Source organism: Rana temporaria, chromosome 12, assembly GCF_905171775.1.
Source record: "Rana temporaria chromosome 12, aRanTem1.1, whole genome shotgun sequence".
Classification (NCBI taxonomy): domain Eukaryota; kingdom Metazoa; phylum Chordata; class Amphibia; order Anura; family Ranidae; genus Rana; species Rana temporaria.
This window is the reverse complement of record NC_053500.1, coordinates 103,567,088-103,711,266: the sequence shown is the minus strand read 5'-3', so window position 1 is coordinate 103,711,266 and position 144,179 is coordinate 103,567,088. Positions and strand designations below refer to the sequence as shown.

The window sequence follows — 144,179 nt, the reverse complement described above, 5'->3', positions numbered from 1 at the left end:
AAAATACATGGGGCTCCGGGGCCCCTTCCTGCGGGCCATCCGGCACCTCTACATGAACCCTACGTCTCAGGTTAAGACCCCCTTTGCCCATTCCCCCTCTTTCCCGATAGCCAATGGGACGCGCCACTTTTATTTGCATTATGCGTGGAACCCCTGTCGGCGTCTATTCGCAGGAACCCGGACGTTCGGGGAGTTCCAGTGCGGAGTAGGGAATTTAAGGTGGCGCTTTTTGCGGACAACGTTATACTAACCCTGACCCAACCCAGAACTTCACTACCTAACCTGCACGCAGAACTTGATCTATATAGATCCCTGTCGGGTTATAAAATAAACGCGGCTAAGTTGGTAGCTCTCCCCATTAACATTCCTGACGAGGAGGTTCGACACCTAAAAAACAGTGCTTCCCCTACCATTGTGCAACAGCGGGTCTGAAATACCTGGGGGTGCAGATCACCCCGTCTTTTGATACTTTATATAAGGCTAAATTCCCCCCCCCCTCTCTTTCGGTCCATAAGAGAACTTCTACAGAAGTGGAGGGCCCACCACATTTCCCTTTTGGGTAGGGTGGGCTCTGTTAAGATGGTCACCCTCCCCAAACCCCCCTACCTCTTCCAGACATTGCCCATTCCAGTTCCATATGCGGATGAGCATAAGCTCCAAGCAGACTTGGTGCGCTTTGTCTGGAATTATGGGAGGCACAGGATACCCCGAACGGTTCTGATAGCATCCCGCACTGACTGGGGATTGGGGTTCCCCGACCTGTTCAAGTATTACCAGGCAGCCCAATTGCGCGCAGTTACCTCTTGGTTCCCCCAGCGCTCCTATAACAAATGGACAGAAATTGAGAAAATATGGCTGGCCCCCATGCACCCGAATAGCCTGCTGTGGAACGCGAGCGCGGAGGTGGACCCGGGCGGACTTTTAGGACCCATGCTCCAACTCTGGACGCTTTGGAGCAGACTGTCCCAGGCACATAGCCTGAGCTCGGAGCGTTCTCTTCTGACCTCTTTCCTGTTCAACCCCAGGATGCCTGATGGTCTGATCCACCAGATGTCATCACCTTGGGCGACGCGTGACCTCTTCCACTTTGGCCACTTGGTGGAACCTATAACCCCGTAAACTTCTCTCATTCTCTGATTTGCAAAAGAAATTCAACTTGCCTCGCCAGGTGTTCTATGGGTATCTGCAGATACAGTAAGACACTATGCACAATCATTTGCCCCAAAGCTCCAATTTTCAGCGCCAACGCCTTTCGAAAAACTGGTACTGGAGGGATCTGCTCGCGGCGGGTTGATATCAGATATGTATCAACTGTTAAACTCTCGTCCCTTCCCCACCCAGGGTAAGCATGCATACATGGTTCGTTGGGAGAGGGCGCTCGGGGAGGAGATCCCGGAGGCGACGTGGCAGACAATCGTGTCTCAGGCAGCTAAAAGCTCTCTCTGTACGCTGTATAGGGAGAATGCCTATAAAATACTGTACTTTTGGTATATGACACCAGATGTTCTCCACGCTATCTATCCATCCAGCTCAGACAGGTGTTGGCATCGCAAAGGGAGCCAGGGGAACCCTGTACCACATATATTGGACCTGCCCCAAGATAGTACCGTTTTGGACGGAATCTCAGCAGCTGCTGTCTCGCCTCCTTGGAGTGCCAGTTCCCTGGTCCCCAAAACTATTTTTACTAGGGGTATCGCCCCTGCAAATCCCCAAGTCCTCCAAAAAATTGATGAGGCATGTATTGACGGCCGCGAGGTGCCTGGTTGCTCTCCATTGGAAGCGACTGTCCCCCCCCCCTCTCAAGCTGACCTGTACGCTAGGATTAAGGATGTTGAGCTGATGGAAAAATTACAGCCAGGTTACAGGATAGACTGGAAATGCATGACGTGACCAGGGAGGAGTGGCGTCGTCATGAGGATGCGCCCTGAGTCATGAGTCGAGCCTCCACTTACCCTTCCCCCACCTCTTCTTTCCCTATTTCCCTGCATCTGCAGTCCCCCCTCCCTGTTTTTTCTTCATTACCCTTCTGATTCCTTCCTTTTGTTTTTTCTCTGTTATTCAAGATTTTCCTTTAAGTGTGCTATGATTCGACTTCTGGCAGAATGTGTTTGTGGTTGCGTGAGGGGGCGCCGAGCTCCCCCTGATATCTGCCTTGTAATGGGCTGCAATATGATATGCACGGTTTTTGCTACTGTTCTGCTGAAGTTTTTGTACTGTTATCTCTGTGACACGGGGGTTACCCTGTGTCTAATAAAAACTGTTATTTGAAAAAAAAAAAAGACGAACAATGTCCATTTAAAATTAAACAAAAAGGCGCCCTCGAAATATGGGGAAAACATCAGGGTGGAATATTTTTTTTTTTGTATTATTCTTTGTATAGAAGAATCTGCACATCACATCTTTATAGCACAGATGTAGCAGCCCGCTGCACGAAATGTAACAGATAATTGTACACAAAAACATAAAGGCAAATAAATACATATCACGGGCATTGAGTTCCAGTGTTGACAATATGTAAAATGTATATGCAGCAGGGCTTTTTGTACACACATCTAGAATTTACCTTTCAGTTTTTGATTTTTAGATTTTCCTCCCCCCCAATAAAGGGGGAAAAAGCAACACTGAACCCCAGAAGAAAAGAGAATTTTATTGAGGGGGGGGGGGTGGATATGTAACAAGAAGAATGGAAAGGGAGGGGTAAAATAAATTTGGGGGAAAGAGAGAGAGATAAGAAAAAGGTGGTGGTGGTGGTGGTGGGGGGGGGGGGGGGTAGGAGGGAAGAGAAATCGATATATCCCCTTGGCACAGCACCTTGAGAAACCTTGCATCTATAAGAATTGAGCAGATAGTTGCAAAGTCCCCTCCAACCTATGGTTGGAAAGCAAGTATAGTATAGATTTTTATAAAAGAAGACATTTTCCAGGACTTGTCTTCTTGTTCCCTTAGCTTAATGGTCAAGTTTTCTATCTCTTGGACCTCATTAATTCGAGCAAGCCAGTGTGTTTTATTGGGAGTCACCATACTCTTCTATCTGGAATGCAGGCTCTGGCTGCATTAAGATGTTTCAATAACAACTTGTTGTATCACTTGTTTGAGAGTGTTATATCATGTAGTAGAGTAAAGGCCACAGTGGAATACCTTAACATATGATCTTATCTTTGGGCTTTTGCTGATGACATCAGGTTGACATACACTTCTGTGATTATTCAGAATTCGGTGTCAGCTGTAGTCGACAGGTTTTGCATTCCTATAGACTTGTATGGGGATGCAGACCCATCTGATGAGGACAAAAGCCAATCTACACAGACCCTCATGGTGTCTGAGTCCCCTTTGTAGAGACTTCTCCACTCTTCCTGTTCATGAGGCCACATGGGAACAGAATAGACAGCAGTGTGGAAAAGCCTCTAAAGTTGGCCAGTCACCATAGGCTCGTAGATTTCCAAACAAGCATTTGTACCAACATTTGTATGAAAAATCTCAGTACATTCGATGACTTCATGAATGTGTTCCAAAGTGATTCAAATTTTTGTTTGCTTTTAACATTTGATTTTGTAATGAATGGACCTTCCCAAACGAAAATTGCATTCACTGTTAAAAATCTGTTTATTTGAGTAAAAATTTCCATCTGCTTCGAATTTTCTCGACACGGAGGTCAAAAACGACTATTGATTTTGACCCCTCAATGATTGGAAGTTAAATAAATGATTTAAAATTTACATTTTGCACAAAATCCCACTAGTGTATAATGAGCTCACCCATCCAATTACAATAAGCCAGATGTCTGCACAGTACTTAGCATGTGTAACGTTTTACAATAAAGTACAGTGGGGACCCAATCTGATTTTAAGCTTGAAAGGTCATTTGTATGCATCAGAATGACCAGATTTTCCGTTGACTCTAAATAATTGAGCAAAACACTCAATTGCAATTAAATGTTTTTACAATAACTTACAAAATTAGAGTTATTCACTCAATATCAAACTGCAGTAGTATCTGTGCAAGGCTTACAGGTCAGTTTTCTAATCAAGGTATTTTGTGGACGGTGAAGGGTTGAGAGCTGCAATAAATTGAATTGTGCATGAAGTCTGCTGAGCTTCTAACAGACCATTGAAATAAAAAATACAGACACTTAGGGGTATCAAACTATATTGCAAAGTAATGACCCTCCAATTGATTCTGTATCCGCCACTTAATTGGAAATATCCGCTAAAACCTGGTAGTTAAGACCTCCACCCATCAATTTTTAACTGACCACTGTCCACCCTGGTGGTCATTGTGACTCCTTTCTAGACCCTGTTCTACTAGTTTACACTTTAACCATTTTTTCAAAGAACTGTATGTAGCACTACCCCCGTAGGAGCTGCTGGTTTAGATTTGGGCCTGCCGTTACCTTACTGTTCACCATGCTTGTCCTAGGGGTCCTTCTTGCAGAGTTACAAATGTCCACACCAACACTTTGTTTCGTTTTCTTCAAGGGTTTTATTAAACAAGTTCTGTTAGAGGGATGGAGGGTTAGGGAAGATTCAGGTACCTTGCTTTGGTACCTGAATCACGGGTATGATCTTGGATCCAGAGGACAAACTGTTTCCACACTGGATCCAGCGACCACCAAATAGGCCTCTCTCACTGACCTAGCAGCCGGTGCGAAGCTCGCTACAAAAGTTTCTGCCACAGACTTGATGAATGCCAACGAGTCGTTATAAAGGTCCTCTGCCACAGGACCATGTAACCACACATGCACTTTGCAAAGTTTCAAAGAAATTACACAGCTTACGGTGCCAGGATCTTTTAGCTAAACCAGCCGCACTGTGAGGTAGATTAGCCAGGATGTGTCCTCTAATTGAATCCTCAATTGTTCGGCTTCTTCCTGCAGAGAAGACAGCACAGGACCATCCCTGGACCAGTAGGCCCCAGAAACTCCTGGGCCTACGCTCAGTAATGGAGCCTCGGGCCAGCAGGCCCAGAGACCAAAGGCTGCTAATACATCCCTGAGGCCAGGAGGGCCATCAGGTCAGGATTGAAAGACCCCGCCAGAGCAGTGTCCTTTAAGTACCCCTCGTCAGAATGCACAGCGGCGGGGACCACACCACTGAGCTGCTTCTGGGCAAGAGGCACCCAATACACCCAGCCCATTGCATTTCCAACCTTGACTCCTGGTGACAGCGACACCCATAGTCAGGTGGAAGATGTGCAACGCAGCTGAACTGAAACAGAAACACATCATTTGGCATGAAATTCTGAGCTAAACTACGGCTCAGATAACTTAATTTACAAAATAGCGCCTACTCAACAGGAGCAGGGCTACATGCAAAATGTAATTTCCAATTCTTTCTTTGGCCAAATGTTGCAGCCCCTGACATTGTTAAATGTGTTCTCACCTAAAATATAAATGAAAAAAAGTGCAATTTTATAAATCTTGTGTTTCATCACATGTTCTACTGATATGTTTTAATGGAGGGACACGGGGACACACTTGGTCCGGGGACAGTGTCCTCAATACGGGGACTGTCCCTGGAAATCGGGGATGTCTGGTCACCCTACCCTAGGCAGGAGACATCGGGGGAAATGGAGGGGGGCTTACATGCATAGATTTATTTCCAGAAATACTGGATCAAGCAAACATTATTATCTGCATCCCTGGTATGTCATGTACATTCTGAGTGCTACATGCATTTTAATCCACTGTATTGTATGCAACTAGTTGTCCTCAGAAAAAGGGTTAACACTGAAGTGTGACCAGTTGTCAGCGAATGATTAGCAACATCTAATGAAATGAAACTCATGTAATCCAGGCATTATCTTCTACCACAGGGCAGATCTGCATTGCTAAACAGATAAATAGCTTGCAAACACTCCCATCACTGTCCAAACAACTTGTGAAGCTTGTGCCTCACTACCCCCTGCCAGCAGGTGAAAGGAAAACGTGCTAACAGCTTGTTTGCACAGTCATTTATAGTGATAATGAATGTGACATATACAGTAGCGTTGTGTGACATAGGTAAAACTGCAAGCAACCTGTAGCTTTCCAGCTGTCAAACCTAAGAAGCGGGCACTCAGAAAACCATGGAGCGAAGATAAAAGGGGTGCATGGGCATAGCTCTCTCAATGATTGTTGGGCGGCACATCTATGTCAGAGCTTCAGATTGCCTTGATCACCTGTGACTTTCCCACACCTTTAGCTGCAGGGCTTCATTTACCATAACAGGACTTGTAGGTCAGTGTATCCCTTTCACAGTCTATCCAAAATAAAATAAAAAATACAGTTTTGCCTAGAGATAGACTTTGAACTCAATGGGGTCCATTTATAAAGCTACGTATGGCTTAACCACCTGCATACCACTGATTTACTGATTAAACCTACTATTTGACATTTATAAAGCACGGATTTGTTCTTCATAAATGCTTTCTTCAGCATCTGAAGCAAGTAGTGCCCCATTTGTTTTAATAAATGGGGGAAAAACTGCAATGAAAAAAGCCAGTGCAGTGTGGCCACCGGTGTCCAAAGTTCAGGTCCAGTTTAAAGAATTAGTAAGGCTTTAGGAAGATGGAGTCTCTAAAATCTGCCCCCTTTCCACTGAGCGGATCGGTTCAGGTTGATTCGGTATGGTACGCCATTTTGAGTGTTTCCATTATGAAAGTGTCCCATACAACCAAACCATACCACACCATTCTGGGTCCTGCTTCATATGTGGGGCCATAGAAAATGGTATGGTTCGGTTAGGGCGGAGCTACAATACATTCCACTGATTGGCGGACACGCTAGGCATTTTTTCTAAACCCTGTATGGCCCCTGACGGTCCAACTTGCAGTGGAAACACTCACCTGAATAGGCCGGATCATTCTAACCCTTCCAAACTGTACCGACCCGAACCGTTCCGCTCAGTGGAAACGAGGCATTAACTACCTGTCAGTTGTATCAATCACATCCTGTGGTGATCAAGTTCCAGGTCAAGTGAATTGCACTTGGGCACTTACCTCAGCATTGTCTTTAGTCAAAGTCAATGAAGACATTACTGACATTGGCGTCTACAAGGCAGAGATGCTGTAGGCCAGGGGTCTCTAAACTTTCTAAACAAAGGGCCGGTTCAACATCCTTCAGACATTAGATCGTGGGAGTGGAAATTTTTCTGGCATCAGGTTAGGAGGAATAGTGGCCTATCTTTGCTATCATAGGGAGTATTTGTGCTCCATTATTGGTTTCAGTAGAATAAATGGTGCCCCATTGTTGGTGTTAGATGTCAGAATAGTGCCTCATATCATTGGGAGGATTAGTGCCCCAAGGGCCGGATAAAGGCCAGGAAAGGGCCGCAGTTTGGAGACCCCTGCTGTAGACCATGGCCAGGTGGCCTTTGCTAACCTGGCTGAGAACTGCGACACTTATGAACCTGCTTGGTACATCTGACATGTAACTTTGAACAGTAACATTCCTACCCAACATTTTTAATTTAGTCTCAAACTCTAAACCTGCTCTATAAACTGTTATAGAGGAACTGCAGGTAATCGGACAAAGTCCATAGAGCAGGGTTTTTCTTTATTTCTATGTATTGGTACCTACATGACTCTGAGGTCCTGCAAATAATATGCCCAGTCCTCAAAGTTACCAAGAGTTTTGTGTTCATTTTTAATTTAGCTTTAAATATTGGTCTACTTTAATCCCAAAGCAGCCTGGTTGTTTCAGGTCATACAAACACCAGTCACATCATTTGAAAATGTTGGACAATGACAGCCAAGTACAACCAAGTCAGTCCTGTTATAAGTTATATATGAATATTATCCTGAAAGATATTCATTCCTGTTGTCCTATACCAGGGTCGGGAACCTGTGGCTCTTTTGATGGCTGCATCTGGCTCTCACCTCTCAATCCGTGGATTGCGTGGTTTGCGGATCCGCGGATTGAGCCCATAGGAAAGGCCGCGGCTTCGACCTAGATCCGGAGCGGAGGCCATCTTGGTACACCCGGCGGCGGCCTAGGTGAGCGGCGCGCTGACGTCGTCATCACCCGCCTCAACTGCTCGTGGATCTGCCTGCTTGTGTAGTGGTAAGCAAGCAGACAATCGTAGGGAAGATGTGGATATTACAGTGGAGGAGATGTGGACATTATAGTGGGGGGAGATGCGGAAATAACAGTGGGGGTGATGTGGACATTACAGTGGGGGAGATGTGGACATTACAGTGGCGAGATGACGTGGATATTACAGTAGGGGAGATGTGAATATTACAGTGGGGGAGATGTGGAGATTACAGTGGGGGGAGATGTGGATATTATAGTGGGGAGAGATGTGGATATTACAGTGGGGGGAGATGTGTATATTACAGTGGGGGGAGATGTGGATATTACAGTGTGGGGGGGGGGGGGAGTTGTGGATATTACAGTGGGGGGGAGTTGTGGATATTACAGTGGGGGAGATGTGGATATTACAGTGGGGGAGATGTGGATATTACAGTGGGGGAGATGTGAATATTACAGTGGGGGAGATGTGGATATTATAGTGGTGAGAGATGTGGATATTACAGTGGGGGGAGATGTGGACATTACAGTGGGGGAGATGTGGACATTACAGTGGGGGGAGATGTGGATATTACAGTGAGGAGATGTGGATATTACAGTGGGGGGAGATGTGGATATTATAGTGGGGGGAGATGTGTATATTACAGTGAGGAGATGTGTATATTACAGTGGGGGAATATGTGGATATTACAGTGGGGGGAGATGTGGATATTACAGTGGGGGGAGATGTGGATATTACAGTGGGGGGAGATGTGGATATTACAGTTGGGGGAGATGTGGACATTACAGTTGGGGGAGATGTGGATATTACAGTGGGGGGAGATGTGGATATTATAGTGGAGGGAGATCACGTTTAACGGATGGAAGTCTCAACGCCTGCATGAAGCTTAACCTCACCACGTATCAACCAGACTACAAAGCCATCAGCAAAACCATGCAACACCAGAAGTCGCATTAATGGTAAGAAGCACTTTATTCATCATTGGTTAGCAACAGCATAACAAGGTTATTTAAAAGAATTCAGAGACTTACTGTACTTTAAAAGTGTTGGTGTTACATAAAATGCACACATTTACTTGTATTAAGTTTTAAACATATTGTATGGCATTCACGGAATTACATTTTAAAATATGTGACGTTCATGGCTCTCTCAGCCAAAAAATGTTTCTGACCCCTGTCCTATACCAATTGGGCAATAATTGGTTAAATTCAACTGTGAGACACAAACTGCTCCAGCTGAAAGTTTAATAGGTCTTCATTGCTTGAATACAATCTGACCCAAAGGATAGCTCATTATCTGTTTTTTAGGCTAACGAGTTTAGAGCCTATTTGCCTTTAGGCCTGGTTCACACCTATGCAGGTTGCAGTTTGCATATTCCAGCTGCATTTTGCGTTTTTTTAATACACGTTTTTGATCCATTGAAGTCTATGGAACCAAAAACCAGAAAAAAAGTCCCTGGCACTTTCCATAAAATGCACAGATGTGAACTATATCTATAGGAAACCATGTAAAAATGGACTGTAGGGTGTTTCTGCAAAACTAAAAAGGCACTACAAAATGCATAAGGCCTGGTTCACACCTATGCCTTTTTTAGTTTTTGCAGAAACTCACTACAGTCCATTTAACATGGTTTCCTATGGATGTAGTTCACATCTGTGCATTTTATGGAAAGGGGCAGGGACTTTATTTTAGGTTTTTGGGTCCATAGATTTCAATGGATCAAAAATGTGTATTGAAAACTGCAAAATGCACCTGGAATATACAAACTGAAACCTGCATAGGTGTGAATCAGGCCTAAGGCTCGATTCACACCTATGCATGGTGCTTTTGAGCATTTTTGCAGTGCTTTTTGCGGTGCTTGCTGCGTTTTTACCGCGATTTGTGTTTTTTTTTTAAGCCATCAATTTTACTTTTTTTACATTTCCTTTAACAACCAGATAAAAAAAAACGCAAATTGCGGGAAAATTGCGGTAAAAAACGCGCTACCTGCGTTTTGGATGCGGGGTCCATTGAATTCTATTACATGCAAAACGCTGCTTTTTTCGGGAAAAAAAGTCCCCGACCCTTTCCAAAAACGCAGAGGCACAAAAAAGCATTGATGTGAACATGTTCCATAGGAACCCATGTTAAAAAATTTCCCTGCTTTTCTGCAAAATGCAAAATGCACCAAAAAACGCATTCGTGTGAATGGAGCCTTAGGCCCGATTCACACCTATGCATTCTTAGTGCTTTTTGCATTTAGCAGATTTGCAGTACAGAATGTGTTCCATAGGAAACCATGTTAAAGCGGAGGTTCACCCTAAAAAACAACTTTGTACCATGCCATCCAGCATACTAGCGTCAGCTACAGTATGCCTTTATTTTATTTTTTTTGCGCTGTACTTACAGTTTAATCCTTTAGTTTCGTTTTAGACTCCTGCGGGGAAAGGCGTTCCTATGAAGAGGGGAACATGATTGACGGCCAGCTATGGCGCGTCACGTGTTTCCGAAAATAGCCAGAGTAGGACTCGGCTCTTCACGGCGCTATACGGCGCCTGCGCACAGACTAGGAGCTGACTGCGCAGGCGCCGTCCTATTTCGGCTATTTTCGGAAACGCGTGACGTGCCATAGCCGGCCGTCAATCATGTTCCCCTCTTCATAGGAACGCCTACTCCCCGCGGGAGTCTGAAACTAAACTAAAGAATTAAACTGTAAGTACATGGCAAAAAAAATAAATAAAGGCATACTGTAGCTGACGCTAGTATGCTGGATGGCATGGTAGACCAAGAATTTTTTTTTTTAGGGTGAACCCCCGCTTTAAATGAACCACAGTGCAAATCTGCAAAATGCAAAAAGCACTAAAAATGCCTAGGTGTGAATCAAGCCTTAGTGTGAAGCAAGGCTTACTGTATTGTTACATGTGTGCAGATAGTAAGGTCCCATTCACATTTTGCGTAGCAGAAACGCATGCTCCCGCTCACAATTTTTTTTTAACTATTCACAAATGCGTTTTAGCATGTCGCATATAGGGCAGCCCTGTGCACATTTGATGTGACAAAGAAGCTCAGGCACCAACTTTTGGCCCTGAGCCAGGCGTTTTTACATGCAAAATTTGTTGCAATTCTTGTGCTCTTTGTTGCAGGACAATCATCGCACTGAGTTTGGGGTGCCAATAGGGAGGGATATCAAACCCCAAACACACATTGCACAAATTGACACAGTTTTAGCGTGATCTGTAATTGTGAGTAGAATCGCACCAATTCTGCCTGCCTTTCAAAATCGCTAAGTGTGAACGGGGCCTTAAGGTTACATTGTTCAGTTTAATTATTTGCATGAACCTCGTAACCACCAACTCATATTTTGGAATACATATAGGAAAAGGTGCCAGAATTTTTTAAGCCATTTTAAACCCAATTTTTTTTAAATTTTGTTTCCTTTATTTTCACCCTGGTGAGCTTGCCAGTAAGTCTGGTGTCTTTTTTTTACTTCCTTTAACAGACCAAACTGTCCAGATAAGGTAACAGTTCAGAGTGAAGACAAACCATTTACCAGTGACAGAGGTGCTTACAATGATCAGGTCTTATTCATTTATGTATAAACTTTATCCCAGTTATGCTGTAACTGTAATGCTTATAAAGCAATTTTTTTAGTCAAGTCCATGTAAATCTGCTAGTCTAAAGCTGGCCATAGATGGATTTCCCCATCCTCCCCGTTCTGCTATTGTATTATAACAGTGGGGACTCCTCCGCTGTCTTCATAAACTGATCAGCGCTGCAGCCACTGATTGAATTTGGCTTCATTTCCACTGGCGTTTTTACAGCCACTTGATTTAGCCTTTTTTACAGCTTAAAAACGCCTGTCCATGTTTATTTTGTAAATTGTAAACGCTCAAAAGCGCCATGGTTGCGTTTTTGAGCGTTTGAGCGTTTTTTAAGGTCTGACGTTTTTAAAGCTCTACTCTGGAGCTTCAGAACGCCCTGGTCCTGCGTTTTTTTTACAGCTTAAAAACGCCTATGCCATTTGAAGCTCAAAAACGCCTATGTGGGCATGATGCCATAGAATAACATGGAGAGGCGTTTTTAAGCTGTAAAAAACGCTCAGAAAAGTGGCTGTAAAAACGTCAGTGGAAATGAAGCCTTAAAGTTTTCCAACATCCCACTCGACAAAGGTCAATCAATTTCTGACGAGCAGGAATGGCCATAGACGGACTTAAATTAGGCCGCTCCCTGCCGAATTACTCAAATTTCGATCAATCTATGGCCAGTTTAACCACTTGAAAACCGGGCCTATTTTGGCACTTCTCTCCTTCATGTAAAAATCACAATTTTTTTGCTAGAAAATTAATCAGAACCCCCAAACATTATATATTTTTTTAGCAGACACCCTAGGGAATAAAATGGCGGTCATTGCAACTTTTTTTTCCTCGCACGCTATTTGCGCAATAATTTTTCAAATGCCTTTTTTTAGGGAAAATGAATTAAAAAATAACAAAACAGTAAAGTTAGCCCAATTGTTTTGTATAATGTGAAAGATGATGTTACGCCGAATAAATAGATACCTAACATGTCACGCTTTAAAATTGCGCACACTCATGGAATGGCGCCAAACTTCTGTACTTAAAAATCTCCATAGGCAGCGCTTTAAATATTTTTACAGGTTACTATTTTCGAGTTACAGAGGAGGTCTAGTGCTAGAACTGTTGCACACGCTCTAACTCACGCGACGATACCTCACATGTGGGGTTTGAACGGCGTTTACATATGTGGGCAGGACTTGCATGCGTGTTCGCTTCTGCGCGCGAGCTACCGGGGACAGAGGCGTTTAAAATCACTTGTAAACATCCCTTGTAATAGGAATCACTGTGACAGGTAGGGTTGCCAACTCATCCCTTTAAAACAGAACACATATGAATTACACAGGTTCTGAGGCTAATTTAATGCAAATAAGGCACCAAGTGAGTTTAATTAACTCCTTAATCAGACACAGAATCTGTGTAATTAATATGTGTTCTGTTTTAAAGGGATGAGTTGGCAACCCTAGTGACAGGTCCTCTTTATGGAGAGATGTGGGGTCAATAAGACCCCACATCTCTCCTCCAGGCTTACAAGCATGAAAAAAAATTCACCGATCACATGCCGACAGCCGCAATTGCGGCTTTGTTTACTCCTGGGTACCGGGCGTGACGTCATAACGTAACCTCCGACGGTCATAGAAATGACTGGTGACCATCTGGTCACCAGTCATCTCCATGCTTCCCAGGCAGCGCCGGCCGATTCGCTCTCCGGGCCCCCGATGGCACGGGAGAGCCCAGGGAAGCACCGGATGGCGGCGGGAGGGGGGGGGCGTCCCCTCCCACCGCCTATAAGAACGATCAAGCGGGGGAACTGCCGCTTTGATCATTCTTATCGTGCACAGAATCGGTGGCTGATGACGGTGATATCTGAATGATGCCTGTAGCTGCAGGAATCATCCAGATATCACCGCACAAAGTCGAGGACGTTAAATAACGGCCTCTATTTTTGTTTATAGCGCAAAAAATAAAAACCGCAGAGGTGATCAAATGCTACCAAAAGAAAGCTCTATTTGTGGGGAAAAAAGGACGTAAATTTTGTTTGGGAGTCACGTCGCACGACCTCGCAATTGTCAGTTAAATCGACGCAGTGCCAAATCGCAAAAAGTGCTCTGGTCTTTGGCCAGCGAAATGGTCCAGGGCTTAAGCGGTTAACAAGTGAATGATCTGGGGACTAACTGTAGTGATATCTGTCCTGCAAGACCCATGATGAGAGGATCCCCAGATAAATGTATGTTTTGCATGTCCCTCGCACACGTCCAGCTAGACATGCACCACATTCTCCATGTAGCTCACATTCCTTCAGACAAAGACGCTTCCTACTGACCTGATGCAGCTTTCTCAGAGTCTGTAATTACAAGCATTGGTGAGTGACAGATAACAGCTCAGGCCAGCTAATTACCAACCCCTAGCCCTGTCATTGTCCACATTCCTACTTTACCTGTGCACAGCGCGCCATGAACATGCTGCACTCAACTGTAGGGTCACATTTCTTTAAAGCACTAATCTATGGTCGACCATAGAATGTTGCAGTCGATAAACTAAGTGTTCCCCTCCCCCCCCCCCCCAGTAATTCCAGAGTGCATACAAAAACTAAATAGGATCGGTCCAGCCTAGAACACACGATTAGAAAATCATCTGAAAAATACCACTTTCTTATCGATCGTACTGATCGTTAGTACACAGCTTTAGAGAGCCAATCACGACAGTTCATCCGAAGGGACAAACACGAAAATTCTTCTTGTGCAATACCAGATCTTATGATTTTTATTTAACCACTTGACCCCCGGAAGATTTACCCCCTTCATGACCAGGCCTTTTTTTGCGATATGGCACTGCATTACTTTAACTGACAATTAAAGTATCCAAATAAAATTGATGTCATTTTTTCCCCCCCACAAATAGAGCTTTCCTTTGGTGATATTTGATCACCACTGCATTTTTTTTGCTAGTAAAAATAAATAATTACATTTTGAAAAAAATAAAAATATTTTTTACTTTTGTTTCCTGCTATACAATATATCCAAAACAAAAAATGTCAAAAATCTAATTTCTTTATAAAATTGGGCCAATATGTATTCTGCCACATATTTTTGGTAAAAAAATTCCAATAAGCGTATATTGATTTGTTTGTGCAAAAGATATAGGGCCAGATTCACAAAAGAGATACGACGGCGTATCTCCTGATACGCCGTCGTATCTCTGAGATACGATTGTCGTATCTATGCGCCTGATTCATAGAATCAGGTTACGCATAGATAGCCCTAAGATCCGACAGGTGTAAGTGACTTACACCGTCGGATCTTAGGCTGCAATTCTAGGCCGGCCGCTAGGTGGCGATTCCATTGCGATCGGCGTAGAATATGCAAATGACTAGTTACGCCGATTCACGAACGTCCGCTTTGCCCGTCGCTGTAAATTTACGTAGTTTCCGTAGAGATACGCCACGTAAAACTAAAGCTGCCCTCTAGGTGGTCTAGCCAATGTTAAGTATGGCCGTCGTTCCCGCGTCGAAATTAGAAATTTCACGTCGTTTGCGTAAGTCGTCCGTGAATGGCGCTGGACGCCATTTACGTTAACGTCGAAACCAATGACGTCCTTGCGACGTCATTTAGCGCAATGCACGTCGGGAAATTTTAGGGACGGAGCATGCGCAATACGTTCGGCGCGGGAACGCGCCTAATTTAAATGGTCCCCGCCCCATTTAAAATTAGGCGGGCTTGCGCGGGGGGATTTACGCTACGCCGCCGCAAGTTTACAGGTAAGTGCTTTGTGAATCAAGCACTTACGCTGTAAACTTGCGGTGGTGTAACGTAAATGGGATACGTTACGCCGCCGCAGCATAACGCATTTCTATGTGAATCTGGCCCATATCGTCTACAAACTATGGGATGTATACTTGGATTTTTATTTATTTATTACATTTTTATGCTAGTAATGGGGGCAAAAGCAAATAAATGGACGAGAACTGGACAGCCGCACTCCAAAATCACTTAAAAAAGTTGTCTTTTTATTTTTCAACTGCACAAACAGTCACTGCAAACCAACAAGATACAGTATGGCCGACGCGTTTCGCACTTACAGTCAGTGCTCAGCCATGACTAAGCAATGACTAAGTGCGAAACGCGTCGGCCATACTGTATCTTGTTGGTTTGCAGTGACTGTTTGTGCAGTTGAAAAATAAAAAGACAACTTTTTTAAGTGATTTTGGAGTGCGGCTGTCCAGTTCTCGTCTATTTATTTGCTATCATCAGCATTGCCAGCACCCTGGTGGTTCAACAACCCTTGATTGCTCACGGGGCTCACCTGGAGCGGTGAGATATCTGTCTAATGGGGGCAAAAAGTGACTTGTAGCAAGACTGCGATATTGTGGCAGACGATCGGACACTAACTGACACTTTTGACACTAATACAGTAATTAGTGCTAAAAATATACACTGTCGCTGTACTGGTGACACGGACTGGGAAGGGGTTAAACATCTGGGGTGATCAAAGGGTTATTGAGAGAATTTTTGTAAGTTGAGTTTCATTTTCTATGCTGACTAGCATGCAAAAAAAATGAATGATCATTCGTCCGATATTCTCATTGTGTGTAGGAGGCTTAAGCCCAGGTTCATGTCATGAAATGTCAAATCGCAAGCCAAATCGGCGGCAATTATTAGCAATGGCACTGTCTGAATCGGTGCAGCACCACATCGATTCCCAAACATAGTTTCTGTACAACTTTTAGCGACTTCAAACGGACTTGTGGGAATGAAATCGCACAAGTTCTTGCCAGAATTTCAGATCGTGTGTACGCGGCATTATATGACTAAGGCCCCTTTCACATTGGAGCGGGAGCCACGGTGGCGGTATAGCGCCGCTATTTTCGGGATTTCCGCGGGATTTGACAGCTAGTGGGCCGATAAAGGGTTAATACCGCCCGCAATGCGCCTCTGCAGTGGCGCATTGCGGGCAGTATTGCCACGGTTTCCCATTGTTTTAAATGGGAAGGAGCGGTGAAGGAGCGGTATACATGCCGCTCCAAAGATGCTGCTGACAGGAGATTTTTTTTCTCTCCCGCCAGCGCATCGCCTCAGTGTGAAAGCCCTCGGGCTTTCACATTGAGTATGCTGTGCAGGAGTTTTTCAGGCGGTATAGCAGCGCTATTTTTAGCGCTGTACCGCCTGAAAAAACTCCTCAGTGTGAAAGGGGCCCTAGGCCTGGTTCACACCTATGCAGGTTGCAGTTTGCATATTCCAGCTGCATTTTGCGTTTTTTAATACACATTTTTGATCCATTGAAGTCTATGCAACCAAAAACCAGAAAAAAAGTCCCTGGCACTTTCCATAAAATGCACAGATGTGAACTATATCTATAGAAAACCATGTAAAAATGGACTGTAGGGTGTTTCTGCAAAACTAAAAAGGCACTACAAAATGCATAAGGCTCGGGCTTTCACATTGAGTAGGCAGTGAAGGAGTTTTTCAGGTGATATAGCAGTGCTAGGGTCTAATGCTGGCCATACGCTATGCAAAAAATCGTCTGAAATTTGGTAATTTGGGCAGTACGTTTTTTAGCTGAAAAAAAAACAAGGACAAGTTTGGAAATGTTCTGCCGAACGAACGATAAATTGATAGGTTAATGTGTTTCCTGTCCGAACTGTTTGCACTAGGTATATGTAAAAAAAAAAAATGCATTCATTTATGCCCACTAAGCAATTTATCGTTTGCTCTCACAGCCGAATGTTCGTTTTTCGAAAATAGGTTCAGTTCGAATTTTCATATAGTGTATGGCCAGCATTAAATTGTGCATCTAGGTAAAGCTGGTCATACACCTCTTCAAACTACGGCCCTCCAGCTGTTGCGGAACTACAAATCCCATGAGGCATTCTAAAACTCTAACATTCACAGAGATGACTGAGCATGATGGGAATTGTAGTTCCTGAACAACTGGAGGGCCGTAGCTTGAGGACCCCTGATCTATGGTCAGGCTGCTTGTACTGAAGTCAATCTATGGATCAACTTCATAACAACCAGTCTGTCTGGTTTATTTTTTATGTGATCACTGCGGAATTGTATGCTGATGGCAGGGAAATCTCCCACTGACAGAATGCAATAGCACAGCGGGAGGGATTCCCCCATAAACACTGACTGCATTGATGGGGGAATTGAGCAAGCTTCATTTCTTTAATCTGTGGTTGAAGGAAAGAAAATTGCATAATCTATGGCCAGCCAACTTTTCTATTACAAAGGTTTGGGAGATCTAAATTATATTGAGTAGGCATTTTCCATCCAGATGGCAAAGCTGGCCATACATTGAGAGAATTCCATTCAGTTGCTGATGACCAGAATCAGTTGGTGGCCCTGATGGCACCCTCCCGCCTGGCATCCTTGAAAAATTGTATGAGCTGGGTGGAAAATTGGTGGTTCTACAGTGCCTGCATCCAATACAATAGCTATAGTGGGAGATTCAACCAGCCATGGTGCCAACATGGGAACTGGAGGGAAAGATTGCAGCAGAAAATCAGATCACTTTTACTTTAATTTTGTTCTGTTTTTTTCTTAAATTCTCTGGTATAAATTACACGCCCCCCCCCCCCCACAAAAAAGAAAAAATATTAATACAATTTTAATAAAGCCTAGGGCAGTGGTTCTCAACCTCAGTCCTCAAGTACCCCCAACAGGCCATGTTTTGGGAATATTTAGGCTGGCCATACATGAAATTCCAACATTTTGTGCGTTTTGTGACACGATGGTGCCACCATTGATTTTGAAATTCGACCAACCAAGCCTTCAATTTCACCTCCAGTTGCTACGGAAAATATTTTGTGGCTGGGAATCTTCTTTTCTTCCTGGGAATTTTCTGCACTCTTCTTTATCGATTAAATTTCTCGCACGATTCTCCCACCATTGATTAGAAAATTGTTAGTTTTTTGAACAATTTCCTGATTACTCAAATTCAATGGCCGCACGAATATCGGCTGTTGCTGCAGCTCACTGATGGTGCGAAATTCGAATTCGAAATTTCACCCATGTATGGCCATAGATAAAATAGCTGCCCAAAATACCAACCCATTGCCTCTGATTTAAAGCAACTGTGCAAGATAAAGGAAATCCTGAAAATATGGCCTGTTGGGGGTACTTGAGGACTGAGGTTGAGAACCACTGGCCTAGGGGAGTTACAAAAATCTAGACATAAAGGCCCGGATTCAGATACATTTGAGTATCTTTCGGCATGCGTAGCGTATCTTAGATACACTACGCCGCCGTAACTTACAGCGGCAGGTCCTGTATTCAGAAAGAACTAGCGCTGTAAGTTACGGCGGCGTAGTGTAACTGGGCCGGCGTAAGCCGCCTAATTCAAAAGTGGAGGAGGTGGGCGTGTTTTATGTTAATTACTCGTGACCCCATGTAAATTACGCTTTTTTCGAACGGCGCATGCGCCGTCCATGGACGTATCCCAGTGCGCGTGCTCCAAATTACGCCGCAAAGCCTCATTGGTTTCGACGTGAGCGTAACTTACGCAAAGCCCTATTCGCGAACGACTTACGCAAACGACACAAAATTTGACACTGGCCCGACGTCCATACTTAACATTGGCTACGGCTCATAGAGCAGAGGTAACTTTACGCCGGAAAAAGCCTTAGGCCTCGTACACACGACCGAACATGTCTGCTGAAACTGGTCCGTCGGACCAGTTTCAGCAGACATGTTCGGTCGTGTGTAGGGCCGACCGGACAATTTTCTGGCGGATCGGACAGGTTTCCAGCGGACAAATGTTTCTTAGCATGCTAAGAAACATGTCCGCTGGAAGCCTGTCCGTCAGACATGTTTGGTCGTCTGTACGACTCACCGGACATGTCCGCTCGGCCGAAAGCCCTCGCATGCGTCAAAGTGATTCGACGCATGCGTGGAAGCATTGACCTTCCAGGGTCACGCACGTTGCGGCGACGGCACGGCCACGTCACCGCGTTCGCTGTCCGCGAGAAATTTGGTCTGCTGGTGTGTACAGCCATCAGACCAAAATCCGGTAGCGGACATGTCCGATGAAAACGGTCCGCGGACCGTTTTCATCGGACATGTCCCGTCGTGTGTATGAGGCCTCACGTAAACGACGTAAAAAAATGCGCCAGGCGGACGCACGTTTCTAAATCGGCGTATCTACCTAATTTACATATTCTACGAGTAAATATACGAAAGCGCCACCTAGCGTCCAGCGTAAATATGCAACTAAGATACGACGGCGTAAGAGACTTACGCCGGTCAGATCTTAGGGAAATCTATGCGTAACTGATTCTAAGAATCAGGCGCATAGATACGACCCCGCACACTCAGAGTTACGACGGCGTATCTGGAGATACGCCGTCGTAACTCGTATCTGAATCCGGGCCAAAATTAAGAGGATATGGACACGAGGTATAACAGGAGCATACACATGATGTTTGACATTGATGTTAATAATGAGGAAATAAGTTTGTTAAACACAATCCAGAATTTACTTAGAGAGGTTGGAGGTGCCAAAAGGCTCACTTTGTAATTACAATCTCACAAAGTATACCCAGCTACTGAATTCCAGAATTGCTTTTGTTTCATTAAATTCCCTTTGTTGTCAGAATGACAGAGCATTGAGTGCAAATGGACTGGCAGTATACTAATAATGGGACAGATCACCTGCCTTCTATTAGGTGTGAAGGATTTCTGCTTTAATTCCACAAAGTGACACGAGTGCACCAACCTGAATTCTTGTGTATACAGGTAATGGAGTGCTGATTGGAGTTTCACATCACAGCGAATTGTTAATCTGTAAAACCTAGCGCAAGAATGAAACTCGGAATGTGTATTGCCCACCGCTGAGCAACCTAATCAATTCATCCCAGAGGAAGTTTATTCTACAATGAACATTCTGTATTGTCAATATGGCTTTTTTGAAATTTTCACTGTGAAAAAGGCATAAAATAATATATTTTCATATTCTGTCTTTTTTTATTTTTTATTAATAGGATGTGGCACTGTGAGGCAAGCCATACATCATAATTTTTTTTTCTCGTTCAATCAGCAGGTCGATTGAAAATAAAATGTGCAGATTCCCCCATCACCACACTCTGCCATAGCTCCCAACAGTCCCTGATTTCGAGGGACTGTCTCTGATTTGGAGAAATGTCCCTCTGTCCCTCATTTTGGTCTGATCTATATAGTTGTATATAAAAAGCATTTTTTATCTATCAAAAAGTGTTTCCCAGTGCTCAACCTTTCATCTGATTTCTAAATGGTTGCATTTGTAAATTCCAAAAGCCAATATAAAGGAATAGTAGTGGTAAAAAAAAGCACTTGTGGGTTTAACCAATCTTGATTTTTTTTGTGTACAATTCTCCTTTTTTTTTATTTTTTTCCACTTCAGACTCAACCAGAGAAAAAAATTATAAACCCATTTGTTTTTTTTGTGCAATTGATCCCAAAGTTTTAGTGCGTGTCTCGTGATATAGTGAATTTCTAAGTTAATCCCTCTGTACTGTATGCCAGGACCCAGATAATTTTCCCAATGCTACTTTACTCATTGTGATTTCCAGGTGTACCCACCTCTTTTCTGTGTTATATTTGGCCCAATCAGTAAGACTACAGTCGCATAATGATATTTTCTTAAATCCGGTGCCCCTAACCCCCCTTGTGACTTATCTTTAGTCACTATGCTGAATTTAATACAATTCTCCTTTAAACACTTGCTTACTGGGCACATAAACCCCCTTCGTGCCCAGGCGAAATTTCAGCTTCCGGCACTGCGTCACTTTAACTGACATTTTGCGCGGTCGTGTGACGTGACTCCCAAACAAAATTGACGTCCTTTTTCCCCCACAAATAGAGCTTTATTTTGGTGGTATTTGATCACCTCTACGGTTTTTATTTTTTGCGCTATAAACAAAAAAAGAGCGACAATTTAAAAAAAATATATATATTTTTTACTTGTTGCTATAATAAATATCCCAATTTTTTTTTAAAAAAACTATTTTTTTCTCAGTTAAGGCCGATACGTATTTTTCGACGTATTTTTGTAAAGAAAAAAAAGTCGCAATAAGCGACTGGTTTGCGCAAAAGTTATAGCGCCTACAAAATGGGGAACAGAATTATGATTTTTTTTTTTTTTTTTTTTTTACTAGTAATGGCGGCGATCTGCGATTTTTATTGGCACTGCAATATTGCGGCGGACGTATCGGACACTTTTGACACAAATTTGGGACCATTCACATTTATACAGCGATCGGTGCTATAAAAATGCACTAATTACTGTTTAAATGTGACTGTCAGAGAAGGGGTTAACACTAGGGGGTGAGGAAGGGGTTAAATGTGTATCCTGGGTGTGTTCTAACTGTGTGGGGGGAGGGGGGTGACTGGGGGAGGTGACCGATGCTGTGTCCCTATGTACAAGAGACACAGATCGGTCTCCTCTCTCCTCTGACAGCACGTGGAGCTCTGTGTTTACACACAGAGCTCCACGTCCCTGCTGTGTTACCGACGATCGCGTGTACCCGGCGGACATCGCGGCCGCCAGGCACACGCATCGGCACTTCAGCGATGCGCCGGGACAGTGTTTACCCGCTGCGCGCCCCCCAGAGGCGCGCGCGGGTAATGCACTTTAAAAGACGTCCAAAGACGTCCACTTGGCACTTGAGAGCCGTGCTGTTGACGTCTTTTGTCAATAGCGCGGGTCTCAAGTGGTTAAGGAGGCATGCCTACACACTTTTGCTGAAAAGTGTCCCTCATTCCTATCTCAAAAAGTTGTAAGATATGCACTCTGAAGCTGGGGGAATCCTTCTCGCCAGTGGCGGCTGGTGCTCAAAATTTTTGGGGGGGCGCAAACGAAAAAAAAAAAAAAAAACAATTGCAGCCTCACTGTACCAATTGTCACCACTGTGCCATGCCATCAAATGCAGTCACTGTGCCATCAAAACGCAACCACTGTGCCATCAAAACGCAGCCACCGTGCCATGCCATCAAAACACAGCCACCGTGCCATGCCATCAAAACGCAGCCACCGTGCCATCAAAACGCAGCCACCGTGCCATCAAAACGCAGCCACTGTGCCAATGCTTTAAAACGCAGCCACTGTGCCATGCCATCAAAACGCAGCCACCGTGCCATGCCATCAAAACACAGCCACTGTGCCATACCAGCAAACGCAGCTACTGTGCCATCAATTGTCACCACTTTGCCATCAAACACAGCCACTGTGCCCCCAATTGTCGCCACTGTGCCCCCAATTGTTGCCACTGTGCCCCCAATTGTCACCACTGTGCCCCCAATTGTCACCACTGTGCCCCCAATTGTAGCCACTGTGCCCCCAATTGTTGCCACTGTGCCCCCACTTGTAGCCACTATGCCCCCACTTGTAGCCACCATGCCCAGTACCCCCCCTGGCACTTACCTTTATGGCTTCAACGTCCCTCGATGTCCCTCGTCCCGCCCTCGATGACGCTTCAGCCAATCAGGTTACCTGATTGGCTGAGACGCCTGTCAGTCTTATCCTCGGGCGTACGGCCGGTACGTCCCGAGGATGAGCTTCCGGAAGCCGACTACAGCCTCAGGGCTGTACTCGGACAGCCTATCAGGGCCGCTGGCCCTGATAGGCACTTCCACACAGCCAGTCAGCTGCCGCTATTCAGCTGACCGGCGCTCAACATCCGGCCAGCTGAATAGTGGGTGGCAGCGGCGAAAATATACAGATTCAACAGTGTATGAATCTGTATATTTTACTGGCTGTGAGCGTGCCAGAGGGGGCGGCGCTCCTGCGTCCCTATGGACGCACCGCCACTGCTTCTCGCAGTACTATTGTTTTATGCCAGTGGGGAAATAAAATGATCAGTGTTGCCCGGTATAGCTAATGGCACTGATCGTTTGGGGGGGGGGGGGGGGAAACAACAGGATGGTTGTACACAAGGCGGTCGATAGGTCAACTTGTGTACAACTAGCTAGGCAAAACATGGATTGAAATTTGTCTTGTCCCTGCTGAATTTCGATCTATGTAGGGGTGGCTTAAGGGCCGATTTTCCCCAAGGTTGAGCTTCTGTGATGCATTTAACACACACGTTAATGTGCATGGTGCTATGGTAGCCTATTAATTATAATAATAAATGAGCACATCACAGCCCACCAATGTAAGTAAATGTGTGTTACTGTAAACCTCTTGCTTTTATGAATGGGCCCTGACCCAGCTTGAGTTAACAGATTAAGGGCTCAATGACACTACTGTTGGCCCTCTAAGATCTGAGATAAATCGCTTTTCAGAGGACATTTGACAGGTGGGGAGGAGGTGTTACCACATGTTTTAAGCCCTAAAGGCCCATACCACCATGTGCATATTACACAAAGTTGTGAGACGTTTGCCATGTGGCCCAATTAACTAAAATGGGCTACATTTGATGGGCAGTACTGCCTACAAAACTCGACAGAGGGGGGGTTAATTCTTGCCACAGCTGCAAAGCATTGTGGTCAGGGCATGTTTACACCCCTGTCCATTGCCATACAGTTTAAGGGGGAGCAGTTGAGCGGCCGCCGACCCCACCAAGTCGCACTGCCCCTTGTGACATCATTGACTGTGGCTTGCTGGGTCGATGACATCGCAAGGGACGGGGTCACCTGGTGATGTCCCTGGCTAGCCCCCCCCCCCCTTAGGTAATTTAGCAGTGGAGCTGTTAGTTGACAGGAGCCAAGCGTCAGATGCAAACCAGGCTTTTTTTTTTCTTGCAGATTGGTGGCTGGTGGTCATTGTGATTGACACTGGAATTACTTGGGGGAACATTTTTTTGGGGGGTGCCTTTTTAAATAAAGGAATCGGCAAAAAATGTCTCTGTTTTCTTTTACTTTGCCAATTTTGTTTCAGTGAATGAGTAGGAGTACTACATGATAATCATTCACATGGGGGGCCTTCCAGATTCTGATAAGTCACCCCACACACCCCCACAACCAGCAGGCCAGGGTTGTGGGGCAGAGGCCCTTGTCCTCATCAACATGGGGACAAGGCGCATTGCACCCCCCATGCTGAGGACATGTGGCCTGGTATGATTTGGGGGGGCCTGCTGGATTCTTAACATAGGAGCTCACTCGCTTAGACTATGAGATTACATGGGGAGAACAGAGATGTGATCGATAACTTACAATTGTATCTTCCATCTTTTGATTGAAATCTTTTTCCCTGTGTGTGCCATTCAAATGGGTTTTTGACTATTGATCGATTATTCCTATTCAGTGAGACTGAACAGAAAAGAAGTTGACCATTTATTAAAGTGTGTTTGGCCACCATTATATCTACCATCAGCTTCGATTGAATAGAAAGTGATTGGATAGATTAGGTAGGCCCTCATATTAGATTTGGTAAATCAAATGTTGATTGTACAAACATTATATGGTCAGATTGTAACATGTATGGTGATCCTTAGGTAAGGTGACCAGAGTTTTCAAAATAAAATCCGGGGACATTTTTTTTTACTAGTATTGGCGGCAATCAGCGGCTCTCTGCCAGTTACCGCCTGCCCGCCTCACAGCCTTTCAAGTCTTACTCTCCGGGCCCCAGCTACTACTGGGTGGGGAGCGGAGGAAGAATACTCCACCATGGAAGGCAAGGAGATAAGCAGGTGGCTGGCCAGGACTTGATCCAAGGCAGAAGAACATGCGAGCGGAGCTGAATGGGCATGCACCCAAAACTGAAGAAATATTCCCTCCGCTCTCACCAGCACGTGATCATCAGAAAGGGGCACAGATAATGGAAAAAATACAACCCCCCTAAACTAGTAGGAGCGGGGGGGTGTAATTCAGAATTGTATTTCTTATTCTGCACTGACTGTCTTTGAAATTGCCTGAGCCCCTGTTCAAATCCAATCTGGGGACAAAGCCGGGGACAGTGTCCTCAATCCGGGGACTGTCCCCGGAAGCTGGGGATGTCTGGTCACCCTATCCTTAGGAGAAAATTCATCAGAAAAGAAGGATTAGCACCAGGATTTGGGGCTTCATTCACTAAAGCATATTGCATGCAGAATTTGGGTCATGTGACACATTTTTACCACATATCAAATGCGATGCTGAAAATGTCCATTTACTATGACTTTTAAAATATGTATCTCAAAAAGCAAAAATGCTTGGTAAATACTGCATAAAATAGACAATTCACTAAAGGAAATAAATAAATACATGCATGTGTTAAATAAGTGGTGGTCCAGGCATGCAATAGGTAAAGAATGTAGTTCACTTTAGTTGGTTGTCAAGGAGCCAGCAACTGCAGCATCCTTAGCAACCAGGAAATAGCTGGTTGCTAAGGGCCCAACAGCGTCCTTAATAACCAGTGAATAACTGGTCGTTAAGGAGTTGGCACCCACCACATCCTTAACAACTATGACTCATCTGCTGTGCAGCCCAGCAAACCAGGAAAGAGGGGGAAGGGGCATGGGACCCATAAGCTTGTTGAGATCACTACAGTAATTTCCAGTGGCAGTGGGTCTATAGAGGGCGCGGGAGCGCCGCCCCCTCTGGCTCTCGCACCGCCACTGATTACAAAAACATAGATTCATGCATTGCATGTTATTGTTGCCGCTGCCGCCGACTATTCAGATGGCCGGATGGCGAGCGCTGGCCACCTGAATAACGGCAGCTGGTTGGCTGTGTGGAAGTGCCTATCAGAGCCAGTAGCTCTGATAGGCTTTCCGAGTACAGCCCTCAGGCTGTATTTGGCTTCCGGAAACTTATTTAAGGGACGTACGGGGGGTGCGTTTCTTAGATAAGACTGACAGGCGTCTCAGCCAATCAGGTTCACCGGTTCTGGTTACCGGTAACCTGATTGGCCGAAGCGTCATCGAGGACCCCAGAAAGGTAAGTGCCGGGCGGGGCATTTTACAGGGCACAGCGGTGAAAATGGGCACAGTGGCAACAATGGGCACAGTGGCGACAATGGGCACAGTGGTGACAGTGAGCACAGTGGCGACAATTAAAGGGCACAGTGGCGACAAAGGGCACAGCGGCGACAATTGGCATAGTGGCTGCGTTTAATGGCATGGCACAGTGGCTGCGTTTGATGGCACAGTGATGACAATTGATGGCACAGTGGCTGTGTTTGATGGGATGGCACAGTGACTGCGTTTGATGGCATGGCACAGTGGTGACAATTGATGGCACAGTGGCTGTGTTTGATGGCCTGGCACAGTGACTGCGTTTGATGGCATGGCACAGTGGTGACAATTGATGGCACAGTGGCTGTGTTTGATGGCATGGCACAATGACTGCGTTTTATGGCATGGCACAGTGGTTATAATTGATGGCACAGTGGCTGCGTTTGATGGCATGGCACAGTGACTGCATTTGATGGCATGGCACAGTGGTGACAATTGATGGCACAGTGGCTGCGTTTGATGGCATGGCACAGTGGTGACAATTGATGGCACAGTGGCTGCGTTTGATGGCATGGCACAGTGGCTGCATTTGGCATTGCACAGTGGTGACAATTGATGGCACAGTGGCTGCGTTTGATGGCATGGCACAGTGGTGACAATTGATGGCGCAGTGGCTACGTTTGTTGGCATGGCACAGTGGCTGCGTTTGATGGCATGGCACAGTGGTGACAATTGATGGCACAGTGGCTGCATTTGATGGGCCCAGTGGCTGCATTTGATGGGCACAGTGGCTGCATTTCATGGGCACAGTGAGGCTGCAATTGTTTTTTTTTTTTTTCCGTTTGCGCCCCCCCAAAAATCTCGAGCACCAGCCGCCACTGTCCACTGGGATCCCACATGTATGGTATATGCATAGTAGTTACATTGGTCCAAACTGGATCACATTTTATCAATGCTAAGCTCTCATACTGTCTTTCGGCTGTCTGTGTCCTATTGATTAGATTTTCCCTTACTTCCTGAATGTCCTGACTCAGAGACACAACAGGAAGTGAGGATATCTGTTTAAAGTGAGTGAAACTCCAGTCTTAGGCAGTTGTCTATCCTGGTTCCAGTGACCAGTGCCACCCAAAAGTTTGTAATTTCCTTCATTTTTCAATCCCAGTGATGATAGACACCAGGACAAGTAGGAAGGGGGACTCTTCCTGTTGGGGATACGAATGGTAATAAACAACTGGCACAGGTTGTAACCCTTCATTCCCCATTCAAAGCTACCTAACTATGTAGCTGGGTTAAAAAAAAACACATTCAGCTCAACCAATAGAAAATAAAAACCCTATAAATTATGATCCAATTTGCTCCAACAACAGATAAAATGCTTCCTGATCCCTCTCCTATGGCAATTGGATATTCCCTGGATCAGCAATCGCTGTTATTACCTATACACTGATATCCAGTGATATTTTATGCATTTAGGAATGCATCCAGCTCTTTTCCAAGCAACCAACAAAGCTACCAATTTTCAGTTAAGAAGTTTAAGGAACATAGGTAATATGTAAAGTGCACAGCAATCATCTTTCATTTTGCAAGTGTTAGGTCAGAATTTAGCCACCAGCTATAATAAAACAGGTGAATGGACAAAAGTACAAAACACAAGAAGGTCTACTGCACCACCTAGTGGTAATCCATGTACAGCACATTGTGATTACATTTGTCCTTTAAATGCCATGCCTTGAACATGGATCAACTCATTGGGGGAGAGTTAATGAAACTGGTGAGTGCAAAATCTGGTGCAGCTCTGCATGGAAATGAATAGGCTTCAAGGCTTTATTGTCAAAGATTAAGTTAGAAGCTGATTGGCTACCATGCACAGTTGTACCAAATTCTGAGTATACCAGTTTTAGTAAATCTCCCCCTGTCCAAAAAATCCTTGCTTTTCAGAATTTTATATTTAATCTGTGTTATCTTGAGTATACTGTATACATAAAGTGGAACTAAAACCTGAAATACTTACCTCTGATTTAATGGTCCCTCAGCAGGATCTTCTCCCTGGCTTCTCCTTGGTGCTGGTCTACAGCCATCTAGGTTGGCTGGTGAGGGATGACAACACTCACGTGCCTGCAGGGCCGCCATCAGGAATTATGGGGCCCCTTACACATGGGCCCCCTGGAGCAGAGAACCGGGGGGGGGGGGTGCTGCCACCTGAAATTGAGAAGCGGGGGGGGGGGGGCTGCCGCGAATTAGGAAGCCGGGGGGACCTTTACAAAAAAAAGTAGAAATAAAGAAAAATATATATAAAAAAAAGGGGGGTGGCCATCTAGGGCCTTGCGGACCTCTGGGCTGTTTAATAATGAAAAAAGAAGAAATAGGAAATATATATATATATTTTTTAAAAAGGGGAGTTGCCATCTGGGTCATATATATATATATATATATATATACAAATTATTATTTTTTATGAAAAGAAATTACAAAAAAAGGGGGGTTGCCATCCGGGACCTCTGGGCCCTTTAATAAAAAAAAAAAAATAAACCTCTGGCCCCTTTAATAAAAAAATAAATAAAAACAAATATATATATAAAAAATAAATAAACATTTATAAAAAAAAGGGTAGTTTCCATCCAGGACCCTGGGGACCTCTGGGCCCTTTAAAAAAAAATATATATATATATATATATATATATATATATATATATATATATATATAAACAAAAATAAAAAATAAACATTTATAAAAAAATAAAAAAAGGGGGTTTGCCACATGGGGCCCTGGGGACCTCTGAGCCCTTTAATACAAAAAAAAAATTATATATATATTATATTTTATATATATAAAAAAAAAGGGGGGGGGTTGCCATCCAGGGCCCTGGGGACCTATGGGCCCTTTAATAATAATATATATATAAAAATAAAAAATAAAAGAAATAAAAAAATATACGGTATAAAAAAAGTTTTTTTTTTATAAAAAAAAGGGGGGGGGGTTGTCATCTGGGGCCCTGGGGATCTCTGGGCCCCTGGGGACCTCCGGACCCCTAAAAAAATAAAAAAAATTGGCCCTTTAATAAAAAATAAAAGAAAAATATATTAAATAAAATATATTTTTTTTATAAAAAAAAAAAAAAAGGGGGGGGGTGGTTGTCATCCGGGGCCCTGGGGACCTCTAAAAAAAAGAAATTGACCCTTTAATAAAAAATAAAAAGTATATTAAAAAAAAATTTTTGTTTATAAAAAAAAAAAAAAAAAAAAGCGGGTTGCCATCTGGGGCCCTGTGGGCCTCCAGGCCCCTTACAGGTGTACTGCCTGTACCCCCCTGATGGTGGCCCTGCGTGCCTGTGCAGGATTGCAATCATCACAGCCACTATGCCAGTATGCAGACCGGACTGCATATGCGCAGCTCAGTGTATATTCTACAAAAGACTGCAAGCAGGCAGGTAGGCATATTTTATTGGAGATAAGACATTGCATGCCTCTTCTGCAATAAAGAGCCTGCCTGTTTTTTTAGACTTTTGTTCCCCTTTAAAGCTGAACTCTGGGAATGAGACAAAATTTGTTTTTGCCGTGGGCCCCCACATGGCTTAAAGTGGTTGTAAACCCACTTTTTTTACTTTTACTTACAGGTAAGCCTATAATAAGGCTTACCTGTAGGTATAAAGAATATCTCCTAAACCTGCACGGTTTAGGAGATATTCCCCTCGCAATGCGCCGCTGATTGCAGCGGCGCATGCGCAGGGGGGATCCTCGGCTAAAGGACCGGCAGCCGCCGGACCTTGCCGAATTTAAATCTCACGCGCGCACGCGCGGGAGTGACGTCATCGCCGCTCCAGCCAATCACAGCGCTGGAGCGGCGATACCCGGAAGATACGCCGAGTCAAGATGATTTCTCGCTCGGCGTGAACCAGGTAAGTTCTACACACCTCGTTTCCGAGGTAAGTATTTCATAATGAGCTAATATGCGGTGCATATTAGCTCATTATGTCTTTTGCCTTGCAGGAGAAAAAAAATAAAAAAATTTGATGCGGGTTTACAACCGCTTTAAGTTCTTGTGTAGGCATCCTCTGCCCTCTATTGTCAGCTGCTAGTGTCACACTGTAATGTAAAATTATGTATATCATTTCCTGACTCAGAGGTTGTTGGGAAAGATCCTGAAAGGAGGAAGTGGAGAGAGAGAGAAGGTCTCAGCCGCATGTATTGTACTGTACTGCTACTAATACCAGATCAGAAGAGATGTTTATAGAAGTAAAAACAGATGGGACCTGCCTCAACCTTAATATAGCAATGGCATGCCTCCATCCCTTAATATATTGTAGAGAAAAAGAAATAGAGCTGGGACTTTGCATGAGGCATGTCATTGAGTATGCTAATATATATAATAATGTATCTAACTAATTGATTTGATGTCACAATCCTAAAGGGTAGTCCATGGATATATGAAACATATTGTATCAATGAATAATAATAATAATAATAATATAATATAGTGTAATCATATAGGATTAACATATCAAATATATAATAATAATAATAATAATAATAACATATTTAACTACTTGGGACCCGGGCCATTGTCTAATGACTGACCAAAAATAAAAAATAAACAGACCGCTGCACACCCTAAAGAGTTAACTACTAATTTTATTAAAGCTGTAAGCTATATCAAAAACATATATAGGACATAAAAACTGGTCCCCTATAAATAATAGGTGGACCTACCCAGATCATTCCCCATTAAAAGAACCCCAATAACGGCATGTACTGGTAACAAAACAAGCTCGATTCCCCCGCAGGAGGACCGAGGTATATGAATAGGACACCCACCCTCCACAAAACACAGACACCCCCCCCCCTAGGTAATTTTAAATCGTAACAAGTTAGGTATCTATTTACTCGGCGTAACATCATCTTTCACATTATACAAAAACATTGGGCTGACTTTACTGTTTTGTTGTTTTTTAACCACTTGAGAGCCGCGCTATAGACGAAAGACGTCCACAGCGCGGCTCTCAACTGCCGGGTGGACGTCCTTTTATGTGCATTCCCCGCGCGCCACTGGGGGCACGCAGCGGGGGGAAAAACTGCACCCGGCGCATCACTGAGATGCCGATGCGCGTGCCTGGCAGCCGCGATGTCTGCCAGGTACCTGCGATCGGCGGTGACCTGGAGCTCTGTGTGTAAACACAGAGCTCCACATCCTGTCAGGGAGAGAGGAGACCGATCTGTGTCTGTGCATGCGCAGGGGGGATCCTCGGCTAAAGGACCGGCAGCCGCCGGACCTTGCCGAATTTAAATCTCACGCGCGCACGCGCGGGAGTGACGTCATCGCCGCTCCAGCCAATCACAGCGCTGGAGCGGCGATACCCGGAAGATACGCCGAGTCAAGATGATTTCTCGCTCGGCGTGAACCAGGTAAGTTCTACACACCTCGTTTCCGAGGTAAGTATTTCATAATGAGCTAATATGCGGTGCATATTAGCTCATTATGTCTTTTGCCTTGCAGGAGAAAAAAAATAAAAAAATTTGATGCGGGTTTACAACCGCTTTAAGTTCTTGTGTAGGCATCCTCTGCCCTCTATTGTCAGCTGCTAGTGTCACACTGTAATGTAAAATTATGTATATCATTTCCTGACTCAGAGGTTGTTGGGAAAGATCCTGAAAGGAGGAAGTGGAGAGAGAGAGAGAGAGAGAGAGAGAAGGTCTCAGCCGCATGTATTGTACTGTACTGCTACTAATACCAGATCAGAAGAGATGTTTATAGAAGTAAAAACAGATGGGACCTGCCTCAACCTTAATATAGCAATGGCATGCCTCCATCCCTTAATATATTGTAGAGAAAAAGAAATAGAGCTGGGACTTTGCATGAGGCATGTCATTGAGTATGCTAATATATATAATAATGTATCTAACTAATTGATTTGATGTCACAATCCTAAAGGGTAGTCCATGGATATATGAAACATATTGTATCAATGAATAATAATAATAATAATAATATAATATAGTGTAATCATATAGGATTAACATATCAAATATATAATAATAATAATAATAATAATAACATATTTAACTACTTGGGACCCGGGCCATTGTCTAATGACTGACCAAAAATAAAAAATAAACAGACCGCTGCACACCCTAAAGAGTTAACTACTAATTTTATTAAAGCTGTAAGCTATATCAAAAACATATATAGGACATAAAAACTGGTCCCCTATAAATAATAGGTGGACCTACCCAGATCATTCCCCATTAAAAGAACCCCAATAACGGCATGTACTGGTAACAAAACAAGCTCGATTCCCCCGCAGGAGGACCGAGGTATATGAATAGGACACCCACCCTCCACAAAACACAGACACCCCCCCCCCCTAGGTAATTTTAAATCGTAACAAGTTAGGTATCTATTTACTCGGCGTAACATCATCTTTCACATTATACAAAAACATTGGGCTGACTTTACTGTTTTGTTGTTTTTTAACCACTTGAGAGCCGCGCTATAGACGAAAGACGTCCACAGCGCGGCTCTCAACTGCCGGGTGGACGTCCTTTTATGTGCATTCCCCGCGCGCCACTGGGGGCACGCAGCGGGGAAACACTGCACCCGGCGCATCACTGAGATGCCGATGCGCGTGCCTGGCAGCCGCGATGTCTGCCAGGTACCTGCGATCGGCGGTGACCTGGAGCTCTGTGTGTAAACACAGAGCTCCACATCCTGTCAGGGAGAGAGGAGACCGATCTGTGTCCCTTGTACATAGGGACACAGATCGGTCACCTACCCCAGTCAGTCCCCCTCCACACACAGTTAGAATCACACCCAGGGAATACATTTAACCCCTTCCTCACCCCCTAGCAGGGCCGCCATCAGGAATTATGGGGCCCCTTACACAGCTTCAGGCAAGGGCCCCCTGGAGCAGAGAACCGTGGGGGGGGGGATGCTGCCGCGAATTGAGAAGCGGGGGGGGCCCTTAGCAAGAAAAATATATATAAAAAAAGGGGTGTAGCCATCCGGGGCCCTGGGGACCTCTGGGCCCTTTAATATTTCTTTTTTTTTTATAAAAATAAATTACAAAAAAAGGGGGGTTGCCATGCGGGACCTTTGTGCCCTTTAATAAAAATAAAAAAAAGAAACCTCTGGGCCCTTTAATAAAAAAAAAATAAAAAAAATATATAAAAAATATAAACATTTATTAAAAAAAAAGGGGGGGGGGTTGCCATCCAGGGCCCTGGGGACCTCTGGGCCCTTTAATTTAATTAAATAAAAAAATATATATAAACAAAAATAAAAAAAATAAACATTTATAAAAAATAAAATAAAAAAGGGTTTGCCACATGGGGCCCTGGGGACCTCTGAGCCCTTAAATATATATATATATATATATATATATATATATATATATATATATATATATGAAATAAATAGAAAATAAATAAAATACAAAAAAAAACATTTTTTTTTATAAAAAAAAGGTGGGTTGCCATCCGGGGCCCTGGGGACCTCTAGGTCCTTTGATAATAATAATAACAACAACATTTTATATATATATATATATATATATATATATATATATATATATATATAAGTTTTTTTTTATAAAAAAAGGGGGGTTGTAATTTTTTTTTTTTAAGGGGGTTGCCATCTGGGCCCATGGGGAGATCCGGGCCCCTTACAGGTGTACTGCCTGTACCCCCCTGATGGCGGCCCTGCCCCCTAGTGTTATCCCCTTCCCTGCCAGTCACATTTATACAGTAACTAGCTGAATACCCGGCGTTGCCCGGTCTTCCTATCTCAACCTTTTGGGGAGGAAAATCATAGTAATATAAATATACCCATCTTTTATATAAGGGTGTAGGTAAGGGTTAATTTAACTGTCATATATTTTTATTTGGCATATAAGTAATATGTGTACCAGGTATTATTGAAATATCTCCAGGCGTACAGAAGTTATGTGGGAACATACATTTCCCATTGATTTGCATGGGACTTTAAACAAAAACCCCGACCCTCACAAATGGGGGTAGTTAAGGGATAAATTAACTATCCTATAGTTTAAGTGGACATATAAATAACATGTGACCAAGTGTTATGGAAATATCTACAGCCGTTTGGAAGTTATGAAGTAACATGTATTTCCCATAGAGTTGAATGGGACTTTAAAGGAAAACCCAGACCATGGCAAATGGGGGTGGGTAAGGATTAAACCACCTATCCTATGTTTGTTGCTGACATATAAGTAACATGTGTGCCAAGTTTCATGTTAATATCTTTAGCCGTTTGGACGTGATGCTGGAACATACATACACACACACACGTTGAGTTTTATATATATAGATTAGTGCATTTTTATAGCATGGATCGCTGTATAAATGTGAATGGTCCCAAAATTGTGTCAAAAGTGTCCGATATGTCCGCCGCAATATTGCAGGCCTGACAAAAAAAATCGCAGATCGCCGCCATTACTAGTAAAAAATAAATCATAAATCTATCCCCTATTTTGTAGGCGATATAACTTTTGCGCAAACCAATCAATATACGCTTATTGCGATTTTATTTTAACAAAAATATGTAGAAGAATACGTATCGGCCTAAACCAAGGAAAACATATTTAAAAAATAAAAATAAAAATTGGGATATTATTATAACAAAAAGTAAAAAATATTGTGTTTTTTTTCAAAATGTTCTGTCTTTTTTTGTTTATAGCGCAAAAAAAAAAAAAAAAAAAAATCGCAGAGATGATCAAATACCACCAAAGAAAGCTCTATTTGTGGGGAAAAATTATAAAAATATAATTTGGGTACAGTGTTGTATGACCGCGCAATTGTCATTCAAAACGCGTCAGCGCTGAAAATTTATCTGGCCAGGAAGGGGGTTTAAGTGCCCAGTAGTGAAGTAGTTAATTCACGAAACCGTAAAAAAAAAAAAAAAGGCGTTTGAAAAATTATTACGCAAATACCATGCGAGATAAAAAGTTGCAATGACCGTCACTTTATTCCCTAGGATGTCTGCTAAAATATATATATAATTATAATGTATATAATGTTATCACTGAAATCTCATGAATTTCACTGCAATTCAAGGAAACTACATATCTCCAGCAATGACAACTTTTCATTCCCCTCAGATGTATTGAGAGCTCTGTCCTCATATATAATAACCGCGCCTGACTCATGAGGAGAGCGCTCTGTCTGTGTATATCCGTATATACTGCCCGCTGTCATCTGCACGAAGTATCCCCACATTACACCTATACCGCCTCGACCAATATGGCGGCCGCTCCCAGCCTTCGCCACCACCAACATGGAGGACCTTATGCAGACGGAAGTGGGAGGTGACCTTTGGGCGGAAGTGAAGCTTGTTGACATCTGACGCTGGAGCTGCCAGGAAGGGTGGAGAGGGATCCATTCCATAGCCGGTGTTGGTATTATTGTCTGCACGATTTACCAGAAGAATGATCCCGAACGAGGAGACCTCGGGCCGGAAGAAGGAGATAGAAGGGAAGCTGAAGCAGGTTGTGTCCCGTTTATCCCTCAGGGGGAGGAAACCTGTGGACAGGGCTTTGTACCAGGCAGACATGGATGGAATATTTCTCCTGGGATGAATACATGTCATTAGTAAATCCTGAGTGCTGCCATAGCTGGAATCTCCTTCTGAATTGTCTGAATGTCATGCTGATCCCTGGGCTTTATTACTGTCTGACCTGATTTGGAGCACAGACAAGGAATGATCTGGGATGTGTTTGGACCCAGGATCTAACCCTACATGTGAGATCCTACCGGGAAGTGGTTACCTGTATGTGCCAATCATCTATGGCAGGAGTAGGCACCCTGGGCCCTCCAATTGTTGTGGAACTACATTTCCCATGAGGCATTACAAGGCTGGCTGTTACAATTACTCCCAGAGGCATAATGGGACTTGTAGTTCTGCAACAGCTGGAGGGCCCCAGGTTGCCTAGCCCTGATCTACGGTCATGGTATTCTCCACCCCGTTGCTGCATGTATACACACCAAGATGTGGGGGGTGGGGAATTCCCCCGGGCGCAGATGATTGGCCCGTACAAGTGACAGCTTCCTGGTGGGATGGGATCCTGGTCCAAACACACCTCAGCTCATTCACTTCTCTAATAGTATAGGTCAGTGACTGAGAAAGGATTGAAGCCAGAGGATCAGCATGATGGGAAAGTAGACTGTCCAGAATAAGGATGAGCTCCGGCGTGTTCTCATAGAACACGTGCAGAGCCCGCCAGGAAGTTGGCACCCGCGCTGCGCTAATCACAGCCAGGCAGACATTTCACGATCTCTGCAGCCGAGCATCGGACAATGTCTGCCTGGCTGTGATTAGCGCAGCGCGGGTGCCGACTTCCTGGCGGGCTCTGCACGTGTTCTATGCGAACACGCCGGAGCTCATCCTTAGTCCAGAAGCAGTAACTGCCTATATACCTCTATCTCAGAAGGTTTACTTTAAAGCAGAGTTCCACCCAAAAATGGAACTTCCGCTTTTTGCAACCCTCCCCCCTCCGGTGTCACATTTGGCACCTTTCGGGGGGGAGGGGGTGCAGATACCTGTCACGCCGCTGTCTCCTGGGAAACACACTGGTCCCAGGAGAGAGTGAGGATGGCTTGCGCATGCGTAGTAGGGAACCAGGCAGTGAAGCCGCAACGCTTCACTTCCTGATTCCCTCACTGAGGATGGACCTCCGCTTTAAAGATGAACTCTATCCAATGACATTTTGACCATTAGAACATTTCAAATAAGTGACTTTTAAAGGGTTAGTTAAATTTTACAAAAAAACTACCTTTGCAGCTAAGGGGTGTTTGTAGATAACTGTGCAGCTCTGACTATAGGTGAAGGATTCCCTTTCCTATAGGTGCAGGCCATTTACATACCACCTGAATCCTGACTGGAATACTCCTAGGGCGTTGCTAAGTGGGGCAAAGCCCTCATTCACATTGAATGCGGCCTGTGAAATTGTGCAACTTTATCTGAAAACGCACGATTTCAAAGCCGCATGTGAGAGATCTGTGCAGCTTCATGTCGCACCCAAAATCACCAAAAGTAGTGCAGAAACTACTTCTTAAATTGGTATGGCGCCGCAAATTTGGCATTGCACTGATTGGTGCCATGGCTGCCAGTAGGCTGCGACTTTTTTAATGCAATTTGATCGGTCTCTCTTAAGAACCCTGAAATCTCACCAAAGCCCCCCCCCCCCACAACAGGACTAAAAAGAAAGAAAAAAATGCTGCTGTCGGCACTCTGCGTCCCCCTCCATGCTGCGTGTCCCCCCTCCTGCTGCTGTCCCCTTCTGCGCTCTGTTTCCCCTCCATGTCCTGCTCCACTCTCTCTGTCCTCGTCAGGATGGAGAGCGGAGGTAGGAGCCACTAAATCTGGCTCCTACCTGTTCTGAATAAACAGAATCAGTGATGATCACTGACTCTGTCCATTCATATAACTGAAACATCGTAACCTGTGATTACGATGCTTCAGTTTATGAATGGAGAGGGGCTTCTGTCTCCTGTCCATTCATTTTAGCTGAGGCTGCAGAGAAAGGGACTGGGGAATCTGTGTCCCTAGTCCCTTTTTCTGTCTCAAAGGTGAGATGTCAGGGGTCTGTTAAGACCCCTGAAATCTCACCCAAGCCCCCCACAGTGCTAAAAAAATAAATAAATAATAATAAAAAAAATGAATGTCACATGACATTAAAAAGTATTGATAATCGGTATCGGCGAGTACTTGAAAAAAAGTATCGGTACTTGTACTCGGTCTTAAAAAAGTGGTATCGGGACAACCCTACTGACGGGCACTGTTGAGGCTGCAATAATGGGCACTGATGAGGCAGCACTGATATGTAGAATTGATGTGCACTGATGAGGAGGCACTGATATGTAGAATTGATGTACACTGATATGTGGCACTGATGGGATACACTGATATGCGGCACTGATTAAAAGCTACTGATAGGCATTACTGATTGGTATCTGAAGGGCACTGACAGGCATTACTGATGGGGCACCGATTGGCACTTTGGGCACTGACAGGCGTTACTGATGGGGCACTGATTGGCAGCTGATGGGCACCTCTGATGGGGGCTGCGCTTATAATCAATGTGCTGATCGGCTCTCCCTGTCAGTGTGAACCGAGGAAAGCCATTTACCAGCACTTCCTGGTTCACGCTGCTGTGATTGGTCACAGCTGATCACGTGGTAAGGAGACAGGCTTCTTATCCACGGTCGGAGATGCAGCGGGCGCTCATCGGCATGTTATCCTGAAGGACGTCCTGTCAGAATAACAGAACTACTGCCCGGCCGTTATTCTGCTATAGGCCAGGTGGGAAGTGGTTAAATAAATTATTTTAAATACTGCACCATGAGAGTGTTATTTCCTCTCCCTCTCTATATGGCAAAACTGGAGCTTTGAATATGCCACACACACACACACACACACACACACTCTCTCTCACGGAATGGATGACAGCTACGGTTTGGATTCATTCCTGTGACCTCATGTATGACATCTTGGATTTTCCCATATGAGTATTTTGACTCCCTGTAAAAGGGGACAATTAAGTCTGGTGAGTGCATAGTGTGTCTGCATGCTTGTGGAGAGGAACCTTTCCTGTACTCACTAAGGACGTTATTCTCGTGTGGGATCTATACATGGACTTCACAATTTTTACATCATTTAAATGAAGGTGTAGTTATATTTAAATTTAGATAGAGCTGCACAGTTTGTTCTTATTTACAGACTACCCCTATCTGCATTAGCATTTTTTATTTATTTAAAAGAAAAAGTGAACTAACCCTTTAAAGCCCAGATGCAGGAATATCAAATATCCACCCCAGTAGTGGAGACCACCCCCTACACCTCACTAATGGCTACACCATTAGTGAGGGTCATGTCGGCTCTACTGTTAGTAGGCCTGACAGTTGTACAAGGTTTGCAGATATCCAGCTAGATGCCTCTCTTAAGTTGCACTGTGCCTTAGGGCCTGTGCACACTATTTTTGGTTTCTGAAGAGAAAGTTATGTTTAGATTGCTCCTCAGAGCACTTGCCTAGCATCCCTATTCATTTAAATGGGTCATGTTCAACAGGGGGTATATTTCCTGTGTGTACCCCTCGCCAATGCTTCTGCAGCTGAAAAGGGAGCACTTTTGGGGGGGCTGCAAAAATGTGGCACCCCTATGGCCTTTTACCGTCACTCACCCTCTATCCCAACTGCAAGTGTGAATGAGCCCCAAAAGATGATAGTTGACACTTCAGTTAATAGTGTTCTAGTTTTTGGGGTCAACATTGACAGCCTTCATGTTACTTTAAAGGGCGGCAGGCAATACAAAATGGGCCAGATTCAGAAAGAAGTTACGCTGGCGTATCTATTGATACGCCGCGTAACTTCTAGGATGCTCCGGCGTATCTTTTTTCTGTATTCAGAAAACAAGATACGCCGGAATTTTGCTAAGATCCGACTGGCGTAAGTCTCTTACGCCGTCGTATCTTAGTTGTATATTTACGCTGGCCGCTAGGTGGCGCTTCCGTCGATTTACGTGAGGAATATGCAAATTAGGTAGATACGCCGATTCAGAAACGTACGTACGCCCGGCGCATTTTTTTACGTCGTTTACGTTGGGCTTTTTCCGGCATAAAGTTACCCCTGCTATATGAGGCGTATCCTATGTTAATTATGGACGTCGGGTCAGCGTCGAATTTTCCGTCGATTACGTCGTTTGCGTAAGTCGTTCGCGAATAGGGCTGTGCGTAATTTACGTTCGCGTCGAAAGCATTGGCTTTTTGCGGGTTAATTTGGAGCATGCGCACTGGGTTACGTTCACGGACGGCGAATGCGCCGTTAGTCAAAAACGTCAAATACGTGGGGTCAGCCTTCATTACCATACAACACGCCCACTACATGGATAATTTGAATTCTGCGGGCTTACGCCGGACCACATACGCTACGCCGCCTTAACTTAGGGCGCAGGTTCTTTCTGAATACAGAACCTGCCTCACTAAGTTACGGCGGCGTAGCGTATCGGAGATACGCTACGCCCGCACAAATTTACGCCGGGCTATTTGAATCTGGCCCTATGTCTATGAGGTTGGTGACCACTGATTTACTTTTTTTTTTTTCTTTCAGGAGGAAGAAATGTTGACATTCATCAAAGAGAGTCTAGATAAGAGTGATCAGCTAACCAATAACATGGTGAGTATGAGGCAAGGAATGGGAGGTGGTTCATAGTGAATGATATGGGCTTTGCTAGAGCCTCTTGTGTCTATCTTCCAGGTGTCCATCCTTTCTTCCTTTGAGAGCCGATTAATGAAGTTGGAGAATTCTATCATCCCAGTGCACAAGCAGACAGAGACACTGCAGCGCCTACAGGAAAATGTGGAGCGTACCCTTTCCTGTCTGGACCACGTCATTAGCTACTACCATGTAGCCACGGAGACTGAGAGGGTTATCCGAGAGGGGTAAGAAAGGAAGGAATGGGGTTTCTTGAATGTGCAGTTCCTTTTTATTTTATTATACATGATGAAAAACAGATGGTAAGCATTGTGTACATACTTGTCATAGCCCATATAATTCATAGTTACATATTTAAAGGGTTTTGGCACCTAATTGGAAATATCAGAACTAGGGTTGTCCCGATATCGATACTAGTATCGGTATCGGGACCGATTCCGAGTATTTGTACTCCCGCAAATGCCCCCGATGCCTCATCCGATACTCGGCCCACCGCTACGCCGCATCCCCGCTGCCGATTGGTTAATATGGGCGGGGAACATTACAGCTTTCATTTGAATAGATGTAGTGTTTCCCCCTTGCTCGGGTGAACTGTCCAATCCCGAGCAAGGGGGAGTGTCTATACGCAGCGCACCGCGAAATACTACAGCTATTCAAATGAAAGCTGTAATGTTCCCCGCCCGTATTAACCAAGCGGCGGCGCGGCAGCATGTAGGTGGGGGGGACATGGCTGCATATATGGGGGGGGACATGGCTGCATTTGTGGGGGGACATGGCTGCATTTGGGGACATATTTAAAAAAAAAAGTATCGGTATCGGCGAGTACTTGAAAAAAAGTATCGGTACTTGTACTCGGTCCTAAAAAAGTGGTATCAGTACAACCCTAATCAGAATGCTCTTCTTAACACGACTGTCGCTAATTTAATTTAAAAAGCTCTGCCTGTAAAAAAAAGAATTCAAAGCATACCACGAGTATTGAATACCTGGTCCCCCTCTGTGTGCAGTGGTTCCGCCGAGCGGAAGTTAACCTCTCCCCCCCTCCCTCATTGCAATCTTCTGGGACATGTCACAGGCCCCAGAAGATTGCTCGGCCGTTCACAACGCACAGTGCTCGCCCACACTTGCAATGTCGGCGCCGCAGAGAGGAGGGGGGAAAGGACGGCCGCATCACTGGACCTTGGAACAGGGGAGTGTCTGTATTTAAAGTCAGCAGCTACACTTTTTGTAGGTGCTGACTTTCAAATGTAAAAATTTTTAAAACGTCGCCTATGGAGATTTTTAAGTACTGTAGTTTGGTACCATTCCACCAGCGAGTGCAAGTTTAAATAATGACATGTTAAGTATCTATTTACTCGGCATAACATCATATTTCATATTATACGAAAAATTTGGGTATTTATTATGATTTTTTTTTTTAAGTGTATTTAAAAATGAAAATTGTGTTTAAAAATCCACTGGGCATGTGACATAAAAAAAATCAATGACCGCCAAGTAATTATCTAGCAAAAAAATACAGATTAATTAATTAATTAATGTCAGAAAAAGGCTCGTTCAGAAAGTGGTTAGAATGCAGCACTGGCAGAAAGAAAGCTAAAAATTATTATCAATAGAAGGAGAGAACTCTTCTAGTGTACTCCATCTGTGCCTTTTGCGACTAGCGATTATCCCTCTTGCACATTGTAAGTGTGGTTTTTATACTTTATTTTTTTTATTGAATAAGCAAAACTAACTATACTATGGGTTCTGCCCCTCTATTGATTCTGGTGAACTACTGTATGAGTGATGTCAATATTGGCAGCTAAACACGTCGCATCACCAGTCATCTAGGAAGATGGAAAAGATCTACTATAAACCCCCTCACCAGAACTAAGCGTGTTAGACCCTCATGCACACCAGCAGGGGGTCCATTTTCTCTGGTGAGTAAGGGTACAAAAGGGGTGTGTGCAACACTTCACAGCATGAGGTTTTTTGGAGCACTTCAGCACTTTGTTTACTAACCCCTTCACGCCGACGTAATGCATATATGTGACTTTCTGCTTCAAGTGGTTATACCAGGGTGATGCCTGGCAGGCATTACCCTGGTACTGTTTTTTTTTTTGTTTGCTTTCTTGTAATATCAACAGATGTGGCCCCACAGCCTTCCATGGCTTGCCCGGGCTCTCCTGTCCCACCGGTAGGACCGAGCGACCAGCTGGCACGCCAGCCAGCTGCCTGGAGACCCGAACAAAGCCGGAATCTAGTAACCTGGTAGCAATGTTATGACATCGCTTCCGGTTTACTGGAGCCTTAACCACTTAACCCCCGAAACCATATTGCTGGTCAAAGACCAGAGCACTTTTTGCGATTCGGCACTGCGTCGCTTTAACTGACAATTGCGCGGTCGTGCGACGTGGCTCCAAAACAAAATTGGCGTCCTTTTTTCCCCACAAATAGAGCTTTCTTTTGGTGGTATTTGATCACCTCTGCGGTTTTTAGTTTTTGCGCTATAAACAAAAATAGAGCGACAATTTTGAAAAAAATGAATATTTTACTTTTTGCTATAATAAATATCCCCGAAAAATATTTATAAAATTTTTTTTTTTCCCTCAGTTTAGGCTGATACGTATTCTTCTACATATTTTTCTAAAAAAAAAAAAATCACAATAAGCGTTTATTGATTGGTTTGCGCAAAAGTTATAGCGTTTACAAAATAGGGGGTATTTTTATGGCATTTTTATTAATTTTTTTACTAGTAATGGCGGCGATCAGCAAATTTTTTTTTTTTTTTTTTTTCTCGTTTGGTACTGCGACATTATGGCGGACACTTTTGACACATTTTTGGGACCATTGGCATTTTTATAGTGATCAGTGCTATAAAAATGCATTGATTACTATAAAAATGCCACTGGCAGTGAAGGGGTTAACACTAGGGTGCGGGGAAGGGGTTAAGTATGTTCCTTGGGTGTGTTCCAACTGAAGGAGGGGGTGGACTGGCATGGGGAAATGACTGATCTTCTGTTCATACATTGTATGAACAGAAGATCAGCATTTTTCTCCCTGACAGGACCGGGAGCTGTGTGTTTACTCCTCCGGCGGCGCCCGCACGTGCCCCTAGTGGCCTGCGCGACAGCCTACGTATAGCTACGGGCTCTCGCGCAGGGGAGCCGACCTGCCGCTGTAAAGCGACGGCGGCTGGTCGGCAACTAGTTAAAGGGCGCCAGATTTAAAAAAAAAATGTCTATTCAAAACGTTTATTTACTAAAGGCAAATTTTACAAGAAGAATGTTCATTGTGAAATGAACATCTTTGGGACATAAGAACATTTCACAGACTATATTTTTATCATGTAATGCCAATATGAAATTTTTTTTGGGGAATGTCTTCCTAACCTGCCATCTAGAAATCATAAACTTATTAGAAAAGAAGAACTAAAGCACATCTAGGTGACCTTTTTGACAGGCGGAGATTTACATGAACAGCATGAAAGAAATCACTGGGGTTCGGTGCCCTTATTTTTTTAAGAATTTAACTAATAAGGCCTAGTTAAATAGTAAGGAAAATTAGAAAAATATAATAAAAAAAACCTAGCCGACATTCGGCCGGTGTGTATGGCACGACCAAAAAAGGCCTGCCAATCGGCATCCGATCAGCGCTCTCAGCCAATGGCAGAGAGTACTGACTGGTTTGTTCTGGCAGGGGGCGTCCATCTGTCAGAACACAATGTATCAGCGAGGAGAGTGCTGTATTAACATCAAATTGTTACAGGACTTCCTCCCGAGCTCTTCATTTTTTTTTTATTCAGCCCCCGCTGGGTTGAACCAAAAAAAAAAAAACTGATGGTGTATACCGGATTTTTTTTTTTTTAAAACATTGTTTATTAGTTTTTTACAAGTACAGGTACTTTGATCAAAAAGGAAAGGCACAGTAATTGGTACAATACATGCATATCATGGTAAGAAAAATGCAACCAACCCACATCCCACTACTGTACTTCCCACCCTCAGGAAAATTGCCCCGGTCCCTCAACGGAGGAACCGGAAAACCCGTTACTTTCAGGTACCCCATGCGGACCAAACGTGGCCGCATGTAATAGTTATCCTCCGCTCGTGGAGTTACCTGATAGGTACCAAACCATACCCCCAACACACACACACCCACCCTCAAGCATCCACCCGACCCAGCCCCCCCCCTCCCACACCCAGACTGTCCGCCTCCCACCTTCCCGACGATCGACAGAGCACCCAGAGCCTCACCCCCCCTAACCCTTCTATGGCTGAGAAAGTGGGGTATCCTTCCAGAAAGAGTCTGCAATATCCAGCCAGGGTTGCCAGATCTTGCCAAACTTTTTGGGGCAGGCCCTGCCTTTATATATGCATTTAAATATGGGTAAAACCTTATTCACCATACGATACAACATTTGAATGTCCGGGGCGGACGCACTCTTCCATTGTAACAATATCCGTTTCCTAGCATAGAACAAAATTATTCGTATCAGAGTCCGAGCATGCGTTGTAGGTATAGAGTCATTATGCACCCCCAGCAATCCGGCCTCCGGGGTGAGAGGAACCGGGAAGTGCAGAGTGTCCCCAAAAAAGGAAAACAATTCCCTCCAGTACGATGTTACAACAGGGCATGACCAAAACATGTGTAAGTAGTCGGCCTCCATGGAGTCACACCGAGGACAGGAAGCACTGGAAATCAGACCCATACGGGCCAACCTGGCAGGAGTGTAGTGTAGCTGGTGGATAAACTTAAATTGAACATATTGATCATTGGACCCAATCAGATCAAGGAAGCAAACCTCCGAGGCCTCCTCCCACCCCTCCTCGGACAGCCCCGGAATATCCACCTCCCATTTCCGCTGAGCATTCAGGAAGGGTTTGACCCCTGTCGACTGAAGGCGAGAGTAAAATGTTGTAACCAGCTTCCCCAAATCTGAGTAAGACATGAGTGCCTCTAGAGGCGATTCCGTGAGCTCCTGGGTCAGACCCTCAAATTGAGACCGTATTGCGTGGCGGAGTGACATATACCTGAATAGAGCTCTATCCGTTATCCCACTGCGTACCTTCAATTCCTCAAATGAAATAAACTTGTCCTGAACAAATTGGGTCCACCACCCAGAGTCTGGGTGGCCCAGGAGCTCAGGGAAGTTCGAATTCTGCCATAGGGGAGCCCTAGGAGACACCCTGCCCGCATCAGTAAGCACCCCATTACCCTCATGCCAGGCCAACCAGCTAACCTCTATCGGAGTCCCGGGAGCATCGTCCGGCTCTTGACCTAAGTAGGCCATCAACCAGCGAGTCCCTGGAGCCCACCAGATCAGTCAGTAGAGCGGTGGAACAGGACGGAGAGGCCTCCAGGAACCAGTCATAGACATATGTGAGCTGAGACGCTATAAAGTACTGTCTCAAGTTGGGACATGCCAAACCCCCATCCAGCTTAGCGGCCTGGAGAGAGGCCCTAGCAATCCGTGGGCTTGTCCCCTGCCACAGAAAAGTGAACAGGAGCGAGTTAAGCTTTTTAAAAAGTTTTTTCAATAAAAAAATTGGGGATGCCCGGAACACATACAAAAATTTGGGTAGGTAAATCATCTTAAAGATATTTATACGGCCTATGAGATTAAGTGGCAGAGAAGCCCAAGTTTTAAGCCTGGTCTCCATATGTGACATGATTGGGGTAACGTTAAGAGTTTCAAAAGAAGCCAGGTCTGCATTAATTTGAATCCCCAAATATTTAAAAGTAGGTTGAATGGAGAGTTTAGACCTAGAGAGGTAAGAGTAGTCAAGTGTAGGACCTATAGGGAATGCCACCGACTTCTCCCAACCCACCCTCAGCCCAGAGACCTTTCCGAACTCCTCCACCACGCTCCTCAGGGATACAAAGGACCGCTCCGTGCCATCCAGATAAATTAGGGCATCATCTGCGTAGAGAGAGATCTTCTCTGAGAGGGGGCCATAACAGATGCCACCCACCTCCGCCGTCTGCCGCACCGCCAGAGCCAGTGGCTCAATGGCCAGAGCGAACAGGAGCGGCGAAAGCGGGCAGCCCTGCCTGGTGCCCCTCTGTAAAGTGAAAACAGCAGATACATCTTTGTTAGTGCACACCCTGGCTCTAGGGTTGGTGTAGAGCAAACGGAACCACCAAATAAATTGGGCACTAAAGCCCATCCGAAGCATGGCCTCCCACAGGAAGGACCAGTTTACCGTGTCAAAGGCCTTCAACACGTCTAGAGACAGCACCAGGCCCCCTCTTTTAAGGGCCTCTGCCCTGTGAATATGCAAGTAGAGACGTCGGATGTTATCGTACGTACTCCTCCCAGGCATGAACCCTGCCTGGTCCCTGTGAATAAGGTGAAGAATAACCTTCTGCAGTCTCAGGGCCAGAATTTTTGCGAGCACCTTTACGTCACTATTCAATAGGGATATGGGGCGATACGACCCACACAACAGCTTATCTTTGTCGGGCTTAGGTAGCACCACTATCAGGGCCTCGCACATGGAGGAGGGAAGCTCACCCTCCTGCATCGCCTGCCCAAACAAGGAGTGCAGCCTCTGTGCTAGGTCCTCCGCATAATTTTTATACCACTCGGCGGGTAAGCCGTCCAACCCAGGGGCTTTGTTGGGAGGGAGTGAAAAAATAGCCCCAGTGACCTCCTCTACAGTAAGGGGTTTGTCCAGGATCGTAACATGTGATTCTTCCAGGACCGGGAATTGGAGAGATTAGAAGAATCCCAACGTATCCACCTCATCCGGGGGGGGGGGGGGCGGTGCGGCATATAGGTTCTCATAAAAGGTCTGAAAGGTTTGGTTTATAACTAAGGGGTCTGATGTGACAGAGCCATCCAGCAACCGAACATGAGGTGGTGTATACCGGATTTTACCTGTGTTTTGATCATTTTCTTTTCAGATCATTATGTTAACATGTGGCATTGGTTATTTGGCCACTGCAAGCCTGTTTTTAATAATCTTCACCTGGAATTGCTCTATTTTCTGCTCTCTCCAACAGATCGCTTTTAAACCCCAACGTCCATGCATTATTTTTTCTGAACTGACTTTTACATACAAAGTACCCCCTGAGTGGTTTCCTTGAATGACAAGCTTTGCCATATTCAGTTCAGATTTATGGGCCACTCTGTCACCTAAAATCTTCACAGAAGTTAGGCATGAAGTTTTGTGTTGCTGACCTTTTACATATTTAATATACAGTATTCCTCGGTTTAATGTGTTGTATGATGGAAGATAATAACCTTTATTCTTAAAGTGGAATTAAACCCTTCTACCCTTTACAGCCAAGGAAGGCTGCCTTCTTAGCCTCAGTTTGATGCGCAATTGCCATGGTGCTGCACATGTGTTGCAATTGAATATTATTATGATTTTTAAAGTACATTTATAGCCACTCTATCAGAGACGCAACAGGAAGTAAGAGGAAAGCTTTAAAAGTGATAGTTGTCACCATAATGGGGGTTTTGGGTTCTAAATAATAGGTTCACCATCTTGCTGTGATGAGGGCTGTAAGGCCCCTTTCACACGAGGCATATTTCAGGCGTTTTAGCGCTAAAAATAGCGCATAAATAACTCCTGAAATACTGCTGCCCCAACATTCTCAATGTGAAAGTCAGAGGGCTTTCACACTGAGGCGATGCGCTGGCGGGAGAAAAAAAATCTCCTGCAAGCAGCATCTTTGGAGCGGTGAGAGATGCGGTGTGTATACCGCTCCTTCACCGCTCCTTCCCAATGAAAACAATGGGACACCGCGGTAATACCACTGGCAATGCGCCTCTGCAGAGGGGCATTGCCGGCGGTATTAACCCTTTTTCGCCCGTTAGCGGGGGTTAAAACCGCACCGCTAGCGGCCGAATACCGCCGCAATTCCAACGGTATATCGCCGCTATACCGCCACCGCACATACTGCCCCAGTGTGAAAGGGGCCTAAAGGTTTGAACTCCCCATAACTTTCAGTCTCAATGGCCATGGTGACCAGGATGAATCTCAAAGGCAGTAAAAAACGTAACGGTTTGGCTATGTATGCACCTTAAGACCCCATTCACACCTAAGCGTTTTGTACCTTGAAGCCTGAAGCTGCAAAACGCTGAAGGGGAAAAATATCTATTATTCTCTATGGAGATGGTTCACATCTCCACTCCAAAATGCCTGAAGCTCAAACAAGTTCTGGGCCTTTTTTTTTTTAGGCAGATTTAGGCGGTTTTCTGCTTTTTACATTGGTGATCTTTTGACCTTTTTAAATCGCGGTAAAAAAAAAAGCTATGCTCAGGTGTAAAAGGGGCCTAAATCTGTCGGTCATTTAAAGCAGTGTTTCCCAACTTCAGTCCTCAAGGCACACCAACAGGTCATGTTTTCAGGCTTTCCATTATTTTGCACAGGTGATTTGATCAGTTTCACTGCCTTAGTAATTACCACAGCCGTTTCATCTGAGGGAAATCCTGAAAACATGACCTGTTGGTGTGCCTTGAGGACTGGAGTTGGGAAACACTGATTTAAAGAAGTGTAACTCTTCATTTTGTGGTAGGTTCTTTATTTTATTTATTATGTATGGAAATCACTTGTCATACTTTATATCTTTTAGACCATCGGGACGACTAGAAGAATACCTAAGCTGCATTGCTAAGATTCAGAAAGCAGTGGAGTATTTTCAGGATAACAATCCGGACAGCCCTGAGTTAAACACAGTGGTACGTTACCAATCATACGCATGCTAAGAAACAATTATGTTTCAAAACTAAATAAATATTCAGAGCGTAAATGAACTAGACATGCTAATGGAGATCATAAATTAATCTTGTACTGCTATACTGACTTTTTTTTTTTTTAGCATTTTTTTTGCTCCCAATTTAAAGTTTATGTTCTCTATCTTATAACAAAGTAAATTTTTGGACATTTTCTATAGTGATTTGTATTACTCATATTTTACAGAAGTCGCTGTTTGAAAGAGGAAAGGAATCCTTGGATGCTGAGTTCCGTAACCTCCTTCAGAGACACAGCAAACCAGTCCCTCCTATTCTCATCTTGGACCTCATTGGTACAGATGAAGAGATAGAAGGACAAGAGGAGGGAATTCTAGAGCATCTTCCAGAAGGAATCTTACAAGACATCATACGCATCTCTCAATGGTTGATAGAGTATGGCAGAAACCAAGGTGAGTGCATATCGCTGAGGTTCTATAAAATAGTACAAGATTATTTACAATAGGCCATAGTTGTTTTCTCAAAGTGTATTTTATATATAGTGCATCCAGAAAGTATTCACAGCGCTGCACTTTTTCCACATGTATGTTGGTTTGTTACAGCCGTATTTCAAAATGGATTCAATTCATTCTTTTCCTCAAAATTCTACAAATAATACCCCATAATGACAACATGAAAGAAGTTTGGTTGAAATCTTTACAAATTTATTAAAAATAAAAAAACAAACAAAAAAAATCCCATGTACACATGGGATTCACAGCCTTTGCTCAATACTTTGTTGAAACACATTTTGTCACCAATTGCAGCCTCAAGTATTTTTGAGTATGATGCTACAAGCTTGGCACACCTATTTTTGGGCAGTTTCTCACAGTGGGCAAGATTCACAAAAGAGATACGACGGCGTATCTCCTGATACACCGTCATATCTCTGAGATACGATTGTCGTATCTATGCGCCTGATTCATAGAATCAGGTTACGCATAGATAGCCCTAAGATCCGACAGGTGTAAGTGACTTACACCGTCGGATCTTAGGCTGCAATTCTAGGCCGGCTGCTAGGTGGCGATTCCATTGCGGTCGGCGTAGAATATGCAAATTACTAGTTACGCCGATTCACGAACGTCTGCTTTGCTCGTCGCTCTAAATTTACGTCGTTTCCATAGAGATACGTCGCGTAAAACTAAGCATGCCCTCTAGGTGGTCTAACCAATGTTAAGTATGGCCTTCGTTCCTGCGTCAAATTTTTAAATTTCACGTCGTTTGCGTAAGTCGTCCGTGAATGGCGCTCGACGCCATTTACGTTAACGTCGAAACCAATGACGTCCTTGCGACGTCATTTAGCGCAATGCACGTCGGGAAATTTTAGGGACGGAGCATGCGCAGTACGTTTGGCGCGGGAACGCGCCTAATTTAAATGGTCCCCGCCCCATTTGAATTAGGCGGGCTTGCGCCGGGCGGATTTACGGTACGCCGCCGCAAGTTTACAGGTAAGTGCTTTGTGAATCAGGCACTTATGCTGTAAACTTGCGGCGGTGTAACGTAAATGGGATACGTTACGCCGCCGCAGCGTAGCCCATTTCTACGTGAATCTGGCCCATTGTTCTTTGCAGGACCTCTCAAGCTTCATCAGGTTGGATGGGGAGTGTCGGTGCACAGCCATTTTCATATCTATCCAGAGATGTTCAATCGGGTTCAAGTCTGGGCTCTGGCTGGGCCTATAAAACACATTCACAGAGTTGTCCTTTCGCCACTCCTTTGTTATCCTGGCTGTGTGTTTAGGGTCATTGTGCTGTTGGAAGATGAACCTTCGCCCTAGTCTGAGGTCCAGAGCCCTTTTCATCAAGGATGTCTCTGTACATTGCTGCATTCATCTTTTCCTCAATCCTGACTAGTCTCCCAGTTCCTGCCCCTAAAAAATCATTTGTACAGCATGATGCTGCCATCGCCATGCTTCACTGTATGGATGTTATTAGCCAGATGATGAGCAGTGCCTGGTTTCCTCCAGACATGATGCTTGCCATTCAGGCCAATGAGTTCAATCTTTGTTTTATCAGACCAGAGAATTTTGTTTCTCATGGTCTGAGAGTCTGTCAGGTGCCTTTTGGCAAACACCAGACGGGCTGTCCTGTGCCTTTTACTGAGAAGTGGCATCCATCTGGCCACTCTACCATACAGGCCTGATTGGTGGAGTGCTGCAGAGATGGTGGTTCTTCTGGAAGGTACTCTTTTCTCCACAGAGAAATGCTGGAGATCTGTCAGAGTGACATTGGGTTCTTGGTCACCTCCCTGACTGAGGCCCCATACACACATCCGAGAAACTCGACGAGCAAAACACATCGTTTTGCTCGTCGAGTTCCTTGTGAAGCCGCCGAGGATCTCGGCGAGCCAAGTTTCCCCATTGACTAACGAGGTAATAGAGAACATGTTCTCTATTTGGCTCGACGAGTTTCTCGTCGGTTTCCTCGGCCAAAAGTGTACACACGACCGGTTTCCTCGGCAGAATACGGCTCCCATCGAGTTTCTGGCTGAATTCTGCCGAGAAACTCGGTCGTGTGTACGGGGCCTAAGGCCCTTCTCCCGCGACCAATCAATTTGGCCGAGTGGCCCGCTCTAGGAAGAGTCCTGGTGGTTCCAAACTTCTTCCATTTACGAATGATGGAGGCCATTGTGCTCATTGGGACCTTCAATGTTGCATACATTTTTCTTAATCCTTCCCCAGTTCTGCGCCTCGATACAATCCTGTCTCAGTGGTCTACAGACAATTTTTGGGCTTGGTCTGTGCTCTGACATGCACCGTTAACTGTGGGACCTTATATAGACTTTCTAAATCATGTCCAATCAACTGAATTTACCACAGGTGGACTCCAATCAAGTTGTAGAAACATCTCAAGGATGATCTGTGAAAACAGAATGCATTTGAGCTTGAGCTTTTTTTTTATAAATTTGCAAAGATTTCAAACCAAGTTCTTTCAAGTTGTCATTATGAGGTATTGTTTGCAGAATTTTGAGGAAAATAATAAATTTTATTAATTTTGGAATAAGGCTGTGACATGACAAAATGTGGAAAAAGTGCTGTGAATACTTTCCGGATGCACTGTGCTTACAGACTGTAAACCACAGGTTTTCAGAAATGCTATCCAAACAGTTAAAGTACATCTGTCAGCACCATAATGGTAATAGACAATCTGCTGGACTTGACAGCTTGCCCTTATTGCCCAATAAGAACATGGATTGGTGGTTGGGCACTTGATACTGTTAGAAAGTCAAATTTGTATGCTACAGTACCCAGAGAGTGTACCCAGAGTGGGGATATCAGGGAAATTGGAGACTAAAGCATAGTAGTGCTGTACCATGTTCTATTACTACTATCTTGTCTCGTCTTGACAAGTTAGGGCAGAGTAACACTACCTTTGTAGAGGCGTCAGCAGGTGATCTTGGTACACGCCAAGGGAGCTGACATTTTCCCTCGGCGTGCCTTCCCGGGTATCGCGGCTCCGTCGCTGTCAGTGGCCAGAGCCGCGATGTCGTCACTCCCGTGCATGCGCGCGGGAGACTTCTTTCCGGCAAGATCTGGCAGGGTCTGCCGGGCACTCAGAGCGCATGCGCCATACAGGTTTAGGAGATATTCTTTTTACCTGCAGGTAAGCCTTATTATAGGCTTACCTGTAGGTAAAAGTGAAAAAAAGGGTATACAACCGCTTTAACTTGGCACCATTCCAATGCCAATTCTGCTTTTGTTGCAGCTGGCAACAATATCCGGTACTTCTGGGTATGTGGGAACATGTGACATTGCTCTCATCTAGCAGCCTCTTCATAGGTTGCTTGATTGGGGAAGGGTATCTTTAATCCCCTTATCACCCTACACCAGCTGACACCTTGGACTTTAGTGCTTACTGTAGTGGGGCAGAAGCTGTAAGCGAATGCTGGTAGGGCGAGTATAACTGGTGTGGTGTCCCTATAAAAAAATTAACCACTTGTATACCAGCCTGTAAATACTCCTTCATTACCACACCATTTTTCAGTTTCCAGTGCTGTGATAGTCTGACTGACCATTACTCTGTCATGCTACATCATACAAAAAATTTAATTTATTTCATTTTTTGAGACAGCGCTTTCTTTTGGTGGTATTTAATAAGTGCTGTATTTTTTTACTATAAAAAGGAAAAAAGACCACAGATTTTCAAAAAAAACTGTTTCCCCCCCTACTTTCTGTTAAAATATAAATACCAGAATAGTACCACCCCCATTCCAAAAAAAGTTGGGATGCTGTGTAAAATATACATAAAAATAGAATGCAATGATTAGCAAGTCTCTATTTTTTTCACAATAGAAAATGTATAAAATGTTTAAACTGAGAAAATGTACGATTTTAAGAAAATAATAAGGTCATTTTGAAATTGATGGCAGCAGTAAGTCTCAAAAAAGGTTGGGACAGGGCCATGTTTACCACGGTGAAGCATCCCCTCTTCTTTAACAACACTCTGTAAACTGAGGAGACCAGTTGCTGGAGTTTTGGGGGAGAAATGTTGTCCCATTCTTTCCTGATCTAGGACTCTAACTGCTTAGCAGTCCTGGGTCGTCTTTGCCATATTTTTAGTTTCACTCTGTGAAAGGTCTGGACTACCGGCAGGCCAGTTAAGTACCCAGACTCTCCTACTACAAAGCCATGCCTTTGTCATAAATACTGTATGCTGTGCAGCACTGCTAAAATATACAAGGCCTTCTCTGAAAACGTTGTCTGGATAGAAGCATATTGTGCTCTAAATCCTGGCTATATCTTTCAACATTGATGGTGCTTTTACAGATGTGCAAGCTGCTTCAATTCAATACTCGCTAATGAATGCACCCCTATACCACTAGAGATGCAGACTTTTGAACTGAGCACTGTTAACAAGCTGGAAGGTCTTTCTCTTTAGTCAAGAGGATGTGGCACCCATTGTTGCCAAAAAGAATGTCAAATTTAAATTCGGCAGACCACAGAACAGTTTTCCACTTTGCAACAGACCATATTAATGAGCTTTGGACAGGGGCGGACTGACCACTCATGGGGCCCCCGGGCAATAGGAGATTATGGGGCCCCCAGGCAATAGGAGATTGTGGGGCCCTCAGGCAATAGGAGATTGTGGGGCCCTCAGGCAATAGGAGATTATGGGGCCACACAGTAAACACACACAAACAGTATACATACACACAGAATACTGAAAAGGTACTGGAGAGGCGGGGCAGCTATAATCTTGGGATTTTTAGACCAAATGGATGTGGGTAAGGGACATTTCAGGGACAGCTGTAAAAAAAACACACATTTTTACATACTGTCCCTGGTTTTACTAAAGCTGGCAACCCTGATGGGGCCCCCTAGTGGCATGGGGCCCTCGGGCGAATGGTCAGTCCGCCCCTGGCTTTGGATCATGTCCAGATATGGCTTCTTCATTGCATGATAGAGCTTTACCTTGCATTTTTGGATGGCATGGCAAATTGTGTTTACAGACAGTGTTTTTTTTTTTTTTTTAAGTATCATAGAGTCATGCCTGTTTTTAATGCAATGCTGTATGAGGACCGAAGATCACAGGCATCCAATATTGTGTTTCGGACTTGTCCCTTGATCACAGAGATTTCTTCAGATTCTCTGAATCTTTCGATGATATGTACTGTCAATGATGATATATTTAAAGTCTTTGCAATATTACGTTACAGATTATTCTGAATTTGTTTTAATTTTTAGATTTCACAGATTCAGCAGCATTTCACAGATTTGGTACACCTCTGCCCATCTTTACTTCTGAGATACTCTGGGCCAGATCCACAAACTAATTACGCCGGCGTATCTATGGATACGCCGCGTAATTTTTAAAATGCCCCGTCGTATCTGTGTTTTGTATCCACAAAACAAGATACGACTGAATCTGGGCTTGATCCGACAGGTGTACGTCTTAGTACGCCGTCGGATCGTAGGTGCATATTTACGCTGGCCTGCTAGGTGGCATTTCCGTCGAAGTATGCAAATTAGCTAGATACGGCGATCCACGAACATACGTCCGGACGGCGCATTTTTTTACGTAGTTTCCGTTAGGCTTTTTTCGGGGTATAGTTACCCCTGCTATATGAGGCGTATCCTATGTTAAGTATGGCCGTCGTTCCCGTGTCATATTTTGAAAATGTTAAGTCGTTCGCGAATAGGGCTTTGCGTAGAATGACGTCAACGTCGTAGGCATTGGCTTGTTGCGGGTTAATTTCGAGCATGCGCACTGGGATACCCCCATGGACGGCGCATGCGCAGTTAAAAAAAAAAAAAACTTAATTTACGTCGGGTCAAGACGTATTAACATAAAACACGCCCCCATCACATACATTTGAATTGCACGCCCTTACGCCGCCCAAGTTACACTACGCAGCCGTAACTTACGGCGGAAATTCTTTCAGGATACAAAAAAAAACTGTAAGTTACGGCGGCGTAGCGTATAAGAGATACGCTACGCCGGACGCAAGAATGCGCCGCGCTACGCGGATCTGACTCTCTAAGATGCCCTTTTTATACTGAGTTACTGACCTGTTGCCAATTAACCTAATTGGCTGCAAAATTAGCTGCAAAATGTTCTTCCAGCTCCTCTTAGATGGGCACCTGAACGGCCACAACATACAGGGATATACTATGTGAATGTAATACTGAAATAATCACACACATAGGTTGGACTTGATGTCTTTTTTTTTTTTTTTTTTTTTTCAACCTTGCCTACTATGTAAATTCATCAAATTATAAATTAACATATAGTGCAATTCAAAATAGAATTAATTCAGCTATAAATAAATTGCAGCATTCAATAGAGTTTATCAAACTGCAAGTGTCATAGCAAACAATGAGAAGTCCCAATGGAGTGATCAGATCTCTAAATTATAGGAGCTTTATGAAAAGGACAACAAACAGCAGCCTGGAATTAATCATGCCAAATGGCTCCAACCCCTCTCAAAGAGCTCCAGTGGACCACCTCCACAATCATCTGACCAGTAATGCTCAGAGAAAGTAAACAGATAACTCCATGACCCAGTATCAAAAATGACATGAGTTTTATTTTAAGCAAATATACTCACAAGAGTAGACCACAATCACTCAGCTCAAAACATGGCGCCACTTGCTGGCATGAAGCATGTGCGATGACGTCACAGGCAGTTAAAAAAATAAAAGTACTCTGTCACAGTAACAGAATGAACGGATGTGCAGCTGCTGATCCATTCATTCTGTGCTCATTCATAAGCTCTGCTCTCTCTACTTCCCCTGTTGTAAGGGGAAGGGGAGGAACCAGCACTGTAAATAGTACCTTGTGATCGCTATGATGACCAATCACAGCGATCACATGGTGCCCAGCCACTCGGCTCAACTGGGTACAGTGTCTCTGTGCTTCGTGCTGTCTAATGACCGCTCGGAACACAGCACTCAACTTGTGGATTGGCGGTTTGATGGCTGTTTATCCAGTGCACTGGTTAATTAAAGGGCTATTGATCTGCCATTGATAGGCCTACTATGGTACGTTGGTGATTACCTTGCCAAATGTCTTGTGACAGTTATATATGTTCTCTCAAAGTGGAGTTTTCCCTTGAAGTGCATTTAATCTTATTATCATCTAGAAACACAATATTAGATTTGATGTAGCTTTAAATCTCCCTTGTTGCCTGCTTTACTGTTAGAAGTGGTTTCTATCATTTTTAAGGTGTCCAGCTTTATTGTATTGCTTTCTGACTTTATATTATCTCTCTTTTTTTTTTCTGCATTGTTGCAATATGACCTATTTGCATTCTGTTTTACTCTTGTCCTCATTGAAGATGATTTAATCATTCATCCGCTTCTCCTTGCAGACTTCATGAATGTATACTACCAGATTCGCTCCAGCCAACTGGACCGTTCAATAAAGGGACTGAAAGAACATTTCCGAAAGAACAGTGCAACTCCTGGGGTCCCCTATTCTCCCATTGTGCCTAACAAGAAGAAGGACACCCCCACCAAGAAACCAGCCAAGAGGCCAGGTCAGACTTAAAATGCACTGTAGCTCTGATCTTCCCAAGCGTTCCACCCTCCGTGTACTTGCCTACACTATGTGGCCAAAAGTTTGTGGACACCCGGACTATCACCTTTCTGCATGTTTAGAAGGTTGTGGGTACCCCTTCAAATTATTGATTTTAGCTGTCTCCAGTGAAGGGTATTGTTAGTGCTACAGCATACAAAGCCATTTTAAACAATTGTGCACTTCCAGTTTGGTCCTTTCCTGTTTTAGGGCCAGTTCACACCAGACGCAGTTCCGTTCAGTTCTGTGCGCTTCCCTGCTTCCTGAAGAGGATACCTCGACGGGGCGCTCCTCGATCACTCGGAGCGCGCGCAGGGCCATCCACTTAGCTCTGCACACATCACAGCTTATTGACACCTGGCGCCTTTTTCACCCAGGGGAGCGAGATTACACTTTCTTCTCCCGCCCTCACAATGCGTACTCGCGCATCGACTATATCTTTGTCCCTCATAACCAACTGCAGGCGGTCAAAAGAGTCTCCCTGGGTTCCATCACATGGTCGGACCATGCACCGACCTTGATGCGGTATGACTTAAACTGCTAAGGACTGCCCAATTGACTTCCCTACTTGACAAACTTGAGGCGCTGGAGCTTAGTCACAAACAATCCCAGACGGGTCGATTGAAGGCGGAACTTGACACGATACGTACGCAGGTCACGGATCTACTCATTTTTAAAGCTAAGTCGGCGCTACAGATAACCCGCAGGAGAGTCTACGAATCAGGCAGCAAGTGTGGTAGGCTCTTAGCACAATCCCTGCGAGACCAGAAGCTGGCATCCTACATTCCACAAGTGCGCTCCTCGACGGGCCAGAAAATAACCATGCCCGAGCATATATTGCAGGAATTCAAGTCCTTTTACGAGTCACTTTATAATCTATCCAGTTCTGTGCGCTTTTTTTCTGCACTAAAAAGGCACGCACAGTGTTTTCCATGTATTCCAATGGCTCTAGTTCACACCAGTGCAGTAGGTTTCCGGTGCAGAAACTGACTGGAAACTGACTACATGGTGTGAGCTTGAGCCATTGGAATACATGGAACACACTGTGCGTGCCTTTTGTGCAGAAAAAAAAGCACACAGAACTGCATCTGGTGTGAACTAGCACTAAGCCTAACTATGCCCCTGTGCACAAAGCCAGCTGTATCTAATTGTTAGGGACTCGTTAATGACTGGAATAGTACCACTGGATTGCCGTAAGGCCAATGCGGTGCCTATAATTAAAAAAAGGATCCAAGTCTTTACCAAGTAACTATAGAACTGTTAGTTTAACTTCTATAGTTGGGAAATTACTGGAGAGATTAATAAAAGACCACATAGAGGAGTTCTTGCTGGGAAAAATATTTTAAGCAACAGACAGCATGGATTCATGGAAAACAGAAGTTGTCAGACAAACCTGATTTTCTTTTTTATGGGGAGATAAATAAAACCTCTGACAAAGGGGTGGCTGTGGATCCAGTATACTTGGATTTTGCAAAAGCGTTTGACACAGTTCCCCGCACACAGCTAATGTGTAAGGTAAAGTCTACAGGCTTGGAAAAATTATTTTGTAAATGGATAGAAAACTGTATTCAGAGAGTAGTAGTTAATGATTCTCAACTTGGTGTTGAGTTATTCACTTTAAGGTCATCTCAGAGGACACTCTTTACGTCTGGAGGAAAAGAGATGTACCTTCAAATACGGAAAGGTTTCTTCACAGTAAGAGCTGTGAAAATGTGAAATTGACCCCCTCAACAGCTGGTTCTGTCCAGCTCAGTAGATTGCTTTAAAAAAGGCCTGGATTATTTCCTAAATTTACCTAATTTAACTGGATACTAATATTTTATAGGTAAAGTTGATCCGGGTAATATCCAATTGCCTCTCGGGGCTCAGAAAGGATTTTTCCCCCTGCTGAAGGGAATTGTAATGTGCTTTGCTGAGTTTATTTGCCTTCCTCTTGATCAACTGTAGGTATAGGATTGTGTATATAGGATATGGTAAAAGAAAAGTATTGGATATATATATATCCCCCCCCCCCGACTTTTATTGGCTGAACTAAATAGACTGTATGTATATCAAGATATATGGTTTGAAGAGTGGTGTGGAAGAATTTTAAGTCCTGACCTCCACTTTCATTCACACCATTGGAAAGAACTGGAATGCTGATTGCAAGCCAGATCTTCTCGCCCAAAATCGGCACCTATCAAAAAATTTTTACAGACACTCCAAAGTCCTGTGGAAAACTTTCCCAGGGCAGAGGCTGTTCTAGTGGGCCAGATCCATAATATTGCCCATAGTATTGGAACGTAATGCCCAACGATCTCATATGGGTGGTGTGGTCAGGTGTCTACAAACTTTTGGCCATAAGGTATATGTCCTGATAAAAGTTCACATTTTAGTTTACCATTTGGCAGTGTTACTGATGATCTATGTTTGTATCTTCAGAGAAAATTGAGTACTGTCCATGATACTTTTGTTATTTGCACTAACATACAATTTTTCAGGACAAGCTTTCGGGGGATGTCCTTTTCTTCAAGGTCCACGCAGTACTGAACCTTGAAGAAGGGGACATACCGTATTTTCCGGCGTATAAGACGACTTTTTAACCCCTTAAAATCTTCTTAAAAGTCGGGGGTCGTCTTATACACCGGTAACCTAACATCCCTTACCTTATCCTAAGACATGCAGAATCGCGGCCGTCCATTTTTCAAAGCCGCGCCTCCTACTTCTTCTGTTCCGTGATAGGCGGAACACTCAGCTTCCCAGGAGACACTGGGCTGGATTCAGGTAGAATTGCGCTATTTTTACGGAGGCGCAGGGCAACGATTTTGCCCTGCGCCCCCGCAAAATTACTGCGCTGCCCTTGATTCACGGAGCAGTAGCTCTGTAAATTGCGTGGGCGCGCCGGCAAAATGCCCGGCGTAAGCGCGCGCAATTTAAATGATCCCGTAGGGGGCGGGAATCATTTGAATTAGGCGCGTTCCCGCGCTGAACGTAGAGCGCATGCTCCGTCGGGAAACTTTCCCGACGTGCATTGCGGCAAATGACGTCGCAAGGACGTCATTTGCTTCAAAGTGAACGTGAATGGCGTCCAGCGCCATTCACGATTCACTTACGCAAACTACATAACTTTCAAATTTCGCGACGCGGGACCGACGGGTATACGTAACATTGGCTGCCCCTGCTAATAGCAGGGGCAGCCTTGCGCGAAAACTGCCATACGGAAACAACATAAATTGCGTACGCAGGGCTCGCGCAACGTTGTGAATCGGCGTTAGTATGCAATTTGCATACTATACGCTGAGCACAACGGGAACGCCACCTAGCGGCCATCGCAAGAATGCAGCCTAAGATATGCGGGCATAAGAGCCTTATGCCGCGCATATCTTAGGCTGCAGTCGGCGTAACGAGGTTCCTGAATCAGGAGCATTCGTTACGCCGGGGCAAGTAAGCAATTGCGCTGTGTAACTTATGGTTACACAGGCGCAATTGCTTCTTGAATCCAGGCCACTGTGTTTAGTGTCCGCCTATCACGGAGGCCCTCTCGTCCTCAGATTCTGCATGTCTTAGGATAAGGTAAGGGATCGTCAAGACACAGTCAGGCATGTCATAAGGGAACAGCGAGTCTGGCATGTAATGGGGCACAGTGAGTCTGGCATGTAATGGGGCACAGTGAGTCTGGCATGTAATGGGGCACAGTGAGGCATGTAATGGGGCACAGTGAGTCTGGCATGTAATGGGGCACAGTGAGTCTGGCATGTAATGGGGCACAGTGAGTCTGGCATGTAATGGGGCACAGTGAGGCATGTAGTGGCACAGTCTGGCATGTAATGGTGGCACCGTGAGGCGAGGCATGACTAATAGGAAGGGGGCGAGTATATCCCAAAACCAACATTTTAGCTGGAAAATTAGGGTGTCGTCTTATACGCCCAGTCATCTAAGAGTCCATTCACACCTGAGCGACAGGCGCGTTCGGCGGTAGCGGCGTATTTTGCCGCGATTATGAAACTTTCATTTTTTTTTTTTTCTTTCAGAAGTCTTCCCATTGCTGTCAATGGGAAAACGCCACTGTCGCCTGAAAAAAAGGGTCCGGGACTTTTTTTCAGGCGACAGGCGTTCGGCGTCTATGAGATGTGAACCATCTCCATAGACAGCAATGGGAATTCTCCCCTCTAGCGGCAGAAGCGTCCGGCATCGGGCGTTTTGTCGCTCAGGTGTGAATGCAGCCTTATATGGTACCCCGAAAGCTTGTCCTGAAAATTTTTATGTTGGTGCAAATAAAAAAAATCACGGACAATACTCAATTTTCTCTGTCACAATTGCACTAATCCGGCTACAATCACGTCAGGTTTGTATCTTCAGAAAGTTTTAGGTCGTTTTTAGGAAGTTACATTTGGCTTTTTATTACAATCAAATAAATCCTATGAGTTATTTGAAAAAGTACATTACGATAAGTGTTAGTGTAATATAGTTGACTGCGATTTGAGCAGTTTTTTTCCTCCCCCATACGATAGTTAAATGAAATTGGTAATTTTTTTTTTACTGTAACAACCACATTAAAGTAGTTGGATGCATTCTAATATTGGATTGGCTGTCATTATTATAGCAGTAGTTCCCTATGTTCAGTGGCCATGCTTCCTGCATAGCAATATATTTTGGAAGAACTTTTATGTTCCATTATCCAGGAGATACTCATTTTACTGTTTCCTCTTTTGTATATCCTGATGACATGCAGTCTTCATACCAGGTAAACAAAAAAGTAATTTCTGTCTTAAAAGCAGTGCTGGCATTAACCCTAAACATGCATCTTGTATTGGTTGAAGCTGTGCGCAGTCTATTGTAACACGCTAGAGACGTGTAATGCTGCTTTAAGCCAGTTTCCTTGTCTAAGTAAATTGCTGCTTTTGTATCTGTTCTTTAACCTGAATATTAATAATAGCAATGCATCAGGCGGTATGAATTATTGGCACCTGTTTCCCACACAACACGGCATACTGACTTGCTTGGATGCAGAGTATGTGCCCCATAAGGGCCCAACAGTGTTGTGCGCTCACTGACTTCAGAAATGCTTTATATATTCTTACATGTCATTGTCTGGTGTACTTTACTGTGCTATTTAATAAGCATTCATGTAACATGATAATCATTGTTTTGTCAGCCTGCAGCCTTCCAGAGTTAAGGCCTCTCCGCGTGTCCAGGCTAGTGGGTGGGAGACTAACTTCTCGCTTTCTTCCGTACCCTACCCGACGCTTGGCCTGGGTCTCCGCTGTCAATCTAAATAACTTTTTGCGAGCATTCTGTGTACAAAGTATGCTGTCACCCTTCTCCAAGATGCCCATGAAACGGCTGTGCTTAGCTGCCAAGTTGAGATTTATTTTAAACTGTTGATTTAATGAACTTACTAAAAATTTAATTTACAATATAATTATGAATATGACATGCAAGTCAAAATATTGGAACCTCCAGATATCTGGTTTGATATTGTCAATCTAACAAGCATGCCATTAATTTAGACATGTAACCGTTTCTGGGACTAGCCAGAAGTTTTCAGTTCTGTGATGAGGAATCTGTTGCTTTACTGTAGAATCCTAAGGGCTTACATTTTTGGGTCCCACGCCTGATCCACAAGCCCCATACCTATACATTATGGATGGGGTCACTGCCGCACACTCTGCAGAGGATCACTTGTTGGTGTGCAATTAAGCAAAAAATTATTATTTATAGATAAAATAAGGATTCGTGAGAAACCATTATGCACGTCTTTGTTACTTACTATTCTGTAAGTCAATAATATTATTATTATTATATTGGATTTATATAGCACCAACAGTTAGCGCAGTGCTTAACAAAATGAAGACAGACAATACAATTTATTACAAGAGGAATCAGCGGCCCTTGTTTATTAGAGCTTAAACGCTAAGAGATTTTTATATATATATATATTAGGGCTGTTGCTGATTAAAATTTTCATGTTCGATTTAATCGATTTTTTTTTTGTTTAATCGATTAATCGACTAATTTCAATTTAATTATAACGCACATACATTTTTCGGATCATCACCATATATAGCCCCCACTGTAATATCCACAGACATCTCCCCCACTGTAATATCCACAGACCTCGCCTCCCCCACTGTAATATCCACAGACCTCTCCCCCCCCACTGTAATATCCACAGACCTCTCCCCCCCCACTGTAATATCCACAGACCTCTCCCCCCCACTGTAATATCCACAGACCTCTCCCCCCCACTGTAATATCCACAGACCTCTCCCCCCCACTGTAATATCCACAGACCTCTCCCCCCCACTGTAATATCCACAGACCTCCCCCCCCACTGTAATATCCACAGACCTCTCCCCCCCACTGTAATATCCACAGACCTCTCCCCCCCACTGTAATATCCACAGACCTCTCCCCCCCACTGTAATATCCACAGACCTCTCCCCCCCACTGTAATATCCACAGACCTCTCCCCCCCAACTGTAATATCCACAGACATCTCCCCCACTATATAGGAAGATTAGTGCTTGCTTAGTCTTACCAGAGAAGCCGGCCAAACACGAGCAGTTGAGGTTGGGTGATGACATCAGCGCGCCGCTCTAGGCTCACCTAGGCCGCCGCCGGGTGGACCAAGATGGCCGCCGCTCCGGGAGCTAGGCCAAGGCCGCGGCCTTCCCTATGGCCGAGGCAGCAGTGGAGCTCCGTGGATCACGCGGTTTGCCGATCTGCATATGGTGACCCGTTCAAATCACGGATCATTTAAGATCCTTTGCACCACTAGTACCGATCAAAAGAATTTTGATCGACCAAAAAAATTAACGATTAATCAAGGAATTAATCATTAATTTCCACAGCCCTAAAATATATATATAATAAATATATATAATATATACATAATATATACATACATACGCACACGCACGGTGCAGACATAATGCTGACTTCGTTTTGGGTAGAATAGGGAAAGGTTTAAACACCTGTCAGGTTTTACTGCTATGCGGGATCCGTTAAAACGATTTTTCTCACCTTCTGTTTTGGGGACAACTTTTACCAGAGAGGAAGTGAGATAAAATTGCCACAAACGAAACGGGCAACAATAAAAATCTGACAGAGGTTCTAGCATTGACCTACCTCACCCACCCTTAGGCCCCGTACACACGACCGAGTTTCTAGGCAGAATTCAGCCGGAAACTCGATCGGAGCCGTATTCTGCCGAGAAACCCGGTCGTGTGTACACTTTTGGCCGAGGAAGCCGACGAGGAACTCGTCGAGCCAAATGGAGAACATGTTCTCTATTTCCTCGTTAGTCAATGGGGAAACTTGGCTCGCCGAGATCCTCGGCGGCTTCACAAGGAACTCGACGAGCAAAACGATGTGTTTTGCTCGTCGAGTTTCTCGGATGTGTGTACGGGGCCTGAGGGTTACTCTTAGATTTCCCCTCACTTTCTGTCATTGGGACAGCCTTTTTATTAAATAGAAAGTGAAGAATTTCTCTAGCAGAGCCTCAGACAACTGTGAAATCTGACAGAAGGCCTAATCTTTCTTCATTCTATCTAAACCTAAAAAAAAAAATAGGTAGAGATACACTTTAAGATCTGTAAGCAGCTTTTTTTTTCAACAGAGCAGCTAAGAATATGTATAAAAACTTGTAAAAAAAAAAAAAACCCTACATCACCACCTGGCTGGAAATAGATAAAAATAAAATTTGTATGAGCTATAGTTTAAACTCAGGGCTCAAGTCCTGCGGGAACGCGTGGGAACGGAGTTCCTGCACTTTTTTCACAGCAGGAACTCCGTTCCCTTTGCAAGACTAAAGCCGCCTGAGCCGCCCGAGCCAATCCTTCACTAAGCGGCGATGCCCAGCTCAAATCACTGTAGGGCAGGCGAACCTTCGTAATCCTTTATGTTCTTGGCTGCTTCCTGTATATGGATTCATCGAGTAGTGTGCGGGTATTCCGTCACTTCCTCAATGCCGCAATGTCTCCTGGGAGCTTTTGTCATTGTTCCCAGGAGACATTGCGGAGGTCTTTGCGGGATTTAGAAAGAATTTGCTTATTTCTTCTAAAACAAAAAAACATGCGGTTTAGTAATTATGCAGATGAGCGTATCATTTTTTTTTTTTTTTTGGTGGGGGAGTGGATCTTGGGTGGGAGTTCCCACACTTTTTCCCCCAGGACATGACCCCTGCGTACAGTCCACAGGACTGTGGAGCGGTGGTAATCCATTGGTGCATACCATAGTCTTTGTTTTACAGGCATTGTCCCCAATTCTAGATTATCTGTTGTTCCAATATGAACGCTTGCTATATATTGTGAAGTCAGCTAATCACAGTTTTATTTTTTCATGCCAACGTATTCTTGCAGATGGTTTATCAGCATTCTTTGTGGCGTGGTGGCATTCAAATGCTTGTCTAATACTTTTCTAAGGAATCCTTAATACACAGTGTTAGTCAATCTTCTCTGCACTCTTACCTGGTGACCTGCAATTTGGTGTTTTGGTGTCTTCCTGCTCATTCTCCAAGATCTTTTTCCTTGCCCTCTTCTTTTTTTCGCTCTCCTTTTTGGTGACAGGAACTATCCGCAAAGCTCAGAATCTTCTCAAACAGTACTCACAGCACGGGCTTGATGGGAAAAAGGGAGGGGCCAACCTTGGAGTCCTTGAAGGTAATTGTCTGACTCTTTATTGCTGATTGGGGTTTTTCGGGGATGTGACTTGCTGAATCTGAGATCAGAATCTTGTGGTGGGACTTTAAAAGCAGGCTACACTCTTCTGAAAACGTTAATTGGCAAGCAGGAAGTTGCACTTATGTTTGCAAGAAAGATGCTCAATGAAATTCAGTTTGATTTAAAGCCGAACTCCTGACAAATGTATAAAAACACCAAACGGAGTCATGTATTCGTTAAAGTAATACTAAACTCTGGTTGGAAAAATATTTCCAGTATGTATTATTAACTAGAACAGTTTTTTACATTTTTTTTTTTTTTTTACTCGGCCTCCTCTAAATAATATTTTTTTTCCTACCGTACCCACCGTATGTAGAAACATAGCCGGTTCCTACATACATGGGATTTTTAGTGTGCATAGAGCAGTGCATATGACGGCAACTAACCTTTACTGCTTACTCCAAACTAATGGAAGTGGGATAGAAAATAAGAGATTCAGGAGCACACAGAGGACATTATAAGGAGGCAGAAAAACACAGTGGGGTAGATTCAGAAAGCAATTACGCCTGCATATCCATAGATACGCAGCGTAATTGCTAAGTTGCGCCGGCGTATCTACTTTCTGTATTCAGAAAGCTAGATACGCTGACTGTAGCCTAAGATACGACTGGCATAAGTCTCTTACGCTGTCGTATCTTAGGGTGCATTCTGACGCTGGCCGCTAGGTGGCGCTCTTGTAGTTGTCAGCGTAGAGTATGCAAATTGCATACTTACGCCGATTCACAAACGTACGTGCGCCCAGCGGTCGTTTTTTACGTTGTTTGCGTACGTCGTTTTCGGCGTAAGGCTGCTCCCGCTATTAGGAGGCGCAGCCAATGTTAAGTATGGCCGTCGTTCCCGCGTCGCGATTTGAAAATTTAACGTCGTTTGCATAAGTCGTCCGTAAATGGCGCTGGACGCCATTTACGTTCACGTCGAAACCAATGACGTCCTTGCGACGTCATTTACCGCAATGCACGTCAGAAAATTTTAGGATGGCGCATGCGCAGTACGTTCGATGCGGGAACGCGCCTAATTTAAATGATCCACGCCCCCTACGGGATCATTTGAATTACGCGCGCTTACGCCGGCCCCTTTTACGCTACGCCGCCGCAAGTTTACAGGCAAGTGCTTTGTGAATCAAGCACTTGCCCGTAAAACTTGCGGCGGAGTAAGGTAAATGTCATACATTACGCCGCCGCAGTTTTGCGCTCCCCTATCTGAATCCACCCCAGTAATGCCGCATACACAGATCGGAATTTCCGACAACAAATATTCGATGGGAGCTTGTTGTCGGAAATCCCGACCGCGTGTAGGCTCCATCGGACATTTGCCGTCGGAATTTCCGACAACAAAAATTTGAGAGCTGGTTCTCAAATTTTTCCAACAACAAGTTTTGTTGTCGGAAATTCCAATCGTGTGTACATAATTCAGATGCACAAAAATCCACGCATGCTCGGAATCAAGCAGAAGAGCCGCACTGCCTATTGAACTTAATTTTTCTCGGCTCGTCGTACATCTTGTACGTCCCTGCATTTTTGACGTTTGGAATTGCCGACATTTGTGTGACCACGTGTGTATGCAAGACAAGTTTGAGCCAACATCCGTCGGAAAAAAAAAACCACGGTTTTGTTGTCGGAATGTCCGATCGCGTGTACGCGAAAAATATATAATACAGGTCCATTTAAGAAGTGGATGTGTATGGGTTGGTTTTGGAGAATAAGAATATCGTTTAATGTCACTGTAAAGATAATTACCGTATATACTCGAGTATAAGCCGAGTTTTTCAGCACATTTTTTTTTTTTTTTGTGTTGAAAATGCCCCCCCTCGGCTTATACTCGAGTCACCTTTTTGCGACTGATCTCCTGGACTTTGGGGAGCCCGGTACTGGCCGGCTGTAGGTCCACTGGACCCCAAATTTGGCACACATATAGCCCCACTCTTCCTCTACGAGTGTGCAAAATTTGTTGGCCGGGGAGCACCAATTTTTCAAAGTCGGGCACCCCTTCAATAGACTCCCATGTTAAACGGTAATTTCTCTGGTAAATTTGGTGACCCGTACCAGCCGGCCGTAGGTCCCCTGGACCCGAAACTTGGCACACATATAGCCCCAGTTCTCCTCTACAAGTGTGCAAAGTTTGCTGTCTGGAGGAGCACCGATTTTTCAAACCAGGCACCCCTTCTATATACTCCCATTTTAAACGTAAGTCTGGTCATGGGCACAGTGAGGCATGGACACAGTGAGGCATGGGTACAGTGAGGCATGGACACAGTGAGGCATGGGCACATTGAGGCATGCAGATGGACACCCTAGTATTATACTCGAGTCAATACGTTTCCCATTTTTTTGTGGTAAAATTAGGTGCCTCGGCTTATATTCGGGTCGGCTTATACTCGAGTATATACGGTAAGTGTTTTTTCAAATGTAGCAATTATCAGTACGCACATTTGACTTGCTATCCACCTCTTGTAATGCCCTTCAGCAGAATTCAGAGAGGGAGGCACAGCACCAGGGGACAGTCAGCATGCAGCATGCAGATGTCCTGGCCAGGAATATGTTGACAGATGGAATGGGACAGAATGATAAATTCTGATGCTCAGTGTCACTTACTGTCGATTCACAGCCTGGGGACAGGGAGGTAACCCAGCTTTACTGTTTAACAGAGCGGGAAAAAAAAGTAAGGTCACAAGCATGGCTGTCCTGTTTTAGCAGAGCGATGTATTTTGGACATTTATTTATTTGCCGGGAGTTCAGCTTTAATAGTATGACATATTTCTTGGACAGTGTGAACAAAAACATAAAAAGACAATAAGAAGGTCATACGGAAGACTATAGCCTGCATGGTACTCTGTAACTATCTGTGAAGGGACCTTTATTACTCCCATGCCACGTCTCTCCTTTTTCTTTGGACACCGGATTGCCACTCTGCGTGGCCCAGGCCTCTGTGTAGTTTACTAGATAACAGTATACCTACCCTCCACACTGATCAGGTCATGAACAAGATTCACGTAGCAGGCACCATGGAGAGACAATGGGAGAAAAACACGGGACACCTTTAGGTGAGTACTGGTTCATCAGATTGTGGGGATATCTTGTAATTGAGCATACTACAATGTACTCCATCAGTTGGGTCTTCTTAAAATGAACCTGACCTGGACTGAAAACTGCTGAAGTGCTAACTGCTACTACCTGTCTGCCCTTGGAATATGGGCTCAGTCTGTGCAAGAGGGCCTGGCATATTTCCAGTTCAAGGTTAAGCTCTACCTTCACCTGGCACTAAGCCCATCCTTTGCCAATCAGTGCCAGATCCTCTGTGGAAAGTTGGAGGCACAGGTATTTGAAAGATGACAGGGGCGACGTAGGTGTGTGCTTTGGGAGTCTGCATTCCTCTGGGGTTATTTTCTTTAATAATAAATCCTCCCTCAACTTTTTTCTTTATTCAGGAATACCCTCTCTTATGTTACTAAATGGGAGACGGATGTAAACAACACATTAAAACAGGGCTCGACAAATCCTGGTCGCCAGGTCGCCTAGAAATAGCGTCCTGGCGACTTGGCTTGGAAGGTGGGCAAAAAAAAAAAACATTTTTTTTTTCTTTTTGTGTGAAGTCCCCAGGTCTTCCTTGTGCGAGCTGGTGCCATGTGATGGTGGTCGTTGGTATTACAAGTTAAGCATTACAAGTTAAACGGCAATTCTAATGTAATTTTTCACTATTTTCACTGCCATCTTCTTCCCTCTAATTGGAACCCCCAAACATTATATATATATTTTTTATCCTAACACCCTAGAGAATAAAATGGCGATCGTTGCAATACTTTCTGTCACGCCGTATTTGCGCAGCGGTCTTACAAGCGCACTTTTTTGGGAAAAATCACACTTTTTTAAATTAAAAAATAAGACAACAGTAACGTTATCCCCATTTTTTTTTAATATTATGAAAGATAATGTTACGCCGAGTAAATTGATACCCAACATGTCGCGCTTCAAAATTGTGTCCGCTCGTGGAATGCCGACAAACTTTTACCCTTTAAAATCTCCATAGGCGACGTTTAAAAGAATCTACAGGTTGCATGTTTTGAGTTACAGAGAAGGTCTAGGGCTAGAATTATTGCTCTCGCTCTACCAATCGCGGCGATACCTCACATGTGTGGTTTGAACACCATTTACATATGCGGGTGCTGCTCACGTATGTGTTCGCTTCTGCGCGCAAGCTCGTCGGGACGGGTGCGTTTTCTGGCTCCTAACTTTTTTTGGTGGCTCCTAGATTCCAAGCAAATTTGTCAAACCATGCATTAAAAGATACAGACTTGATGCAGATATCAAGTTTAAGTTTAATTTGCTTATATTTTTTTATGGCTCCTGCGGCCTGGGACATGGGAGGCTGCAGTCCTGCAGTGGGTCATGGCCCGATGGCTGAGAACCACTGATCCTAGAGTATTTAACACGCACAAATTAGGAACCTGTGAACACAGATAGTGTTTTTTTTTTGTGAAAATGAAATCCAGAACTGTGAGACAAGAGTTCTAACTCCCTTGCCACCATGATGCCCCGCCATGTTACAATCTAGATATCATCTAGACTACAAGTCCCATCATGCCTCTGACAGCCACACGCATGACACCCAGAGGCGGAGTCTTGCTATGCCTCATGGGACTTGTAGTTCTGCAACAGCTGAAGGTCCGCTAAATGCATATCCCTGATCTAGGGCATCCTTTCTCAACCTTTTTTACATGGAGGAATCTTTTAAGTCGCATTTCCAGTCTCTGGGAACCCCATGTTAATATTGCTACATCTACAACTCATTACAGCTTCACTTTAACCACTTAAGGACCGGACCAATATGCAGCTAAATGACCCAAGGGGTTTTTACAATTCGGCACAGCGTCGCTTTAACAGACAATTGCGCGGTCGTGCAACTTGGCTCCCAAACAAAATTGGCGTCCTTTTTTCCCCACAAATAGAGCTTTCTTTTGGTGGTATTTGATCACCTCTGCGGTTTTTATTTTTTGCGCTATAAACAAAAATAGAGCGACATACGTATTTGTCTACCTATTTTTGGTAAAAAAAAAATCGCAATAAGCGTTTATCGATTGGTTTGCGCAAAATGTATAGCGTTTACAAAATAGGGGATAGTTTTATTGCATTTTTATAAATTTTTTTTTTTTTTACTACTAATGGCGGCGATCAGCGATTTTTTTCGTGACTGCGACATTATGGCGGACACTTCGGACAATTTTGACACATTTTTGGGACCAGTGTCATTTTCACAGCAAAAAATGCATTTAAATTGCATTCTTTATTGTGAAAATGACAGTTGCAGTTTGGGAGTTAACCACAGGGGGCGCTGTAGGAGTTAGTGTTCACTTAGTGTGTGTTTACAACAGTAGGGGGGTGTGGCTGTAGGACTGACGTCATCGATTGTGTCTCCCCTATAAAGGGGATGACACGATCGATGCACCGCCACAGTGAAGCACGGGGAAGCCGTGTTTACATATGGCTCTCCCCGTTCTTCAGCTCCGGGGAGCGATCGTCCCGGATCGCTCCCCGACCCACGTCTAGGCAGGCACGTTGATGTGCCTGTCCGTGCCATTCTGCCGACGTATATCTACATGCGGCGGTCGGGAAGTGGTTAAGGACTCGTTCCCCCACCCCTGTTCCTGAAATGGAGCTTTTGGTGAGGAGGGTAGGAGCAGGTACCCGATTTTAACAGGTACCCGCTCTCACTTCCGCTCCAACCGCCTAGGTGATCTGAAGTGCAAGTTTTCCTCTCTCCCCTTCTGCAGTCTTCTGGGACACATGACAGATCCCAGAAGACTGCTTGACCATTCATGATGCACAGCGTTGCTCATGCATGCGCTGTGGACACCCAGCTGTGATGCCTTAAAGGGGTTGTAAAAGTAAAAAACATTTTTTTTCCTAAATAGCTTCCTTTACCCTAGTGCAGTCCTCCTTCACTTCAATTTTGCTTTTAAATGTCCTTATTTCTTCTGAGAAATCCTCACTTCCTGTTCTTCTGTCTGTAACTCCACACAGTAATGCAAGGCTTTCTCCCTGGTGTGGAGTGTCGTGCTCGCCCCCTCCCTTGGACTACAGGAGAGTCAGGACTCCCACTAACACACGGCTCCTTTCTCTATCTGCAACGTAGAGAGCGTCCTGACTCTCCAGTAGCCCAAGGGATGGGGCGAGCACGACACTCCACACCAGGGAGAAAGCCTTGCATTACTGTGTGGAGTTACAGACAGAAGAACAGGAAGTGAGGATTTCTGAGAAGAAATAAGGACATTTAAAAGAAAAATGGAAGGATGAGGTACCGTATTTATCGGGGTATTGCGCGCTCCGGTGTATAGCGCGCACCCCTAATGTGGACCCGCATTCCTGTAAAAAAAAACATTTTAGTACTTACAGTTTTGGTGTCTTGCGCGGCATCCATCGGCATCCATCGGCGGCCTCGTCGGGTCCGGCGCCCGTCTGCGGTTTCCGTGGTGTCCTCCTCGTCTGGTCAGGCGTCCGTCTGCGGCTTCGGCGGTGTCCTCCTCGTCGGGTCCGAGGTCCGGCGTCCATCTGCGGCTTCGGTGGTGTCCTCCTCGTCGGGTCCGTCTGCGGCTTCGGTGGTGGTCTCCCACTCTGTTACTCGTCGAATCGCTGCTTCCCGCGCTCAGTTTGAATGCCTGTGCCGACATATAGCGTCGTGCAGTACACGCGGCTACATTCGGCTTCGCTCGTGCTCACACTCTGTGACGTTTATGCGTGAGCACGAGCGAAGCCGAGCCTGGCGGAATGTAGCCGATTGTGCTGCACTCGGTATATGTCGGCGCAGGCATTCAAACTGAGCGCGGGTATCAGCGTATATCGCGCACCCATGATTTCCCCCTTATTTTAAGGGGAAAAAGGTGCGCGGTATACGCCGATAAATACGGTAAGTGAAGGAGGACTGCACTACGGTAAAGGAAGCTATTTAGGAAAAAAATTGTACCTTTACAACCCATTTAAGCTGTCACAGCCGGGTGCCCAAAGTTGAGATGCCGGAGCCGAGGAAAGAAAAGGCAGGTGAAACCGGCTGGGGTGAGCACACCGCTGTATCATGGGACAGGTGAGTGTGTTTTTTTGTTTTTGTTTTTTTTAAAGGTCAACAGTTACAGTTTTTGTAGCTGCTGACTTTTATTTTTTTTTACAGGAGACTGGAGCTCCTCTTTACCTAGAAGGCAGACACTGCTAAAAGCTCCTATCAGCTTCTGGCGGAACCAAAGGGTTTCATGGAACCCTGGCTGAGAAGGGCAGATCTAGGGAGTAGGTGCTCATAATGTGACCTTTTCTATGAGATTTCCTTTCTTGCTGTTGCAGGGAAGGAAGATGTACTTGATTTTGAGATTGATACTTACATGTACTGTATCAGTGCTTTTGTGCGACTTGCACAGAGCGAATACCAACTACTCATGGACATCATCCCCGAACATCATCAAAAGAAGACTTTTGATTCTCTCATTCAGGTGGGTTATTACTGTAGAATGACAACTAACAGCATTTCAGTTCTGTTCATCTTACAGATAGAATATACCAGTAATTGATTCTACTTTTCTTTTCTATCAGGAGACCCTGGATAACCTCATGCTGGAGGGAGAAAACATTGTCTTGGCTGCAAAGAAGGCCAATTCCAGGCATGACTTCACTTCTGTTTTGAGCATCTTTCCCATATTAAGGCACCTGAAACTTCTCAAGCCCGAGTTCGACAAAGTTCTGCAGGTGCGGTCATGCTCTTTTAAAAAAAAAATGGACCTGTACCATTAAAGTAGAACTAAAGCCAAAACTTTTTAGATGGCGTGGAGAGGGATTAGAACACCTGTTTTCATTTCATCTATGTCCCCAATGGGAAGATTCAATGGGCCAGATTCAGAAACAAGATACGCCGTCGTATCTCTGAGTGCGGGCCGTCGTATCAATGCGCCTGATTCAGAGAATCGGTTGCGCATAGATATCCCTAAGATCCGACTGGTGCAAGTGTCTTACAGCGTCGTATCTTAGGCTGCATATTCACGCTGGCCGCTAGGTGGCGCTTCCGTATAGTTACGCAAGGAATATGCAAATTAGGTATTAACGCCGATTCAGAAACGAACGACTGCCCGGCGCTTTTTTTTTACGTTCGGCTTTTTCCGGCGTACCTATATGAGGGGTAAGTGCGGCGTATCCTATGTTAAGTATGGCTGTCGTTCCCGCGCCGAGTTTTCAAAATTTTACGTCGTTTGCGTAAGTCGTTCGCGAATAGGGCTTTGCGTAAGTTATGTTCACGTCGATACCAATGAGGCTTTGCGGCAGATTTTCGAGCATGCGCACTGGGATTGTTTCACGAACGGCGCATGCGCCGTTCAAAAAAGACGTAAAATACGTGGGGTCAAGTCAAATTTCAATAAAACACGCCCCCAACATCCCCATTTGAATTAGGCGGGCTTACGCCGCCACACATGCGTTACGCCGCCGTAACTAAGGGCGCAAGTTCTTTCTGCATACAGAACTTGCGCCCAAAGTTAGGGCGGCGTAACGTATCTGAGATACGTTACGCCGGGCGAATAGATACACCATTGTATCTGAATCCAGCCCAATATATTTGTCCCAGTGATCTATGTCATCGAGCGTGAAAATTAAAGAAAATCCAACATTTTGCGGTGTCACCAGAACAGAAACGGAAGGGAAATCTTCCAATGGGGACACTAGTTTTGGTGATGAGCAGGAATTTCCATTGCTTTAGAGGAATTTCCTCTCACTTACTGTTGTGAATATGAAGGAAAATCTCCCCAATGGCAAACAGATGGCAAAAAACTGAGGATTATAAACCAAAATAAAAAAAAAACTGTGGCCCACTGGGGAGAATTTACACTATTTCCTGTCCTGTAGATGCAACAGAACATGAGAGCAAATCTTTCCAATCTTTCTAAAATAGTTGTTATTGTAACAGATGTCCCTGTGGCAGGGCTCGACAAACCCAATTGCGACTAGAATTGGCGACGTGGCACAGCTAGGGTACCCTGTCTCCGTGCGCACCCCCCTTGCGATCGCGTCGGGCCACGCCGGCCGGTTATTGAGGCCGCGGCTTTGCGGCCTTCTGCAGTCCTATGGTTCCTATTTGGTATGACAAGCCAACCAGCAATGCTAATGGAGTTTCCCTGCCTGTTTCCATCTCCTTTCATTTACTTAGAAGTTAGAACCCCCAAACATTTATATATATTTTTTATTCTAACACCCTAGAGAATAAAATGGCGGTCGTTGCAATACTTTCTGTCACACCGTATTTGTGCAGCGGTCTTACAAGCGCACTTTTTTGGAAAAAAATACACTTTTTTTTAATTAAAAAAATAAGACAACAGTTAAGTTAGCCCAGTTTGTTTTATATTGTGAAACATAATGTTACGCCGAGTAAATTGATACCCAACATGTCACACTTCAAAATTGCGCCACTCGTGGAATGGCGACAAACTTTTACCCTTTAAAATCTCCATAGGCGACTTTTAAAAAATTCTACAGGTTGCATGTTTTGAGTTAGAGGAGGTCTAGGGCTAGAATTATTGCTCTCGCTCTACCAATCGCGGCGATACCTCACGTGTGGTTTGAAAACCGCTTTCATGTGCGGGCGCTACTCACGTATGCAGTCGCTTTTGCACGCGAGCTCTGCGGCACGGGGCGCGTTTCTGGGTCCTAACTTTTTTAGCTGGCTCCTAGATTCCAAGCAAATTTGTCAAACCCTGGCCTATGGTACAATCTCTCCTCATCACCTGGCCTGTTGAAAATGATAAAATTATCGATTTTCTTTGACATTCTGTCCAATGGGATGGGACAAAAATACAGTGTGAATCTACCCAGCAATAAGCAACAGTAACAGTCACACCTCTCATTACAAGTTTATCCTCACAGAATCCTGTTGCAGAGAAGGGGGCCTGTGTCTGACCAGACATGAAAGGTGGCCATTGATGGATCAAAATTCTGCTGATTCAGCATGGACCAGCTAAATTTCAATCAGTGTGTGTCTGTCCCTGCTTGACAGAAGTTGATTGCGTTCAGCCACTGATCAGTGTATTCTGGCAACGCTAGGAGCCACTGTCAAAATACTATGTCCTGGTGGGACCTGTTTACAGCCAGGTTTACGGGAGTACTGATTGCTGTGTGCACTGGGTCTAACGTTGGTGCTAACTGCCTGTTGGACTGCACAATCACATTTAAAGCCTCGTACACTCGATCGGATTTTCCACAGACAAAGCGCCAGACTTTTGTTCGAAGGGCGTTGGCCAGGAATTTGTCTTGCATACAAATAGAAAAGAATTGTCAGCCAACAAACACGAACGTAGTGACGTACTACGTGTTTTTTCAGCTCTTTAGCGCCACCCTTTGGGCACCTTCTGCTAATGTGTTTAGTGAACATTGCTTCCGAGCATGCGTGTTTGTACTTTGGACTTTTATCCAATGGACTTGTGTACACGTGATCGGAAAATCCGACAACAGACCGTTGTCCACGGAAATTTTTAAAGCCTGCCATCCAACATTTGTCCTCGGAAAATCGGACAACAATTGTCCAACACACAATTCCCCTAGGAAAATCTGATCGTGTGTACGAGGCTTTAGACACCCTGCAGTACAACTGTAAGAGGAAAGTGGAAGTAAAACAATGCAGAGGTTGTTAGTGCAATGTCTGATTGACTGACTAGTTCTATGATTTCATTCAGGCTTTAACCACTTAAGGACCGGCTCACGTACATATACGTCGGCACTTTAAAGATGAATATCTCGGTAACGGCAGCAGTTGCTGCCTCAACCGAGATATTCATCTTTTCCGTGGCCGGTCCTGTAAACGATAATGGTGGTTTCTGTGGCGGGTTTGCCGTAAGATCACCGTTGTCGGCGGTGGGAAAGGGGCCCCCCCTCTTGTACCCTCTGCCGTTACCGGAGCCTTCGGTAGCGGCAGAGGCGTCCTAAAAAAAAAAAAAATGTGTAAAAATAAATATGATCAAGTAAAATAAATAAGAAAACCCCCTCAATGTGAGTAGCTCCACATATGAAAAGCATAAGTGAGGTATTGCTTCAATTAGAGCGAGAGCAATAATTCTAGCCCTAGACCTCCTCTGTAACTCAAAAGATGAAACCTGTAGAATTTTTTAAATGTAGCATATGGAGATTTTTAAGGGTAAAAGTTTGACGCCATTCCACGAGCGAGCGCAATTTTGAAGGGTGACATGTTGGGAATCATTTTATTCGGCGTAACATCATCTTTCACGATATAAAAAAAAATTGGGCTAACTTTACTGTTCTTATGTTTTAATTCAAATTTTTTTTTTCCCCAAAAAAAGTGCGATTGTAAGACTGCTGCGCAAATACGGTGTGACAAAAAGTATTGCACTGACTGCCATTTTATTTTCTAGGGTGTTAGGGAAAAAAAAAACAATATATAATGTTTGGGGGTTCTAAGTAATTTCCTAGCAAAAAAAACCTTTTAAACTTGTATCTCTGTTTCTGGCCCTGGGTATCTATGCAACGTGATTCTTAGAATCAGTTACGCATAGATACGGCGTAGATCCGACTGGCGTAAGTCACTTACACCGTCGGATCTTAAATGCAATACTACGCTGGCCGCTAGGTGGTGTATATGCAAATGAGCATGATACGCCGATTCCCGAACGTATTTACGCCGTGTCGCCGTAGTTTACGTTGTTTCCATAATCGTAAGGTTACCCCTGCTATAAGGTGGTTTAACTTTACGCACGCCATGTTAAGTATGGACGTCGGGATAGCGTCGGGTTTTTACGTCGTTTACGTAACTCGTCGCGAATAGGCATTTACGTTAATTACGTTGCCGTCGAAAACAATGTATTTGCGCCATACTATGGAGCATGCGAACTGGGCTACTTTTACGGCTGGCGCATGCGCAGTTCGTACGGCGCGGGGGCGCGCTTAGATTAAATAGAAGCCGCCCACTTTGAATTACGCGGGGATACGCCGGGCCATTTACACTACGCCGCCGCAAATTACGGAGCAACTGCTTGGAGAATACGGCACTTGCTCCTGTAAGTTGCGGCGGCGTAGTGTAAATAGCTTACGCGACGCCGCCGCAGGATGTACGGGAATCTGGCCCACTGAGTCTGAAAAACAGGCTCGGTCCTTTAGTGGTTAATGTGATTTAGAATTCTAAATAAATGTACATAATATTATAAACTGCTTTTTACTTATGATTCCTAAACATACATTTGAAATATTATTCATGTTTTTTTTTTTTTTTTTACTGTTTTTAGGGTACTGCTGCTAGCACCAAGAACAAACTTCCAAATCTTATAAACTCTATAGAGACAACAGGAGCCAAAGCTCTGGAAGATTTTGCGGACAGTATTAAGGTAAGATTGGGTTCCCTGTGTGCAGAAACTGTTGATTCAAGATACGCCTTTCAGTTTATTACCCGCAGACCATCAGTTTCTGCTAAGGCTTCTTGCACACTGGGGGGCAGATTCATATAGATCTGCGGATCTTTAGATCCGCTAGATCTACCTGGTTTACGATCCGCCGGTGCAATTTAGCGAGGCAAGTGCATGATTCATAAAGCACTTACCTCGCAAACTGCACCGTCGGCTCCTAACTCCCCCCGGCGGAATGCAAATTCCGCGGCTGGGGGAGTGTAGAATTTAAATCAGGCGCGTTCCCGCGCCGATTTAACTGCGCATGCGCCGGGGCGAAAAAGCCCAGTGCGCATGCTCCAAATGACGTCGCTACGACGTCATTGTTTGCGGCGGGTACGTCGTTTGCGGCCATCGGTATTCCCGATCGCGGTACGCAAACGACGTAGAAAATTAAAAAATCAGCGCGGGAACGTCGGCCATACTTAACATTAGCTACCCCTCATAGACGCAGGGGTAGCTATCCGCCGGAAAAACCCGAACGCAAACGGCGTAGAAAACGAGCGACGGGCGGGCGTACGGACGTGAATTGGCGGTTTTCCTCATTTGCATATGCGACGGGTAAAAAATCGCGACGACACCTAGCGGCCGGCGGGAGATTACAGCCTAAGATTCGACTGGTGTAAGTCACTTACACCAGTCGGATCCAAGGGAGATCTATGCGGAACTGATTCTTATGAATCAGTCGCATAGCTCCGACGGTGGGATCTCACAGATCCGACTGTCGGGTCTCACAGATACGACGGCGGATCAGGAGATCCGCCGGCGTATCTCTATCTGAATCTGCCCCTGGGTGTTTAGCCCTGTTGCATTTGGCTCTGGTGTTTAGCTGCACACCATTCAGCCCCAACCAGTCACAGCAACTGTCAGACAAGACTTTTGGCAGTGGGGCTGAACAATGCACCCGTGCCTTCCACAGCTAAATACCAGAGCCAAATACCCAGTGTGCATTAGGCATAATATTTTAAAGAGGTATTTCACATTCTAGCTGAAAGTAAAAAAAAAAATTGTGTGCATTTCCCTTTCTGCTGACAAACATACCAGGTGAAGGCGTTTGAGGTCAGAATACATTGCACTGGAGAAAAATGCAAGCAGCTTTGAACTGCTGAGTGACTCATTGCAAACAGGTGAATGGTTGGTGGAGGTATTCGCTAGTAACCAGCAAAATGTATGCTTAATGACTGGTCACTTTTTATATGAAAGTGAAAAACCTATTTAATATTTATGGTAAAGGTGGACTAGGACACCCTGTATATAAATATGTATTTTGTCTTGGACCTGATGTGAAGTTCCTATTGATTTACGTTCCCTCGCTGCTCCTGCAGCTCCGCTATCAGTGTAATAGACAATGGGCTAGATTCAGGTAGGGGCGCGCATAGTTACGGCGGTGCAGCGTAACGTATTTACGCTACGCCGCCGCAACTTACAGGAGCAAGTGCAGTATTCACAAAGCACTTGCTCCGTAAGTTGCGGCGGCGTAGCATAAATGGGGCCGGCGTAAGCGCGCGTAATTCAAATGTGGAAGGGGGGGCGTGTTTTATGTTAATGTGTGATGACCTGACGTGATTGACGTTTTTTACGAACGGCGCATGCGCCGTCCGTGTACATATCCCAGTGTGCATTGCTCCCAAGTACGCCGCAACGACGTATTGGTTTCGATGTGACGTAAATTACGTCCAGCCCTATTCGCGAACGACTTATGCAAACAACATAAAAAATTCAAAAATCGAAGCGGGAACGACTTCCATACTTAACATTGCGTGCGCCTCATAGAAGCAGGAGCAACGTTACGCCGAAAAAGCCTTATGCAAACGACGTAAAAAACTACCGCTGGGCGCACGTATGTTTGTGAATCGGCGTAACTAGGTAATTTGCATACTCTACACCAAAAACAATGGAAGCGCCCCTAGCGGCCAGTGTAAAAATGCACACAATTATTCGCCGCCGCATTCAAGTTACGTCGGCGGAGGAAGCCTATTTTTTCGACGTATCTGACTTGGAGAATCGGCGTAAAGATACGCTGGCGCAGATTTGAAATTACGGCGGCGTATCTGGAGATACGCCGCGGTATCTGCTACATGAATCTAGCCCAATGACAGTAATTGAGTTCAGCACAGTTAAAAACAAAAAAAACAACAACTTGGCCTTGTGACCACTGGAGGAACTTTACTGTGTGGGATCCATAGCAGTAGTCTGCAGGTACATATCTAGGGCTAGATTCACATAGAGTTAGGCAGGCGTATCAGTAGATAAGCCGACCTAACTCGGAATCTGCGCCGACCTAAGTTTAAGTATATTCTCAAACAGAGATACACTTAAACCTATCTAAGATACGACGGCTTGCGCCGTCCTATCTTAGGGTGCAATATTTAGGCTTGCCGCTAGGTGGCGCTTCCATTGCGGTCGGCGTAGAATATGTAAATCACTAGATACGCAGTACAGATACGCCGTTTACGTAACGCATTATCAGGCCTAAAGATATTCCATCAAATAGCTGGAATAGTAATGTTAAGTATGGCCGCCGTTCCCGCGTCGAAATTCTAAAATTTTACGTCGTTTGCGTAAGTCGTCCGTGAATAGGGATTTACGGCATACGTTGCCGCAATGCACACTGGGATTCATAAAATACGTCAATCACGTCAGGTCAAGCCGCCCTTACGCCCGCCCGATTTACGCTACGCAGCCGTAACTTAGCAGGCAAGTACTTTGAGAATCATGTACTTGCCTCGCTAACTTACGGCGGTGTAGTGTAAACACGATACGCTACGCTGCCGCAAAGTTAGGACGCCCTTTGTGAATCTACCCCCTAATGTCTAGACCAGGCTGTATGTTCACACAACCTAAAACTAATGTCAGCCTGGAAAGCAGCCCTACCAAGAGATTATGATGTGGTCTTGGAGGTACAAGTGGCTTAAAGCCTAATTTTCTGCCCACAGAACGATCCTGATAAGGAGAATAGCATGTCCAAAGATGGTACGGTGCATGAATTGACCAGTAATGTAAGTATTCTCTATGATTTGCAATAGATATTTTTGCCAGTTAACCACTTCCTTACCGGGCCTATTCTGGCACTCCTCTCCTACATGCAAAAATCATATTTTTTTTTTTTTTTTTTGCTAGAAAATTGCTTAGAACCCCCAAACACTATATATGTTTTTTTAGCAGACACCCTAGGAATAAAATTGCGATCATTGCAACTTTTATCACGCACGGTATTTGCGCAATAATGTTTTGGAAAAAACAAAAACGGTTTCATGAATTAAAAAAATAACAAAACATTAACATTAGCCCAATTTTTTTTTGCATAATGTGAAAGATGAAGTTACGCTGAGTAAATAGATGCCTAACATGTCACCCTTTCAAAATTGCACACGCTCGTGGAATGGCGCCAAACTTCGGTACTTAAAAATTCTCATGGGCGACGCTTTAATTTTTTTTACTGGTTACATGTTTTGAGTTACAGAGGAGGTCTAGGGCTAGAATTATTTCTCTCGCTCTAACGTTTGTGGTGATACCTCACATGTGTGGTTTGAACACCGTTTTCATATGTGGGCGGGACTTACGTATGCGTTCGCTTCTGCGCGCGAGCTACTGGGGACAGGGGCACTTTAAAAAAAATATATATTTTTTTTATTGTTAATTTTACTTTAAACTTTTTACTTTGACCCTTAAAAAAAATGTGATCACTTTTATTCCAATTACAAGGAATGTAAACATCCCTTGTAATAGGAATAAGCATGACAGGTCCTCTTTACAGTGAGATATGGAGTCAATAGGACCCTCACTTCTAGGATGGGAAGCCTGAAATGAAAAAAATTGTAAAAAAGATCACCGCTTCACAGCCGAAGCGCCACAGTTTTTTTGAATGCAGAGGCCGGGTGTGACGTCATAACATCGCGCCCGGCCTCTGAATGATCATAGAGACTCCGGCGACCACCTGATTCGCCAGAAATCTCTATGGTAGGCATCCGGGGCCAGCGGATCTGGTCTCTGATTCACCGATCGCAGCGGTGAGTCGGTAGAAGCACCGGAGGGAGGGGGGGGGGGCAGGGACATCCCCTCTTGCCGCCCGTAAGAACAATCAAGCAGCAGAACAGCCGCTATGATCTTTCTTACGGTGCACAGAATCGCTGGCGCTAAAAGACAATATCTGAATGATGCCTGTAGCTGCAGTCATCATTCAGATATCCCGTCTCAAAGTCAAGAACGTCCAGGGACGTCCATCCGGTAGGAAGTGGTTAACAATGCTGTGTGCTTTTGTACAACTATGCTTATTTTATTTGTTTTCAATGTAACTGATGGGCTGGCTGCTTCTTGCTTTCCATTGGCATGTTTATTGTGCTATTTTAAAACTGTAATGATCCAGCAATTGTGTTTCTCACACAGGCCATCCTTTTCCTACAACAGTTGCTTGAGTTTCAGGAGACAGCAGGAGCCATGCTGGCCTCACAAGGTAATCTCTTACTTCTACTATCCTTTATTTATGCAACTTCCAGAATTCCACCAGCAATTCCACACATGGAAGTCCATTTTGGTGCAAAACTATTCTCCATACAGATGTCGTCTTTTGTGCGTTATCTGTTTTCTTGTCACATTTTTAATGTACTGTATATATTCGAGTATAAGCCGAGTTTTTCAGCCCCCCCCTTTTTTTTTTAGGGCTGAAAATACCACTCTTAGCTTATACTAGAGTCGGTGTACCTGAGGGGCTGCGGGCGTCCATTTTTTAAAACTCGTGGCTTCCTCCTGGTCCCGTCCCGTTCTGTGATAGGCGTTTGACACTGTGTTCAGTGTTCCGCCTATCACGGACGTTCTTTCATTCTCGGACTCAGTTTTACACTGGGCCGGATTCAGATACATTGCAGTATCTGACGGCGCGGCGTAACGTAGGTTAGAAACGGTACGCCGCCGTAACTTAGGGCGCAAGTTCCGTATGCAGAAAGGACTTGCGCCCTTAGTTACGGCGGCATAACGTATGTTGTGCGGCGTAAGCCCGCCTAATTCAAATGGGGATGATGTGGGCATGTTTTATTTAATACCTAATTAGCATATTCATCGCGTAACTATACGGAAGCGCCACCTAGCGGCCAGCGTAAATATGCAGCCTAAGATACGACGTGTAAGACACTTACGCCGGTCGGATCTTAGGGAAATCTATGCGTAACTGATTCTCTGAATCGGGCGCATTGATACGACGGCCCGCACTCAGAGATACGACGGCGTATCTGGAGATACGCCGTTGTATCTCGTTTCTGAATCCGGGCCACAGTGTTCAGTGTTCCGCCTATAATGGACCGTCTCTTGTCCGAGGATGAAAGAACATCTGTGATTGGCGGAACACTGAACACAGTGTCAAACGCCTATCAGGGGACGGGACCAGGGGGAAGCCGCGAGTTTTAAAAAATGGACTCCCGCAGTGCAGCCTGTGAAGAATTTCAGGTACGCTGCAATGGGCACAGTGAGGTTGCAATCGGCACAGTGAGGATGGGCACAGTGAGGCGTGCAAATGGGCATTGTTGACCCTCCCTTTCCGCTTACAGTAGCTGCTGCATTTCTCACCCTAGGCTTATACTCAAGTTAATACGTTTTCCCATTTTTTTGTGTTAAAATTAGATGCCTCGGCTTATACTCGAGTATATACGGTAATTATCAGCGAAACCTGGTACTGCAGTTATTTTTTCCCCTGTCTTGTGGTGGTATGCACCATTTAAAACTTAGAATAGGCATAGCTCAAATTTACCCCCATAACTCCCCTTTTCACCTTCTAAAGTATATTCAGCTATATTTTTGTCTTTTTATGTTGTTCCTGTAGCAAGAAATCACTTTTATCACTCCGTCTAATGCCATCACCTAGCTTGTATAATTCTAACAGGGGCTGCTGCTGATACTGTAGAAGGGATTAGTAGGTCAGTTCCTATTGATGTGGACATGCCCCCCCAGAACAACATCTCCCAAGAGATGTATTCCTACACACAGTGTGTGGGCAGGCTCATAGGAATCAAGGCAGCAGCTTTGTTTCTTTATCGTACATCACGGGACACAGAGCAGCATATTCATTACTATGTGGGTTATATGGAGTACCTTCAGGTGTTGACACTGGCAATCTCAAACAGGAAATGCCCCTCCCTATATAACCCCCTCCCATAGGAGGAGTACCTCAGTTTTTACGCCAGTGTCTTAGGTGTTAGTCATGGTTTAGCTTGCCTCCGCATCCTTGGGATTAGGTGAGCTACCGGTTCTGTCCAAAAAAGCCTGAGCGCTAAAGTGGTCAGTAACCGGACCCCAAACCCTTGGGGTATAGCCCATAATGCTTTCTTTTTAAGAGAGCTGGACCCTGGGCCCAGAACTTAGAAAACCTTTGGGCGCCTAATGTTTTCTGTTTGCCAGGGTGCTGTATGGGTCCAGGACAGTGGATCCTTCATGGAAGAAGAAGGTTCCCAGGGCCTGAAGGTCTAGACATCCCCACGGAGATGGGGGAAGATTGGGCCTCTTGCTTGGCAAAGTCCTGCGGCATGGAGCAGGTAAGTAAGGGGAAAAAACTTGCGGAACTTGGCTCTTAGCAAGTTTTTTCTGGGAGGTCACAGGGGACATGCCTAAGGTTATGCATTGCATCTGGCAAACCAGTCACATATCATGAAGATAGGATGGCTCTATATGTTATCATTCCCCATAAAAAGTGACCTCCCTGGTAGTGTTGGAAAAGCTGTGAGTGGGGCCTTTTTGTGTACAAATGTATGTGTGTTCAGAGAGCTATGCTTACCTGCAAGCCTCCAGGCGATGCTCTATCCAGTCCTCTTCCTCATGCCTGCAAGGCAGGCAAAAAACGCTGACCTCCTCGTGTGTTCCAGGCCTGCGGCTGCAGGAACAGAGAGGCCCTTCCTCCCAACCCCCCCCCCCCCGTCGGCGGGCGCGCGCGCGGTGCGCGTGCACGTGTTATAGGCGCATTTGGCGCCGTTTTAGCTGGGGGGGAAGGGCGGGTCAGTGGTTTAAGGAAGGGGCGGCCCTTCCTTAGTGCCACAGCTCATTCAATACTTTGGCTTGAGGGAGGAAGGACTGGAGTGAAGCACGGGGCGCTGAGGACACACAGTGGCCAGAAAGAATACTACAGTCTTCAGAAGATTGTGGTTTAGCCTAGGAATAGGCTGTTTTTTCTTTTCCATCTCATAGTCTTTTCTTTGGCAATACTACTCAGGGGGATAGAATGTTTTTTCTTGCCTAGATTGAAAAAAAAAAAAAAAAAAAAGTGTCATCTGGGGTAGAGGAAACATTTTTTATTCCCCAAACAGGTGTTTGGGCATTTAACTATTTATAAGTCCCAGGTACCAATAAGTAGCAGGTGTGCCTCGGTATTGTACCATGGCATCAAAGAACAAGCCAGAGGGTACAAAAGGTGGGGATTCCCCCACAGAGTCTGAGGTCTCGGACAGAGCTATGCCGCTGCTTTCCCCACAGGGAGCCTTTGGGCCATCGGGATCTGGGGCTGGAGCTGACGCGAGTCAACCCAACCCTAAGATGGTCACGGAGGAGGTGTTGCTCACCTCTTTAAATGAGATGCGGAGAAGCATGGGAGAAATGATAGCCGCAGCTATGCGGGGTAGTAAGCGGAATAGATCTCCGTCACCCGTGCGCGGACCCTCGGAAGAGGAGGTCCTTTCCTCTGGGGAATTGGACGACCTCTTGGACAAAGACCAAGTAGGTTCAGGGATCGAAGATCCGGATACAGAGGAGTCTGGGGCAGTCTCCCTGAGGGAGAGCTGGTGGATTCAAGGCTTGACGGACTTGGTCCATAAGGCATTCAACCTGCCTGTACCAGATCTCCAGGTATCGACGATTTCAGCTTTGGGCTCACTGAGGGCGCCTCAAAGCAGTGCTGTGTTTCCGATCCATCCTCTATTGGAGGGAGTCTTGTTCCAAGAGTGGAACAAACCAGACAAGGTGTTCTTACCACCTAAGAAATTTTCTGTCTTATATCCTATGGAAGAAAAGTTTTCCAAGAGATGGGCTTCTCCTGCAGTAGACGCAGCCATCTCATGTGTTAACAAATCGTTAACATGCCCTGTAGAGAACGTACAGGTTTTCAAAGATCCAGTTGATAAGCGCTTGGAAGCACTACTTAAGAACTCCTTCACTTCTGCAGGGGCAGTAGTACAGCCAGCCGTGGCTGCGATTGGAGTCGCTCAAGCTTTATCAGATCAATTTAAGCAGATGCTTGAACTTATTCCTGCCGAGCAGGCAGAAGAATTTTCGGATGTCCCTAAGGCCATATGTTTTACGGTAGACGCAATCAAGGATTCCATCCAGCAAGCGTCACGTTTATCGTTATCCCTTATCCATATGAGAAGACTCTTATGGTTGAAAAGCTGGGAGGCTGAGCCCCCATGCAAGAAGCTCCTGGTAGGGTTCCCCTTCCATGGAGGACGGCTCTTCGGAGAGGACCTAGATAAATACATTCAGACCATTTCAAGCGGCAAGAGTACACTCTTGCCAACTAAGAAGAAGGTTCAGGGGCCTGCGTTTAAACGACAGTCCTCCCCTGGGCAGGGGCCCTCTAATGCCAAGCAGTATCGACGGCCTCCTGCAAGAGCAAACTTCGGCTTCAACAGCAGATCAGAAGGACAGGCTGTTAGAGGCAAGAGGCAGTGGTTTCGCAAGCCAGCAAAACCAGCCCCCAAGTCTACCTCATGAAGGGGCGCCCCCACCCACGAAGGTGGGGGGAAGGCTGCGACTCTTTTCGGAGATTTGGGAAGCCAGCATTCCCGACGAGTGGGTACGGTCTTCCGTGGCCACAGGCTACAAGCTAGAGTTCCTAAGGTTTCCTCCTCCTCATTTCCAGGAGTCGAGGATTCCAAACGATCTGGAGAAAGGAGCCGCATTAAGATCGGCTCTAGATCATCTACTTTCCCAGGGAGTAATAGTAGAGGTACCAGTCCTGGAACAGGGGCTGGGTTTCTACTCCAACCTAATGGAGGCTACGGCCCCCCGGGTGTTCACGAAGGTTCTAGCTCCAATCCTAGCCAAGCTAAGGATCCAAGGGGTCACAATCCTAGCATACCTGGACGACCTCCTAGTCATAGACCAATCGTCTCCCGGCTTGGAGCGAGCAGTGGCCCTCACGGTCCAATACCTCGAGAGGTTCGGCTGGGTCCTAAATCGAGAAAAGTCAGCATTCCAGCCCACAAGGCAGTTGGAATATCTCGGCATGAGATTAGACACAGAACAACAAAGGGTGTTCCTACCTCTGAGGAAGGTCAAAGCCATCAAGGAATTAATCCTACTGGTTCTAAGCAAGAAGGAACCGACTATTCGCCTATGTATGAGACTACTAGGCAAGATGGGGGCTACATTCGAGGCGGTGCCATACGCCCAGAGCCACACTCGCATCCTGCAGGCAGCCATCCTGTCAGCATGGAGCAGAAGGCCACAGGCCTTGGATATCCCGTTGCCACTCTCATCAAGAGTCCGGCAAAGTCTGTGTTGGTGGTTAGACCCTCAGAATCTACTGAAGGGAAAGTCTTTCAACCCAGTGGCTTGGAAGATAGTGACCACAGACGCCAGCCTGACGGGCTGGGGAGCGATTGTGGATGGTTCCACTCGCCAAGGTATTTGGGCAAGGCCAGAGAAGCTTTTACCCATCAACATCTTGGAGCTCAGAGCGGTTCGACTAGCCCTCAGGGCTTGGACGTCGAAATTGCAGGGGTTCCCGGTGAGAGTTCAATCAGACAATGCCACGGCAGTGGCATACATAAATCACCAAGGGGGAACCAGGAGTCAGGCCGCTCAGAGAGAAGTGAGCTTGATTCTCCTAGGGGCAGAGGCTCATGTGCCCTGCATATCGGCAATATTCATTCCCGGAGTGGACAACTTTCAGGCGGACTTCTTAAGCCGCCAGACTCTATTGCCGGGGGAATGGTCTCTGCATCCACAAACCTTTCAAGCACTCTGCCAAAAATGGGGAGTGCCGGACGTGGATATCATGGCATCGAGACTCAACAAGAAGCTAGACAGGTTCATGTCCCGCTCAAGGGATCCGATGGCCTGCGGAACCGATGCTCTGGTTTGCCCTTGGCATCAGTTCAAACTTCTTTATGCGTTTCCCCCGCTCCAGTTACTACCCCGCCTGCTGCGCAGGATCCGGGTGGAGCACATACCAGTCATCCTGGTAGCTCCAGCATGGCCCAGAAGGGCATGGTACTCACTAATCTTAAGGATGGTAGTGGGAGACCCTTGGACTCTTCCTCTACGGCCAGACCTGCTATCGCAAGGTCCGATCCTCCACCCTGCCTTACGGCATCTAAATTTGACGGCCTGGAAGCTGAATCCCTGATTCTCAGGGGTAGAGGTCTGTCTCAGAAAGTAATCTCTACCCTAATCAGAGCCAGGAAACCGGTCTCTAGGGTGATTTATTACAGGGTCTGGAAGGCCTATGTAGGCTGGTGTGAGTCCAAGCGATGGCTTTCTCGCAAATTCACCATTGATAGAGTTTTAAGTTTTCTCCAGCTAGGAGTGGATAAAGGATTGGCATTAAGCACAATCAAAGGACAGATTTCTGCTCTGTCAGTGTGGTTTCAGCGGCCGCTGGCCACCCACTCGCTGGTTAAGACCTTCCTTCAAGGGGTCTTACGTATTAAACCTCCAGTTAAATCCCCGCTTTGCCCGTGGGATTTAAACCTTGTTCTGTCAAGTTTACAGAAACAACCGTTTGAGCCGTTGGCTGAAATTCCTTTGGTTTTACTGACAAGGAAGTTAGTATTTTTGGTCGCCATAGTTTCCGCAAGAAGAGTATCGGAACTGGCGGCCTTATCCTGTAAGGAACCATATCTTATTTTTCACAAGGACAGGGTCGTTCTCCGCCCTCATCCTTCCTTCCTACCGAAGGTTATATCCAGTTTTCATTTGAACCAGGATTTGGTATTACCATCCTTCTTCCCTAAACCTACTTCCAGAAAGGAAGGGTTGCTGCATACCTTGGATATCGTCAGGGCCATGAAGGCCTATCTTAAAGCTACAAAGAAGATCCGGAAAACAGATGTGCTGTTCATATTACCGGATGGGCCCAAGAAGGGGCAGGCAGCTGCAAAGTCCACCATTTCTAGGTGGATTAAGCAATTAATCACTCAGGCCTACGGCTTGAAAGGGTTGCCTCCTCCAGTATCATTAAAGGCTCATTCTACTAGGGCCATGGGCGCCTCCTGGGCAGCACATCACCAGATCTCTATGGCTCAAGTTTGCAAGGCGGCAACCTGGTCTTCTGTCCACACGTTTACAAAATTCTACCAGTTGGACGTAAGAAGGAATACTGATACAGCCTTTGGGCAGGCAGTGCTGCAGGCTGCAGTTTGAGACCCTCGGATTCCGGGGGCTCCTCTTTTTTGAGTTAAATTTAAAATTTAAGATTATTTTTCTCAACTAAGTTGGATTTATTATGATTTGAGTATTTCTCTAAATTAAATCCTTTTGTCTTGGAGATGTTCTCCCTCCCCTCATTGTGAGCATTGCTTTGGGACATCCCACATAGTAATGAATATGCTGCTCTGTGTCCCGTGATGTACGATAAAGAAAAAGGGATTTTTTAATACAGCTTACCTGTAAAATCCTTTTCTTGGAGTACATCACGGGACACAGAGCTCCCACCCCTCTTTTTGGGGACCATTTTGGGAGGCATACTGCTTGCTACAAAACTGAGGTACTCCTCCTATGGGAGGGGGTTATATAGGGAGGGGCATTTCCTGTTTGAGATTGCCAGTGTCAACACCTGAAGGTACTCCATATAACCCACATAGTAATGAATATGCTGCTCTGTGTCCCGTGATGTACTCCAAGAAAAGGATTTTACAGGTAAGCTGTATTAAAAAATCCCTTTTTTGCTGGGTAAGATGTCAATGTGGAGAGGGACAGGTGGGGGATAGGTGGAGTTCTGTAGTCCAGAAGATGAAAAACAGTCAGGGTGACAAAACTGCTTGGGATTTCTCTGCAGCAGAAGCAACATTTTAGACTGCTGCATGAACTTGGCAGCTTACTAGATTTCTGTCGGCTTCCCCAGGTATTTTTCTGTAATTGCAACATTTTTAAAGGAATAAAACATGGGGAGATGTGCATGACAGACATGCACTTTACATATACATTTTAAATCTGCATTAAGCTTTGAACCCATAGTGCCAGCATCTGACATGGGTGTGTAAATTGCTTTAAATTGTCTGTTATTGTTACGTTTTATTCTTTTATTGCTTTTTTGTATCCCTTTATAACGTATTTTTTTTTTGTCCAGATGCAGGAAAATTAAATGATGTATTTAAAAGTATAAAGTAGAGGCATTGCATATTCCTTTTGTGGCAGTAAGGCATCCTGTCACAGTGATAGGCCAAATGGAATTTGTGGGAGAGGGAAGGAGTAAGGCAAGCTTTGACACTACCAGGGTGTATCAGTCAAAACAGCCTAGCATTCAGGTGTAACGGCAGGGTTTAGAAGCTTGTGCAGTTATATGTTGGCACCTCTTGGTGCTTGAACATTATACTCGACAACCTTTCTGAACATGGCATGGGTCAAGTGCACCTGTGCCCAGACTATGGACGTTAAAGTAGTACTAAATGCTCAGATTTTTTAATTATTACATTTTATGGCACCCTATTAAACATTTCTGTGTACATAGGTAGCTCAGAATACACCTGCACAAACACTTTCTGAGCTAAATGTACACTGCTTCTGGCTCTAGATCTCAGAATGCAACTTCTCTGAACTTCTGGGCAGGGGGACACGTTCTGAGCATCTGTTATGGACTGTTCTGAAGGAACCGTGCAGGAGGGACAGGAAGCAGGAGAGTGGCTTGCTGCCTGGCTATCTTTCCATGGAAGAATGCAGCGTCTGAAGGTGAGAGCCGGAAGCATGAAACGCATAGATGGCTCGGATGGAGAGGCATCTTAAATGCAGAGAGCGTGGCCAGCGCTCAGGGGACCATCTGCTACAGGTAGAACAGAAAAGTAATGGAGAACAAGCTTAGATTTTAGTGCCTCTGTTGCAAACGTTGAAGACAAATTCCTCCAAATGCCTATAGTTAGAGGTGAAAGGGGCTTGTCCAAGTGCATTTGCCGGCGTATAAGACGACCCCCTATTTTTCCAGGAAAAATGTTGGTTTTGGGATATACTCGCCGTATAAGACTACCCCCTTCCTACTAGTCTGTCTGGAAGCTGAGGGGTAGCCAGAACAACCGCTGACAGGAACAGGCATTTTTCAAATCTCACTGTGCCATTCCATGCCTCACTGTGCCATTCCATTCCATGCCTCACTGTGCCATTCCATTCCATGCCTCACTGTGCCATTCCATTCCATGCCTCAATGTGCCATTCCATTCCATGCCTCACTGTGCCATTCCATTCCATTCCTCACTGTGCCATTCCATTCCTCACTGTGCCATTCCATTCCTCACTGTGCCATTCCATTCCTCACTGTGCCATTCCATTCCATGCCTCACTGTGCCATTCCATTCCTCACTGTGCCATTCCATTCCATGCCTCACTGTGTCATTCCATTCCATGCCTCACTGTGCCATTCCATTCCATGCCTCACTGTGCCATTCCATTCCATGCCTCACTGTGCCATTCCATTCCATGCCTCACTATTCCATTCCATGCCTCACTGTGCCATTCCATTCCTCACTGTGCCATTCCATTCCATGCCTCACTGTGCCATTCCATTCCTCACTGTGCCATTCCATTACATGCCCCCACTGTGCCATTCCATGCCCCCACTGTGCCATTCCATGCCCCCGCTGTGCCATTCCATGCCCCCGCTGTGCCATTCCATGCCCCCGCTGTGCCATTCCATGCCCCCCCTGTGCCATTCCATGCCCCCGCTGTGCCATTCCATGACTCCACTGTCCATCACATGCCTCTACTGTTCCGGCCAAGACGATCTCCCTACCTTATTTTTTTGCTGCGGACATCCATGTTTCAGGCTGCGGGCATCCATTATTCAAAAGCCACGCTTCCTCCTCAGACTGTTCCGTGATAGGCAGAACACTAATTTTCCCAGCGGGGTCTCTGTTCAGTGTTCCGCCTATCATGGACGTCCTCTCGTCCAAGGATGAGAAGGCATCCGTGATAGGCGGAACACTGAACAGAGGCCCTGCTGGGAAAATGAGTATTCCGCCTATCACGGAACAGTCTGAGGAGGAGGCGCGGCTTTTAAATCATGGATGCCCGCAGCCTGAAACATGCATTTTTTTGCATCCAAAAGGTTGTCTTATACGCCGGAAAATACGGTACTTGTTTGGAGTCTGCAAATACTTTAGTGTTTATAGTCTGGGCACAGGTGCACCTTAAACTCTCGAATTAAGATCGGTCTATTAGGACTACCCTAGGGGCCAGTACAAGCAGTTTCATCCAGGTGTTAGAGGTGTTTGTGATCAGGAGCCATTATTTCCCATTTTTCTGGGTAATCTCTGTGCTGCCTGTATTGCACTTCAGCCTGTTTAGTGTGTCACTGGAGAGAGGGCAGTGTGTCCCAGCATTACTAGAGAGAGAGTGGGCAGAGGTCCTCACACCTTTTATTCTTGAGGAGGCATCTGCCAAACTGTGGAAGTTCTCAAACTTTATTATCAGTGTCTGTCCGGTCTTATCTTCATTTCTGTTTTGTTCTTTTAAGTTTTTATTTTATTTTTGTAATCACGTTCTACTACATTTCTTGTGCTTTCCTCCACTCACTTCCCTTTGAAGTCCTACTGACTTTATCTACTTTTGTAATTTTTGCTTTGTATCTTTAATATTCTTCTTTAACTGAAGTAAACTGATATTCTGTTCCTCCTCTTGTTGTTTTGGCCCTTTGTCTTCCTCCTGCTCCTCTTTCTTTTCTTGCTCTCTAACACTGCCAATAGTTCTTGGGGACACTTACAATATTCCTATTGATCCCAGAGGTAAGCAGCGTAATACTTCTAGGTGTTCCCCTTATCATAGTTTTCCATGTGTGTTTAGTTGCAGCATGATACTTCAATCTCATCACAAAGTCAAGTAACTTTCATCAGCATAAAATATTATTTCCATTTTTAAACCAGTGTCTTTATTTTTCACAACTGCACCCATGAAGTATGACTTCAAATGAGCACAATATACTTATTTTCTAAGAAAAAATGCAACCTTCTGTTTCAGTTACAATTGCTTTTATATCATGTACACATTTTCCGAATGCAGCTTTCCACTTTTCAATGTCATTGGTAAAATAAACTGTGTTTTAATTCAAGACATTTTGTTTTAGGAATGTGCAGCACTAAATATTCCCTCTTCTTCTTGACCACATCCGAGTATGTTGGTTTGGAGACCCAAGATGTGAAGTGTATTGACTGGTTCGTCTCCCAATACTATAACGTCCATCATTTAAAGCGGAGGTTCACCCAAAAATCCACTTTTTGACATTAGCTGTAGCATACTGCTAACATCTGCAGTATGCTGTTTTTTTTTTTACTTGTACTTATCGTTATATGAGCCCTTGTTTTCCGGCTCCGAACGGGGAATCCTGCGGGGAATGGGCGTTTCTAAGCGAAGAGGAGTTGATTGACGGCTTCTAAGGTGCGTCTTGGCCTCTGTTTAATCTTCAACTGCCATGATGCTGCACATGTGATCAGTTATGACACCAGCCATTGGATGGTTTGACAGTTTGGTTGAGAGCACAACCAATGTGACAGTTAGCATTCCCGGCATGCCAGGAATGTAACTGCTTTTTCAAACTGTTAAATTGATGGATTTACTTCCGCTTTAAGGATGCTGGAAAGTTCATTTTGAGGGTGAACCTCCGCTTTAAGCAAAGTGGTCTGTGCATGGTTCTAGAAACAGACAAGGTTGGCGATATTACAAACAATGCCAAAGAAGTGTGGGTAGTATATGCAATAGAAGACTAAAGCCGTGTACACACGATCGGTTTGTCCGATGAAAAACGTCTGATGGGCTTTTTTTATCAGACAACCCGATCGTGTGTGGACCCCATTGGTCTTTTTTTCATCGGTGTAAAAAAAAATAGAACATGTTTTACATTTTTCCTATGGATAAAAAAAACGATAGGAAATTCCGATCGTCTGTGTGGAACTCCATCGGAGAAAAATACACGCATGCTCAGAATCAAGTCGACGCATTCTCTGAAGCATTGAACTTAATTTTTCTCGGCTCGTAGTAGTGTTTTACGTCACCGCGTTTTGCAAGACTGATGAAAGTCGGCTTCATCGGATTTCTGACGAAAAAATCCATCGGCTCCCTGATGGCAGGCTGTGGTGCATGCTCAGTGCAGTTGTGATCACCCAGCGCATGCACAATACAGTAGAGATTGCCCCAAAGCTTCCTGGGATGTGTGACATCAACATAACCCAGGAGGCCTTGGGTGGTACATCTTTCTTGTTATAAAGCTGAAAATATGAATCTGGGTCCTGCAAAAAAGGATTAAGCATTACAAAAAAATGTAGTATTCGGTTGTGTAACTTGGGGAGGAGGTACAGTGCCTTGAAAAAGTATTCACACCCCTTTTAAATTTTCAACATTTTGTCATGTTACAATCAAAAACGTAAATGTATTTTATTGGCATTTTATGTGATGGACCAACACAAAGTGGCACATAATTGTGAAGTAGAAGGAAAATGATAAATAGTTTTCAATTTTTTTTTAAATATCTGAAAAGTGTGGCGTGCATTTGTATTCAGCCCCCCTAAAACCCATTTCGTATTGCAGACGCTATAACGTTAAAAATAGCGCCTGCAATCCGCCCTAAAAGTGCTGCTCTATTGTCTCCAGTGTGAAAGACCCGGGGGCTTTCACACTGGAGTGGAGCGCTAGCAGGACGTTAAAAAAAAAAGTCTTGCTAGCCGCATCTTTGGAGCAGTGAAGGAGCAGGGTGTTTACCGCTCCTGCCCATTGAAATCAATGGGACAGCGCGGCTATACCGCCCGCAATGCTGAAGCAGTGCATTGTGGGCGGTTTTAACCCTTTCACAAATCCGCCCATAGTGTCAGCGGTAAAATAGCAGCGTTTTACCGCCGACGCTATGGTGTGAAAGTGGTCTAAGTCAATACTTTGTAGAACCACCTTTCACTGCAATTATAGCTGCACGTCTTTTTGGGGATGTCGCTACCAGCTTTGCACATCGAGAGAGTGAAATTTTTGCCCATTCTTCTTTGCAAAATAGCTCGAGCTCTGTCAGATTGGATGGAGAGCATCTATAAACAGTAATTTTCAAGTCTTTTATCACAGATTCTTAAATGGATTTAGGTCTGGACTTTGACTGGGCCACACATGAATATGCTTTGATCTAAACGATTCCATTGTAGCTCTGGCTGTATGTTTAGGGTCGTTGTCCTGCTGGAAGGTGAACCTCCGCCCCAGTCAAGTCTTTTGCAGATTTTAACAGGTTTTCTTCTAAGATTGCCCTGTATTTGGCTCCATCCATCTTCCCATCAACTTTTGACCAGCTTCCCCCGTCCCTGGTGAAGAAAAGCATTCCCACAACATGATGCCGCCGCCACCATGTTTCACGGTGGGGATGTGTGTTTAGGGTGATGTGCAGTGTTAGTTTTACGCCACACATAGCAGTGTGGTTTTAGGCCAAAAAGTTCAATTTTGGTCTCATCTGATCAGAGCACCTTCTGCCTGCTGCATTATGTGCAGACAGTAATAAGACCCCACAGACAACAGTAAGTGCTGCCATATAGGCCAATTGGCACTTGGTGTATAACCATTGTTATTATTATTATTATTATTATTATTATCATTATTATTATTATCATTTATCCTCTTCCCAATCCCTGGTCTGTGGGGACATTAGCTGATTGCACCGCGCATAGACTAAGGGCCACAAAGGTGTTTGGTCCATATGTACTTCTATGGCCGGCCCATGTATGGGCGGCGCTGTAGATCCAACGTATTCCAGGCACCCTGTTAGGGCGGTAGACATGATTGTTGATACCGGAAGCAGTGGGTGAAACGCATCTAACGCCGCTTCTGGGGCATCTACTGACATACACATAGCACATCGATGGGGCGGTAGTGATGTCTGCCGACACCGGAAGTGACTGGTGGAACGCATATTCTTCGCCACTTCCGGGTATGCGGTCGGCATGCGTCCCACGAGAGATGGGATGGCAACTCTACGGTGATGACATGGTGAAAGAAGGCTCAGTGGCAGATGGCAGCATGGGATCCCGAACGCAGACAACTCCCACCCACACACTGTAGGTAGCTATTGTAATCTCCTCTGTATACATACTGTGGATAACTGTGTAGATGGAATAGTGGTCTAATAATGGTGTAGTGTAAACTGAAGGGTTAATTGTATGCCCCTGTGTGGGGGTAGTGGCCTGTAGGGGGGGGGGCGTAGTCCTAGACATGCGACTACAACACTCACACACACTTTTATGAAGGGGGTCAGAGAGAGGTCAGGATACTACCACTTTGGCTCTGAAGAAGAGGGCTTGCCCTCGTAACGCGTAATGCCCCATACAGACGACCGAACATGTCTGCTGAAACTGGTCCGCGGACCAGTTTCAGCAGACATGTTCGGTCGTCTGTACAGCCGAGCGGACAGGATTCCACTGTACATTTGCCCGCCGGGCCTTTTTCCAGCGGGCAAATATTTCTAAACATGTTTAGAAACATGCCCGCTGGAATCCTGTCCGTCGGACATGTTCGGTCGTCTGTACCGACCTACCGTACATGTCCGAGCGGCCGCCATCCCTCGCATGCGTCGAATGACTTCGACGCATGCATGGAAGCATTGAACTGCCAGGGCCGCGCACGTCGTGGCGACGGCACGGCCTCGTCGCCGCGTATCGAGTACGCGCGGATTTCTGTATGATGGTGGGTACAGCCATCATACAGAAATCTCCGGGCAGACATGTACGCTGAAAACGGTCCGGCAGACCGTATTCATCGTACATGTTTGCTCGTCTGTACGAGGCCTAAGCCGTATTATATGTCGTCTGGACTCTCCGGCTGTCTGGTTCCAGTGGAAGGCCTTCAGGACGGAGTGGTGTATACGCTTGTATTTTAACCTGTTTTGTGAGTAGCCTTGATCTTTGTACATTTTTATAATTAAACCTTGTCATCGGTAATACGCAAGGTCGGTGCTCCCCCTTTTTTTCCTTTTTTACATTTAGGTTTGCAGTTGTGCCATACACTTCATTTCCGGATGATTGATTGAACAGTGCTCCGGGAGATGTTCAAAGTTTGGGATATTTTTTTATAACCCAACCCTGCTTTAAACTTCTCCACAACTTTATCCCTGACCTGTCTGGTGTGTTCCTTGGCTTTCATGATGCCGTTTGTTCACTAAGGTTCTCTAACAAACCTCTGAGGGCTTCACAGAACAGCTGTATTTATACTGAAATTACTTTACACACAGGTGCTCTATTTACTAATTAGGTGACTTCTGAAGGCAATTGGTTCATCTAGATTTTAGTTAGGGGTATCACAGTAAAAGGGGCTGAATACAAATGCACACCACACTTTTTAGATTTTTATTCGAAAAAAATTTAAAATCATTTATCATTTTCCTTCCACTTCACAATTATGTGCCACTTTGTGTTGGTCTATCACATAAAATCCCAATAAAATACATTTACGTTTTTGGTTGTAACGTGACAAAATGTGGAAAATTGCAAGGGGTATGAATCGGGGCTCAAGTCCTGCGGGAACGGGTGGGAACTGAGTTCCTGCACTTTTTTTCACAGCAGGAACTCAGTTCCCTTTGCAGGACTAGAGCAGCTGAGCCGCCCGAGCCAATCCTTCACTAAGCGGCGATGCCCAGCTCGAAGCAAGTTCTTTCTAAATCCTGCGATAACTCGCAGCAGACCTCCGCAATGTCTCCTGGGAACAATGACAAAAGCTCCCAGGAGACATTGCGGCATTGAAGAAGTGACGGAATACCCGCACACTACCCGATGAATCCATATACAGGAAGCGGCCAGTAACATAAAGGATTACTAAGGTACAGTGGATCGGGGAAAAAAACATGCGGTTTAGTGATTATGCATATCGGCATATTTTTTTATTTTTTGGGTGGGGGAGTGGATCTTGGGTGGGAGTTCCCACACTTTTTTCCCCAGGACTTGACCCCTGGTATGAATACTTTTTCCAAGGCACTGTAAATCATGCAATATGATGAAAAACGATAAAGGCTTCTGTATAGCAATTTTTCTATTTTTCCCTTTCTGACTAAGGCTTGACCTGCTGCTGTAAAGGCACAACACAAGCACTAGAGGGCAGTGCTGCACCTTCCATAGTATAACACTTCTATTTATAACTTTGTTATTGCAGCATTTATCTGGGTTTAGGAGATTATAGAGAAATCTGCAATTTGCCAGCTTTCTACCATTTGTTTATTTTTTAACATTTATTTCACCGGAGGTTAGAAACAACATTTGAGGTGTGTCTTCTATACTACCAAGAATAGAACATTGACAGCCGTTAATAAAATACGTCAGTGTAGTTGTCATAGGAACAGCTTTGACAATTATTGGTGACGCTCTTACACTACATAAGACATATGCTCTATAAATGATTTTCTTGTTCTACTTGCCGTGTTTTATAGATGGGGATAATGAATGCCAGACAACCTCCTGACGCTTATTACAATGTGTATAAAATAAACACATTCTATATGTATCAGGTTATTTTTTTTATTTTTTTTGGAGAAGTACTTGTATCTTATTTTTATAGTTTTCTTCATTATGCCATTGAGGCTCTTGTTTAATAAGGTTGTGTGCAATGCCCATTTTATTTACCACCTACACTTATTAACCACTTGACCACTGGGCACTTAAACCCCCTTAATAACCAGACCAATTTTCAGCTTTCGGTGCTCTCACATTTTGAATGACAATAATTCGGTCATACAACACTGTAGCCAAATGACATTTTTGTCATTTTTTCCCCACAAATAGAGCTTTCTTTTGGTGGTATTTGATCACCTCTGCGGGTTTTTTTTTTCGCTATTATTAAAAAAAGAACGAAAATTTTGTAAAAAATTTTTTTCTCTTTCGTTCATAGACGGACACAGCCTTCATTGACCTTAGGGTTATGCTTCTTCCTACCAGGAGATTTAGGCAGAATTCTACAGCACTTAAGGTGTTAAAAACTTTCCTTCATGCCGCTCCTCCCAGGGGGCGTGGCTCCCCCAGGCATAACCCACACCCTGCTCCAGCAGCTTCAGTTTGTTTCTGCCTAACCGTCAGGAGAGTCAGGCTCTCTCTGGAGTCCTGGACTCTGGAGTTTTTTCTTTCAAATTTTTTTGCATCTTGCAAGTTTTTTCCTCGCTTTTTTATTTTATTTTTATTTTTGAATCCTGCGATTCTTCTATCAACAGCCGACTGGGTGACAGGCTGGGTCCTCGACCCTTGTAGTCCCCCCAGGTTCGGCCTTCGAGCGTGTGCCGGCCCTCAGCTCCGCTTTGGGACGTCCACGACAGGCCCCGTTGCTCCAGGGGCGGCCGGGGAACTTCGGTTCTAGGGCACACATATGACCGGTCTCTATGGCCTTGTCACAGTGTGTCTGGCTGACAACCATGCCGTTCGCGGACGTTGGTTCTGTCTGGGATACCTCCAGCCGGGTAGTCGCAGGACAGGTAAGTAGTGGCCCCTTACTCAGGTAAGTGGTCTGGCTGGAATGTTTTCCCTTGGGAGGTCGACTGAGGGTTTTTCCCTGCTTTCCTCTCTCCCTTATTCCTTCCCTCCTTTCCCCTTTGGGTGACGGCTGTGCAGGTTTTTTTTTTCCCTGGGGCTCATTTTTTTCACTCGGGTATGGCTGGGGCTGTTCTGTGTCGCTGCAGGGGACTGTGGTGGTCATTCTGGGCATTTTTGTGTGTGCTGTGTGCTGTTTTAGTGTACCGTCTTTTTTGGGTACAGTGTCTTTTTAAAACTGCGCAATGGCGGCCATTTTGCCGGAGCCGCGCTTGTGTTATTCGGCGGCCATTTTCTTGTGGCCGGCGCCGTTTTCAGCACAAGTTCGGCCTCTAGTGGCCGTTTCGGCGGGGAAAAAAGACCGCGAATCCTCTGAGGGAACAGACGCAGCGCTGCAGCTTCTCCTCAGCACACACTTGTCCTTTACAGACAGCGCTGTACCAGGGGGGTGGTGAGTCTTAGGGGGCCCCATACTGTGCTCTAGCGGCCGGGAGGTGACCTGTGGGGGACTTTTTTCCTGCCATTGGCAGTGGGGGTGACACGGCAGCTGCAATATGGAGCCTGAATCAGGCCCCTCATTCCTCACAATGCCGGAATTAACCCTTAGCGCCCCTTCCCCTGCCACATCTGTTGAGTTGGTGTCGGCTGTCCTGGAGTCTTTTCTCACCAGGTTTGAAGCTGCCAGTGCTCGGTTGGGGGGTAAAAAGCGCCCCCCCCCCGGAGGCTGTTTCTGGGGATGTCTCTGACGCAGAATCTGATAACGCTGTTGCTGCTTCTGGTTCTGTCATGTCAGAGGATGCGGGCTTAACCCACATGGACAGCGAGGATGACTCTGCTGCGGAGTCTGCTGACAAGGAATTTGTTGGAGCTCTTATTACTGCGGTACGTGAGACTCTTCATTTAGAGGATGTGGCGGAGACACCAGCGGTGTCAGTTCCTTTTGGATTCCGCAAACCACCGCGTACCGCTAAGGTATTCCCCTGTGTTCCTTATTTGGACAATATGTTATATAAGGAATGGGATACACCGCAAAAGGCTTTTACTGTTCCTAAAAGCTTTGCTACCCGTTACCCCCTGGAGGAGGACTTTTTAAAAAAAGTGGGTCACTCCTCCGTCGGTGGACCCTCCTGTGTCCAGACTGAGTAAGGCTACTATGTTGCCTGTGGAGGGGGCTCCTGCTTTCAAGGACCCCGCTGATAGGAGAGTGGAGGCCGTGGCCCGCTCCCTGTTCTCGGTGGTGGGTTCGGCGGTAAGGCCGGCTCTGGCCGGAGCCCTGGTTGCTCAGACGCTAACTGAAAGGGCGAAGCTCCTGCTGCAGGAGCTGGAGGTCCAAGGTGCTTCCGAGTCCTCTAGGGACCTGGCTGAACAGTTGATTCAGGGTCAGAAGTTTCTCTGTGAGGCGGCTATGGATTCGATTCCTTTGCTTTCCAGGGCTTCTGTCTACGCAGTGGTTCTGCGCCGCCTTATATGGCTGAAGTGCTGGTCGGCTGACCAGTCCTCAAAAAAGGCCTTGGTAGATTTGCCCTTTAAGGGCGGACGGCTTTTTGGGGCATCCCTGGATGACATCATTAAGGATGCCACTGTAGGTAAGAGCACCTTGCTCCCTCAGTCGGGGAAGGGTAAGGAACCTCGCCGCAAGCAAGGTCCTACTTTTACTACCCCTAAGCGTTTTTTTCGTGCGCCCAGCGCGGCTGGAAAAGGTCCGCAAGGTGCAAAAGCCCCTGCTGCCGGGCGTAAGCGCCCCTGGTTCAACAAACCAAACAAGCCTGCGGACAAGCCTGCTTCCGCATGAAGGTCTGCCCCCGCCCGGGTCTCGGGTGGGGGGACGGCTTCACAACTTCGCGGATCGGTGGAATTCTCTTCTGACCGACCGTTGGGTTTGCGAGGTGGTCGCCTCGGGGTACAAGATAGAGTTCCTCTCTTGTCCCCCAAACAGATTTTTTCCATCCAACCTCCAGCTTCCTCCGGATCGTCGGCTAGCCCTGTCCGGGGCTGTCCAGGATCTTCTGGACAGGGGGGTGGTTGTGCCGGTTCCCTCGCTGGAACGGTTTCGGGGGTTCTACTCCAATCTGTTCGTGGTCCCCAAGAAGGGATGGGTTCGCCCTGTCCTGGACCTAAAGGCCCTCAACTCCTTTGTCAAGGTGCAGCGATTCAGGATGGAGTCGGTCCGTTCTATCATAGCGGCCCTCCACCAGGGGGACTTCATGGCGTCCTTGGACATCATGGACGCATACCGCTGGACAGTGGTCATGACGGATGCCAGCCTCTTCGGCTGGGGGGGCGTCTGGGGCACCCAGTCAGCCCAGGGGCGCTGGACTCAGGAGGAGTCCCGCCTGCCGATCAATATCCTGGAGCTCCGAGCGATTAAGCTGTGCCTTGTCAGGTGGTCCCTGGAGCTGCAGGGCCGTCCTGTCAGGATCCAGTCCGACAACGCCACGGCCGTGGCGTACGTCAATCATCAGGGCGGCACAAGAAGCTCGGCCGCGGCGACGGAGGTCGCTCACATACTACGGTGGGCCGAAAGGTCCGTTCCGGCTCTGTCGGCGGTATACATTCCGGGAGTTCTGAATTGGCAAGCCGACTTCCTAAGTCGCACGACTCTGGATCAAGGGGAGTGGTCTCTCCACCCGGAGGTGTTTCAGATCCTGTGCCAAAAATGGGGCACTCCAGACGTAGACCTTCTGGCGTCCCGTCTCAATCGGAAGGTGCCACGGTTTGTGGCCAGGTCAAGGGACCCGTGGGCAGACGCGTTGGTGGCTCCCTGGGGTCAATATCGCCTGATTTACGCCTTCCCTCCTCTAAGGCTCCTACCCCGCCTGCTGCGCAGGGTGGAAGCCGAAGGGATTCCAACGATCCTGATCGCCCCAGATTGGCCGCGTCGCTCTTGGTACGCGGACCTGGTACGTCTGGTGGCAGACGCCCCCTGGCGCCTGCCTCTGAGGGAAGATCTCCTGTCTCAGGGCCCGATCTTCCATCCTGCTTTACGGTCACTGGCTTTAACGGCGTGGCTGTTGAGAACCAGGTACTGAAGGACCGGGGCCTGTCGGGCCCGGTAATCTCTACCACGATGCGTGCACGGAAGTCCACTTCTCGAAAAATTTACCATCGTACATGGAAAGCATACATCTCTATGTGTGAGGAAATGAAGTGGCACCCCCGTACTTACGTGGTGTCCCGGATCCTGCTGTTCCTACAGCGGGGAGTGGACCAGGCTCTTGCCTTGAGCACGATCAAGAGTCAGATTTCTGCTCTGGCTGTTTATTTTCAGCGTCCCGTGGCAGCGCACTCTTTGGTTCGCACGTTTGTGCAGGGGGTCCGGCATGTGGCCCCCCCGGTGCGCTCTCCGCTACCTTCTTGGGACTTGAACTTGGTCCTCTCGGCGCTTCAGCGTGCCCCCTTTGAGGACATTCGGGAGATCCCCTTGCTGACTTTGTCGCAGAAGGTGGTCTTTCTGGTAGCTATTACCTCTATCAGACGAGTGTCTGAACTGGCGGCCCTGTCTTGCAAGGCCCCCTACTTGGTCATCCATCAGGATAAGGCAGTGCTGCGCCCGCGACCTTCTTTTCTTCCGAAGGTTGTTTCGGCCTTTCACATTAACGAGGACATTGTTGTTCCATCATTATGTCCTCAGCCGAAGAACCCGAAGGAAGCCGTTTTACATTCTTTGGATGTGGTTCAGGCCCTTCGAGTTTACTTGTCGGCGACAGCTCCGTTCCGGAAGTCGGAGTCGCTGTTCGTGTCTGTGTCCGGTCCCAGTAAGGGCCTGGCAGTCTCGTCGGCCACCATTTCCAGGTGGATCCGACAGGTTGTGCTTCAGGCCTACGCCCTGAAGGGGCGGGCGCCTCCCTTTCGGGTCACGGCGCATTCGACCTGGGCGATTGGAGCCTCCTGGGCTTTCCGACACCAAGCCTCTGTGTTACAGGTGTGTAAGGCTGCGACCTGGTCGTCGGTCCACACTTTTTCAAAATTTTATAAGGTGGATGTGAGTGCATCTTCTGATGCCTCATTCGGCCGCAGGGTGTTACAGGCGGCAGTTTAAGGTTGGAGTTCCTCCGTTGAGTAACTCCGGTTTTGTTTGGGGTGTAACCTGTTTGCTGTGTGTTTTTTTCCCACCCCTCGTTTTTTGACATTGCTTGGGGACGTCCCTAAGGTCAATGGAGGCTGTGTCCGTCTATGAACGAAAGAGAAAAAGGGATTTTTGTACTCACCGTAAAATCCATTTCTCTGAGTTCATAGACGGACACAGCACCCACCCCTCCTTGGTTTGTACTGCTTGTTACGAACTGAAGCTGCTGGAGCAGGGTGTGGGTTATGCCTGGGGGAGCCACGCCCCCTGGGAGGAGCGGCATGAAGGAAAGTTTTTAACACCTTACATGCTGTAGAATTCTGCCTAAATCTCCTGGTAGGAAGAAGCATAACCCTAAGGTCAATGGAGGCTGTGTCCGTCTATGAACTCAGAGAAATGGATTTTACGGTGAGTACAAAAATCCCTTTTTTTTCTTGCACTGATGGGCACAGGTGGCACTGATTGGCAAAGGTGGCACTGATGGGCACAGGCGGCACTGGTGTGGCTCAGATGACACTGGTGCAGCACTGGTGTGGTTTAGATGACACTGGTGCAGCACTGGTGTGGTACAGGCGTCACTGGTGTGGTACAGGCGTCACTGGTGTGGCACAGGCGGCACTGATTGGTACTGATGGGCACAGGTGGCACTGATGTGGCAGTGGTGGGGCACAGATGGCGCTGGTAGGGCACAGATGGCAAACAGATGGGGCACTACTGGGCACTTACATTTTGTCACTAATCTCTCTCCTCTTCTCTCACGCTGCAATGGTGTGAGGAGAGGAGAGAGATGACCTGCAGGTGACCCATCCGCCCGTGTTTGTTTACATTTGTAATCGTGCCGTCATTGGACGGCGCGATCATGTGGCAAGGAGCCGCTACCATTGGCTCTTTCCAGCGATCCTTGTTGCTGCGGGTCCCGTGGACCCGGCGAGCGCCGGTGATCGCGTGTGCGGGCGCGCGGGTCTGATTCTCCGGGAGGACGTAAATTGACGCCCTCCCAGAGTTGGGGAACCGCCTTGTAGCCGTATTTCGGCTATAGGGCGGTTACTAAGTGGTTAAACAAAGGCTTCTTTACTCTGCCCTGGGTTTGCATCCTCCTATGGTCTCTCCATCTATATTTACTTAACCACTTAAGCCCCGGATCATTATGCAGGTTAAGGACCTTGCCCCTTTTTCCGATTCGGCACTGCTTCGCTTTAACTGACAATTGCGACGTGCGACGTGGCTCCCAAACAAAATTGGCATCCTTTTTTTTTTTTCCCCGCGAATAGAGCTTTCTTTTGGTGGTATTTTATCACCTCTGCGGTTTTTATTTTTTTGCGCTATAAACAAAAATAGAGCGACAATTTTGAAAAAAAAAATGCAATATTTTATACTTTTTGCTATAATAAATATCCCCCAAAAATATATATAAAAAAAATTGTTTTCCTCAGTTTAGGCCGATGCGTATTCTTCTACAAATTTTTGGTAAAAGAAAATCGCATTAAGCGTATATTGATTGGTTTGCGCAAAAATTATAGCGCTTACAAAATAGGGGATAGTTTTATGGCATTTTTATAAAAAAATGTTTTACTAGTAATGGTGGCGATCTGCAATATTTTTTATTTATTTTTTCGTGACTGCGACATTATGGCGGACACATCAGACACTTTTGACACATTTTTGGGACCATTGTAATTTTCACAGCGAAAAGTGCTATAAAAATGCACTGATCACTGTGAAAATGACAATGTCAGTGAAGGGATTAGCCACTAGGGGGAGCTAAGGGAGTGATTCTTACTGTAGAAGGGCGTGGCTGGACGTGTGACGTCACTGATCGTCGTTCCCTATAACAGGGAACAGACGATCAGTGACAAGCCACAGAGAAGGTTTGTTTACACTCACCTCTCCCCGTTCTTCAACTCCTGTGACCTGATCGCGGGACACCGGTGGCGATCGGGTTCCATGGTCACGGAGCTTCAGACCATGTCACGAGCGCGACTCACGGCTGGGCACTTAAAGGGCAACGTACCTGTATGTGCCCAGCCATGCCATTCTGCCGACGTATATCGGCTTTAGGTGGTCCACAAGTGGTTAACATAACAAACATGTTATACTTGCCTGCTCTGTGCAACGGTTTTGCACAGAACAGTCCAGATCCTCCTCCTTCTTGGGTCCCTCGCTGGTGCTCTTGGCTCCCACCCCCTGCTGAGTGTCCCTCATAGCAAGCTGCTCGCTATGGGACCTCTGGTGGGTGCTCACTCCTGAACCAGCCCTATGTGTCCATAAGACACACCAAACATGGCTCGCTCCCCACTCCCTCCTCATTGGCTGTGATTGGCAGCAGCAGGAGCCAATGCAGCATCTCTCCCCACTTCCCTTTAAGCTCCTCCTCAGCTCTGATGTGTCTTATGAGAGACCACAAAGGGAAGGCTGGAAGGAACAACATCTCCCACCCCGCATTGAGTTGTGCTTTATCTGAGGTCTGTGTTGTGAGGGGAGATTTGGGGGGAGATTATAGGATTTATGGTGGTATTTGTAAAACTAGGGGAATTTGGGAGGTGTTCTGACAGAGCAAGAGGATTTATACTGAGAGGGGGAATGAAGGATCAATCCTGTCAAGGGTGGTGATTTGGATTTCCTTTTTGGTTTAATGTGGCCAATGAGCTATGCAGTCCTGAACCCTGCACTCTGTGCATAGCGCACTCCTGAACCCTGCACTCTGTGCATAGTGCACTCCTGAACCCTGCACTCTGTGCATAGCGCACTCCTGAACCCTGCACTCTGTGCATAGTGCACTCCTGAGCCCTGCACTCTGTGCATGGCGCACTCCTGAGCCCTGCACTCTGTATGTGGCGCACTGCTGAACCCTGCACTCTGTATGTAACGCACTCCTGAACCCTGCACTCTGTATGTAGCGCACTCCTGAACCCTGCACTCTGTATGTAGCGCACTCCCGAAACCCTGCACTCTGTATGTAGCGCACTCCTGAAACCCTGCACTCTGTATGTAGCACACTACTTTCTGTACACTGCTTCACTCCTGAAACCTGTACTTTGTAAATAGCAGGCTCCTGAACCCTGCACGCTGTATGTACCAAACACCTGGACCCTGCCCTAAACCCTGTACTTTGTATGTAGCACACCTGAACTCTGCACATAGCGCACTTGTAGACCTTGCACTCTGTACGTAGTGCACCCCTGAACTCTGTACATAGTGCACTCCTCAACTCTGTACTCTGTGTGTAGTGCACTCCTGAACTCTGTACTTTGTGTGTAGTGCACTCCTGAACTCTGTATTGCATGCCTGAAACTTGTACTCTGTACCTAGCGCACTCCTGAATCCTGCACTCTGTAAATAGTACACCCCTAAGCTTGACACTCTTTGTGCGTCGTGCAATCCTAAAACCTTGCACTCTGCAGTGCACTCTTGAACTCTGTACCTAGTGCTTTATTAAACCCTGCACTCTGTACAAAATACATTCCTGGTATTTAATGCCCACTTTAAGGCCCTCCTACTCTTAGTGTAATTTGGGCACACCCACTATTTGCTGTGGCACACTACCCTGCCCCCCATCTTGGGGAAGTTTGGGGCATGGTTGAGTTACTGCACCTATTCGCTGAGGGAAAAAAAGGCCCGCGCTTTATGCAACCTCTATACCTACGTTATTTTGTTGTGTGGCTAGTGCCATTGCTGTCCTCATTCTAAATGTTCCATTGTCTGCTGTAGCCTCAGTACAAGAACATGCCAGAACAAGCATGCAGCTAGTGTAACCCGAAGAAAGTTAAAACTCTGGATCTACATAGTTGTTTCGAGTCAGTGACCAAGAAATGTAAGCATTTGGATCAGCATAATAGCCAGGCAAAGCTTAATAAAAAAAGCAGCTTAGTGCTGCTGTGCAGTGACGTGCAATGCCATTATGTGCGGTAAAATTCATACCAGTATTGTGGTGTGACTAGGGAACATTGTTTTTCTATGTACCCTCACGGTGACCTACATTTATCTAGTGCGGAAAGCTGCAGGTCACCGCACAAGAGTGTGAATAGGCCCTATACCAAAAAGATAAATGAGGCTTTTATAGGCTTGTTAGGCATGCCTTGCATATTTTTTATCTCCCATTATTTAATACTTTTGATAAGACCAACAAGTGCAAGATATGTAGTCTGTAGGCAATTACATCAATATATAAAAACGCAAAACTTTTCACCCTCCTTATGCGATTACCATTGATCCTTTTTAAAGAATAAGGGAAAGGGGGGGGGGGGTACCCTAAAGTGGCACTTCCGCTCATCTGATTCCACCCCCCTTCCGGTGCCACGATTGGCACCTTTCGGGGGGAGTGGGGGACAGGTATCCTTTCCCACTTTCTGGTGGTGGCATCACGGCTGGGGCTCCCGTCGACGGGCCAGTAGGAGAGAGGAGCGGACCTCGTGAATGCGCACTAGGGGTTCCCGGCGTGGAGCTGTAAGCCTTCACTGCCGGCTTTGCTTACCTGCAATGGCGGCTGCAGCACCCGATAGCTGATAGAGACATCAGCTGTGGTGCCAACTTCGCTGGACTCCAGGATAGGTAAGTGTCCTTTTATCAAAAGCCTAATGTGTAGCTGCTGGCTTTTAATCTTTTTTTTTTTTTGGGGGGGGGGGGGGGGGGAGTCAGAACCCCGCTTTAAGTAATTAAAAAAAAAAAAGGCATCGGGGCATTTCTTACAATGAATGAAGTGTGCCCTTTGTGCTGGTGGCTGCTATGTTCAGTTAACATCTGAAGTCTTCTGCCCCTTACCCCCACAGCAGTGATCTTCCAGTGCTGTAGGGGTATCCAGGGGGAATAGATGGATTGAGGGCTTCAGATTTCAACCCAACACAGGAGCACACAGGAATGGCTGCACCTGTCACAAGTATTTGCCAATTGTTGACTATGCCCACCTTTTCCGAACCCCCCTCCTCCATTCTTAGATTTTGAAATGTTGCTTTCCACAATGAGCCCAGTTTTCTGACCCTCTCATATGCTGTACATCTTTATTGAGGGGATGCTATACATCAGACCTGCACAAAGGTCCATGTGTGTCTAAGGGGACTGTTATTCTCACCCATCAATTTGGTGTACATAATTATTGGTATTCCATTCTTGTTGCATAGGTTGGCTATCAAGACAAATATTGGCAGGATATTATGTATAGTATTTCTATACATTTGTATCTATGCCATGTATAAGTAGAAACATATGAATCTGTTAACTTTTTACTTCCATTTTTAAAGTAGAGTTCCACCCATAAATACAACTTTACAGAAATCAACTTTTTGTAAATCTTTTACTCGCCCCTTCGGCACTGTTTCTATGGGGTCCCTTATATTCTGCCACTTCCTTTCCGCAGCAACTGACGTCATTTGCCTCGGTGCCTGTGCTCGCTAGTGCTCCTGGGAGATGCTTGTCATAATTTCCCAGGAGTCAGTGGGCAGCGCAGAGGGCTAGCATCGCGTTTCCAGTGGTGCGATGTGTCCATACTGCGCATGCGCGAGAACAGGTGGTGCATGCTGGATATTCAGCAGCACCATATTCGGAAGAATATCCTTGTGGGCTTCGCCTGCCCACAAGCAAGATGGGAACGCACAAGAAGAGGAAATATAAGGTACGTTTATAATATAAACTATAGCGCTGAAAATTGGACAAATGAGTGCCGCATTGGAAGACTATGCTGCTAATGGAAGGATTTTTTATAAGCAGTGCTATATGTCGTTGGAACTCCTCTTTAATTAAAATAAAGAATGAATGCGGTATATGGTGAACTTTTCTGTGATTGGACTTCAGAAACAGAACAGCACTGTAATTTCTTCCTTTTAGAGTTGTTGGTATACTGAAGATATATATTGCACACACAATTATGAGAAAATCTAATATTGCCATTATATAATCTGTCTGCTGTATGATTTTCAGAGAGCAGTTCCACTGCCAGCAGCTACAGCACAGAATTTAGCCGACGTCTCCTCAGTACTTATATCTGTGAGTATTCAGCTTGCCCTGCTCATCAGACATGCTCTGTGGGTTTCTTGTTGGTCCTCATTAGGGATGAGCTCAGGCATGTTGGGATCCGAGTTCGAACCCGCATGAGCTATCCCACCAAGAAGCTGTTACTGCTGATAGCCAATCATAAGAAGCCAAGGCATTCCCTGCCCCCACAGCCGCATTTATACAAGGGGCGTGTATACATATGGCTGTGGAGCGGGGAATGCCTCAGCCACTTATGATTGGCTGTCTACAGTGACTGCTTCCTGGCGGGATAGCTCATGTGGGTTCATGTCCAAACACATCTGAACTCATCCCTGGGGCTCATCGTTGAGTGCTGGCTCTTATGTGGATTTTGTGCACATTTTGACAAAATGAGAACTGTACATGGCCATTATTCTAAGAAACCAGTCAAAAGTAGTAAGTTTTCTTGAAATTCTGATTTACTTTGTCTTGCATCTTACCGCTTCAGTGTTTCTTTCTGTTGCTCAACAGCTGCATGCTGTTGTATCCGCATTGACTTGTGTCAGAAAGACAAAACTGTTCAGATACAAAGAAGTATATACGTATCAAAGCAATTTAAAGTGGTTGTAAACTCTTAGATACCACTTTTCCCTACAGGTAAGCCTATAATAAGGCTTACCTGTAGGTACTGGAAATATCTCCCAAACCTGCAGGGTTTAGGAGATATTTGCTATATACTCTTCATCTGAAGACCTCATGTCGTCACGTCGTAGGCAGTGATTCGACGTATCTTATGGAGTATTTAAGACGTGATTCTGAGCATGCGCACTGGGATGCGTCCACGGTACGGCGCATGCGCCGGTCGTTCGGACCATCATTTGCATGGGGTCATGGTTCATTTGAATGGATCACGCCCACCGTCCACCTACTTTGAATTAGGCGGGCTTACACCGAATAATTTACGTTACGTTGGCGCAACGTAGGGAGCGAGTGCTTTCTGAATACTGTTCTTGCCTCTCTGTTACGTCGGCGTAGCGCATATGAGATGCGCTACGCTGGCAGAAAGATGCGCGGCTCTACGAGAATCCGGTCCTATGTATATAAACCCTAAGTCACATTACTTGGTGAATCTGAATGTCATCAATTGTATGCCAAGTGACAGTACATGCATTTTGGCATTTTCCCCATGGCTCTTAATGCAATTCTTCAGAGTAATGTACAGTATGTAAGCTTTAACCCCACCCCTACTCAGTAGCATATACTAACGCTTTCTTTGCACCCCCTGCAGCTCTGTTTAGTGTTAGAGGCTTAGGAAAACATCCCAGGCATGAAGGAGCTCATAACTAACTAATTTGACAGTCAGGCGCCATGAGCAAAATGGCAAATGCAAGTACCAATCAGTGCTGTCACATGCAGGGATTATAGCCCTATGTAATTTATGATTCTAGTAACCCATATCTTTCAAAGGTCTTTTCCTTAGTTCAAGGAACACCTTGAAAACTTGGTGCTAAAGGCACGTAATTGTTTACTTACCTAAGTTCCAATGGTCCAGCGCCTGTGAGGTCCTTCGCTGGTGCCGGCATCTTCTCCCTGGGTTCTTCCAGGGGCTGGTCTCTGACTGTTGCAATTAGCCAGCGCAGGATAACGTCACTTCCGCGCATGCACAGTTCAGAGGATTGCAAACAGTCAGGTAAGTGTACTTTATTGCAGAAGAGATCTTGCATGTCTCTTCTGCAATAATAAACCTAGCTGTTCACAGTTTTATTTATTTAGCTTTAATTATTTTCAATTAAAAACAGAACTAAACCCATCAGTTTACCAAAACCGTTACATTCAAGGCATGCCGTGAATGATAACTGTCCCAGTTGTATGTGCTCTTAGCCGAACTGTCAAGCCATCAAATGATAGGTGTAAAAAATGATTAGTTCTGTTTTAAGGAAGGTAAGTATAAGCTGCTGGTTTGTCCTGCATAGGCAAAGCAAAGGTTCATGCTTGTACATTTTCTGCTATTATGCAGTAAGCTAAGAAGGCTGTCCTGTGACCTTCATGCCGCGTACACACGACCATTTTTCATGACGAGAAAAATGCCATTTTTTAAATTGGTCATTAAAAACGATCGTGTGTAGGCTCCACAGCATTTTTCTCGACGAGAAAAATGGGCATTAAAAATTTAGAACCTGCTCTATTTTTTCTCGTCGTTTTCCACGCCGTAAAAAAAGCTCGTCTGTAGGCTTTGACGGGGAAAAAACGCGCATGCTCAGAAGCAAGTTATAAGGAGGGAAATTTGCATAATCAGCCCAAAGGGTGGCGCCCTTTATAGTGCTGTCGTACGTGTTGTACGTCACCGCACTTTGCCCGAGCATTTTTTATCACGATCGTGTGTATGCAAGGCAGGCTTGAGAGGAATCGCGTCGAGAAAAACGTTGTTTTTTTTTTTTTTTTTTGCATCAGATTTGAAATTGGCGTTCCTATTATGATCGACGCATACAGTGTTCATACATGATATTAGTGACTGCTAACTTTGTGTTGTACCCTTGGCATTTTTGCTCTCAGGTAAAGTCCTAGGAAACCTTCAGCTCAAACTACTGTCTAAATCCAAGATGTACGAGGATCTGGCCCTGGGAGCCATCTTCCTGCACAACAACTATAACTACATCCTCAAGTCTCTGGAGAAGTAAGGGAAGGACTATAGCTGTGAAAACGGAGAATATTCCATCTGCAGGTTGACGGTTTCATGTCTTTGTTTTCTAGGTCGGAGCTCATGCAGTTGGTGTCTGTGACTCAGAAGAACCCTGACAGTTTGTACCAGGAACACATAGAACAGCAGATCCAGACATACCAAAGAAGGTTGTTTTATCACAGATCCAATTACAGTCCCACTCTATAAACCATTCCTTAAACAGATCATTTCCACAGTGGAAAAAGAGAAATGCAATAGATGATGCTCGGGACACAAAAATCCTGGAGCCTAGCCAGCTCAATGCTGCATGTATAAGCAAAACAAATAGAAACCATAGCAGATGTTCCTAATTAATATTCTGTCCTTTAAATAAGTACAATATTCATCAATTATAAAATATAATTGTTTTATTAACCCTAAAGTATAAATTCATCAATTTTGGTGGCTTACAATAACAGCTTATAATAGGATAGCTCAGATCACCCAAGTGTATAGGATATCTATAATGGAGGAAGGGGGGCGCATGCCTGCACTCTTCCAGCACCAATGTGTCTCAGATCAAAATAAGGGCCTATGTCAGGGGTTGATAAATTTGCTTGGAATCTAGGAGCCAGCTAAAAAAGTTAGGAGCCAGAAAACGCGCCCGTCCCGACGAGCTTGCGCGCAGAAGCGAACACATACATGAGCAGCGCCTGCATATGTAAACGGTGTTCAAACCACACATGTGAGGTATCACCATGATTGGTAGAGCGAGAGCAATAATTCTAGCACTAGACCTCCTCTGTAACTCAAAACATGCAACCTGTAGATTTTTTTAAACGTCGCCTATGAAGATTTTAAAGGGTAAAAGTTTGTCGGCATTCCACGAGCGGACGCATTTTTGAAGCGTGACATGTTGGGTATGAATTTACTTGGCGTAACATTATCTTTCATAATATTAAAAAAAATGGGGATAACTTTACTGTTGTCTTATTTTTTAATTAAAAAAAGTGTAATTTTTTCCCCAAAAAATGCGCTTGTAAGACCGCTGCGCAAATACGGCATGACAGAAAGTATTGCAACGATCGCCATTTTATTCTCTAGGGTGTTAGGATAAAAAATATATATAATGTTTGGGGGTTCTAATTAGAGGGAAGAAGATAGCAGTGAAAATAGTGAAAAATTACATTAGAATTGCTGTTTAACTTGTAATGCTTAACTTGTAATACCAACGGCCACCACCAGATGGCGCCAGCTTACACATCTGGTGGTAATAACTTGTAATACCAACGGCCACCACCAGATGGCGCCAGCTTACACATCTGGTGGTAATAACTTGTAATACCATCGGCTCACCACCAGATGGCGCCAGCTCACAAAAAAAAAAATGCTCACTTCAGAACTGCTTAACCCCCCCCCCCCCCCCATTGCAAGTATATAGGAATGCTAAAGCAGGTCCAGTCACCTGCAGTGAACTCTGATGATCTTGGAAATATATTGGTTTGATGTCTAAGACATGTTGCATTTGCTCATCATGGCCCCTTGATGCAGGCTCTAATAATATCCAGGGAGGCTAAGGCCCGGATTCACGTACGAGTTACGCCGGCGTATCTCCAGATACGCTGTCGTAATTCTGAGTCCGAGCCGTCGTATCTATGCGCCTGATTCTTAGAATCAGTTACGCATAGATTTGTATTAGATCCGACCGGCGTAGGTCTCTTACGCCGTCGTATCTTAACTGCATATTTACGCTGGCTGCTAGGGGCGTGTACGCTGATTTACGCCTAGAAATATGTAGATATATCTATATCTAGATATATCTAGATACGCCAATTCACGAACGTACGCCCGGCCGACGCAGTACAGATACGCCGTTTACGTTAGGCTTTTCCCGGTGTAAAGTTACATCTGCTATATGAGGCGTACCAATGTTAAGTAAGGACGTCGTTCCCGCGTCAAATTTTGAACATTTTACGTCGTTTGCGTAAGTCGTTCGCGAATAGGGCTGGGCATCATTTACGTTCACGTCGAAAGCATTGGCTTCTTGCGGGTTAATTTGGAGCATGCGCACTGGGATACTTTCACGGACGGCGCATGCACCGTTCGTAAAAATCGTCATTTACGCGGGGGTCACATAAAATTTACATAACACACGCCCACATCTACCACATTTGAATTAGGCGGGCTTATGCCGGCCTATTTACTCTACGCCGCCGCAACTTTCGTTTGAGAATACGGCACTTGCCTGTAAAAGTTGCGGAGGCGTAACGTAAATAGGATACGTTACGCCCGCACAAAGATACGCGATTCTACGTGAATCCGAGCCTAAGTGTGTTTTGTTACCAGAAATATATTGGTTAAGGGTGTACCAAGTAAGGGAGGGGATGAACTGTGCATGTTGGAATTTGGGTTCTCATTTTAACCTAAACAACATTTGAGGTCAGGTACAGATGTTGGATGAGAAGGCCTGGCTCGCAGTCGGCATTCCAATTAGTTATACAAGTGTTTAGTGGGGTTGAGGCCAGACCAGACTAAACTCCTCATATCTTTGTGGACATGTAGCACATGCAAGTACACACCCTGTTCAGCTTAAGACTGAAAACGTTATTGTTTAAGTTGCAGCATGAACAGCATGACACTCCAACCCACTCCTTCCACTGACGCGTTTCACCCCCTAGTGCAGTTTATTCATAGAGCTTTCTCATTAAACTCCACTGCAGGGTGAAACACATCTGAGTTGCAGTGACAGTGTTAATGCTGGAACATTGGAACTTTAGCAGTAAAGTTCATTTTAGCCTGAAGTGCATGTGCTACTGAGTCTAGAGGGGAGTGATGGATCCTGGAGGCACCTGTGACCTGATGGGGGGTCTGGAGTGGTATACAAACTGTAAGTGACCATTAGCTGGATTCGGGAAGAAGTGCCTAACGTTAGGCAGGCATAGCGTATCTCATATACGCTATGCCGCCGTAAGTTAGAGAGGCACTTGCTGTATTCACAAAGCACTTGCGTCCTAAGCGTAAGCTCGCCCAATTCAAATTGTGAAGAGGTGGGCATGTTTTATGCAAATAAAGTATGGCCCCCTGCGTAAATGATGTTTTGAACGAACGCCGCATGCGCCGTCCGTGGACGTATCCCAGTGCGCATGCTCCAAATTACGCCCCAAAGACTTAATGGTTTCGACGTGAACGTAAATTACGCCCAGCCCCATTCACGGACGACTTGCGTAAACGACGTAAAAAATTTTAAATTCGACGCGGTTCCGACGTCCATACTTAACATTGACTGCGCCATCTTTTTGGTGGAATATCTTTAGGCCTGAAAACGCCTTACGTAAACGGCGTATCTTTACTGCGACGGACAAGCGTACGTTCGTGAATAGGCGTATCTTGCTGATTTACACATTCTAGGTGTAAATCAGCATACACGCCCCTAGCGGCCGGCGTAAATAGACAGCTAAGATACGACTGCGCCGGCGGTCGTATCTTAGCTAGATTTCGGTGTATCTCAATTTGAGAAGACACTTTGAATCTGCGCCGTCGTATATTTGAGTTACGGCGGCGTATCTACTGATACGCCGGCGTAACTCTACCTGAATCTGGCTACATGTCTTTATGGCGCTGGCTTTCTGCAAAGGGGCACGTTCATGCTGGAACACAAAAGGGCCTAACCTAAACTGTTGTCAGAAGATTAGAAGTGCACAGTTGTAGAAAACGCATGCCCTTACCCTTCAGTAAGTTTGGAGATGTTCACGTACTTTTGGCCATGTAGTGTATCTCCCAATATGGTGAGTGATTGTAATGTAGATTTGGCCCAGCTGTGTTGGCCAGTACTAACGTGTTATTTTTTTTCCCTTCTTTTTAGTTGGTTAAAAGTAATTGACTATGTTAGTGACAAGAACATGCCAGCACTTCAGGGAGCCAAGGTGACTGCTTACCAAGATGCATCTCATTTGATTCTTTTTACCTGTAAAATTCTGAACGTATTACTCTACTTTCTTACCTATTGTAGCTAAAAGACAAGGAGCGGCAGATCATAAAAGAACGTTTTAAGGTAAATTAAAGCAATTGTTAAGGCATATATATATTTTTTTACATCACAAACATGTTATACTGTCCGTGTTATACTTACCTGCTGCAATACCATTGCATGGAGTGGCCCGGAACCTCCTCTTCTGGGGTCCCGTCCCAGCGCTCTCTTTGCCCCCATAGAAAGCTGCTTCCTATGGTGGATGGGCTCACTCCCAGGCCGGGCTGTGTGCATCTGGTAACACACACAGCACAGCTCAGACCCACCTCTAGCCCCCTCCTCACTGCAGCAGGACCCAATGGTGAGGGTGAGGCCGTGTACACACCAGCAAACATGTACGATGAAACCGGTCCGCCGGACCGCTTTCACCGTACATGTCTGCCCGGGGCTTTCTGTACGATGGCTGTACTAACCATCGTACAGAAAGCCGCGCGTAAACTATACGCGGGGCGTGTCCGCGGTGTCGCCGCGTCGATGACGCGGTGTCGCCGCGACAATGACGCGGCGACGTGGGCGGGCCTGCCAGTTAAATGCTTCCACGCATGCGTCAAAGTAATTCTGTACAGACGACCGAACATGTCCGAGCGGGCAGGATTCCAGCGGACTGTTTTAAAACAAGTCCAGGAATATTTGTCCGCTGGGAAAAGGCCCGGCGGGCAAATGTTTGCTGGAATCCTGCACGCTCGGGCCTACACACGACCGAACATGTCTGCTGAAACTGGCCCGCAGACCAGTTTCAGCAGACATGTTTGGTCGTCTGTACGGGGCCTTAGAGGAAGATCTAGTAGGTTTGTTACCTTCATACAGGGAATGCATTAACCACTTAACGCACGCCTATTTACGTCCACAGAATGGCACGTACAGGCAGATGGGCCTATATATACGTCCTTGCCTTCTAGCGGGTGGGGGGTCCGATCGGGACCCCCCCCGCTGCAGGCGGCTTACCTCAGGGAGCGATCCTGGACGACGGCGCGGCTATTCGTTTATAGCCGCTCCGTCGCGATCGCTCCCCGGAGCTGAAGAACGGGGAGAGCCGTATGTAAACACGGCTTCCCCGTGCTTCACTGTGGCGGCGTATCGATCGAGTGATCCCTTTTATAGGGAGACTCGATCGATGACGTCAGTCCTACAGCCACACCCCCCTACAGTTGTAAACACACTAGGTGAACCCTAACTCCTACAGCGCCCCCTGTGGTTAACTCCCAAACTGCAACTGTCATTTTCACAATAAACAATGCAATTTAAATGCATTTTTTGCTGTGAAAATTACAATGGTCCCAAAAATGTGTAAAAAATTGTCCGAAGTGTCCGCCATAATGTCGCAGTCACGAAAAAAATCGCTGATCGCCACCAATAGTAGTAAAAAAATAAAAATTAATAAAAATGCAATAAAACTATCCCCTATTTTGTAAACGCTATACATTTTGCGCAAACCAATCGATAAACACTTATTGCGATTTTTTTTTTACCAAAAATAGGTAGAAGAATACGTATCGGCCTAAACTGAGGAAATTTTTTTTTTCTATATATATATATGTTTTTGGGGATATTTATTATAGCAAAAAGTAAAAAATATTGATTTTTTTTCAAAATTGTCGCTCTATTTTTGTTTATAGCGCAAAAAATAAAAACCGCAGAGGTGATCAAATACCACCAAAAGAACTCTATTTGTGGTGGAAAAAGGACGCCAATTTTGTTTGGGAGCCACGTCGCACGACTGCGCAATTGTCTGTTAAAGCGATGCAGTGCCAAATCGCAAAACCTGGCCTGGGCATTTAGCTGCCTAAAGGTCCGGGGCTTAAGTGGTTAAAGAGGAACTGCAGTCTACTCACATTATTTGTAGTAAAAACATCTGTGCCATTCTGGAGCTTCCCTCCAACCATTTTGCATGTTATTTTATATATACTGTGATTCTGTATGTGCCAAATATGCTGCAAAAATCTCCCTCCACTAAGTCTGGCTGCAACCATTTTAACTGTGGGCAGCTAAAGCTGCTGCCTGTTCACTTCCTGGATTTACATAGACACACAGAAGCACACCTTCAGCTCTGCAGCTGTCGTTGACCCTCTTTTGACTCATTTGTTTATGCGATTTCAATTGGATTTTAAAGTGATTCTGTCCTAAGAGGAGTATGGGGCTGCCTTCTGAAAGTCCCATATTTCTTGCCTTGTGTGACTTAAACAGGAACTTTACCCCAATAGCCAAATTTACAATACGCACTTTCTTTACTATTGCTGTCTACTGGTAGTTTACCTTATGCTATCGATTCTGCACTTGTACCTTTTTTTATATTTTTGTCCCTCATGTTGTGATCACTCACCCTTGTATGGCACAACATTTGTATTAAGGTTAACTGAAGCCAGCTCCCATCAGTTCCAGGAGCTCCTGGCTTCCCCTTAGCCAAGAGGCGCAGCGAGATCACATGTGAGCGGGAACCCTTTTGTTAACAAGTTGTGATAAACAATGCCCAAAGACTCCTGGAATATTTGATGCTGATATCCCAGGAGTCAGTGGGTGGGACCTACTGTATCATTTTTATCTAGGCAAAAAATTTGAAAGTGGGTGGAAGGGTTTAAAAAAACAAAACAAAAAAACACATTTTGTTAAAGAAAAGAGTAAGGCCCCATACACACGGGAGTATTTATCCGCGGATAAATCCTCTCGAGGATTTCAGCAGATTTTAATGCGATGGAGTGTACTCACCATCGCATTGAAATCCGTGCCGAAATCCTCTGGCGATGACGTGTCGCGCCGTCGCCGCGATTATGACGCGGCGACGTGCGCGACGCTGTCATATAAGGAATTCCACCCATGCGTTGAATCATTGCGACGCATGCGGGGGATCCCTTCGGACGGATGGATTCGGTGAGTCTGTACAGACCAGCGGATCCATCCGTTGGGATGGATTCCAGCAGATGGATTTGTTCTGCATCTCAGCGAATATCCGATCTGCTGGAATCCATCCCAGGGGAGATATATCCGCGGATAAAGATCCGCTGGCGTGTACACACCATAGGATCTATCCGCTGAAACCCATTTGCTGGGATTTATCTGTGGATGGATTCTATGGTGTGTATGGGGCCAAATAGTTAACATTGGAGAAGGAATAAAATAAGGGTGAAGGTATGCTTTAAGTCATTTTGAATAACATACCTGGAATAAGCATGCTGTAAATGAGTGTCAGAAAGTGTCAGAGCTCCTTATCTCTATACTTGTTCTAGGTCAGCTACTCGGACAACACTGAAGCCAAAGCATCAGCATGACAGCCAGGGAACTAGCATTCTGCAAAAGAGAGTTCATCAATGACAACCTCCATAGTCATAACAGAGTTCATTTATGTTAAATTATCTATTCCAGCAGTATGTGGCTTTAATTTTTTGTTCTTAACTTAAAATCTTTAAGGGGTTTAACGAAGGTCTGGAGGAGATCTGCAAGATCCAAAAGTCTTGGGCTATTCCAGACAAGAGACAGCGTGAACGGATACGCCAGGCTCAGAAGACCATCGTGCAGGAGGTGTATGGGGCCTTTCTACACAAGTGAGTTAGGCGCTTATAATGGGCTTTTTGATCGACTTGTTTTCCTTTCGTGTTGTTTTTTTATATGTTGTATGGCTTATTTTTATATATTATATATATATATATACTGTGTATATATATATATGTATATATATATATATATATATATATATATATATATATATAGGCCTGGATTCAGAAAGGACTTACGACGACGTATCTCCAGATACGCCGTCGTAAGTCCGAATGTGCGCCGTCGTATCTATACGCTTATTCAGGAAAGCAGATACGCCTGAACTATGCCAAGATACGACTGACGTAAGTCTCCTACGCCGTCGTATCTTGGGTGCATATTTATGCTGCCCGTTAGGGGCACTTCCGTAGATTAACGTGTTGAATATGTAAATGAGCTAGATACGCCGATTCACGAACATACTTGCGCCGTCGAAATTAGCTATGCCGTTTGCGTAAGGAGTACGTCCGGTGTAACTTTACACCTCGTAAAGCAGGGGTAAGTCATGTTACGGTATGGGCGCGGGAACAGCGTCGTATTTTACGTGGTTTGCGTAAGTCGTACGTGAATGTGGCTGGGCGTAGGTTACGTTCACGTCTAAAGCATTGAGCCAACGTATCTTAGGGAGTATTTGCGACGTGATTCTGAGCATGCGTGCGCATGCGCCGTTCGTTCGACCATGCATTTACATGGGGGTCACAGTTAATTATAATACAACACGCCGACTGCCTTGCTACTTTGAATTACGCTGGCCCATTTACGTTACGCCGGCGTACATATCGGAGCAAGTGCTTGGTGAATACTGTACTTGCCTCTCAATGTTACGACGGCCGTAGCGCATATGAGATGTGCTACGCCTATCTAAAGATGCGCCGATCTCTCTGAATCCGGGCCATAAACTTTAACACAGTATCTATGATACTCGGTTTATAAACGTGTTTAAATTTCTAATAAGACTGGAATCTCCCCTTTTATTGAACCATTTATAAAACCGCAACAAAATTAAATTCAATCTTTCCCTTCACAAATCCAAAAGGCAATGAGCTTATTCCTCCTTTAGGAATGGGTTGAAATGTTCAAATTCAACCTGAAGAAAAGAAGAAATGGTAATCGTGGATAGATACAAAAATATATTGATACATAATAAAATGAATACTTGAATGACATCCCCAGCCCACAAAATCCAACTGCTGGGTAAAATGTGCAGACAATTCAATTGATGTCAGTTAGGACGTAGCAGTTGTAAGGACACAGGCGCTACTCCCAATTTGATAGCTGTGTGGATGCACAGCCTCGAAAACAAACAGTGTGAGTTTGGGGACTCGCACGGGCATGGCTGTGTCCGTGCAGCCACTGCGTCCCAATTGACATGATTGGGACTGCCTGCACGGGGATGCACAGAACACATGTGCATCCCCCTGCAGACAAACACAGCGCTGACACGGGTGTATCCTCTTGTTACACTTATGTCAACGATACCTAAAAGTAAATATACAATTTCCCCAAAAATTTTAGATACAGATTTACAGCTTGCTGTAAAATAACACCTCAATTTGTCTTAAAGTGTATGAAAACTCCAAAAGTGAACTTGCTTTATTTGCTGTATTTTGGTGTGTTACATATACCATTGAAAGTAGGGGTGCAACGGATCAAAAAACTCACGGATCGGATCGATCCTCGGATCAGGAGTCACGGATCGGATCATTTTCGGATCAGCAAAAAAAAAAAAAAGACAAATCTTGTTACACCCACCAGAGTTTTAGATTTCACAGTTCTTCTCAACACAAAACGGAGCTTATGTGCTTAAATACAGTGTTTGGAAATCCGACGGACCGTTTATTGCTAATATGACAGAACACCTCTGATTTTCACATTTAAACAGTCCGTCAGATTTACAAATACTGTATTTAAGCGTATAAGCTCTGTTTTGTGTTGAAATAACTGGATCTCGCAATACTTATATGTGCAGCCAAGTGGAAGTCGCAGCCCCATGTACGAAAGTGGTGTCACCAGTTCCCTACTGTGACCTGAACTATCCCAATCATCAGATCCCTTTTGTGTCATTGATCGGCGGCTGAGTGTCTAGTGAAAATCCCCCCTACGTGCTCAGTCCATACAGATCCCCCCGATTGCCTCCTCTCTCTTCTCTGGCAAGCAGCAGGACGGCGGGTGCGGCGGCGGCAGCGGCTCCCCGTGTGGATTCCTCAAGGTGCAGCATGGAGCTCATCGCTGGGCTGTTAGGAGTCAATGACATATTGAGCTCAAGTGCCCACAAACTTCCGAGGAGCAGCCTGCATCCCCCGCGCCGGGTGGACCTCGATGGCCGCCGATTCGATAGCTAGGCCGAACCCGCGGCCTTTCCTATGGACCGGGAGGCCTGTGGATCGCCGTGTGTCCCGACCCGAAGGTGCTGATCCATACGGATCAGTTGCACCCCTAGTGACAATACTTGATGTGTTCCCACTGTCATATGGCATTCTTGTGCCACAGTGCCTACACACCGTCACGGTTTTATCCACTTTTCTTCATCATTATATTTGACATGGAAGACAAAATGCTACCATACAGGGGATTTAAATGACGCGGGGCATTCAAGCTCCTCCGTTCGCCATGACCACGCTGTGTGTGGACTGAACATGCGCAAATTATTATTATTATTTTTGTTTTAGAAAACAATCCTCGGATCACGTGTGTGCGGTTCGGATCAATCTTTTTCGGTTCGGATCACGGATCAATGACGATCCGTTGCACCCCTAATTGAAAGCGTTTTGTTATATCTTTTGGATAAGTCAAACAAATGCCTGTTGATCCTGCCAGAAGTCCAGTGAGTTTATAACTTGTTGTGTGCTCTACCTGTGCTGCAGTCTTATGAATAACACTGTTCCCAGAGCACCTAGGGTGACAATGCTGCTTCTCTATAGATGCAGTACAGTGAGTATGCATTGTCACTCTAGTACAGGAAGTGTGTTACTGACACAATCATCAGATACAAGCCTAATAAAATAAATCTAATGCAGCCACCACATCATGAATTTAGAAACACTTTAAAGATCATGTTAAAACCCATCTCCACATTATAGTTTGTATATAGGGCAGTCGTATTTACTTACTTCATACCATATTAGATTTACTCATACACATTCATTGTGTCTGCAGATTACTCTGCTGTCTTAAAACTGAATTCCAGGTATGATTTTTTTTATACATGATTACATTGTTCCAGCTTGGACCTATGTAATTATGTACCCAAGGACACTTTGGCTGACCTCGGAAAGACTTCTTTCCTGAGATTTGCCGATATCAGCCGAGCTGTCCTCTGGTCTTTTCATGTATTTCCGATCAGCTGCGATCGGTGACGTTTGGCTCTGCTCAGCTCTGGCGCCACCCCACCCCAGCCAAATGCTGTACTGCATGCCCCATTAGCTTGAATTCTGCTCGTTTTGCAGGACAACACTCGCAAACCGAGTCAGAATTATTTTAAAAAAGTTGCTTGTCTTTCAAAAAGCTTGTTAACTGAATTACTCGTAAACCGAGGTTCCACTGTATTGTGAAAAGGTGCAATATTCTAAGCTCAAAGTGTCCCACTCTAATCAGCTAATTGAGCCATAAAAACGGCAAAGGGTTTCTGAGCCTTTAAATCAGGGGTGGGCAATTATTTTTTCGATGGGGCCACATGAGAAACTAAAAATATTTTGGAGGGCCAAAAGGCTAAACTCAATACTGCATAAAATCAATTGTATTTCTTTAAAAAAAGCAGTAAATATCATTGTTGGAAAAATGGGGGACAGAGGCTGGGGACATGGCACAGGAGGGGGACAGAGGCTGGGGACATGACACAGGAGGGGGACAGAGGCTGGGGACATGGCACAGGAGGGGGACAGAGGCTGGGGACATGGCACAGGAGGGGGACAGAGGCTGGGGACATGACACAGGAGGGGGACAGAGGCTGGGGACATGACACAGGAGGGGGACAGAGGCTGGGGACATGACACAGGAGGGGGACAGAGGCTGGGGACATGGCACAGGAGGGGGACAGAGGCTGGGGACATGGCACAGGAGGGGGACAGAGGCTGGGGACATGGCACAGGAGGGGGACAGAGTCTGGGGACATGGCACAGGGGGGGACAGAGGCTGGGGACATGACACAGGAGGGGGACAGAGGCTGGGGACATGAAACAGGAGGGGGACAGAGGCTGGGGACATGACACAGGAGGGGGACAGACGCTGGGGACATGACACAGGAGGGGGACAGACGCTGGGGACATGACACAGGAGGGAGACAGACGCTGGGGACATGACACAGGAGGGGGACAGACGCTGGGGACATGACACAGGAGGGGGACAGACGCTGGGGACATGACACAGGAGGGGGACAGACGCTGGGGACATGACACAGGAGGGGGACAGACGCTGGGGACATGACACAGGAGGGGGACAGACGCTGGGGACATGGCACAGGAGGGGGACAGACGCTGGGGACATGGCACAGGAGGGGGACAGAGGCTGGGGACATGACACAGGAGGGGGACAGAGGCTGGGGACAGGCAGCCACTGTTTAATCAATAACAATTGATTAAACAGTGGCTGCGTGTGATGGCACAGTGGTTGCGTTTGATGGGCACAGTGGCAACAATTGATGGCACAGTGACTGCGTGTGTTGGCACAGTGGCTGCATGTGATGGCACAGTGGCTGCGTTTGATGGGCAGAGTGGCTGCGTGTTATTGGCACAGTGGCTGCGTGTGATTGGCACAGTGGCTGCGTTTGATGGGCACAGTGGCTGCATGTGATTGGCACAGTGGCTGCATGTGATTGGCACAGTGGCTGCGTGTGATTGGCACAGTGGCTGCGTGTGTTGGGCACAGTGGCTGCATGTGATTGGCACAGTGGCTGTCTTTGGGAACAGTGGCAACAATTGATTGCACAGTGGCTGAGTGTGATTGGCACAGTGGCTGCGTTAGATGGGCACAGTGGCTGCGTGTGATTGGCACAGTGGCTGCGTATGATTGGCACAGTGGCTGCGTGTGATTGGCACAGTGGCTGCGTGTGATTGGCACAGTGGCTGCGTGTGATTGGCACAGTGGCTGCGTGTGATTGGCACAGTGGCTGCGTGTGATTGGCACAGTGGCGACAATTTATGGTGGCGAAGTGGCTGCGTGTGTTGGCACAAGTGGCTGCGTGTGTTGGCACAAGTGGCTGCATGTGTTGGCACAAGTGGCTGCGTGTGATGGGCACAGTGGCTGAGTGTGATTGGCACAGTGGCTGCGTGTGATTGGCACAGTGGCGACAATTTATGGTGGCGAAGTGGCTGCGTGTGTTGGCACAAGTGGCTGCATGTGTTGGCACAAGTGGGTGCATGTGTTGGCACAAGTGGCTGCGTGTGATGGGCACAGTGACCCCTCCCGGCCCTGCCTACTGTTATCACCGCGGCGGGGAACATAACAGACAGCGTTCGTTTGAACAGCTGTTTTCCCCGCTGCGCATAGACACTCCCCCTTGGACGGATCTGTCCAATCGCGAGCAAGGGGGAGTGTCTATGTGACTCCCCCTTGCTCGCGATTGGACAGATCCGTCCAAGGGGGAGTGTCTATGCGCGGCGGGGAAAACAGCTGTTCAAACGAACGCTGTCTGTTATGTTCCCCGCCGCGGTGATAACAGTAGGTTGCGGTGGTGGGGGTGGGCCGGATTAAAAGGTCCGCCGGGCCGTATACGGCCCGCGGGCCGTAGTTTGCCCAGGTCTGCTTTAAATGGTCTCTCAGTCTGGTTCAGTAGGAATCGCAATCATGGGAAAGACTGCTGACCTGACAGTTGTGCAGAAAACCATCACTGACCCCCTCCACAAGGAAGGAAAGCCTCGAAAGGTAATTGCAGAAGAAGTTGGAAGTTCCCAAAGTGCTGTATCAAAGCACATTAATAGAAAGTTATGTGGAAGAGAAAAGTGTGGAAGAAAAAGGTGCACGAGCAGCAGGGATGATCGCAGCCTGGAGAGGATTGTCAGGAAAAGGCCATTCAAAAGTGTTGGGGACATTCACAAGGAGTGGACTGAGGCTGGAGTCAGTGCATCAAGAGCCACCACACACAGATGTATCCTGGACATGGGCTTCAAATGTCGTATTCATCTTGTCAAGCCTCCTGAACAACAAACAACGTCAGAAGCGTCTTACCTGGGCTACAGAAAAACAGACCTGGTCTGTTGCTCAGGGGTCCAAAGTCCTCTTTTCTGATGAGAGCAAATTTTGTCTCTCATTTGCAAACCAAGGACCCAGAGTCTGGAGGAAGAATGGAGAGGCACACACTGCAAGATGCTTGAAGTCCAGTGTGAAGTTTCCACAGTCTGTGTTGATTTGAGGAGCCATGTCATCTGCTGGTGTTGGTCCACTGTGCTTCATTAAGTCCGGGGTCAACGTAGCCATCTGCCAGGAGATTTCACTTCATGCTTCCTTCCACAGGTGAGCTCCGGGTGCACGGAGCATGATGGGACTGTGACGTCATAAGAGGCCTATATAAATCGGTGCACATGGCATTACAGTGGAAGGAAGTGACGTGTCAACATCGAAGAAGAAGGCAGAAGGCGACAGAACCCTGGGCATCCCCCGCCGAAGACGTCGAAGAAGAAGCCCGGGAGGGGGGCCGCTGTAAAAGAGCTTAAGAAGAAAGCACCCCCACCTGGCGGAAGAGAACCAGACAGCGGTGAAGACACATTCCTCCCCCCCCCCAGAAGACATCGAAGAAGCAGTCCCCCCTCGTAAAAGAGCTAAAGAAGAGAAGGGGGGGCACCGGAGCTGACTATTTAATTACTTTAATAACCCTTTGTAGTGTTTTTTTTTTTACATATTTTTTTTCCGCCAGGTGAATGGCTAGGGGTACGATGTACCCCATACTCATTCACGTAGGGTGGGGGGCCGGGTCTGGGGGCTCCCGGATTCCGATAAGCTTCCCTCCCGCAGACCCCGACAACCAACAGCCAGGGTTGTCGGGAAGAGGCCCTGTCCTCATCAACATGGGGACAGGTGCACCTACCCTACCCCCCCCATGTTGAGGGCTCGCTCGTCCCCACCCCTTTCCTGACCGGCCGGGCTGCTGCTCGAATACGGGTCTGGTATGGATTTTGGGGGGAACCCCACGCTGTTTTTTCGGCGTACGGGGTGTCTCCTTAAAATCCATAGCAGATCCAAGGGCCTGGTATGCTCCTGTAGGGGGAACCCATGCCGGTTTTTTATTTGAAATTTGGCGTGGAGTTCCCCCTCAAGAGTCATATCAAACGCAGTGCTTGGTATTGGCAGGGATCCAAGTCGGATCCCCGTTCAATATCCTGCCGAGGCTAAACGCAACTGCAGCTAAAAGCACTGTACAAATGCAGCATACCGCTGTGCCTGGAGTCTTGAATTCCAGCAAAACATAAACATGCTTTTAGCTGCGGCAAAACTGTCGTTCGTCTGAAAGGGGCCTTACAGTCCCAAGGTTACTTTGTTTAAACGTTACTACACGTCCTACCCTCTTCCCTCCCATTTTTCTTTCTCCTCCCTCCTATATACAACTACCAGGGATGGAGACAGTGACCTATTAGTAGCCACTGCCTCATTGAAAGTCCTAATATACTTTTCTTTTTAAGTACTAAGTACATATGCATGCTTATACTTTTCAGAGGTCCGATATTGTTCTATGTACAATCCTTGTTTTATTGATTGCATGTAATATTCTAATTTTCTGAGATTGTGGATTTAGGGTTTTCATGAGCTGTAAGCCATAATCGCCACAATTGTGACAAATCACGGCTTGAACTATCTTGCTTTGCATGTAATGAGTCTCTCTCATATATTAGTTTACATTTTTATGTTGTATTAGTGAAATAAATGAACTTTTGCACGATATTCAATTTTTTGGGGTTTCACCTGTAAAGCTGGAAAAAACTGAACTCCTTTCCCCATTCACATATTAGAGGTGGATGGGGAAATCCCCCTGGCTGTGTCATTGCATTCTGACAGCGGGACTAACCCCTCCATCAAAATACACTGATCAGAGCTGATTGAGTGAAAATATTATACCAACAATCACATTCATCAAATATCAATTTATAGATCAGCTTCTCATGAACAGGAACGTATGTAATGTATGGGGGGATATGTATGTACATACGTATCCTATGTAATTATGTATATATCATTACTTCTGTGTTCTGTGCTGAGCGCCTGGCCTGATGCATTCTAAACATAGGTGGTGCCATTAAGAGATTGCCTTTTCTGAGTGAATGCAATGCTTTCTCTGATTGGAAGAAGTAGAGAGCATGACTTCACCACACCACTTCTTCCAGTCAGGGAACATGTTGCATTCATTTAAAAAGTGCAAAGCATTTATAGTGCATAAGGCAAGCCCCTCAGCACGAGACCCAGAAGCTGGTGGAGATCACTGGAGAAGCGGTGTAAAATAAAATAGAGGTTTATATTTCCCTACTCTGTGAGACGACATTGCACAGAGCAGCCCCTTACCTCCTCATCTGGAGTCCCGTGCTGGCAATGTTTGCCTGAGTGAGTTTCTGAGATTGTGGATTTGGGGTTTTTCATACATACATGCTTTCCATACATACATACATACATACATGGATCGAAATTTCTGCTGAACCGAACAAATTTCGATCCATGAATGGGGAGGTTTTAATGTTTCAACCTATACCGACATGTCAAGGTTATTGTATGCAATGCTGAAAACGTAATTTCATTGATGACCAAGATAATTGGTCATCAATGCTCTAATGCTTTACATTAATATACACTTGTGTATAAACTATATCCCAATATATTAAATACCCCAGCTTTTTCTGTCAAGTATATATATATATATATATATATATATATGTTTACCAAATTTCTTTAATAATGCAATATAGTCATGGACGGTGCATTATTTGAAAGTCTTGAAATTAATAACTTATTCCAGATTTATTATTTTCCCCCTATCCATTGTAATCTGATCCCTGCACATGCTTCATTTAAAGTCCCGCTCTATCTTTCTTTTTTATTATATCCCAATACCATTGTATGATAATAATAAATATGCAGGGATCCGGTGCTTAATAGCTTAATATCAATTATCGGTTTTAATACTGTATAGTCTGTCTTCCCTACACGCCTAGGAGCTAAAATCTCTTAATACCTTTTACTTTTTGTTTCTGCAGATACGGAACAGGTGTCAGCTTTACTAAGAACCCAGATAAATATATCAAATATTCAGTGGAGCATGTTGGTGATATGATCGAAAGGCTCTTTGACACTTCAGCATAAAGGACTCTGTTCCTATTGAAGACAATGTATATAGTTATACATGGATGTCACATGACTGTACATATATATATATAAAAACTTGCCCTAATAAAAGATAACTGGACTCAACTTTTAGTTGTGGAGTAGTGTGGTCTGCATGTGTGTTCCTATTGTGTAAGTAGTACTCGTTATAGTTTTTGAAAAACAGACTAACCTTAAACGTATAGGTGTGGGAAGATTTAGAGATAACAATTTAATTTAGCTATTAGTATATACACATATATATACACAATTTTAAATAATTGTAATAAACAATGGCCCGGATTCAAAGAGATCTGCGCTCTATTTGCGGAGGCGCAGGGCAACGATTTTGCCCTGCGCCCCCGCAAATATTTTGCGCTGCCCTCGATTCACGGAGCGGTAGCTCCGTAAATTGCGAGGGCGCGCCGGCAAAATTGCCCGGCGTAAGCGCGCGCAATGTAAATGATCCCGCCGGGGGCGGGAATCATTTAAATTAGGCCTTATAGCCACGCAGATTTTAGGCTGCAGTCGGCGTAACGAGTTCTCTGAATCAGGAGAACTCGTTACGCCGGCGCAAATCAGCAATTGCGCTGCGTAACTATGGTTAAGCAGGCGCAATTGCTTACTGAATCTGGGCCAATGCTGCCAATAACCTGTCAAGATTTATGACAAGCTGAAATACACAGCAGGTTATTTACTAAAGGCAAATCCACTGTGCACTACAAGGACACTTGGAAGTGCAATCGCTATAGATTTGGGGGGACAATAAAAAACAGCATTTTTGCTTGTACAAACAATTGGGTGATAGAAATCAGCAGAGCTTCCCCTCATTTTAGATCTTCCCTTCAGATCTACAGCGACTGCACTTTTAGTGCACAGTGGATTTGTCTTCGTAAATCGACCCCACTGTATCAAGCGGCAGGCTGGGTTTTGACACTGATGGGCCAAATCACTTGTGCTTTCACTCAGCTTTTACTACATTACACAGTGCTGTGAATGTAACAAATGGAGCTTGCTGATTAGAAGAGATGGCACATACAGCCATGGCCAAACGTTTTGAGAATGACGCAAATCATCATTTTCACAAAGTCTGCTACTTCAGTGTTTTTAGATCTTTTTGTCAGATGTTACTGTGGTATACTGATGTACAATTGCAAGTTATTGACAATTACATCAAGTTTATGAAAAGAGTTCATATTTGCAGTATTGACCCTTTTTCAAGACCTCTGCAATTCGCCCGGCAAGCTGTCAATCAACATCGGGGCCACAACCTGACTGATGGCAGCCCATTCCTGCATAATCAATGCTTGGAGTTTGTGGGGGTTTTCTTTGTTTACCCGCCACACACAGACGTGTTTTCAATGCCATTATTTCTCAATGGCACCCTACACATTGTCGCACGACAAATCGCGGGGACTCGTGTTGCCCAAAAGAAGTTCTAGAACTTCTTTTGGGCGACACACTTCCCGCAAGATTTTTCCACAATTTGTAGTGCGACAATCGCAGCAAAATTGCACCACGTTTGGGGTGCCTGTAAAAAAAAAATGGCATCAGGATTGCCATTTGCCGCGATTCTGAATCGTGGGGATTCCGCCAGAGATTCAAATCGCCCAAGTGTGAATGGAGCCTTAGACCCCATTCACACCTGAGTGTTTTGCAGCTTGAAGCCTGAAGCTTAGAGATGGTTCACATCTCCACTCCAAAACGCCTGAAGCTCAAACAAGTTCTGGGACTTTTTTTTTAGGTAGATTTGGGCGTTTTTCTGCTTTTTACATTGGTGACCTTTTGACCTGTACAAAATCGCGACTTTCTGCCTGAAAACGCTATGCTCAGGTGTGAATGGGGCCTTAGTCTTGATTAAGATGTTTTGCTTTGGCTGCAGTGCAGAAAGGCAGATGAGCTAAACATTTTATAGTGTGTGGCAAGGGTTTCCTAAAGTAGACAAATGGCTACACAAAAATATACTAATAACAAAGTCATTGGCAGGTGGAATCATTGACACCAACTGCGTACTTAAAGCTGAACTTGAGGCAAAAGCTAAATGCACAAAATCAATATATATATGAGAGGTCTTTACCCTGCCAACAGTTTTGTATTTTATCCACCTAGTCCTGAGACTTTTAAATCTGTCCTGCAGCATGGTCCTATCTAGCAGGGGAAAAGACCAGACTTTTATCACAGGTCTCCTCCCCACCCTGTGACTGGACAGTCAAGCTGAGCTCATCTTTCAGTCTGCTCTCCTATTAGTGTGACTTCTTGCACTGTAACACCTATTTAACTCCTTGTGCTGCTTTCCCTACCCTGTGTTTGATAGGTTGTTACAGCATTTAGACACTTTATAAAATAGAAATTGACTGGGGCCATCTTAAGTGTGGGCATCATGAAGCCAGACTGTATGACTTCCTGGATTTTAGCCTTGCAGATCTCGCACATGCTCAGTGCTGCACAAGCAGTGTAATAGGTTTCAGATCAGGTTTCAGCACCTGTACTGTCCAAGTCACATGATTCTTCGAGACTGGGGAGTGCACAGACTCCTGGAAAGTTACACCCACTACATTCCCAGGAGTCTGTGCGGTGTAGGTTAGGAAGCTTAAGCACCTAGGTGCAGGAAGAGGGAAGATTAACTATTCTGCCTAGCAACAACACTTTGAAGGCATCTAAAAAAAAATAAGAAAACAAAGGACTAATGACATTTTTTTTAAAACTACTTATGTAATGTTATATTTATGGGTGGAACTCCACTTTAAGCAAGTAATTGGGCCACGCATTAGGCATTTCGTAATTTTTTACTTTTTTTGGTGCTGGGTGCCAAATTTTACCTATTTCCCGCAGGCTTTTTATTGAAAGGGGTTATCACCGACAAAATCTCATACATGTTCACCATACACTATCTTTTCTTCCAAACAGCATCAAGGAAATATCCATACTGCTGCTTCTGCTGCAAAATAACAGCTGAGCTACATAGTTAGTCAGGTTGAAAAAAAAAGTCCATCCAGTCCAACCATAATAAATAATATCATACAATCCCATATACCCAACTCCACACCCACAGTTGATCCAGAGGAAAGCAAAAAAAAAAAAAACGGCAAAGCATGCTCCAATTTACTACAGCAGGGGGAAAAAATCCTTCCTGATCCCCCGAGAGGCAATCTGATTTTCCCTGAATCAACTTTACCTATAAATGTTTGTACCCAGTTATATTATGTACATTTAGGAAAGTATCCAGGCCTTTCTTAAAGCAATCTACTGAGCTGGCTAGAACCACCTCTGGAGGGAGTCTGTTCCACATTTTCACAGCTCTAATGCCGCGTACACACCATCACTTTATGTGATGAAAAAAAATGACGCTTTTAAAAACGTCACTTTAATTGACTGTGTGTGGGGGAAAACGTCGTTTTATGTCTTGTAAAAAACGACCAAAAAAATTGAAGCATGCTTAAATTTTATGTGTCGTTTTTCAAAAGTGCACTTTTTACTTCACATAAATTGACAGTGTGTAGCAAAAAACGTCGTTTTCTAAGACGTTTTTTCATCCACGCATGCCCAGAAGCTACATATAAAGCAAGCTTCAATGGTAAAACGTGGTGGAACGTAACCTCACTTTGCAAGATCATTGTGAGAAAACGATGGTGTGTAGGCAACTTCGTCTTTGAAAATTGAAGTTTCAAAAACGTCATTTTTTACTTCACAGAAAGTGTCGTTTTTTTTCATCACATAAAGTGATGGTGTGTACGCGGCATTACTGTGAAGAAACCTTTCCGTATTTGGAGGTGAAATATCTTTTCCTCTAGACATAAACAGTGCCCCCTTGTCCTTTGTGTTGACCGTAAAGTGAATAACTCAACACCAAGTTCACTATATGAACCCCTTATATATTTGTACATGTTGATCATATGCCCCCTTATTCTTCACCCTAAAATATCTATAGACTGTTTTATCCAGCATACTGCTGACATCAACAGTATGCTGGATTTTTTATTTTTTTCGGTCTGTACTTACTTTTTCTGTCGTTTTCACCCGGCTTCCGGGTTCTCGCTCCCCCGGGGAGTAGGCGTTCCTAAGCTCTGCATAGATGATTGACGTGCGCGTCATCGCCTTCCGAAAATATCCAAGGGGGACTCGGCACTTTACGGCGCCTGCGCAGTCAGCTCCACACGGCAGGCGCAGGCGCCGCAAAGAGCCGAGTCCCCGTCGGATATTTTCGGAGGGCGATGACGCGCACGTCAATCATCTATGCAGAGCTCCCCGTCTGGGAAAAGGAGCGACACGCCCACTCCCCGCAAGGAAGAAGACCCGGAAGTGCGGCTGAAGACAGGTAAGTGTACACATTAAAAAAAAAAATGACAACGCTACAAGCCTTTATTAAGGCTAGTTATAGGTTAGCAAAAAAGTTAATTTTGAGGGTGAACCTCCGCTTTAAGAGTGAATAAATTCAGTTTTTTTAATCTTTCCTCATAGCTGAGCTCCTCCATGCCTCTTATCAGTTTGGTTGCCCTTCTCTGAACTTTCTCCAGTTCCCCAATATCCTTTATCCTACTGCAAAGAGTTTCTGCTCACTGCTTTCAGTTACTTTTGACACCCTTTCAATCATCCTAACTTACCAACATGAAGTTGTCGAAAAGATGTCCTCTTACCCATAGCCGGTATGCTTGCTTGCTGCAGCATGTGGTGCCCCCACCATCAGTGGTGTATTTAGGTTTTGTGCTGCCCTAGGCCTGACTAAACCTGTGCAACCCCTAATTTAAATATGATCCGCCCCTTCCTATCAAGGCCACACCCCTTCCTGTTTAAGACGTTTTTCCAGTGGGAACACTAGTTCTGAGGGCCTTGGGGGGAGGAGGGATTCCCATAATCTGCAGACATTTCCTCTCATGGGGCAGGAAATTAACGGATTTAAAAAAAAAGAACAGGGGCTATAACCATCCCTTACTTTATCCAAAATGGGGAAAAAAGTGTTGTCTATAGTTCTACTTTAAGCACAAATTTCTGCTAAATGTATGGAGGACTAAGAGGATATAACCATTCCAGTTGTGCAGCAGAAAACATGTAGCACAGTGATGAAGGTATGTGGTCCAGGCAGTGAGCAAACGAAGGATTGGGGGCAGGAACAAATAAATCCATCTGTTGTACTTTTCTCCTCCGCAATCAACGTAAATAAAATTAAGATTCCTTAACCACTTCCCGACCGCCTCATGTAGATATACGTCGGCAAAATGGCACGGACAGGCACATCAACGTACCTGTACGTGCCTGCCTAGACGTGGGTCGGGGGTCCGATCGGGACCCCCCCCGCCACACACGCGGCGGTCGGGTTCCCTCGGGGAGCGATCCGGGACGACGGCGCGGCTATTTGTTTATAGCCGCTCCGTCGCGATCGCTCCCCGGAGCTGAAGAACGGGGAGAGCCGTATGTAAACACGGCTTCCCCGTGCTTCACTATGGCGCTGCATTGATCGAGTGATCCCCTTTATAGGGGAGACTCGATCGATGACGTCATTCCTACAGCCACACCCCCCTACAGTTGTAAACACACACTAAGTGTACACTAAATCCTACAGCGCCACCTGTGGTTAACTCCCAAACTGCAACTGTCATTTTCACAATAAAGAATGCAATTTAAATGCATTTTTTGCTGTGAAAATGACAATGGTCCCAAAAATGTGTCAAAATTGTCCGAAGTGTCCGCCATAATGTCGCAGTCACGAAAAAAAACGCTGATCGCCGCCATTAGTAGTAAAAAAAAAAAAAATAATAATAAAAATGCAATAAAACTATCCCCTATTTTGTAAATGCTATAAATTTTGCGCAAACCAATCGATAAACGCTTATTGCGATTTTTTTTTTACCAAAAATAGGTAGAAGAATACGTATCGGCCTAAACTGAGGAAAAAAAAAATTTATATATGTTTTTGGGGGATATTTATTATAGCAAAAAGTAAAAAATAGAGCATCAATTTTGAAAAAAATTCAATATTTTTGTTTATAGCGCAAAAAATAAAAAACGCAGAGGTGATCAAATACCACTAAAATAAAGCTCTATTTGTGGGGAAAAAAGGACGCCAATTTTGTTTGGGAGCCACGTCGCACGACCGCGCAATTGTCTGTTAAAGCGACGCAGTCCCGAACTGTAAAAACACCTTGGGTCTTTAGGCAGCATATTGGTCCGGGGCTTAAGTGGTTAATATGTACAACTGACACAAGCAAAGAATTGCAGGAGAATCCTAGTACCTAACTGACAGATATAGGTGACCATGTCAGTGTCCCTTATATCTGCACCATCCCTATCATACTGGCAGCAGTGCGGCTACTTTATTGGGGCACCAGACCTATTTGTTTTGTGGCCCAGTCCACCTCATAAGACTGGCACTAGAACAAAAGTGTAGCTAGCGCAAGTCAGCAGGGACTCTTTTCATGATGCTCCGCTGCAAAGTGCTGCCCTAGGCCTGGGCCCAGATACAGCATTGCCCACTATACTGCCAGGAAACTTCCTATGGGAGAAGGGGGCAGAGGACACTGGAAGTGATGTGAAGGGGGACAGAGAAAACTCTCACCTGGAGAAAGGAACCTAACTCCCCTGGGGAATGGGCCCCCATTCTGCAGACCATGCTGGCTGGCGTCAGCCACCCTTGGGTGACAGGACGGGGCAGGGAGCAGTAATATCCGAATCCCCAGCCACATGCTTCCTCAGGGTGAACTGGCTTTGTAGTGAAGCACCTTAAAATGAGGTAAACCTGTACTGTTATTATTACTATGTTAGGATTATTAGTATCTTCATTTATTAGCATGTGAATGCGTCCCTCCATGAATTCACATACATTGAATCCGGCCCTTAAGTGGAAAAAGGTTGCTAACCCTGACTTAGGGCTTCCAGAGACAAAAGATTACCTATATACCGGGCATTTCCATCTCACGTCTGTGAATAATCTTGAAAAGAGTTTAGAGCTCTCGCTCTGTAATGACCATCTCGGACAAGGAATCAAAACTGTAATCTGAAATGAGCACATTAGGGTTCACAGACACCTACAGACAGACACCTACAGATCTATTTACATGAACAATTCTCCTGACAGTTTAAATTCTCTTTCTTAGAATATGTTTGTATTGTTGGCAAAGTCTTTTCCAGCAAGGTAGCTGTGAAATTAATTGCCAAAACCCAGGATTCGTTCTTTGCCACTCTTGGCATCCTGTTTGATTAATGAGATATCCAGCCTAACTTCATCTATTCTTACAATGGTTCTAGATGGAAAATCAACATCTAGACAGCCTGCGTCAGCTGCTGTCAAATGCTCATTCCTCCACCTAAGAAATTGAGCGAGAATCAAGACACTTATTTAACAGACTCTTTTTTTTTTACACATTACCATTGTACAGATAGCATTCTTATACTACTTTTCTATGTGGGGCTACCAGGGTGGGAATTTGAATTAAAGAACTTTAGGCAAAACCGTAGCAAAGCCCCATACGCACGATCGGAATTTCCGTTGGGATAAACTCTGACGTATTTTTCCGACGGAAATCCTTTCAAGCTGTCTTGCATACACACTGTCACACCAAATTCCGACCGCCAAGAACACGGTGACGTACAACACTACGATGAGCCGAGAAAAATGAAGTTCAATGCTTCCGAGCATGCGTCGACTTGATTCTGAGCATGCATGTTTTTTTTCTCTGTCGGAGTTCCATACAGACAAATGGAATTTTCCATCGGAAAAAAAAGAAAACATGTTCTCTTTCGAAGTCCGTCGGAATTTCCGAAGGAAAAACTCAGATGGGGCACACACACGATCAGAATATCCTATGAAAACATTCCATCTGACTTTTTCCATCGGAAATTCCGATCGCGTGTATGCGGCATAAGGGAGGATTATAAATTCTGTAAGAATTATTTTTGTCCTCTTTGTCCCAATTGGGAGATTTACCTTCACTTTCTATACAATAGCCTAAACAGGAAGTGGGGGAAAAATCCCTGCAAATTAACCAGAATTAGTATTACCATTGAAAGATTTCCCCTCTTTCACTGCGGACAACTCAAAATTTGGTATTTTCTTTCATATTCCCTTTTAATGATAAGGGTAAACAGGACAAATAGAGAGGGTAAATCTTCTTAACGGGGACATAGGCATCAGTAAAAACTGACAGGGGTTCTAATCCCTCGCCCCTCTATCCAAAACGTAAAAAAGTTTTGCCTCTAGTTGTACTTTAAACATTCTTCATGAGCTTTAAAGTAGACTGGTGGAGCACAAATATTTACAGTCACATATTGCCCTACTTTTTCAACTCCCTCAGTTAGCTACAAAAATAAATAAATTGTATTTTAAAGTGAATCTAAACCCAAAACAGGGGTCTCCAAATGTTTCCATATGAGGGCCTCATTATATATTTTACAAGTGTTTCGAAATCTTCGTCAAGGTACCTATCATTAGTCTTCCTTACATCAGAGCTATCCTGACATCAGGTTCCCTATTAAATGAATAAACTCTGATGAAAAAAAGTAAAACAAAAAAAAATGAAGGACCCTCCATGCATGTGCATTCGCAAACATGCACAAGTAGGATGCATGTTCATATGTAAACTGTGATCATAGTTACATGGTTGGTAAGATTGAATAAAGACGGGGGCATGTCCAAGATGGCCACTGAAGCAGAAGCACATTGAGAGAGCTCTGGTTCATTCTGCTGTTTTTGATCCGTTCCACTGCAGATTGTGTGATGAGACTTACTGGAAACAACGGATGTAACCCTCGTGTCCATTATGACCAGGGGTAGGCACTCCTCTGTTCCTCGAAGCTCTACAATAAGCCTTCACCTACCAGCAAGGTGGGAGCTTTTCCCATCTGGAGCGGTCAATATGGTGACTCCAACAGAAGATGCAGAACCTGCGCTGCTGGAACAAGCTAACTGCTGCCCTGATGCAGGTGATAACCATATGCCAGACCGCCCTCATGGGTAATATTGAATCGGTGCAACTAGATATTGGACTTGTGTGCAAAGATATGGATAAATTCTGTACTAGACTGATGGAGGACGAACGCCACACATGGGGGAGTCAGAAGACATTCTTCACAAAAATGCTGCCACCCTTCACACACTGAAAACAAAGGTGAAGGCCCTTGAATTGCAGGCTGAGGATGCAGAGAATCGCACAAGGAGGACTGACCTCTGCATTGTGGGCCTCCTGGAGAGGGAGGAGGGCTCTGACCCGGCGGCCTTTACAGAACAACTGCTACGCACTCTCCTCCCGCGTGCTCAGTTTTCGGCCTTCTTTGTTGTAGGGAGGGCGCACTGGAAGCTTGCTACCCTGAAGGCCCTCGGGAGCCCCCTATGCACCTTCATTCTGCACCTTCTAAATTCCTGGGATCATGACCTAGTCCTGAAAGAGCAAGGAAGATGGATGTGCTGTGATATGAAGGACCAAAACTCATGATATCCCCATACTACAGAACATTGATGCTGGACTTTATAGGCTTTAAAAAAAAGCTTGACCAAAGCGCGGTGATGTCCAACACGTACGACGGCACTATAAAGAGGATGTTCCATTCAAATGGTGGCACCCTTTGGGCTGCTTTTGCTGATCCTTGTGTTAGTAAAAGTTTGGTGAGAGACGATTTGCGCTTTTCAGTCTTCGTGCTTTTAAGTCCGTTACAGCGTGATGAATGTGATATCTCCATTACGAACGCTAGTATTACCAGAACGAGCGCTCCCGTCCCTTTCTTGATTTTGAGCATGCGTTTTTTTTTCCCTTCGGGAAAAGCATACACAAAAGTGGTTTTCGTAAAGGAGAAAAAGACTGACGGAAACACGACGGGAAAAAATAGAGCAGGTTAAAAAAAATTGCGGGCAGTTTTCTCGTCGGGAAAACTGCTATAGAGCATACACACGACCGGTTTTCCCGACCAATCTAAAAAATGGCAGTTTTCTCATCGGGAAAACTGGCCATGTGTTCGAGGCATAACTATAAGCATGGGTCTTGGTACCAGCTGGTTTTACAGTCAAAGGTCCAGCTTACATCTAGTCCATTCACATTTCTTTCAATCAAGTCCTGATGAAGGGAGCATTTCTGGACCACTAAAACAAGTTGCATACTCTTTGAAATGCCCACTCTGACTTTTATTATAATAAAGTTGTATCTGGAACTCATAGCAGTGTGGTGCTTCAATTTCGATTTTTGTTACAATACGCTACTAGCCAGGGAGACTGTGGAGATCCTCTGTAGACACCGCCTGCTCGGGAACCAGATTATTTACATCAACATCAATACTTTAAGATGGCAATACCAATAAGATAACTTTACGAGTCCAGCACTATTTTCCCACTTTTCTCAACCTTTTACCTTTTGTTGATTGTGTTTCTGGGTTTTATAATATGCTTATGACATATCTGAAACACAATTTGAAAACTCACAGTTAGTGATTCGAATTTTACATGGGACTCAATTGTTTTTTTCCTTTATTTAGTTTAAGGGTTGGTAATTATGAACTTGGATATCATACTTAAGTATGTGCAGCATGATGGAAAGGTAAGTGAAAAGCAATCACAGTAGGTGTACAGATGCTTTCACCACTTCCCTTTAAAGGAAATTGAAAAGAACAATAAAAACAGAAGATTATATAGCAAGTTTACAAATGTACTGTCAGTTCAAATGCATCTCAAGCGCAGCATGTCTTGCATTACTAAAACAAGTGAATGCTTTTAGGAATCACAGGGAAGCGCTTTTGCCTGTGTCACACTTAACCCCCCCGCGCTTGAGCCGCTGGATATGATAGTGTAACGACACCTGTGTATGAAAGGGGTTAAAGTCGTTTAGGATATTCCATTCCCGAACACAAGGCAGCTACCAGACACTCCAACCAGCCGAATAAGACCCCATACGAATAATTCTCCCCCAAATACGAGACAACGCTCAGTATGAGGTTCAAGCAGGAATCACAATCTTTATTGAGAGACCACATATTTATATACAGTAAGAGAGGAGGTGCATACATATTCTGCTCATATTACTCTGAAAATACACCTGTGACCAGACCTAATTAACACAAGCTAATTAACTAATCTCTTTAAGCAGCCTGGCTGTCTCCTAAACTACAATACACATCTGTCACGTACCTGGCGGTAGAGCCTGATATGCAGAGAACGGCCTCTCTTACAGCTCTGACTCCAGGCCCCTGGTAGAGCAGACAGGGGCGTAAGAGTGCAGAGTCGCACGAGTGCCTGGCAGGATCGCTGATAATGTTGCTGGACTAAAACCCCTGAAGAGACTGCTGAGGAACACCGGTAAAGTAGAAGACCAGGAGCAGCTGTCAGCGCATAGCAGGAACTGGCTTGATGCAGGAACACCATGAATAGGAGAGCAGATGAAGCTGTGGATGGACGGATGCTCAACAGGACTCAGAAGGGCTGAGTCCTGTTGGACTCGGAAGTGGGGGTGAGAGTAACACAGCCTGCTCTGCTCACACACACAGCAGGGAAGCGAGATGTGAAAGGAACACAGCTGGCTGCTGCATAACACACACAAGTCCCGAGCCTGTCACTGCTTACAGCAGGAAGTAGTGGAGGGGGGGAGTAAGAGAGAGCTACACTCACAGCTGGCAGAGCATGGGGCTTCATGCTCCCTGCACCAAAGAACCTTTGGTTCTCAAAAGAGGGTCCAGAACTGTATAACGTGGTATATACTGTAGCTGTGAAGGTACGATAGGAGTCAACATTAGTTTGGTAAACATGCTAAAATAAATAATTAGCATTCAAATTGGAAACTGGCAAGGGAACTTCCCACCATTTGTTAGAGGGAAAAGGGCATGCCTTGACCATGGACCACTGATACTATTAGGGTTTACCGAGATGTGTCAGGGGGTGAGCTAGAGTAGCCCTCCCTTGAAACTTAAGTGGGGAAATGTATCATTTCATGAGCTCTTTGGGTGGTAGAGACAGCTTTTGTCATGTACCTGATAGGAGACTGAGTTAATGAGGTCGGCCTCTTTTATACCTCCCGCCCTGGCCCCACTGAGGATAAGACAGAGGAAGCCAAGGGACAGGAGGGACTAGAGTGCCTGATGTGGATGACTCCGGGCCGGCAGCTTATCAGGACTCTGGAGGCTGGAGCATACAGCGGTGTGCAGAGATGGAACACACGATAGCTAGGCAGGCACTTGGAGGTTAACAGAAGCTGGGGTCATAGGCAGAAGCAGAGTTTCAGGGATAACCGGGGTTGTCAGCAGGCGGGCAGCAGGGTACCAAGTCATTAACAGAGCCAGAGTCAGGAACGGAGGCAGGTCAGAGGTAAATGGCAAGACAGGAACAGGATACACAGCCAGGGTCGAGAAACACACCAGATCAGCAACAAGAAAATCATACAGGATACATTGAAATACAGGACACAGCTGAAGATCAATCAGCAAAGAACAGGAGACTGGGCTCCCTTTTAATAGCCATCTGGCACCAAGAGTGCATGCACACTCGCAATCGTGGATTCCTGCATGCATGCACACGCCTGTTAGCCGTTCTTCAAGACAAACCATGCACATGCGCACATCTATGTGCCAGACGTCTCACAGGGATTCCCTGAATGCTTTTTCTGGATTTTCACACAATATATCATTCAACTGTCTTTTGGGTGGGTGAATTGATCTCTTGGCTCTCTGCTTCTCAAATTCTGATGAACCTTCTTCAGGAACCTCTTCTTCAGACTGAAGGTGTCAGGAGAGTTGTCTGGAGGTTAGGCAATTTGCAATAGATTCTGGTGCCCTCTGGCCTTTACAAGAGTGAGTGACTGTTGCACATGGACATCGTTGACTGGCCTTCAGCTTCCTGCCTCCTGTTACCCTGTTTTGCTTATGCTTCTGAACTACCTGTTACCGACCCAGCTTGCTCTTGGATACCTCTTGTTTCTCTCCTGGCTCTGACTTTGGCTTGTCCACTGATCTGCTCCTGTCCCCTGTCCTGTGTATGACCTCAGCTTGTCTGACCACGTCTCTGGTCTCCTGTCTGCTGACCAACGGCTCACTGACCTTTGCTACGATCCTTGACTATGCATCCTGTTTTGCCCTGTCCTACCTGCTGTCTTCAGCCTGCTGTCCCTGCCTGCAGTATTTACCTGTTGTTCAAGCCTGTGGTACCTACCTGCTGTGACCAGCCTGCTGCACCAATCCACTGCAACCTGCTTCCTGCTGCGTGCAGTCTGCACAACCACCAGCTCTCTTGAGTTCTGCTGCTCCTCTCATCTGGTATCCACCTGCAGGGAGACTTACACACCCACATCTCTCATCTGTGGCACAGCCAGCAATCCCGGCTTCTTTGTGCTTAGTGATCCCTGTTTCCACCTTGAGGGACATCGAGCATTCAGCTGCAAGGAGAGCCCCCTCTGGATTTTAGCTTCTGAACTAGGCATGTGACAGAAGGGCTGTTTTCAGGGGCCTCTATTTCCTCCTCAATGAGCAGAATAGAAGACTTTTCCTATCTTTCTTTCTTTTGTGATGGACACTTGTAAACTGAATTCAGCACAGGTTGCACTTGGAGGTGACAGGATCAAACAGTTTTCAAGTAACTGTCTCAGGGGTGCTTCTCTGCACTGTTGATTTAAACCTCTAAGTTCTCCAACTTTTGCGGAAGCAGATATTGTAAAAGTCTTGAGTTATCAAAGTTACTTCAGCCCCTAAGTCAAGAAGATCTCTTGTGAAAATCCCTTCTACTAGTACTGGCACCATTGGCCTATCAAGTTGTCTGGAATTTGGGAGTGTCAACTGATATAGCAGGCCTAGTCGATTAGACTTGTTTCCTTCTTCTACAGTGCCCCAAACGATACTTAAGACAATGTTTTGGAGACTGACGAGCGCCTCTCTTTTGAATATTGGCTGTCACAGTGATCACATGATTGGGAGCCAGTTCCACCGGTTAGTTGGGATTGGAAGCTGTCTTTGACAGCTTGGTCTCTTGTGTTGGGAGTGCGCAGTGAGCATGCAGTCAGTGTGCAGTCGGCACAGAAACATCAGCTGGCCCGTGACGCATATGTGCGGTGTGTGGTCATTGTTGTCGCACATATGGGTTATATGGGTGGTAACAGGTTAAGAAAAGTGGTAGGATCAAGGGCGGATCCAGAGTCTAGTCTCGGGAGGGGCACTGCCAGAAAATAAGGTGTTGCTTACAGAAATCAATTAGGTGTCCAGTGTGTCCGCTGCAATGTTGCAGTACAGCTAAAACATCAATGATCGCCGCCATTACTAGTAAAAAATATTTAAATATAAATGCCATAAATCTATCCCATAGTTTGTAGACGATTGTCAGAGACTGCAGACATGGTACAAGAGATGGTCAGAGACTGCAGACATGGTACAAGAGATGGTCAGAGACTGCAGACATGGTACAAGAGATGGTCAGAGACTGCAGACATGGTACAAGAGATGGTCAGAGACTGCAGACATGGTACACGGGATTGTCAGAGACTGCAGACGTGGTACAAGGGATGGTCAGAGACTGAAGACATGGTACAAGAGATCAATGCTGCCTCATCAGTGCCCATCATTGCAGCCTCACTGTACATATGAACGCAGCCCCACTTTTGTATATAAATGCAGTCCCACTTTTGTA

The 144,179-nt window shown here is 45.4% G+C and overlaps 1 protein-coding gene across 11 annotated transcripts; it reads left to right on the top strand.

The window, feature by feature from the left end:
* The first annotated feature begins 35,738 nt into the window (after positions 1 to 35,738).
* LOC120918448 (exocyst complex component 7-like) lies at positions 35,739 to 129,712 on the top strand. Of its 11 annotated transcripts, XM_040330025.1 has the most exons (22): positions 35,739 to 35,905; positions 40,521 to 40,586; positions 40,668 to 40,852; positions 49,188 to 49,293; positions 49,535 to 49,757; positions 57,154 to 57,321; positions 62,071 to 62,082; positions 65,909 to 66,001; positions 69,033 to 69,101; positions 73,384 to 73,529; positions 73,630 to 73,782; positions 78,309 to 78,407; positions 81,401 to 81,463; positions 82,851 to 82,917; positions 93,332 to 93,370; positions 110,082 to 110,147; positions 112,668 to 112,788; positions 112,866 to 112,961; positions 116,636 to 116,696; positions 116,783 to 116,824; positions 120,203 to 120,336; positions 129,499 to 129,712. In XM_040330025.1, exons 1-22 carry the CDS (start codon positions 35,846 to 35,848, stop codon positions 129,602 to 129,604), a joined length of 2,175 nt encoding a protein of 724 aa, XP_040185959.1. In that variant the 5' UTR covers positions 35,739 to 35,845; the 3' UTR covers positions 129,605 to 129,712. The 11 variants fall into 11 exon arrangements, with proteins under 11 accessions (XP_040185959.1, XP_040185960.1, XP_040185953.1 ...); XM_040330026.1 differs by lacking the exon at positions 62,071 to 62,082; XM_040330019.1 differs by lacking the exon at positions 65,909 to 66,001.
* The last annotated feature ends 14,467 nt before the right edge of the window (positions 129,713 to 144,179 follow it).

Bases quoted from the DNA above. Each gene is read 5' to 3' on its own strand.
- LOC120918448 (XM_040330025.1), top strand. From the start codon at position 35,846: ATGATCCCGAACGAGGAGACCTCGGGCCGGAAGAAGGAGATAGAAGGG. The intron at 40,853-49,187 runs GTAAGAAAGGAA...TATATCTTTTAG, and splicing joins GAGAGGGTTATCCGAGAGGG to ACCATCGGGACGACTAGAAG. The intron at 110,148-112,667 runs GTGAGTATTCAG...TTTTGCTCTCAG, and splicing joins TCTCCTCAGTACTTATATCT to GTAAAGTCCTAGGAAACCTT.